The following is a 144,179-nucleotide window of genomic DNA, read 5'->3' on the forward strand; positions in this document are numbered from 1 at the left end:
ATAATTCAAAGTATCAAAATATTAGTTACAATAAATCCAACAGTTTCCCAAGTTCAAATTTAGTATAACTATTACAGGAAAGTAGTTTTAGAACTTTCTATCCTGAAGTTACCTAAAACAGCCTTATAGCAGCTTCTTCTGATTGAATCAAGCTGTTCATTGAGTAGGTTTGAAGAGACCTGGGGCTGAAACAATTCAGCCATTTGGTGGGAACAGATTTGCTTCCTGGAGAAGGCAGAGATGGGAAGGGGGCTTGGGAGATAAGCTGGACTTCAAAGGCAGGAGAATAGATGACACAGGACCCAGGCCAGCCCTCCACTTCCCTGATATCCAGCCACATATGAGCACCCCCTAATTAGATTAGAAGAGGGTCTGGAAGGGGAGTGTAGTGAATTGTTAGTCACACAAAGGAGATAATTTCTCCATTATGATTTTTGAAAACAGTGAATTCTGGGTCAAAATTATGCCACACTTTGCAGGAAGTGGTCATAGCAGAGGGAGGCAACTTTGCCACTATTGGTTGGGGCGTCCCACCTTCGCCAGCCCAGGATGGAGAATAAATATGAGAGATCTGCAGGAGCATCTCAGATTCCTGCCTAAAACATTGGGCAAAGAAATACTGCCCTCCTAAACACTTGGACTACCCCACAGAAGGCTTGCACTCAGAAGGACTTCCCCTGCTGTAGTCTCAAGGTTCCACAAAAGAAGAACTTTGGCTGATTCAAGGAAAAGTAGTGGACTCCCTGAGCAGCAACAGGTAGAAAAGTGCTGGAAGAAGCTACCGGCAACATCCAACGTGCCGATTACTCCAGATGAAATTAAATGATCGCATTTGATATAGTGCGCAGCTACTCAAACTAGAGTGTCCTGGTGCTAGGAGGCGGGCAGGTGGTGGATCGCTGAGGGAGAGCTATTTTTTAAAGAGCAAGGTTTTAAGATGCTTCCTGAAGGTTAGCAAGTCTGTAGTTGCTCTCAGAATTACTGGCAGGCTGTTCCACATCCGTGCGCCTAGAAATCCAAATGATCCTCCCACATACGGCAAAGCATATTTTGGGTCTGAGGGCAAGATCTGCATTTAAAGATTTTAGGAATCTTGTTGGATTATAGCGAATTATGTATTTCTTTAGATAGTTGGCTCATTTGCCATGAAAGGCTTTGAAAATCAAGATCACCATAGCTTTGAATTTGATCCTTTCCTTTATGCACAGCCAGTGCAAGGACCTTAATAGAGGGTTCATATTAGACCTGGGTTTGGGTCTCACAATTGCTCTGGCTGCCGCATTTTTCACCACTTGCTGGAGCTGGACAAGATAGTCGGGCAAGCCTAGGTAGAAACTGTTGACATATTCTAGTTTTGAAGTCACCATGGCTTGAACCACAATCTTCCTACTATCCAGTGATAGCAGTGGCAGGAATTTTTTCTGCATGCTGAGCGTGCGAAACCAGGCACCTGTTAAGGTTGGGATCTGTGAACGCATGGAAAGAGCACTGTTGATGACAATGCCCAGGTTTTTTACCTTCTCCTTGGCTGAGACCGGAGGTGACAAATCCTTTGCCCACCAAGTGCTTCAATTATAAGTTTCAGGTTGACCAAAAAACATGACTTCTGTTTTATCAGGATTACACTTCAATTGATTTATCTGGAGGCAACTGAATACCTTTGTGAGAAAAGATCTGATATTTGCACCGTCAAAGTCAGTTCCTTTGTCACAAGTGAAAATCAGTTGTGTGTCATCCACGTATGAGACAATTTTGGCACCTTCTTCCTCTACCAAATGTGTAAGGGGTGGTAAGTATATATTGAAAAGAGTGGGACTAAGGATAGAGCCCTGGGGGACACCCACATTCATAGAAGTAATGGGAGATGAAAAAGGGGGTAACCAAATGCCTTGTGATCTGTTTTCCAAAAAGGAGGACATCCAAGTTAGAGCGGTCCCGCCCAATCGAATGTTCAGTAGTCTACCGTATTAAAGGCCGCCGACAAATTGAGTAGGATCAAAACAGTTTTTCCTCCTTGGTCTAATTTTTCCTTGATAAATTCGGTCACATCCAGCAGAGCAGACTCCGTATTATACTTTGTCCTAAAGCCTGATTGTGAATCGTGTAATAACTTTCAGTCTTCAATGTGCTTTAGGAGTGCTGTGTTTAGATGTTTCTCTAATGCTTTAGAGAAGGCGGGTAGGAGGGAGATAGGCCTGCAGTTGGCAGGATCGTTATGATCGGCGTTCGATTTTTTAAAAAAGAGGTAGATTATTTGCCTGCTTCCAAATGTGTGGCATTTTGCCGGAAGAGAGAGATAAGTTAAGTATCTTATTGACTGTAGGGTTGATGGTAGGCGCTAATAGATTTAATATTTTTGCCAGGCAGGAGTCAGTTGGAGATCCTGGCAATGTATTTAAAAAGGGTGAATGACTCCTCTAATTGTAGCTCGGAGAATGACAGCAGTGTAGGGGACTCATAAGAGACAAACCTTCCATTTACCGAGTTATAAAAGGTCTGCTCCTCCTCTGAAGTGTTGTCAAATGCTTGTTGGATCATAATGATCTTATTACGGAAGAATTGCGCTACCTGCTTATTCAACTCCGCAGTGAGTGGTCCTTCCTTCTTACCAGCTTTAGGGGACGTGAAAGATTTCACTATATTAAAAATGTATTTTCCCTTGTTATGGGCTAATTCGATCTTATGCTGGAAGCAGTTTTTCTTAGCCTCCCTCACTTCTGTATAGTGAGCTGTTAAGGCGCCTTTGTAGATTTTTCTATCTTTGGGCAAATAATGTTTTTGCCATTTCCTTTCAAGTCTTCTACAGTTCTTTTTACTAGTTCAGAGGGGATCATTGAACCAAGGAGATGGAAGAGCCGACCTCGTTAAAGGTCGAGAGGTCGAGTGTGCATCAACATCAACATTAGATCAGAGCCAGGACTCAAGTAGAAGGGCATCGCCATCAGGATTGCCTGTTAGCTCCGGGAAAACCTGATCAAGAGCATCTACTAATGCTGGTATAGATAGTTTGTGTAAGGCCCTGCAGTTAATGTCCCTCTTAGTTGCTTTTGGTAAGGGATCTTTATCTAAATTGGGAATTTTAAAATGTACAATAAGGTGATTTGACCAGGTAAAGGGCAGTGGTGGATTTACCAGCAATTCTAAGTTATGGAGAATCTGGTCAAGGGTATGGCCTTTGCTGTGGGTGGGAGCAGAAATTGATGGGATAAGATTACAGGCGTGAATCGTATCTAACAGGGATGTTGCTATTGGGTCATGTTTTTTATCCATGTGTATATTGAAATCCCCCAGAATGAGGCATTTGTATTTTAGGGCCAATGAGGTGGAGGCTATGTTTAATGTGGAGATAACATTTCTGGGTGTTACTGGCAGCTATATAATAGAATTCCCGCTATACTTTGATGATGAGATAGAGTGCAACGAAAGCCTAAGCACTCTGCGCCCTCGATGTTATCAATCATGATAGTAGAACAGTCCAACTTTTGTTTAAAAATAATGTCAACACCGCCTCCTTTCTTACTAGGCCGGTCCTTTCTGAGAATTCTGTAGACCATGGGTATGGCCGAGGCAATGGTGGGGTTAGAGGCCTCAGTCAGCCAGGTCTCAGTAAGAAATAGAAGATTTGGCTGTTCATCTAACAGAAGGACATGGATATGTGACTCATGTTTTTTCATTGAGCGACAGTTCAATAGAATAGAGTTAAAATTCTCTACTTTATTTATGCCATTCATCTTGCTGCTTGGACGTAGGACCTTAGAGAATTTCTCTGTGGGCAGAGAAGGGGTCCAATTTCAGCCTTGGCAATGGAGGCTGTTGTATTTATTAAAATCCACAATTACACAATTGCGAAATAAGTGAGTCTTTAGATTAAGCAGTTTGTAACGCTTATATTGTAACATTAGAATCCTACCTGAGGGAACTTGGGCAGCATGGCCGGCGCTGGTCGTCTCCGGGACGCTGATGGACGCAGACGGGCTTGACTTAGGTGCATCCACTGCGCGCCTGTGTTAGCATCAGTTTAAGTAGGCGAGAGGCCGCTGAAAAACTAGTCCACAAGCCAAGCTAAGAGAGGCCGGATGGAAGTGAGGAAGCCAAGACCAGCCTTCCACACAAACGGCAATTCAACCGCAGTAGACCAGGGCAGTTAGAAGGACAAAATGCAGCAAAAACAGACGGGAACAACGTGGTAAAGAAAAAGGTGCAGGAACAGATTTTTTAAAGTCAAACAATTTAAACTTAAGGGCGTAGCATGCAATTTTGCACTAACTTTGAAGGCAGCAGCAGACCCTGCAACTGTCCCAGATGACCAGCTACAACTAGATTTTCCTGGGCTGACTAGGTGCATTGTGGGAGATTGAGTCCCATACAACAAGAGACAATTCAGAGCTTCTGAACCTTTGGCTGGTGCTGCTGAACACTTTTCAACACAAAGGAAACCACTAAGAAGAAGTTCTGAAAGTTGGGAACTTTTTCAAATGTTTGGTAAAATGCTCCGGATAAAGACAGGCTCAACATCAAAAGTCAAGCCACCATCATCAACTCAAAAAGTGGCCTGACTGCACTGGTTTTTACTGCTGATAGCTCTGGAGATCCTTGCTGTCAACACCAAGGACAGAGACGTCTAGGTGCTCACCAAAGCATCACACTGCAGCAGATCACCATCATTGAAGTCAACTCCAGATCCAAGGAACCCGAGGAGTCGTCGTCGAGAGAAAAAGCTTACAAAAACTGACTATGAGTGAGAGTAAAATCTTGACAGGGATCTAGAATTCAAATTTGACTTTGTCCCTGTCAAGCACTACCAGATACCGAAAGTGGCGCTTAAAGTTGTTTGAGGCTAGAATGCACATTTTTCTATTTAATCCTAAAAAATTCACATCTCCTGTTCCCTACATTGGATTTTGTCATTTTGGTGTCATTGTAAATATAATAAATATTCTCTATTTGTATGCATTTTATTTGGACTTTTATTTTGTTGTATCTTTTACATATTTACTGTTTTGGTGTTATTAAATCCTTTACATACCTGTCTCCTAAGTTACGCTTGACTACTTGTCTGCCAAGCTACAGAGGATTGAGCAAGGATTTATTTATTGCAACTTGACTGGACCTTTTCAGTCACTGTGGTATTATTACAAGTTAAAGTTACCTACCTCCACCAACTAATAACTTGCCTTCCTACAAGTTAGCACCATTATTATTAAGGCTTGCTATCTAGATAAAGCGGGCAGATAAGTTAAAAAGAGAAATCATTTGACGGAGTCTACACCTAGATATTATTATTTTCTTTTCTTTATTTTTTTGTAAAAAGTAACCGTCAGGCCGTCCATCCCCGGGGCGCTACCCTCCTTCATAAAGCCCAGGGCAAGGCATATCTCTGCTAGTTCCAAGGGGCGCATTAAGAATGCTCTACGGCTATTCGTCAGCCACGGCAGTTCAATGTACTCTAAGTAGTGCAAAATGTCACTATCTGAGGGGTTAACCTTAGTGTCATAGAGCTCCTGGTAATAACCACGGAAGCAACTATTAATATCTACCTGATCTGTGACAAGAGTCCCCTCTGCATCTAGTAGTTTGTAAGTGTTAGCATACTCCACCCGGCGGCGGGCCAGGGCAGCAAGGACCGAACCTGGCCTGTCGCCCTCTCCTTAGGCCCTAGCTGTGGCGTACTTTTCCATGTGTTGTACTTCACTGTCAGCAGTGCGGTAATATTCTTCCAGGGTATCTTTCAATTGGTCCCGTACTTCAGTAGTGTTATCCTCCGCCAGGTCAGCTGCTAAGCTTGCCAACTTGGATTCTAGTAAAGTCAGTCTGTCTCTTATGGATCGGAGTACCCCAGAGTGTTTTTTCATGGCCACCCCGCGTATGAAGACCTTAAACGCCTCCCACACTGTTGCGAACTTTTCCACAGACCCAACATTAATGCGGAAAAATTTGTCAATTCAGATTTAATAACTGTGTCTAACAAGGAATATGGTGGGAACCTCCACAGAAAAGGAGCAGGGCGACGTGACGGAACACTAAACTCCAATAATATTGGGGAGTGATCAGAGAAAGAGCGGGCCAAAACCGAACAGTTCTGCACCTTAGGCAGCAGTGATGCAGATATAAACCAGTAATTAATACGGTTGTGAATGTTGTGGTAGGCAGAGTAATGGGTGAACCTCCCTGCACAGGTGACATATCTCTCCATATATCCACCATTTGTAACTGTAGCGTAATGTCCATAAGCGCCCTGGCAGCAGCTAACGGAGGTCTAGGGGCCCCCTTTGAACGGTCCAATGCTGGGTCCAGGACGTAATTGAAATCCCCACCCCAGAGTATCGGCAACGTACCGAAACCCTTAACAAGTGTAAACAAGGAGTGGTAAAACTGAGGGTCGTTGTAGTTAGGCCCATATGAGTTGACAATGAGAAAGTCCATTTTCCTACTGTGGCATTTAGTTATGGTATATCTGCCTGCCTGGTCTGTGACACACTTCTCCAGCTGGACACCCAGTTTTGGATTGACCCATGTCAGTACTCCTCTAGAATGTGAAGTGAACCCCGCAGCGTGGGATAGGCCCACCAGTGCCTTGTTAGCTAGTAAGGTGGACCCCTGTTGCAGATGAGTCTCCTGTAGTAATGCAAGGTCAATCTCTTATCTTCTTAGATATGCCCAAATATTATGCAATTTCCTGTGATCAATCAGACCCCTGACATTCCATGTCAGGAGTCGTAAGCGTCTAAGAGGACCCTGCCCTATATGATGTCTCGGCATTTAATGTGCTGGTGCATGAGCAGGAAAGCAGCTATGTATGATGCTATATGCATTCTTCAACTCCTGTAAGCCATGTCCACAATATTCCATACCAAAAGCAAACAAAAAACAGCATCATGATCCCATGCCCACCCGCCACCCTCGCTTTGCAAGCCCCAACTACGCAAAGTCGATCATCAAACCCTTCCAGGCCCAAGAATAACATAAAAGAGCTAACAATAAAATAAACAAACCCACAACCATAACACCTGTTGGTCACCGTGTTAGTGTGCGTGTAACGCTTTGGGGCAGACGTTACCCGGCTGTCGCTCGTATGGCACGTCCCAAACCAGGCCCCCTGATCTGTGATGAGAACACTCCAGATGTAATTATTTAGTGACAATCCCAGCACCAATGGATGCCCTAGGCACCCACACAGCAATAACCACGAATCATAGGTGCTGTATGCATTACATGTAGGCACAATATAATTATCAAACATGCAACAGACCTGCAGAGCCTAAAGAACAAATGGAGAATGGAGACTAGGGCACAAACTCAAGACACCAAGGCTCCGACACCATCACCTCCCCATTAATCATTGTCATCTAGACCTCTGGCCTCATCACCAGTATGTGCATTGTCATAATGCGCTTTACCAGAGGCACCCAGCTTGCCCCAGTCTTTTAAGGCCTTCTGAGGAGAGCGAGGATCAGTAAAAATCTGTTGCTTGCCATCAAAGCGAACTCTCAATCGCGCAGGATACAACATCGCTAACTCAATGTTCTGTTCTCGTGATTTACGCTTCATAGGTATAAACTGTCTCCTGGCCTCCTGGACCTTCAGGGTAAAGTCAGGGAACAGGGACAGGGTGGATCCCTCATATTGTAATGGACCAAGTTCTCTCGCCTTCCGGAGTGCAGCGTCTCTGTCCCTGTAGTTCAAGAGTTTTGCGATTATGGGAAGTGGAGGGGCGCCAGGACGAGGTCTAGGACCTAAGGAGCTGTGCGCTTGCTCCACGACAAACATGGGAAAGAACCCCTCGGACCCCAGCAAAGTAATGAGCAGTTTCTCTACAGATGACTCCATCCCTGTCACGGTGGTTTCAGGAAGGCCTGTAATATGCAGGTTGCTGCATCGCAACTTAGCCTCCAAATCCTCAGCCCTATCCTGGAGGGCAACAAGTGTTTTTTCCATTTGTTTGTGAGCAATATGGGTTTCTGATTGAGCCTCCTACGATTTTGTAATGCGCCTTTCGGCCATGTCCAGGCGCTCAGCATGTTTATCAACACGCTCAGACATCCTGTCCATCCTGTAAACCAGGGTGTCGATTTTGGCATTGAGCGTGGTCAATCCATGCTGCATTGTCGCAATGATGGTTTTAATATCCCCTATAGTGTCCTCAGCAGGGCGGTCAGAGTCTGACAATGCCGATTCCGCCGCATCTTCCACACTTTTGGATTTGTGTTGCTCGAAATTAATTTTGGGTTGGGTCTTGTCAGGTTTGCCCACTGTGACTAGAGTGGTCAGCAAACCCAGCTGCGGCAGAGTGCACAATATGTTGGTATCCCGATCCAGTGGGTTCAGTGTGGGATTCACCCAGACGTGGCACCAGGAGCCACCCAGGGAAAGCTCTCACAGTGGATTGTCCTCAGTCGGTGAGCAGCCCTGGGCTGTACCAGAGCATCCCCACAACCCCTAGAAGAGCCCACGCTGCTAATGTAATGGGCCGCGGGGATTGTGGGGCCAGGACCATGAGGCACCAGAAAGTATAAGCAATGCCGGACAGGACCAGCCCCGCAGCCTGCCCCAGCAGCGGGACTCACGGTACCGCGCAACGGGGAATGAAAAAATTCTGCAGTAGCCCACGAGAATCAGCAGGAATGTGTAAACCATCGCAATCGTTCTGCAAGTAGGCCAGGCTGTTTAAGGAGATCGAGCCAGGAGGGCACGAGTGGCCGAGACTGCCAGCCGCGCACAAATACGGATCCCAGCGAGTTTGCCTTCGAGTGGGCCAAGCAGCCAACCCCTCAATTATCGCTCGCGCTCAGGCCCCCAGCGCTCCTCACCGCCTCAGGTAGATGTAGCCCAGTGGAGCAGGCAACCGATGTCTGACTGCCGCACACATCCGTCTGAACTCCAGCAGTAGTTTACGCAGCCACGCTCGTACGCGAGACGCGGCAGCTATGATGGATGCGTCACTGTGCCGCGGCTCACAGGCCCGATGTCTAGATCTCGGCCCTTACTTCGTCGTTCGACTCCGGGGTTGTAGCGCCAGGATCACCGCAACTTGGGCGACACTCGCCCAGAGTTATGATTGATAACTCTGCATCTGGAGCAGCAGCTTCACGACGGATAGTGCAGGTGGCCGGCAGAGCTCCGCTACAACGCGGCCATCTTGATGCCAGGCAAGCACCTAGATATTGTGAAACAAATACCTTTGTTAACTTTTATAAAGAACTGTTATGCAACTATGGGAATTCCAAAATATTTGGATGAACCAGAATCTATGCAGAGACTGCGCAAAAGGAATATTAGATTCATGATTACTAACTTTAGAACAGAAAGACAGGCGGACAGTGACTAAAAAAATTATAGTCACTGCTACGCCCTTTTGCTAACTTTTGCCGGCATTCGAACATACATTACTATGGTTTTGAATATGTAACATAGATTTCTATTGACTAGATTACATTTAAATATTGCACATTTTTAATAAAGCTTTTATAGTGAAAATGCAACAGGGGCCTTGTTACCGGCTTATCTTTGAAATTATTTTTCTGAGCAAAGCACTTTGCATGTGTTTTTATCCTGTGGTTTCTGTGTGATACTGAGGAAAGAATTTAATATACCCATGCTGAAACATCCAAATTTAATGCAATGACGACCTTCGTTGGTGCATCTATACCAACTACATTCCCCGTTTGTATTGTTTTCCATGGCACATTTTCTATATCAAGTGAGGAAAATTAGGAAATGTACTTTGTTTTTAGAAATGTATACATGTGTTTTATTTGCTGATGTCTTTGATGGTGCTATAAGATACTGAATACAGCTATTTGAGTGACTGATTGATTGATTGGTTGTAATGAAATGAACATAAGTGAAAGGCTCACTAGAAAGATAACATTAGGGTTTCAATTACACGCCCCATGAAAAATTATAGGTGGGTAAAATGATGGTGATAATTTCTCTCCTTGGTTTATTTATCGAGCTGGTCCCTAATTAAATTGTCTTTGTCAGTGTGATTCTCTGTTTTCAACACCTCTTTTGCAACTCTATGCTATCTGAAACACAGATCAATACTTTCGATACCGCAGCATTAAAAGCATGTCGGCATTTCAGAAAAATTATCCATCTCTCAAGCCTCACCTTTGTCCACCAATTTTCAACACATATACAAATACTCAACATACAGTTATCATGCAAGAGAGACTTTGTTCTTGTCACCCAGTGACAATGAATGGACAGATAGCACACTTTCAACTCAAGGATCCTCACTCCCCTCATTTTCCACCTATACACCGCTGATCTGGGGAAATTCTGGGAGTGCAGCTGCATGCTTCCACCACAACTCTGCCCTTGAAAGCTACTCATTTTACAATACATTGACGATTTCGTCATAATGGACCACACCAAAATCAGAATCCAATGAGCCTTGAGCAAGCTCCAAGAATACAATGACGACAGCACTCCTAAAATCAACCAGGACAGGACCAAAGTCCTGATCTTTGGCCACTATAGAAAAAAATAAACTTCTAACCTGGTGCATGGGAGCTGGGATTATTAAAACAACCACAACAACAACCTGCAATTTTATATAAGGGTTCTAAATGCACCAGAAAACACTCTTAAAGCATGCCTAAAAGAAACATTTGAGAGCCCTGAGAATCCCTGGCACCAACAAATTCAAAAGCTACAACCTCTCTACAAATCAAAGCTACTGTGCTAAACTCGGAAGTTATTCCCTACACATCCCGGAAAAGAGTCATCAACAGGCAGCTAAAACTAACTTCAACTCTGCTGGACACTCATTCCTTAAAGTCCTCAACTTTCTTATACCCCCTGAATGATTCTTACTTACCGGGGAAGTCACAACCATACCTCTCAGATGGTCTAAACAGAAGTGTCCATAGAGATATTTTATTTATGCGCTTGCTAGGCCTACAAGTGGCCAATCTCAGCCAATGGGCTCCACTGGGAAAGAGTGCTCCATCAGACTGTGCAACTGAAAGCATGGATCATGGCTCCACCTTCTGTGCTGTTGTCCCACGCTCCACACCCCCAGGGGATCTCTCCTCAAACCAATTTATCTAAAGAAGGATTTTCACTCATGACTGGAGGCCTCGTCACTGTGCTTCTCCCACACTGATACACAAACCCGAGCGAGGTGTGGCAAATATGTGGGGGCACATCATCAAGGAGGCGATATAAAATTATCACCGCTTTTGCATCTGTTTTCGGACGAAAAGCTGCGATAATTTTATCACCTTATCAGCAAGGTCACTCTATCGCGTGAATCCTTGCATTAGCGCCTGTTTACTGAACGTCCAGCTTTGCATCTCTAATGAGATGCAAAGTGGGCGTTCCTGCCCTGACATAACTGGAGAAATGTCGCTATGCGACATTTCTACAATTGTCAATGGGCACGCTAACTTGCAGAGCGACAAGCAAAGTAGCGATAACCTCTGTTATCGCTACTTTCCTTACGCCTGCTTCAAGACTGACTTAGCCATGATATCCTATGTAAGGTAGATATCATGGCTAATTAGAACATTGGAACGTTGGGAGCTCCATTGAAAACAATGGAGTGCTCCGGGCTTATAACGGCTGGTATAAGCCTGGAGTTCCAACATTCCAATGTTTCTTTGTTCACAGCTCTGGCTGTGAACAAAGACTTCAGGGAACCTGAGGGGATTTCAATCCCCTCGCGCTCCCTGAAGGCTTTGTTTTGTGAGAACATTCTGCCCTCTAGTGGCAGAATGTTCTAATAGCCTTATAGCTCTTCGTAGCAGGGCTATACCGGCTTTTAAAGTCCCTCTGCTTTGTTAAAGTCCCTCGCCTTCGGCTCGGGCCTTTAACGCTGCAGCGGTCCAGCCGGTATAGCCCGCTACGGCGGGCTATAAGGCTATAGTATGCCTTGCCCTATCATTAAGCTATCGCCAAACTTTGTGAGATTATCGCTGGATTTCCAGCGACAATCTCACATTTGGCAGTTAGCGCTTGGAATTTTATCACTTTTGAGATAAGCATTGCTAATAGCAAGCAATCGCAGCGATAAAATTCCACGTTACCCGGCGATAATTATCTTAGCGCTAAGTGCGCTTAGCGGTAATTATCGCCGGTCCTTGATGATATACCCTATGTAGAGAAGCTTGAAGACCTACTCCAATCTTGCTCCGCTCTTTCCCACCCTGCTACCTTTGCTCATAAACTGATAACGGACTATTTCAGGTTGTGACTCTGCCCTCCCTCCCCCTGATGACCCCCACCCCTCAGGGTATCAACATCCGCACAATGCGCTTTATCTGTTTTACTCATCATCCAAAGAGGACCGGGCAGTCTCTGGATAATAAGAATCTTAAGCACAGACAATAAACTTGGCCTCCTCATTAACACTGGTGCCCTTTTTATCCTTTTAATAACCATTTTATTGTAAAAGTGTTATGGTTTTAACTAACTAAACAATAATGATTCTCAATCAATCAACTCAAGTGACCTGTAGTGACCCAGGATCTCATATTAGGTTTGATTTAATGGCACTTTCGCCTTTCAGGGAAAAAATTGCTTGTACAGAATAGACTAGAGGGTCGGTTTGAAGAATTGCCTTTCCGTTGGATGAGAGAGAGACGCATTCAAGCCGCCTGGATCAGAAATGGACCATAACTTTTTGAAATACTAAAACAATTGTCGGCAAGAAAAATAAACATAAACCTCAACTTAGCCAGTAAAAGAATTGAAAAGAGCTACTGTGCACAGAACTGATCTTTCCTTACAATCGACAAATGAAAAAATGTTTAATTCTTGTAAAAGCAAGATATAAGACATTGTAAATGCCAATTTAGCAGTTGATTCACAACAGCATTTATAAGTAGGTAAAGTAGTACTACAGGAGTCGTCTATTGTCCCCAAAAAAATCCAACTCCTCTGTAGTAGACATGGAAAGATAACACAGTCCTTCCTATTTGTACTAATTATATATAAATATTTCTGAAACATTCCAATTTTTCTTTTATATTATTTTATTTGGGGTCTATTCATAAAGACATGTGGATGTATATGGAAGTGTACTACAGGAACACTCTTTTATGTATGCTTATTTGCCTTTGTAAATCAGCCCTTAATGTTTAGTATGTTAAAATAATACAAATAAATAATGTACAATGTTGCTTTTATTTTTACATACAGTTGGGAAATGCTGAGGTGTAAGATATTGGGTTATTAGTTGCGGAGGATGTGAGACCTTCACAAGTAATAGGTCCACAATCGTGTTTTACTTGGAACCAAATACCCCATGTAGCACTTGACTCTCTCAGGATAGCCAGTTAGAACATTCCATAGCCTACTCACCAGAAGTGGCTTTGGCTGGCACACTAGCCATCAGGCACGCTAGCAAATCATTGTCTAGTCGGTCAGTAAATACTGACACCTACACCTGATGCAACATTACAATATAAGGGGGTGTCATTAGCAAAAAGGCAGGCCTACTGGCTTTTTCAGGGTGTCACCATAACAGTAAAAGAAGTCACATGCTACAATGCAACAGTACAGTGCAGAAGCATTGAAATCAAGGAGGACAGAATTAAAATGCAAAGCATGTTATGTCCTACCATTAAAGTCAATGGGAGTAGTACCAATAATCAGCAGTGTTCATTATACTCTAAAACATTATGTTGTTCTGTAACCACATTTTTATTAAAACAATGAATTCAAAAATGTCTCAGAGTTTTTCATTACTGTTCTATTACAATCATAAGACCTACCAGCAGCGGTCATTACACTCCCAGGCCCATGTACAAAATTACAGGTTCAGGTAGAGCTTGAAAACTGTATAGCAGCCTCTCCAGGGCATGTATCATATAACCAGGGAGACAAATGGTATCTTTTCTGAGGGCACTCCTGGGGGGCTGCTGGAATCTCTGAAGTCCTTTTTAACACATTTAAAAAGACATTGATGATGCCCCAGGCCATGATGGGACACCACAGACCATAAATATACAGATTTTGAGCCTCCTCGGGGCTTATGGGGTGGTTCAAATTCCAATGCAGAGAATATTATTTAAGCTTCGCACCATCAGGAGGTACGTTTTTCCATTTTTGTTTCCTCTAACATGGATTCTCCACACTTTTAAATTTTTGATAGACTAGGTGCTCCAGCCCCTCATATGGGACACCCAGTCTTTGGTGCAGTGTGGGCAAAGTTGGGACCCCACTCCCGCACTGCCTTGTTCGTTCACACAACAACTGACACACTCTGTGCCGGCATGGGATCCAGCATGTTTCTTCTCCAACCCATGCACCACTCGGGTGGGACCTGCTGACTGATGCACCCCACATCCATCCAGACATGGGCACGGGAGGATAGGGTTCCCATGGTTGAGAGTGAGTCTGGGTAAGGGGTCCCATGCAAGCCCCTTTCATAGGCAAATAAAAGATGAAGATTGTTGTCAGTCCCGGGGGCGTTGCTCTCCCTGGGGGAATTTTAGGAAAGGTCATTAAAACGTCACATGCTTCACTCTCTTCTCCGTCCCAGGGAAGACCATGCTGTATCTTGGGCCCCGTTGAGACACTTTGCATCATTTTGGGCTTGTTTTGATTCTGGTGGCCGGATCTAACCATCAGGGGCTTTACTTCAGGTCTTCTGGCCTCTAAAGGGACGTTTTGCATGGAGAGCTTGATTTCAGTGCTCTCTTGGCCAGACCTGTCCTCTGTCTGAGCTCCTGAAGCTCTCTCCTGCTTGGGTGGCATCCTCCACAGTCCACTCAAAGACAGCAAGCAGAACATGCTCCTGCTGAAATCCTATGACCCCATGGTCTCCTGCATCAGCAGCAGAATTGGAGGACAGTTCTCAGTAGGCCAAAGGGAACACTCCAGGGTTTAAAAAAGACAGACTATGCTGTTCCTCCTGGTCAGGGGTGATTCTGTGAGGTACACACTCTACCCCAGGAAGGAGATAAAGTGAAAAATGATATCTAACAAAGCATGAGAAGTACATGTGGTAGGGGGGGGGGGAGGAAAACCACCAGGGTGGAACTAAAACCCTCACACACCCAGCAAGCTAGGTGTCATGCTTCATCATCTGGGTTTTGCTCCTCGTCGGGTCGGCGCTGCAATCCCCAACGGGCACCCTTAGAAGGGGCTCTTTGTCGGAGATCTTTTGTTCCTTGCCGAAAGATGAGTGCAAGTGAGGGCCAGGTAGGTGTAGATGTTGGTGAGTGTATATAAAAAGGGTTGATTAGTCTGAAAAACGAGTTTATTGGGTCAGTAAACCACCCTATTTAAAAACAGTGTGAGTGGCGGTAGTCTGGACACATTGGGTCAAGGACTCTCATCGCTCAACTCAGATGGTCAACATGTTTCTCGCCTAATGGTCAGGAGGATCCAGCGGCAATTCATCAGGACCAGTGTGGTGCAAACTATCTACAATTGTGAGGGTGTATGACAGGGTCTCACATTTATGTGTATGTACCTAGTCAAATCTGCCCTATGAAAGTGTGGAAGAATCTAACACTTTCGCAAAGGAGTGGCCTAAAAATTAAACTAGTACCGCTCTAGTCGGTGCGTGGCGAGCCTCTTGGGATGGCGTGGTAGCCTCGTTTTTGATGCCCAAGGTGGTCATAGAACCTACCCCGCTCCCGTAGGAGCGGGGTAGGTTCTCCTTGGTACAGTGCCCCAGCAACGATTAATCTTCCTTTAACCATGCCAGCGCCGCCTCAACCGCCATATGTGCCTATATGTTAAAATGGGGGGGGGGGGGGGGGCACTCATGAGTATTCTGACAATTGTTCAGTTAATAAAGCTGGGGGACCAACCGCAGGCTATGATTATGCTCAAATCTCTTGTGTCTGTTGTGATTTGACATCTCAAATGGCAAAAAGGTATCGGGGGTCTGGGGAGTGGCGGGAGATCACCGGGCAGCAAGACACATCTGGCATAGCACAGGGCTTAAATAATTAGACAGTGGGACATAACCCCACTGAACCCCCTGAATGTGGAGAAACCATTCAAACTATCTCTACAGGCCTGCCATTGCAGCCTGTGTAAGCTGGTGCTAGCACCACTTATGAAATGTATAGGTTTCCATATATCTAAGGTCACTGCACCTAAAACCTGTAAGTCACCCCAATAGCAGGTCTTTTCAATCCTGAAGGCAGGGTGCTTGGATCTAAGTGTGAGGGTGCCTTTGCATGAGCAGGACTCCCCTACAAGGAGTCCATTCTCCCGGGTTGTAAGTGAGACAGCCATATAACATATAGAAGGGCACCGCATCATTACGCGATCACCATCTCGAAACTGGCGGTAATAATCCCTGTCGTGTTTGGTATCAAACATGTTGGAATCATACCCCCCCACCTTAAACGGTGTGGGAGGTATAATTTAAAGCACAGTAAAGGCCCTGTTAGGCCCTCAGTGCTCCCGGTGCCAGTCTTCTAGACCCGGACAGCACAACATGGCTGCTGCTGATCACAGACACGATTCTGCCCGCCTGCTGCTGAGCCAAGCTCAAGCAGGGGAAGGCAGAATAATAGGCATCCTGTCACAGGGATGTGTGACCACCTCCCAGACAGGGTTTTGTGTATTGGGGCAGGGTGGGAACACTTGCCAGTGCCGCATAGTCCACAGGCAGGGCACATTTGGTGCCCTCGATGCATAGTCCAGCTCAAACCAGTACATGGAGCCATTGGCTCCTGCCCTGGTGCAAAACTGGACAAAGGACAAGGGAGTATCCTCCCCCTTGTCCAGTCCCTCCTTAGGGAGGGACCTCTGTATCGTCCCAACCCTTTCCTTAGGGTACTTAGGGGATTACCTGGGTGTGGGTCCCTAGATTCATTGTGGAAGATGATACAATTCAAACACCACTTCCACTTCGACCATCTGAGCATTCTGGACTTCGCTGGACTTTTCTCTGGGTATCAAGGCTGCAACCGGGAAGGCTCCTGCTGCTCCTGATCACTTTGCCCTGCTTGTCTGCTGCAATATCCATGCCTGTACTCCATACAGGAACCCTTCCAGGGCCTGTGGACATCCAAGACACCTGAAGGAATCTCCATGGATGCATCTGCAGGCACTGCAACTAAGCTGACTGTTCTGCTGATCCTGGGTTCCTACAGACTCCGAAAGGCTCAGCAACACAGGTCATAGTTCTTTACATCCCTTGAGGCCTGCTCTGTCCTGTCACCAAGTTTGAGGCCAGTATCCCTCGTCGGACCCGCAAGAACCGAAATCCTGTGCACCGTGTTGACTTGCAGTTGCAAAGGCTTGTTGGCTTCCTTTCACCAAGATCTTCAGGCTCCAAGTAGCCCCAACCTCAAGCATATCCAGTGACCAGAATCTTTGACCACACGGCATTGCTTGCACCATGGGCCTGCTTCTTTGGTTGCTGCTCAAGGTTCTCTTGCAACTCCAGTGCCTCCAGCCTGTGGGTCCTGTTGAGGGTCATATTTTGAATTCTTTGGGCTCCCCTGATTGCTCGGGCCTTACCTGACTCCCCTGCTTGTAGTACATCTCCTGGACCTTGCTGGTCCCGACATTGCACCCTCTTCTACTTCTCCATTGGTAGCAGCTGCCAAGGCTTGTTGGTGCTCCCGCCAGACACCGACCCCTCAACTCTCGACATCCGACGTGAGACAGCTCGTGTACATCTCCTGGTCTTCCACAGCATTGCCTGGTCCACACAGCTGCAGTTTCAAGGTCACTGTCAGCTCTCATGGGCATTCATCTTCCGTGCCTGCGGGTCACTCCTGAGTGGCATAAACTCTGTCCCCTCTGCTTGCAGGTTCTTCACATCTTGAATCCACCTTTGGGTTCCACCAGACACTTTCACCATCTCTGTCAACGGCATCTTTCTGAAGTCTCCCACTGAGTTTGAAGACGGCTTTCAGCGCCACTTCACACCTATGCACCTGGCTTCCCTGGGGCAGGTATCCTGGTTCCTAAGGTATCCACGGGTGGGGTGGCTTTCCAACCTCTTGTCTTCCACGGGCTTTCTTCAGGGTCTACTGGAAAGGGTACTCTTTCTTTAAAATTGCAACCGCAACTTACACATTGATTTTTATGGATAACGCTGTTGTGTTCCCACACTGCACACTACCACCGTGGGGCTCCTAGATACTCACCTTGGGTGGTTCCTTGGGTCCCCAGCACTTCTACATCCTCTGACTATTGTCTTAACTCGAGTCGTGGTGCGCATACCACTATTTTAGTATATGGTTTGGTCACCCCCTGGGGACCACTGTGTATTCTGTGCTACTTACCTATTTCTATTGAAAAATATTGTGTGTATTGTGCATATCTCTGGCTAAGAGATATCTGCATATGTTAGTGAGTGTCTTATAATAAATACATAGTTTTATAAATACACCGTGCGGTTATTTTTCACTTAATCTATAACTATAAGATTGTGTTCTGGTAAAACAAGCTGCTTTACACTCCTTCTGGACTAAGCCTGAAGGCTGCTCTCCACAGCTACCCCTTAGAGAGCTTTCTAAGGTTGTCTTTGACCACTAAAATCTCCATAAGGGTTGCCTGGATCAGTGCAAGGTGTCCACTTACATAAGTGAACATCATATACTGAGCCAGCCTTCCACACTCACCTTCTCGCCTTGCCCGTTGCGCGGCGTAACATGTAGCTGCATAGGACCTTGGACGCACAGTAAGTCAACGCATATGTCTCTAGTAGTTACTTTCTCAAATGGGAAGATAAGTTCATGGTAAATCTTGGTACACACACTGAATATACTGCTTCTGTGAAGGTACTCTTCTATTTTAATCTGTGTATTCATAGTCGTGTCAAGAGTATAGTACTACTATGGCATATAACAATAAAGCAAAGAAAGAATAGGGGGCAGTCACAACACATTTGAAGAAGAAGACAATAGACAATAATTAAACTCAAACATAAAGTCAAACAGGTTTAGACAAAAGAATCATGCAAGAAAGGAGAAAAACCATAACGTTTATTTCCTAAAGTAATTTCATAGAACACTATTGGAGCCAATCAGTGAAAGAACCCAGGAACACTGCAATGTGACTGGTATGGGAATGCAACTATTGTTTGCTTTTTAGTAAACAAAACAAGGTCATGGTACCGTGATTGGCAAGTAGAGTTATTCACGCAGTGCGTAATCCCCAGAATGAACCCTGTGTCTATGTGTTCTGGATTGAGGTCAGAATTTAAATTGAAAAAATAAGGTCTCACCTATTACTTTATTAAAGTATTAAAACGTGTAACTGTCCTGAATATCTCATGAAAAAAACATCTTCTTCAAAAGATTTCTTCCCTGTTGCACCTTTACAGAGTTCCAAATCTGGGCCTCACACTTATCCTTAATTGTAGCTTTCATCTGAAGCATTTACTCCTCACCCTGAGCTGAGCTGAGCTTTTTTACATGTTTGTGATTCTGTGAAATTAGCCGCAGAAAAGAGGAATCATTAAACTGCAGCCAGTGATAACCTAATCATAGGGAAAACATGCAGCCTGTCACAGGAAGGTTCTTGCAGCTTCCTTGGCTGACTGTCTTCCGCTTTCATCTTGTAATCTATTTTTGCTCTCGTGAAGCCAATTTTGAGCTGAGCTTCTTTGTGAGAGGAGTTAAGATCATGCGCGGGAAGATTTGCCTCTGTGCTGACACGCATACAGATCAAAGCTTAAACCCGTAAAGTGTGACAACTGTCTCTATTTAGTATAAAATTAGATGTATAATCTACTTTTGTTTGGTTAGGTAATTCCGGCTGTCAAGGTAAAACGTTTCTTCCGGCACACACATCCAGATGCCTTCATGTTATACACATAAGCTCACCTAGGTGCATTATTTCATACCAGGCCCTGCAAAATTACTTTCACATCTTGCTTATTTAAATAGTGTCACCGATTCTTTCTAGCGCTGGGATTCAGTGACTCGTGTTAGAAAGCTTTTAAAGTGAATATATGAGCGCAGAAAGAGCACAAGATCATTTGACTAGTTTCTCGGTTTCGTCCATCTCATAATTACTGCATCCGTGACTGAATGGCAGAAGGGACTTACCCACTGCCAGTCTGCAGACGAATTAGTTAGTACATGTGTTAACGTGGCACGGGAAGTAAAATGTGGTACAATAATTAAGCAGGCAGGGGCACTTAAGTACAGGACTCCATTTCAATATATTTAATTTATCATGATAATAAATCATCCGCTGTGTGTGGTGCACTGTTAGTGTGTGGATGGCAATGTGCACGAATTGATGCACAGTTTGTGAGGTCCAAGCATTAGTTTGTACAAAATGCCGCATATATAGCTCCAAATTTTGGAAGTTTGTCAGCCCAGGACAGTTCACTGTGCAAGCCGCCACATTCACTGTGTTTTGCAAGTCCACCTGTTTGCTGTCTTTAGTAGCAAAGCTCTGTGTTTCTGACACTGGCAAACTCTGGGTACCTGGATCACGATTACTTGTGGAAACTTGGTTGTGTGATAGTTGGTGCAGTAGCGCAGCACCTGTGATTTAACATGTAGATACTGTGTACCTTATTACCACACTCAGTAATGCCACACGAGTGCATGGTATGTGGAAGTGGTAAAAGGCATACAGGCCTTTCTAGTTAGTTTAATGACACAGCCACAAGGAGGCAGCCATCTTGGACATGGACAAAACAATACTGCTAGACCTTATAACTAGGGGTGGGCGGAATTTGCGAAATTAACTTTCGCAAATTATCGCGAAAATGTTTAAAATTATCGCAAACAAGCGGAAATATCGCGAAGATGCAGAAGTTTTTCTCCGGCATGTTCGCGAGATTTTCTGCATGGTTGCGGGTCGCCAACTTACCCATGTGGTTGCTTGCGGGCGCGGCCATCTTGTTTTGAGTTGTCTCGCGGTGCATGATCGCGAGAAGAAAGACGTGATCGCGCGACGCATGACATCACTGCGGGCGCGAACTGTCGCGAGACAGCGCAAATGGCTAAAAACAATACAACATCTCATGGAGAACGCGACCGGATCAAGAAAACTTGTCGGCGAACGCAGGGATTCAGGTAAGGCGATCGCGCGCGTGCGAGAATGTATTATTTTACAGCGCAAGCAAGAAACAAATTATCGCCAAACTGCGGAAACCGGAAATTTTGACATTTTCGCGCTCTCCGCGGAACGCGAAATTGTCAAATGATCGCAATTTCCGCGAACGGAACGAAATTTTCGCCCAGGCCTACTTATAACGCCATGAAATTGACATCTGGTTTTACTAGGTGTGGTGGATTGGTGAAAAGGGGACCAAAGCTAACGGGGAACCTTTGGGCCAAACAAGAGCAAAGGTCCTTGTGGAAGTCTGGTTGGAGATCATTTATCAAGTGACCCTTATGAGGCAGAGGACTGGAAGAAGTACTTTAATGCTTTCAAACACAAGGCAAACAATATATTTATAGTGTCTTCATAGCATGGCCACAGGATGTATCCCTGCACCTGATCTCATAAGAGGAGACAGTGAAGTAAATAAATGATATTACAAGCCTCAAGGGAATTCGGGGAAAAGTCATATCAAGAGAAACTGGTGAGCCAGGTGGGTGTCTCAACGGTTTAAACATTTTTTTAAATATGCACATCATCTATGATAATGATGAGGTGATTGTCATGAAGTGTTATAACATGCAAGGCAAAATGATAGATAGAACTGATGTTACTAATAGTGATAGATTTGCCAGAATTGACACAATAATGATGGGTTCATCCAAAGGAGATATGTAAACAGTACCGTTTAGTCATGCACTGTAACACCAACTTCAAATGCTTAACACACCAAGAACCATATTGTAAAACTACAAGATGTTCCAAGGAAATGTTGTGAACAGAGAACATATGCCCAATATCCTATCACAAACAAATGTTGTTGGGCATGACCATGTCAAGTGTGAATGAGCAGAAACAGAGTCATTGGAAATGTACATGTGAAGTGTAGCTATCAAATGTTGAGGACATTACCCATTTTGGAAGCATTGGTAATATACCTCTATCACTTACATAGCATAACCAGGCTTGTATCAATGAAGCAAGACATGAAGTTGGGTCCTCATATCATAAGTAACAATGTGAGGATTATGTGATATTATGAATGCGGGGCGGGGGTCATTCTGAATGGTGTCAACAGTAAGGAGACCCAGAAATGTTGCAGGAATAATGTTACTTTATGACCCATCTTAATTGTGTGGGTAGAAATGGAGGCAAGGAACTTGTGATTATTTTTAAGCAAGTTTTTTCATGTACTATTGTTTCCATTGCCAGCCTAGCAGATGCTGAAACACTTGTTTTCACTTTCAGAATATATAAAAAATTCATCTGATCCATTCATCTTATCCAGATCCTTGATCTATCGTGCCCCTGGGTATTCCGCCTATTTTCAACAGAAGTAGTGGAGACTTTGTCGCCTTACATTACTAACTGTTCCAATTTCATAATTTTAGGAAACTTTAGTTACAATATTGATGATGCATCTAATCATTTGACACAACAGTGTTCATAAAATTTAAACTCCCCTAACTTTACTCTGACTGTTGTGCATGCTATTCATACTGCAGGTCATATATTTGATGTAGTCCTCACAAAGTTTGGTCATCTTTGCTGAGTCATTCCTGTGCATCTCTTCTGGCGAAAAATACTGTTCACAATTCCACCCGACAAATAGTGTTCACAATTTCACTCCCACAAATGACCAACATAATTAGAAGTCAGATACCCCCAAGAGATTATGGCATCTGGTTAATGAAAATAATGTTAACATAGCCCTGGCCATCAAGCCCCCTGTAATAAAAGGAGTTATTGAAGAAGACATTTACTATCAGGAGTGGATTATATTGACTCTCGAGGACTTAACCCCACTTGTTACCCACAAGAGCTGCTCCTTAAAGAGGAAATGGTGAGCCATGTTGTACAAGGTAGAAAAACATCCTTATTGGTCACCATTAAAGATCATAACAAGGTGATCAAATCAGTCAAAACTGTATTTTTAGTTAAAAGATTGAATGTGGAAAACTCTAGCCAATAGATTTTTCTTCCATCATCAAATCTATGACACATCCTGTTTCAATAAGTCAAGGTATCATACATTCTCCATCGATGTGTGGCAACTTAGCTGATTTAAAAAAATATAGTTCTTAGTATTTAGGACTTGTTTCTACTCCAAGTTGCTTTACCCCTATAACAGTGAGCTTTCCCGATTCATCTTCAAGCTACATTTAAAGGCTTAAGGAATGCATTCCCATTTTCCTTAAAGAGATGCTTGGTTAATGGAAAAGTGCAGGTGGGGTTCTCCCTTAGACGCCTGTTTACCAACTTGTTTTATTACTGGAGACTCCACTATTGCTTACATACATTGTAACAAATTTGAACTTCTCCATTAACTCGACTAAGATTCCAGAGCTTCAGAAACAAGCTCAGGTAAAACTTATTCTTAGATCAGAGAATGCAGATCCTGTCATCTTGGGCCATTATAGGCCTTTCTTACTACTGCCAGCACAACCAAAGATGCTTTAAACCCATGCACATTAGCAGCTAGCTACATACTAGAAAACTATCAACAACTTTGATAATTCCCATGTGGATTTCAAGCAGCCCAGAGTACAGAATACATTCTTCTCAGTATTGAAACATATTAAGAGCCTACTTGAAAATGGGGATACAGCTGTCCTTAGCCTCCTAGATTCATCAGCAGCTGGTGACACTATATCTTACTCCATCCTACTTTGCAGATTTGCAGAGTTCGGTGTCAAAGATTCAGATTTAGCTTGATTGAAAATGCTTCGAACTGATCGGTCCTAAATGATTCACCTTCCCCCTTTTTCTTCTAGCCCAGTAGTACTGACCTCCTAGGCACCACAGGGATTTACTTTGAGCCCTACATTCTTTAACATCTATATATTGCCTAAAGGCTAACCTAGTTTGCAGTTTTGGCTTTGATATGATGCTGTATGCTGATGACACTCAATTGATCATCTCACTAATGGAAGAGAATGATCTTTGTCACAATTAGTTCAGGCAATGTTTAACATCAGTCTCTTCATGGATGAATGACAATATTCTGAAACTTAATTTTGAGAAAATAAATCTGCTCCTAATGGGAAAGGCATGTCAAGTGTGGAATGATCCATGGTGGCCAAAGTAACTGGGCCAACCCACGGTCCCTAAGAAGGTGGTAAGAAATCTAATAGTTAAATTTGATCATCTGTTATCTTTTAGACCTCAAGTAAATGCTGTCACCACCATCTGTTTCAGCATTATGTAAACTATTAGAAAGATTGTCCACTTTTTCCCGTATTAACTAGGTAAAGATTGGTGTATGTCTTTGTCACGTCCAGCTTGACTATTCAAATGCTTTATTTAATGAGCTACTATGCAGTCGTATTGGGAAACTTCAGTTAGTTCACAATACTGCCTCTAGACGTCTACTGAATCTTCCAAGGCATTGTTCTATCCCTCTTAATTTAAGGGCTATTCACTGGCTGCAGGTTGAAAAAAGGATTCAATTTAAAATTTTAATTCATATTCACTTCTATAAGACAGGCCAATTTAGCTTGCAGAGGCTTTTTACTTTTTACTCTGTCTCAAGATGATTGACGTCAGCAAAATTGCCTTGTTAGACTTGACAACCTTAGGGCGGTTTTCCCCAAATCTTTTGACTTTCTTCTCCATGTTTGCTGATTTTGTTTCTGTTGGCCTTAGGTCCAGCACTAAAGTGATTATGCTCTTTCCTTTAAACAAGGTAAAATTGGCTTGTACACAATTGCCACATTTAATTTAGTGCAAGTCCCTAGTTAAGTGATACAACATATACAGGGCCTGTAAATTAAATACTACTAGTGGGCCATCACCCCCTAGCGCGCTACCTACTTAAGTAGTCCTATACACATGTCTCAGGACTGCCATTACAGACTGTGGGGTCGATTCCGATCTCGCTCGGAAGGGCCCCGAATGTGATCCGGACAGAAAAAGTACGAGCCGTATGCGTGTTTTCCGCCCAACTCATACAGCTGTACCAGCGAGCTAGTACGATGCAAGCAACCTGACCGAGTCGTTTCCGGGTCCGAACCGCTCCATACGTCTTGTCCGTAAGTGAACCGTGTCGTGCAATGAATGCAATTTACGACCGAGCCAGTACGATGCACACGTTGGACAGCCGGTGCGAGCCGAAGTTTCCGGCTCGCAAAACGTCCGGGAAGTTGCCTTTGGGGGTCCGCGTCGGACCCCCTGTCACCTGCAGCCTTATGACACAGAGGGAGACCAAAGGGTCTCCCCAACACAGGCATGTACGATGTGCGGTGCGGATGGCACCGACGTGTACTCACTGTAGGGGGTGCCCTTGTGTGAGACGTACCAATGCAGTCAATGTGAGCCCATGTACGCGTCGTACGACCGGTTCCCATTGACTTCTATGGGAGTCCGACCGAACCGAGTCCGGCAGCATGCGGCCGCATCGTACATGCTCAGTCGGACTACAGGACTCCGGCTCGGTCCGAAAACACTCCGGATCCGGCTCGGTCGGAGAGCTTTCCGACCCAGATCAGAATCGGCCCCTTTGTGTGCAGTTTTAAACTACATTTTGACATGGCACGATAAACCTATTGCCAGGCCCATACCTCCCTTTTTAATACATATGTCACCCCTAGGGTAGGCCCTACACAGCTTAGAGGGCAAGGTGCAGTGTATTAAAAAATGTGGACATTTACTTTTTAGTTTTATAAGTCCTGATAGTGAAAAATTCTTACATTTATTTTTCACTATTATGAGGGTCACCTGTCATATAGGATAACCTAGAGTTAGCTTATTACATTTACTAAGGGATAGCATTCAATTGGGAGCAGGTAAGAGGGTCAAGTTTGTGTGTCTAAAGAATGGTATTTGTGATTTTAAGTCACAAGTCAGAAAATGGCACTTTTAGAAAGGTGGCTGTTTTTGTCCCAATCATTTGGTGTTGGCTGACTGTATCCTGTGTCACGTGACATGTTGTAGCTTGTATTTGGTCTTTGTGTATTGCTCCCAGACAATAAAACAAAGGGCAATAGGTGCTGGCGGGATGGGTCATCTCTGACTTGATGAGGGGATGAAGCTGTCACCTACCACACTTGTCCTGCCTGAGCACTCTCAAAAAGGGGTTTGACGCTTGTCTCTTTTTTGTTGTTTCTTTAAAAAAAAAAAGCTGGGGCCAGGGCAGGGAGGCAGGGAATTTCAGTGACTTCTGGGGTGAAAAACTCCAGAACCTTATCCTACTTCAAAGCTGGCACCAGTTATAAATATTGAACCACCATATCCTACTCTTGAGTACACCTCTGGACCTGTGGAAGACTCAGAAGGACTGTTGTGCTGCTCTGCCAGAAGGACTGCTATTCTGTTGACCTGCTGCCCTGCTGCCTGAGTGAAGGACTGGAACTGTTTCTTGCTCCCAGTGCAGAGCAGATTGACTCCAAGGGCCAGTTGGCTGGCCTGCTGATCAGAAGCCTCAGGGACAGAACAGGCTTCACCCATCTTGAACCTAGCACCTAGACTCATCCTGTGAGTCGTGCCCCCCAAAGTGGTGCCACCCCAGCCCTGGACACTGGAAGTGTACCGGAAGGTGTTCTGCGAGCCCAGCTGTGGTCCCAGCAGAGCCAACGCCGCCTGACGTATCACCTCGCAAAACTCTGCATTTTAACTATTGTGGGGCATATCTCAGACACAGGAATACACATTGCAACCGACAGCCTCCTCGGAACCGCCACTGCATGACGCATCCTCAATGCAGGTCTTTGCATCACAGCCCTCTCATCGACTTCATCGTTGATGACTATGCAGGACTCTGCATTGCGAGCACCGGAGTTTTGTTTTTTTAAGCAGGCAGTGCACAACGCATCCTCGATGCAACACGTTGTAGCTCAACCTCCTCATTGACGGCATCCTGACCAACAACTCAGGACCTCGCATCAGCACCTTGCAGTGCCCTGGAGCTGATGCTGTGCGCACCCTTATACCTGGACCAGGCCTCGACTGTGTGATGCATCCTCGACGCTCCTCAACCACGATTTAAGTTTCTCTTCCACAGTTTTCGCTTTGTACTATTAGGCACTATTTTCACTTAAACATTTAAAAGTGTATATCTCCTATTCTACTGATTTTTGTCATTTTGATCTTAAATAATTTAATAAAGTTCACTCTATTGTTCTAAATTAATGTGGAAAGTTTGTGTGTTGCGTTTTCCCTTTATTACTGATTGAAGTGCTGCATAAATACTTTACACTTTGCTTCTCAGTTAACTACTTTGTGACAAGCTATCAAAGGTGAAGGACCAGATGTACGACCAAGTAAATTGAGCCTCGCAAATTGCGACTCTTTTGCGAGACGCAATTTGCGAGGCGCAATTTACTATGTACAACAGTGTTTTCCTCACGGTTAGCAATTCCTAATGGGGTCGCAAATTTAGAGGCTCATGAATATTAATGAGCCTCATGTAATTTGTGGCCCCATTGGGAATGGCCAGCCCTCCCAGGTTTGGTGGCCTGCTGGGCTCAGCAGACCACCATGTCTGGGACTGCTTTTAAATAAAGCAGTTTTTTTTAAAATGCAGCCCATTTTCGTTAAAGGAAAACGGGTTGCATTTAAAAAAAAAAGAAACTGAAACATTTTTGTTTCATTTTTGAAGAGCAGGCAGTGGTCCCCTGCATTTGCAAAGGGGAAGGGGTCCTCTGGGGACCCCTTCCCTTTTGCGACCCCATTACCACCCTCTTGAAGAGGGTGGTAATTTACGTGAGTTTTGCGACCGCAATTGCAGTCACAAAACATTTGTACATAGGGTTTGCTCGCTTTTAGGAAGGGAACCCCCTTCCTAATAGCGAGTCACAAAACCCTATTTTACGAGTCACAAAAAATTGCGATTCGCAAAATAGGGTTGGTACATACCCTATGCCCTTTCTGCATGTGCAAACGGGTTCGCAAACCTGTTTGCGCATGCAAAAATGGTCGTACATCTGGCCCTTTTGGAGTTGGTTGTGTTTCACCATGACAGAGACTGTGGTTGCTGCTTGAGAAAAGTTTCACCCCCCCTCAGGCAGTAACCCAATTTCCAACATGTATTATTTACCTACACCCAGATGTCATCAGAGGGAGAAGCGTTTGCCTTCTTTTTAAGGTTCTAAACTGTGGAAGCAGCCCTCCTTAACACTCAGAGCTGTGTCAAATATTTTAAGATTCCACAATGATCTAAAAAACCTGTCTCTTCGCTGACCCATGGGTTCCTCATTCTGGGTTATTTGTTGGCCCTACTTCAGCAGGTTTCTTTGCTGCTAGAAGCACTTTGAGCATTATTGCACTTCTTCTTAATTACAAATCTGACAATCTTACAAGATGTCAAAATGGGATCTTACCTGTGTGTGAGGTCATATATATGTTGTTCCTCAGTGAAGAGGCAACACACTTGGCCATCCCTTATTTTATAAACAAAACACAGCATCACTTTTGTTATGGCCCCTATATACAGTAGTATTTGAATCAGCACCTACTTAGTCGAAGGCGATACTAAAAAGGAGGATTGTGAAAGACCATCCAACAGAAAAAGCCCACTTTCTACATGAAGTAGCAGGGGCAGAACACCCACTCCCTTTCCATCAACAATCACCACTGACATCGTTATCCTAGGTGCTACTGTGGCTTCTGCCTCTGCCACCACTAAGCTCACCATCAACTTAGCTGATGCTTCCTCCTTAGCCCTTGCCTCTACTATCACTACCACCCTTGACTCCTTTATTATGTTGCTACATCTTTGGGCCCTGCCTTTGGCATTGCCAGGACCAACATGAGCAGTGCTGAAGTATGGTTTCTCATCATGCAGCATCCTTCCACCTCTCTTGCCTCTGCAAATGTTATACTGGCAATTATGTCTACTCTAGGATGCCTGTAGATTTAAAGATATGGATTTCAGCCTCATATAATCTGGGAGGTCTCTACTGGAGCTACACAATCAGCTGATGACTACATGGCCATCACTGCTACATCCTTTGAATTATGGCAAGGGTTCTCACATCCAGTAAATCCTGGGACAGAAACGCAGGACCCCTCATTAAGGGGATACTGCTTTACCCAAATCATAATGAGACCTAAAGGCCTAAATCTGCACGCTCCTTATGACATTGACAACAAAATGATTATCAACCTATTTAAAATAAAGTGTATGCTTTTTGCAGGGCAGAAATGCAGTGTGCGTGAATAAATGAATGAATGAATAAAATGCCATTGGTAAAGCATGACGGTTGTTTCTAAGGAAACATTTTGGTGCTTGCCACCGCAACAACCATTCCAACTCCTAATCATCCCTGATCTTCAACCTGCTTTAAATAAGGGTACTCTCATTTCTTTTGGCAGGGCATTACACAGCTTTGCCGCCACTAGAGAAAATGACTGTTCAGCCGTCTTTGCCTTCTGAACTCTGTGTGTGCATAGAAATCCCTGAATGGAGGAGGAAAGCTCTTTGACAGGAGCATATTGACGAAATCTACTCTGAATAATAGAGAAGCCCCTTTTTGGGAATGAATCTTAAGGTAATCAAGGCATGCCCAATTTATTTATGTGTATGAACTGGTAGAAATGTTAAGGCCTTTTTTATCAACTTAGGTACTACAAAACAGGTTGCTGTAAACTGAAAAAGTTGTAGTTTAAAGGAAAGATCATTACCAACTTTTTTGTAAGTATTCTCACCCCGTATTGGGGGTTGTGGGTTCTCCAAGATCTTTTGGCCACAGCCTCAATAGCTCAAAAGGGGAAGAGTTGAAAAGGCCAGTACCTCTGATTTATCTAAGTTCAACTTTAGGCAACTATGCCGTATCCAACTCATCACCGCAGAGATCCTTGCAATCTCTCCAGCACAAAGTCATCAGCCTGCTGGAAAGAAAGAATAAGTTGGGTATCATCTACATGTGATACTATATTGAAGCCTAAGAATTCCACTACCTTTTTCAGAGATGCCATATAGATGTTGAACAAGGTTGAGCTAAGGGCCGAGCATTGAGGGACACCGAGTCTCAGTTCTTTGTAGCTTGACATGAAACTGGGGCGTTGGACGGCCTCCTCCCTCCCTAATATAAAGGATTTTACCTGTAGCTTTAATTTGCCACTTACTTTAAGTCTCCAGTTTCTCCAGCAGGATCTTATGGGCCGCAATGTCAAAAACCACAGAGAGGTCTAAACGAATGACCACAGCTATTTTCCCCTTTTCTAGGTTGATTTTGAAAAACCCAGCAACCTCTAGTGTGTAATCTCAGTACTGAACATGGAGCCGCAGCCTGATTGCATAGGATGCAAGAATCGCCTTGTTTCCGTAAACTGGGACTGCTGCTTATATACCAGTTCTTCCTGCATTGTTCCTATACTTGGAAGCAAGGAGACGGGCCTGTAGTTGCTCAGGCACCACTAGTAGTTTTTTCCAGGAGTGTGGGACCGATCCTACTTACAATGCATTAATGTGTTTGTTGATGGTTGAAACTGCATATTGTAGGATATGAGGGGGGCAGGGTTTAGGGAGACCCTTAAACCATTTTGAGGATAGCCAATTCTGAATTGCCTAGTGAAATACTTTCAAAGACATTCAGTTCTGCCCGCCTCTTTTAGCCCGACACTGTGAGTCTTAGATTGGGGTTAAAATTAGGCTTGAGAGAAATTGTAATTATGCCCGAGTCAGCAGAATAATAAATACGCATTACTCTTGTGATGTGAAATTAACAAAATTACATGATTAAGCCAGGGTGGGAAATTAAGGTGAAACATCCTACAGCAGAGCACAGGAACAACAAACTAAGAGAAAAAGATTGGCTGCTGGCTACTGCTGTTTGTGGTCTGTATTATCAAGTACTATTTCTTAGCTCAAAATGCATCCTCAGGCCCATTTTATCACAAAATGCTTCTGCCTTTACCTTTTTCAGTTTATTACCTGCAACGGGAAGCATTAAAGTAGCTAACAGTTACCCCATTCTTCCTTCCAATGTAGACCTAAGGCCCCTGCTATATTCAACTCCATAATTTTGTGCCAGGGTCACATTGAGATAACTGATTTGTTATCCATCAGAGGCCTTCCTGCTACAAGAAAAGTACATGGGGCTAAGTACTGGTTTGCCATATCAGTGAGTATGTATTTTTGATAGTAATTGGTGAGGCAATTAGTAAAGATAACTTCTAAATTGTGGCCCTGTTTGTGTTTGGCACCAATGACATTTTGGTGGATATTAAGATCTACAAAAGCAACATTCAGCAAGCTGGCCTCTTTGCATCTGTGGTCTTCCATGTGGACATTCAGATTGTCAAGTACAGTTAAATTGGCATACTGCATATATAAAGGAGCAACTGCATTAGCGAGCAGCTCCCCAAAGTTTGCTAGGTATTCAGGTGGGCGGTAAACCAAGACTCCCTTGAACGAAAAGCTGTCAAATAGCTTAAACGAGAATATTAGGCCTTCAGCCCTACCCAAACTTTCCATGTTCCTGATTGTGAAGTGAAATTCTGAACGATATATCACTGCAAACGCCTTCCAACTTTGTTTTCCCAATTCAAATATAAAATGGAGTTAACCATCAGCTATAAGTAGAGCAATATTAGGTCTAGATGCCCCACCAAGTCAGGTTTCAGTAACAAACAGGACATCCTAAACATTATCCTTCAAAAGGCTCCACATATCAAGTTTATGTTTTGGTAGCAATCTCACATTCATTAAACAGGCCTTGGCATGAGAGGCATATACTACTGAGGCGCCTCTCCCCAGGCCGTTACATTTTTCCTCCCTTCTTCCTTTTGTAATTGCTCTACTAAACCATATGTTGGCTTGATATTAAACTAACATGTTTGACATGAAAATGCGCTGGCATTATTCGAAAGGTTGAGAAATTAATAGCAGCATTTGTTTCCCATTTAGGCTATTAGTGACTCTCTGCTGAGGATGTTTCTCAACTTATTCTGGACTGGTTAATGGATAACATGGGTGGGGCTGGACATGATCTGGATGTGGACAGGCTCAGAAAGGCTTGCCTTTCGCACACCAGCAGTGTAAATGCTATATTCGGCAGCACCACAGAGTGCATTTAATGGGTGTGGGAGGATAGGCTCACCTGATATCCAACAACAGAGAGCTCAATTTCAAAATGGCACCTCTAGTTGGAACCAAGGTAATGAGTGAAAATGGCAGTGGTCGAACAATCTGCTAAAACCACAGCATTTTTAAAACTGTCATCCACAATGTCATCACTTAGTTTTCAGCAATTCATCAATTTAGCAATAAATCCCTGGCTCTTCCCAAGGTGAATAGCAGTAAAACAAACCATCCTAAAAAACTTTCTTAAAGTGTGATTGTGCCTAAGGTCACCTGTTAGCTGTGCATCTGCACCGCAGAGTGCATTAAATCAGTATAGGAAAATTAGGATTACTTGCATTGTATCCAACACAATTTCAAAACGGTGCCTCTAGGTGCAACCAAAGTGAGGAGTGAAAATAGCATGGGTTGAGCAACCTACTAAAACCACCGCATTTTTAAAAATCACATCCACAATTTCATTACTCAGTTTTCCAGCAATTTAGCAATGGATTTTTCTGCCAGCAGAAAAACAAAGCAGCCTAAAAAACCTTCTTATAATGGGATAAGGTCTAACGCAACTTGCTCTCCTGCATATAAGCACTATAGAGTGTAGTAAATAGGCGTGAGAGGCTTGGATTGCTCACCTGGTATCCAACGATAGAGTGCTCAATTTCAAAATGGAGTCTCTCGGTGGAACAAAAGTGAGGAGTAAAAATGACGGTGGTCGAGCAACCTAGTAAAACCATAGCATGGGTCCATATTTGAATGGTGCAAGTATAAATGTGATAGATGGACCTTACATTTGACAAGAGTTTGCAGTGAACCATCATCTTACTGATATATGAAAAAGGATGAAGAGTTTTCAAGCGGATTAATAATTTTTAATAGAAAATTGGTGGGCTTAATATTCACCCTATTAAACTGCCATATGCTGCAAATTGTTTCCTGAATGACATATGAGAGGACATGGAAAAATTAAGGGCCTCATTTCGATGTCGGTCCCACCGACATCTATATCCGAGGTCAGACTGCCGCATGACGATGCAGTCAGTCGGACATGTTGCTCCAGGGACCAACCTGCAGCTTACAACAGGCTCCAGGATCCCGTCAGGAGGTCGTCAGATCTAATTCCTTACAATGGATGCTGTGCCTTCTCATGCACTACCATGGAGATTATGATCCACCTTTCTGCCAGCCATTTCATGTTGGTTCTTCCGATGTGAAAAGGCTGACGGAAAGGCTTTTTTGGGGCCCCCGGCAGGGCCGCTGTCCCCCGTGGCCCTCCACTATGAGCCCTGGGGGGTACCTGTGATGCCCTCCTAAACATCCCTGCATCGTGAGGCAGGCACAGCATGGTGCCTGCCACAGGGTGCAGGGATGTTTAAAAACATGCCTTTTGGCATTGGAGCTTGTGCTGCAGCCCTTTTCTGGGCCACAGCACAAGCCTCAATGCAAAGAGGCATGTTTCCGATCACCTCCACGGTGGTTGAGTCTTAATTTGGCCGTTGGGACCACCGACTACTTGTTGGCCGGTCCCTCTACCGCAACAATGCTAGGCGTAAGCTCATCCGACTGGCATCATAATCGGGCCCTTAGTCTTAATAAACTTGATGGAGCTATGTGGAAGAAAGTATTAAGCTTACGGTGATTCTATTTCCAAAAAGGCCATCTGACTGCAGGGTATAATTAGAGCTGCAAACACAATAGGGGTGCAATTCATTCTGATAAGTTGATATGAGCTAAAGATTACTCCTTGTGCACAGTAGCGTAGCATGGATGCCATGGGCCCTAGTGCAAGCAGGGAAAATGGCTTCTTTGACTGATGTTGGGGTAGTAAAATGCAGCATTATCATGGTTTAATGGGTCCCTCATATCTCTGTACCTGGGTGCCACATCACCTGTTGCACCAATGGTAGCTATACATATCCCTTTGCAAATAGCAATCCCTAGCACACGTACTAGTAATAAATGTTTTAGAAATATTACGTGTTTTCACAAAAAACAATTTCAAACACATTAATAAAAGAATGAGTTAGTCTTTTTTCACTCTTCTTGATCGTTGTTTATTGGTTTCTATTCTTCACAGTAGTTCCAGTCAGCCAACACGTGTTTCGTCGCAACAGGGGAATGTAGTCCCGCGACTTTTTCAAGGCTGTGTTTACAGAAAGAATAAAAAGAACTAACGTATGTCCTGAATATAAGCGCATCAGAGCATTTAACAATAAAACACCAACAGGTGGAACTAACCAAGGAAAAGTGAAGAGCTAGCCAATATTCAAATACACAATATACTTAAGATATTTGTTGAATACGGCCTAACAGTATAGCTAAAAAGCTAGAAGAATCAACTATGACCCTAATTGAGATGGAGAGAGTTAGAAAGTGCTTTCTGTGCATAAGATCGGACCCTCAATGACTCATTTGTGTAATAACACAAAAGAGGACCCATAATAAAACATTTTAGAAGAAGCAAAAAATATATATAGAGTGAGGTAACTGTGGCTGGTATTTCAAAACTCCTAGCCCGGTGAACAAACGGAATCGTGAAGACGGTGCAAACCACGTGTTTTATAAAGAGTGTATTTAACGTGAAAGCGGGCGTAACAAACATAAACCATATCTACCTCTTTTCTGCTTGAATAATAATTCTAGAAACAGTAATTGACCACAAATTAGAAATAAGCAGAGGACATGGAACGTTAACGTTAACTGAGCTTAAAATTATTAACTTCATAATAAAGTAATATGTGACCTACTTATAAGGCGGTGATAATTCCAAACCGCCAAATGGTGTCTGTTGTGGTGGCGTCACTTGGCAGCAAAGTAAAACTGCTATCAATTCATAAATGGTTTCCCATTCAGTACTGTAAATAAATTAAAATTCCGAAATCAGGCAACTATTCCTATATGCCGTGGGTCATGCAAAAACCAACATAACAGTTCTAGGGCACGTAACAAGATATATGGTGACACGGAATACAAATTATAACAACTAGCATGTAACCAAACCAACTATGTATCTGGAACACAACGCGGGTGTTCTAAGTCATTGGTACTGACGTAAGATATTGCTAGGACCTATACCGAAATCAGTTGTGCCCATATTAAATAAAAAACCTTATATGCTCGAGTCTTAGCAACCCTTCAAGTATTTTAACCTTGTAACCCGAAATTGGCTGTGTTTAGGGAAACGAGTATTCTAACGTTAAACAGGCGAACCGGTATGCATAATCTATTGACAAACGTAAGTTTAGACAGGTAATCTCCTTTGTTAACATTACGGGTCATGGAAAACTTCATCAAGACTGGCTGTAAGAGTTCCCATCATTCGTTCAAACTGAATCTCAAACAAGCGGAGTAGTGAGTGACCGAGTAAGCCGTGCTCCGAACCCTTCGTATATTTCTAGCCTGCGTACCCCAAGTGTGCTTACCTAATTATACTGAAAAACAAAGACGAACGTGACGCCAACTTCTCCAAATTTTCTTCAGCTCCCGAGTACGTGCATGCATGTCAGATGTGGAGCTATGTGGAAGAAAGTATTAAGCTTACGGTGATTCTATTTCCAAAAAGGCCATCTGACTGCAGGGTATAATTAGAGCTGCAAACACAATAGGGGTGCAATTCATTCTGATAAGTTGATATGAGCTAAAGATTACTCCTTGTGCACAGTAGCGTAGCATGGATGCCATGGGCCCTAGTGCAAGCAAGGAAAATGGCTTCTTTGACTGATGTTGGGGTAGTAAAATGCAGCATTATCATGGTTTAATGGGTCCCTCATATCTCTGTACCTGGGTGCCACATCACCTGTTGCACCAATGGTAGCTATACATATCCCTTTGCGGACAGTAAAGCTATATTCCACATGACTTCCAGAAAAAAACTAGCAACTAGATACTTGATTGCAGTGGCCAGTTTTTCAGCATTATTAGAACATTGGAATGCTAGGAGCCCCACTGAAGAAAATGAAGTGGGTCAGGTCTAAAAATGGCTGGTATAAGTCTTCTGCTCCAACATTTCAATGCTTGTCTTACATTTTCTCACTTTTTAATTCAGTACACTGTAACGTCAGTGGGCGAAATGTTCTAATGGCCTTATAGCCCTTGTGTCTCAAGCAATACCAGTTCCTAAAAACCCTCTCCCTTGCTATAGGCCTTTGCCTGCCACTTCGTCCTTTAACTTAGTTCCAGTCCTTCAACAACTAGTATACCCCTCAGCAGCAGGCTATTAGACTGTATTGTGTCCCTGGTAATCTAGTAGGATCCCAAAGCTGCATGTTACCAGCAAAGTGAAGCATGCTCTTGGCATACTACATGTAGTGGACACCTGTCATGCTTTAAATTATTATCTGCTTACCCTATGCATTTTTTGAGCAAGAGTGACATATCAAAGATACGTCACCAATTAAGTAGCCAGTTAAGGGGTTGAGACTACACCTACTGAAGAGTTTTGGTCATGTTCCTTTGTGAGGACTTGCACATAAATTGAAGGAGTCATTACACGATGTAAACTGAGGTCTTGTGAAGAGCCCCATGAAACATGTAATATTTTCCTGCCCTAAAATGTTTGATGAAACAAAGATACTATTCAATTTTTTCAGCAAACTTAATAATCATGGTTGTTTCAATAAAAAATTGAACAATTCAATGGATATAAAAGTTGCCAAAGAATGAACAGAGCTAACTATATAGGTCAGTGTTAGTACAATTAAGAACTGAGACATTTACTAGGAAAGGCGATACTTGGGTGCCAATTACGATCCTGTAAAAAATGTCCCCGTCCGACTCGTATACGGTCTTTTTACCGTACGAATCATACAAGTGCCGTACAAACTGCCAAGTACGATTCGCATGGGAAAAAGTCCGTACGAATCGCATTGAGAATAATTCCCCACACGTCCTCGGGTCAGAAAAAGTGTCCGACACATCCCCGGACGATTTACCGTACAAATGTGAAAAGTGAAGTCCGAGCGCGCAAGTACGATCCGTCCCGTGCGTCCGATGTTACAACCGCATGGAAAATGCACCGTAAGGACCGAACTCCCATAGCAACCATGGAGACATGAGCCCGCATACGTGCCCAACACCCCCCAGCCCCCGTGAGTACGCGCCGACCCCCCCCAGCCCCGTGTACGTAAGCGCCGACCCCCCAGCCCCCGTATGTACGCGCCGACCCCCCCGTGTATGTATGGAGCGTACCCCCCGTGTATGTATGGAGCTTACCCCCCGTGTATGTATGGAGTGTACCCCCCGTGTTTGTATGGAGCATACCCCCCTGTGTATGTATGGAGCGTACCCCCCGTGTATGTATGGAGTGTACACCCCGTGTACGTACGAGACGTACCCCCGTGTATGTACGGTGCATACCCCTAGCACTACGCGCTGGGGGTACGCACCGTACATACACGGGGGTACGACTCATACGTACACGGGGGTACGCTCCATACATACACGGGGGGTACGCTTCATACATACACAGGGGGGTATGCTCCATACATACACGGGGGGTACGCTCCATACATACACGGGGGTACGACTCGTAAGTACACGGGGGGTACGCTCCATACATACACGGGGGGTACGACTCGTAAGTACACGGGGGGTACGCTCCATACATACACGGGGGTACGACTCGTACGTACACGGGGGGGTCGGCGCATACTCACGGGGGCTGGGGGGGGTCGGCACATACTCACGGGGGCTGGGGGGGTACGGCGCGTACCGGGCCCCCAATTCCACTCGCATCGCGGCGTACTTCGCTTTTCCGGCACTTTTTGGGTGCCGTAAAAATATTGCCGTCCGGACCGCTGTCGGTTCGAATCGTACTTCCTGGTTCGTGAAACGCTGCCTGAGAGCGTCCCGACGTCAAGTCGGCGCTTTCCCCGGATCACATTTGTATGTATCTTTTCGTCGGTCGGTGTTTTGTACGTCTCGTACGGAAATGGTCTTTCCGTGCGAATCGTACTTGCATGTTTGTAAAGTTTTACAACCGGGTACGAGTCGGACGGAAAAAAGCCTCTGTCCGACGGTTCGTACCCGGTTTTTACAGAATTGTAATTGGCACCTAAGTTTTTATGATATTTTAACAATGCTGCAGTTTTATAATTACATTTGCACAGTAGCTAATATGTTGAACTATATAACTATTCAACTGCAAAGAAATATTGCAGAGAGTAAAATATTTGAATTATTTTGTATGGTTATATGCTATCCAAAACGTTTATAAATACAGAAATAATATCCAAAACATTTATAAATACAGAAATAAGACAGAGTTGCCAGTGAACAGGGATATTAAGAGTTAGAGTGGACAAGCACTGGTCATATCCTCACATATTACATGACTCATGACATATTCTATGACATATTCTATGACATCATTCATAACATCACGAAGACTTCTGAAATTACATAATTGATGGCAATACTGGTGTGAGAGCGAGTTATAGTTACTCGAAATAATTATAACTGGTGAATTTCAGTGGTTTGTAATTTAACACAAATGTAACCTTTGTTTTTTCCAGTGTGTTTAGTGCTCTTTTTAACAGAGTATGTCAAGCCTTGCCATTAGAGAAGATAACCAATAAACTCACACATACCAAGAAAAAATGTGCAATGCTATGGCAACCTCGGATCATTTATATGACCTGATTAGAACTTCTCTGATTTACCCCTCCACAGTTATGGGCTTTGCCCCTGTCTGACTAACTGAGTTCAGAACATGCTACCCAAAATTAGGCCATCGTAAGTTGCTCCTCTATTTTAGACCACAGGCATCATGAAATATCCTGCTACTGTCTGAAAATCACCTTCCCCCAATCACAGCATCTTGGGGACCTCCCGGCTAGGCTTTATTGACACATGGAGATGGCTCCCCTAGTCATTCTTTGTCAATCCACACATACTCGATACAAACACCCAATCTCCCCACCCCTTGTTAGTGCTTTTTTTCTCTTTTCTTTTTCTTTTCTGGATTGCTCTTTGATCCCTGTCTGCCTCCAATGTTAACATTTGTTTAAATATGCTATAAAGTATCCTTTGCTGTGAATATTAGCCTGGTGAGCTTGTTATCCTGCTCTCCTCTGTATGCCTTAGCTAAAGCACTGTGTCATTAAGAAAATGTTAAAGTATAATTCAATTTTTTCTTTCTCAAAATCAATAAAAAGAGTAGGTAAAAATAAATAAATGAATAAATAATATAAACTATGAAAACAATCAGGAATCAGTAAATTAAAAAATAATACAAATTGCAAACAATGTAAATAGATACATTACAAATTATAGTCACATGGACCAACATATGTAAACTAAATATAAAATATTGAAACACTTAATTCATATTGAAATTTTTACATAATTATATTATTATTATTATTATTATTATAAATCAAATAACAAATATCAAATAAAAATAAATCAACATTTTTTTTTTAATTTACCCACTTACAACACAACAACAATAACATTAAAATAATTTGTAAAAATGCAAGAACCATCACATGGTCAATATAATTAAAATTATAAAATATAAACAGTAATAATAACTGTTTCTTAAATTATTATATTAAAATATACTTACTTAAAAGGAATAAATCAAGTAAACAAATTCTTAACCAATTAAAGCATTGACTATATTCATACATCTAAAACACTTTTCGTCCTATTCTCTTAAAAATCCAACTACCCACCAAATAATCCAAATATTAACAGAAAGATAAATAATTCATAATACATTTTGCAATAATTACAACAGAAATAAAGTCTCTTAACTTAAAATAATCTTAAGAAAAGTTTAAAAGTGTTCCTAACTTAAGAATGAAACTGCAATTTATAAAAATAGTTGTCATTGAGAGTTAGCTTAAAGTATTCTTAAAATTTGTTCTTACCCTCATGCCATTCACAAAAGAAAATGTATAGTTTTCATTTGAATTGCTTTTTATGCTTTTTAAAGACTGAATTGAATGTGTAGGAATTGATTTGATGATGTTTTTTTAATTTGTTACTGCACCGCTGACTGAGTGTGTTAAACTCAGTGTAGATGGTATTCTGGCTGGGCTCGTTTCCGTGGTGGCCAATTTTCCCTCAAGCCCTTCAGTCAGCACTCTAGTTTTGCACGCCGTCCTGCCTCATTTTGCTATTTAATGGACAGTGAATGGACGCGCAGCGCCTGACAGGTTATCTCTGATACTATTCTGCTGCTAATTTTCATATGCATCTTTGAATTGCTTGTTATGCCTTTTAAAAACTGAATTGAATGTGTCGGAATTGATTTTATGCTGTTTTTTAATGTTTTACTGCACCGCTGACTGAGTGTGTTAAACTCAGTGTAGACGGTATTCTGCTAGGGCTGGGCTCGATTCCGTGGCGGCCATTTTTCCCTCACGCCCTTCAGTCAGCGCTCTAGTTTTGCACGCTGTCCTGCCTAATTTTACTATTTAATGGGCAGTGAACGGACGTGCAGCGGATGCGCACAGGGGACGCCCCTAAGGCAAGCCTGTCTGCGCCCGTCTGCGTCCAGCAGGGGCCAGGGGCCACGAACCCTGGTCCAAACAGTATCAATACTATTCATTACACTTTTAAGCAGCTGCTAGAGCACCGTATCGTGCCTCTCAATGACTGTACCCCACTTCAGCCTGAAATCAGTAATGGTAATTGCTCTCGCTGTAATTTTAAATTTAGGAAAGAAATTGATAGCGTTTGCCCCTTGTCAATTACCCCCACCTTTACTAGAGTGAAGGATAACTCATTTCCTCTCAGCATGCCACCCATCAAGGACCTCACCTTTTTTTGTATTAACTGCAGCTCGCTTCCTAAACATAGTGCAGACATTTTTGATTTCTTATCTAACGACAGCCCTGAAGCTATTTTCCTTACTGAAACTTGGCTTTACAAAAGCTCGGGACCAGATATTGCTTTAGCCTTGCCATTTAATTATGCTATTGTTAGAAGGGATAGGGAGCTTAAAGTTGGAGGCAGTATCGCCATTATTTATAATAAGTCATACCAATGCAATTTTGAAGAGTTATCTCTCACCTGCTGTGAGGCGGCTTTATTTAAACTTGCATTGACCCCTCAATTTACCTTTTCAGGCATTCTAGTTTATCGCCCCCCCCCCCCCCCCCCCGGGCCACCTGGCCCTTGGATTACATCTTTTATTGATGTTATCACCCCTTACTTTCTCAAAGCAGCCAGCTTTACCATTCTGGGAGATTTAAATCTTCATCTTGAAGATGCAACATGTACGCATAGCACCACCTTCATCTCTGACATGCCTACATTGAATATCATGCTCTGCAACTCTGGTTCCACCCATGTTGCTGGACATTTACTGGATCCCATCTTTTCCAGTCTATCTAATATTCAATGTCTTCCTGCTCTCCCTTTGTGCTGGTCCGATCATTTTGCTATTGGTTTCAGGTTAAAAATTCCCAATTGCCAGTCTGCTAGTGCACCTGATATAAAGAAAAAATTGAGGAACTGGGGAAAATTGAATATTAAGACCTTCAATGAGTGCTTATTAAACGACGCGCCTATTATTGAACCTGTTTCTATTTCCTCCCTGTATGAGATCCACAATTGGATTCTTAAAGCTAGTGACATTTGCTTACCACCCTCCATTAAAAAGATTAACAACCATCGCCCTCCAGGCCCTTGGTTTACGGAGACACTAAAAATTGTGAAAACCAAATGTAAAGCACTGGAAAGACGCTGGAGGAGGAATGACTCACCTGAGACTAAACTTGCATATAAAATGGCTATAAGAAATTATCACTCTTCATGTAGGACAGTTCGCGCTGAGTATGTCTCTTCTACTATCTCCAGCGCGCTGAACTGCTCTCGTACTCTGTTTAGGACTTTTGAAGAACTGTCTGGCTCTAATACTCAGGCCAGTCCTCCTATCTTAAATAGAGACCAATGCGAGGACCTTGCGAATTTTTTCCTCACTAAAGTTGAGGAAATTTACTCTAAATGACGACACGGCTATGGTCGCCACTCAGCAAACATCCACCTCTATGCAGATTGTTAAGATGGCCAGCCTCGTTGACAGCATGAATACGGATTTTATTAATAAACTCGAATTCTGGTCACTTTTAGATATCAATTCCTTTGGACGTCTACTTGATAGCATTAAATCAGGTTCTCCTTGTGACCTTCTTCCTATCACGGTGCTAAGACAGCTTGAACTGCCCGTGCTTAGGATAATTATGGACCTCTTGAACGCCTCTCTTCTAGAAGCCACGGTCCCACCAGAGTGGAAACAGGCTATGGTCCTTCCACTTCTTAAGAAGGCTAATGCAGAACCTCGCACAGCCCTCTAATTTTAGACCTATTTCATTGTTGCCTGTTTTTTCCAAAATTCTGGAAAAACACATCAATATACAGTTACCACACTTTGTCGAAACTCAATTTTTTTTACATCCCTCCCAATCAGGTTTCAGAGCCGGTTCTTCGACCAAGACTACTCTTCTGGGAGTTACTGAAATGCTGCGCCACCGCTTGGATAAGGGTGATACGGTGGCCCTTATGTTACTCAAGCTGAGCGCCGTGTTCGATATGGTGTCACACACCGGCCTACTAAAAGTTTTATCTTCTTTAGGGGTTGTTGGTCTGTCAGGACCCACAAGAGGTTTCCTCCCTGTAACGCTTTTCTGGCTACTATCTCCCTTTCGCAAGATTATCAAAAGTCATCTAATCCATTAAGCTGGGGTGCATGTTGGCATCGGTGGAACTCCAAGATGGCTGCCAACATGCACATACTGCTACAGCACTCTGCTGTCAGCAGTCTAGTCTTTTAGGATTCAGGACAGCTGGTGAAGTGTGCTCCAACATTCTACTGCGCACTTCACTGAAGAAGCTGAGAGAAGAGCATCAGAATTCCTTGTGTCGTGTTAGTCAGCTAGGGTAGCCTGCGTAAAGTGCGGGGGTTAGTTTCGCCGGTGCTTAGTATTTCCCTTCAGATTCAGGTTAGTGTGTTCAAAGGCTTTCAAGTATAAATACCATAGAGGATAAAAATTGTCAGTCAAAGTTGTCAAAATAAAAGTCCTTTCTCTCAGTAAATAGGAAAAGTCAGAAGTAATTGTGACAAAAAAATCTATTAATTTGCAGTGAGCTGAAGAGGAGTGGTATTTAATCATTCACTGTAGAAAAGGAAAGGTTCATACACGGGTGCCTTCGTTCGAGCGCTGCGTCTGAAATAGCTACCGGAATATCTCCCCGAGTTAACCTGTATTCTGGGTAGCTTCAGACGCGGGCGCATTCATTCCAGCGCTGCGTCCTTAATAAGCTACCGGAATAGCTCCCGAGTTTAATTGTATTCTGGGTAGCTTAAAACGCGGGCGCATTCTTTCAAGCTCCGCGTTGTTTAAGAAGTTGTATTGGGCATATCCTCGAGTCTCTGTGGCCGACGCGGACGCATTCACTCAAGCGTCGCGTCGACCATTAGAGACTTTGAACCTTCTTCCGGGGCATGGATTGTTGGAGGGGAGATTTCGCAAGCTCCTTCCGTGCCGCGTATAAAAGTCTGGCGGTGTGGTATTAATGGAAGGACTCAGAGGCTCCTCACAGGGGTGCTGGAAGTTCCTTCGCATCTCGTCAGCAAGAAAGCTTTCTCCTTGATTTAGATGTGAAGGGTTATACGCGAGCGAGCTTTCCTTACCTCGCCGCGTTAAGCTATTTATTACATGCTGAATCCAAGATTGAAAGACTCTGTTAATCAAATAAAAGTAAAACCCAAAAGGCTTTAAAAGGTTCCAGATAGAGCATAAAATAAAACCTTCTGAGGAGGGCATTGGGACCTATCACCGTCCTGCTCCTGTGCAATTAAATAGTTACAAGTTTTTAGAACCCTGACAACGGGTGACTGGCCTGACCATTTGTGGACTGCAGAGTATGCTCACAATAATGCTATAAATGTATCCACTGGTCATTCCCCTTTCTTCATAAACTCAGGCAGACATCCTAATTCTCATGCTAATTTTGATGAAGTTGAGGTTCCTGCTGCTCAGGATATCGCACGTCAATTAACTAAGATCCATCACTCAGTAACTCAGAATCTGTCGATGGCGAAGGATCGTTACAAACACTTCGCTGATTGTAAACGCAAAAGAGAACCTGAGCTTCATGTAGGAGATTTGGTCTGGTTGAGTACCAAAAATCTTAGACTTAAAGGTCCCCGTAAATTTCAGCCTCGTTTTATGGGCCCTTATCCAATCGCGAAAGTTATAAATCCAGTCACCTACCAACTATCTCTTCCTAACACTACCAAAATTCATCCAGTCTTTCATGTTTCTCTCCTCAAACCAATTCACCCAGGGTTGCGCAGGGCATCCCCTCCTGATCCTTTGAGTGTTAATGGTGAGGCAGAGTATCTAGTTAAATGAATTTTAGATTAAAAAATCATACGTGATGAACTTTCCTACCTCATTGATTGGCAGGGTTATGGACCTGATGAACGTTCTTGGGACAAGAGTACTGATGTCCATGCTCCCCGTTTAATCAAAGCTTTTCATACAAAATTCCCTACCAAACCGCGTCTGGAGGAAACCCCGTTGGGAGGGGGTACTGTCAGGACCCACAAGAGGTTTCCTTCCTGTAACGCTTTTCTGGCTACTATCTCCTTTTCGCAAGATTATCAAAAGTCATCTAATCCATTAAGCTGGGGTGCATGTTGGCATCGGTGGAACTCCAAGATGGCTGCCAACATGCACATACTGCTACAGCACTCTGCTGTCAGCAGTCTAGTCTTTTAGGATTCAGGACAGCTGGTGAAGTGTGCTCCAACATTCTACTGCGCACTTCACTGAAGAAGCTGAGAGAAGAGCATCAGAATTCCCTGCGTCATGTTAGTCAGCTAGGGTAGCTTGCGTAAAGTGCGGGGTTAGTTTCGCCGGTGCTTAGTATTTCCCTTCAGATTCAGGTTAGTGTGTCCAAAGACTTTCAAGTATAAATTCCATAGAGGATAAAAATTGTCAGTCAAAGTTGTCAAAATAAAAGTCCTTTCTCTCAGTAAATATATAAGACAAGAGCTGTCACATTCATTACTCTTCACTTTCCTTTAAAGGGGTTTCATGCAAGATTTCTGCATCCTTCTCTACTCGTTCTTTTTGTGCAGATGTTTAAAACGGAGGTGCGATTGATGGGTATCCAACCCAAAGTAATTCTGTCACTTCAACCCTCTACTAAGTTCTATACTAAAGGTCGACGTTCGCTCAGGCCAACCCACCTGCTGTTCTTCTACTATTGAGCATACTAGGAGATCCCAATAAAATTGAATTTCCCCCAAAATTGTCATAGCACCTCTGTTCTGTTTTGCTCTTTCCTTTAGGGCCACACTCCTCCCTCTCACTCCTTCAAATGGTACTGCTGAGGTGAGGTGGAAACAGCAATGTTGCCTTTGTTCCCTTTGTCCAGGCTGTGCAAATCTGATGTATTCATCATGTGGATGCCTTAACAGCACGTGGCACTCGCCACGCCCTGCACCTTTGTCCAGCAGACAAAACCTAATCTACCAGGGATTGCGAACCTATTGTATAGAGAGCCTTTAAAGTGCCTGCAAACAGACGGAATTACCACCTGTCAAACAGGCCATCATAGTCATAATGTAATTCCCATTTATATAAAACACACTGGGGATGGAACACTTTATCAAAAGGAATATTGATCCCTTTTGAACTCAAAGGAATTATGAGGACCCAGGGCCACTATGTATCTGGCCCACACAATTAAGAAAGGCTCGCGTCTGCCTAGTTTTGTGCAGATGAAAGACCGAGTCATTGGAAGGTTGCTCCCTCTTAGCCTTCACATTTCCAAGTATATCACATGTGTAAACTGCAGACAACATACCCCAGCTGTCCAGAAACAACTGGCCTCACCCTACGCTCTGTACAAAAATATACCAACAAAAATCCTACTTCTTAAATTAAATCAACATAATCTAAAACACCATGTCCACCAGAATCACACATTATCAAAATATGCATGGCTTTATGTCTCACCCGTAGCAGTCTCTCAATCCCTCATGTAGCATCAATACCCCCACAAATGCTACTGCCTGTGACATCACCTTCCCTTTCTCAGATATTAAAACCCTATATCCACATACCTTTCTAACCTTTCTCATAAACATATCTAGCATAACCTCCCCAACTTCCCTGCTTCATAAACCAGGGGCATAACACAGGCCCCCGCAGCCCCCGCAGTGCGGGGGGCCCCCGAGCTGCAGGGGGCCCCTCAGCACAGTACTCAGGTTGTGTGTGATGATCATTTATGATAGTTGCGATAATATTATTATTTGGGAGCGAGTGCATAGATAATAAAGGTCACGTTCCCACTGTTAAATGTCCTTTGTGTCAATATCGATATTATTAACACAAATCATAAAAGGCAGACGTTTTGAAAGCTCTCCTCTCAAGCCTCTTATTTAAGTGAATGGACAGTCTAGTCGAATTTGCAGAGTCCTTAAAATGTTTGCAAAGCTCTTAGGCAATATTTAGATTCGTGTTAATTGACAGACCATGGTAGCTCTTCATTTTTCTTTGCTAACACAGTAGCATATTTCCAGAGGGACGGATTGATGGCATCTAGTTAGTCATTTTGTTAAGATGCTCTTACCTTCAGGGCCGGCTTGTAGGGGGGGGGGGGGGTGTGACCGGTGCATCCACACCTGGCACTGACTTTGGTGGTGGGGGGGCGCTATGTTTAAAAATAACTATTGGTATAAAAGCATGTGAATTTCCTAGTGCATCCAGAAGTTTTTAGGCAACAAAAAAATGTCTAGAGAACACTGGTGATTGATGTTTCTACTGAAACTGAGCACTACAACAAAATGTAATGTATGTCAGAGAGGGCTATGGGGAGATGAGATGCACTGTTGGAGAGTGGAGCTGAGGGAATTCAAGGAGAAGGAGGCAATGGGGTGGGGGGCAAAATAGACTGATACACTGTCTGAACACAGATAGTTTTTTCTTGATTTGGGCAGTGCCTGCTTTGAGCTTCCTCTTTCATCACAGCCTTTGTAGTGTATACATCCAGTTGGTATGAATCTGCAATAACTCAATTTCAACCAAAGTTGCAGAGCTGCGTGGAAAGATTCACACATTTCTGGTTAAAAAAATCACATATCATTGTGAATCCCAAATTACCCAAAACCTTTTGGTGGTGAAATTGTTATATACGGCAACTTAGTGCAAGGTCATAATAACAGGAAATGACCAGATAACCCCTGTTTGCAAACTTAATATTTTAGCATACTGGCGGCGCGTGACAACTGCTATAATTAACATGACCCAGTAAAATTCAAGACTACCTTAGCAGTCTGTGATCTGAAAAAAACCACAAATATATATCTGAAAGACTGCCCTCATTAAAACATCCCGACGAACAACCAAACTATCTGGGGAGATATAGGTAGGAATGTAAAAGAGCAGGAGGTATGTCGCAAGAGCTTTTATGTGCTGCCAGAGGGCGCATCTACCAAGAATACATACAATATAGGCACCTTTGGAGAAATTAGCAAAGTGCAGACTGAATAACTCCCTTTCAGTTCAGATATATGACAGTACAAAACAGTCTAAACATTGACAAGAAACTGTAGTAGTAATTTATTCAATCAATATATGATCATTTTCAAAATTACATCAGACGTAAATACAAACACTCAGGAACTGTTTATTGAAGAGATTGCTACGGGAAGGCACATAGGCCCTCAGTGTAAGTGGACCAATAAAAAGGTGTGATGATAATCCATTCGGGATTAGCGATATGAGTCGTATTACTTCACCTTTAAATGACTTTTAAAGTTTCCTATCTGGAATGAGTAATAACGTGGAAATCGTTGTTACAACGTCGATGTGTGAATGCAGTTCTGAAGTCTATCCCATTTTATGTGAACATGTTACATCATGATTGATCTCATGGATTTATCCCTAAATCACATTCAGTATTACATTGTGTGGTAATATTAAATGCGGTATTATCTCCTGACTCAAAGTTCCGGGTCTATATTGGCATTAGGATGCTAGTCAGAATGATGCCCCTAAGATATTTCTTTGATCTTTTTACTATTAGTATTTCAAAATATTTTCAAAATTTTAAGGTTGGTAGGGAGATGATTCTATAAAGAACCAGGACAGTTTTGTTCCCTTAATGATATCTCACACTTGTTGGAACTTTTAGAGATGTATTCTTGAGGATCTCTTGTGTTATGTCCTTCTAAAGAGCAATTACTTTCATTGTGAACATAGCTCGCGTGTTACCGGCAAAATGATGCTGATGGTCTTCTAATCGCAGCCATTTCATAGTATTTGATCTCTTACAGGAAAAAATATGGCTTTTTCTCATTCCATTGCATAGTTTAAATACACAATTTTCCACTGGAGAGTAATTAATTAGTAATACGTTTTACATTTGCCTGTTCTATTAATAAGTCATGGTATGTATGGATTTACCAATCAAGATGAGAATAACCTTCAATGTATTCCATGAATTATATTACGATTTCAATATGACTTTAAGATGTGCCACCCCTGCAGGTTACAATAGCAGAGCTACAGTAAGATTTGAATGCATTTTAGCAACTGATGTCATGAAAAATATTAATTATTTTAATCCCACAGTAACATCATGTAACCACCAAATCGATGCATGGATTGACTATAATAAGTGGCCCATCTTTAGAGCCCTGCTCACTATTTCGCACCAGTTATAGTTCTGTTATAATTTTGCCCAGGGGTTGTGCAGCGATTTCCCCTGTGGAATGGGCTTTTTTTTACCTATTGCTTGTTCAATGTTTGTCCTAGTATAGTGGCATCAGGCCATGTCATGCTAAGCTGTTACTAACATTTATACAGCACCCATGAGCCATTGGAGTGGCCTCCTCTACCACAGTACGTATTCCAAGAAGGTTCAGCACAGTGATTTTATTGAGGCTAAATGTAGTAATGACCTCAGAATAGTTATGTTGCCAGAGGAGTGTCTTGTTGATTGCAGACCTCTCTCTCCCAATGGCACTATTGTCTCTGCAGAGCTGAGGGTTACAGGGGTCTGCTCCACTCCCCTTTCTGCTTTTCTGCATGCGCAGCACTAAGTTTTTGTGCCAGGGAGGAGTTTTCTCTTTCCACAAGCTTCAGTCATCTCCGCTGTAGAAAGATCCCTACATCACCTAACTGGATTGGACAATGGGCCTGTGCCTTGAAGTATGGAGCCAATTACTAGCTGTAGTGTTGCCTTCTCCTCAGGATGGTCAACATTCTAGCGTTTTATGATCCGAAAAATATTAGGGTATGCTCATCAAAGAATGTAGTGTAAACTGCAAAGTTACATGTCACTCATCTATTCAGGTACATTACTTGTTTCGACTGGCCCAGTTCTGGTCAGAATGAAAACCCAGATACTTTCAGAACTCCAGCCAAAGGATTTGACACTCCAGCGTTTTTCAGCGTTTTAAACTTCTAGGGCCTCATGTAGGTAGCATACCAGTTACCACTTCTAAAATACCGAACGATACCGAATCGGTATTTTAGAAGTGGTAACTCGTATGTAGGTAATGAGTCGGTATTTTTTACCGATTCGTTACAAGTCGGTAATTACCGAATCGGTATTTACCGATTCGGTAATGAGGCATACCTTCCCATTGATGGGAAGGTATGCCTCATTACCGAATCGGTAAATACCGATTCGGTAATGGGGGGAACACATGAAAGGGTGGCAGGGTGTCACATTGACACCCTGTTGCACCCCTGATTCGGCCATGTGTGCACATGTGGCACACATACATGCCCTAAGGGCATGTATGTATGCCACATTGCACACTGCTACGCGCGTAAAAATGCTTAAACACATACATTAATTATTTACCACCAACTATAAGTTGGTGGTAAATACCGACTCTAAAACACACCCACACACTCCCCCTACATCTCGATTTTGGCTTCGGAATTTACCGAATCGGTAAAATTACCGATTCGGAATAGTTACCGATTCGGTAACATTACCGATTCGGTATTATTACCGAATCGGTAATTTTACCTATTCGGTAAATTCCGAAGCCAAAACTTGTCCCCCTACATACCAATAGCCAAAATACCGGTCGGTAACGGTATAATTACCGAAAATCGGCCGTTACCGACCGGTATTTGGCTACCTACATGAGGCCCCTAGTATCTATTGAACTTAGATTACTTTGGATTTCATCCTCATTCAACGTCAATTACTTTGCAATTCATCTAAACACCTGGATGTATTAGTATATATTTGGTGAAAGGAGTATGTTACCAGATGCTTTCATTAGGAATTAGTTGTAAATAAAAAAGGTTTTTGGTGATTTGGATATTTGTTTAGTGAAGTGAGGACTCTATTCTGGTTCTCAAAGGTCCGGTAACCAAACCAGCTTTACATTTGAATAGAGCTGCCTCCTCCTCTTATATTTCAGCACTTATTACTTGACCCAGCGGGGGTCATCCAAGAATTTATAGCCGATTGATGCTCTCCTTTCGACAGGTCAAGAATTTCAGGGGCACAAGGACTATCGCGTTTTAGTTAAAGGGGGTGCTCCTTGCAAATAAGCCATGGCTTAGAGATGCCGGGGTGATAATTCAGCGTGGGACTCTTGAATTCAGTGAAGCTTGGACTGGCACGTAGAGGGCATTCTGCTAAGACATTGATAATGTTCTTTTGCCTCTTAAACAAAAGAGGAGAGCTGCCCCACTCACCACTATACATTGGCTCACATCTATTTCCTATGACTTTTTTTGTTTGACAGCGAGCCTTTGTTCCAGGTGCTCAGAAACAAATATGAATGAATAAATGAATGAACGACTAAATGAATGGAAAAAATATATTAAGTGCTACTCTTACCAACAACAGTTGGGGGGAGGGGCGAGCTCCAGGGGGCCCCGGCAGAACTGTACCCTGGTCTGAAAGCTCCGGAGTGAGTCCGAAGTGGGGCCCCATCCATGTACTTTGCAGGGGGACCCCCTCAACTTTCGTTATGCCACTGTCATAAACTAGCCTTCCTCAAGAAACCCTAACTTGACTCTAATAAATGAAATGTCTCTTGCACCATTAAATCCTTCTTTTTAAAGTACATTTCTTGGCGTTTGCCATCCAGTTCTTTGACCACACTGATTTCATGCAGAACTGAAACAAAAACTATCCAAACAATGCATGATGCCATAAGAATTATTCATAGCAGTGGCACCTGCCTCCTAGTTTGTCTTGGTCCTTGGCACCATTGGTTGTCAATCTACTTTAGAAACAATAAGCTTCAGAATAGGCATCGCTGATTATGGCCGCATTTATCTCAGACAAATGTCTACTTTTGCTAATGGACTGCTCCAAATACCAGTAACTTCCCACATATCTAGGAATGACATACATTTTTACATGGTTTTAAACCTATAGAAGGAGGCTAACACATTTCTACATCCCAAAAGCTGGCTCACTGCACAAATTATCCTGATTTGTGGGAACTTGTGAGGTTTATTTTCCAGAACTCACGTCCATCCAATGGTGGCATTAGGACGGGCAGAGTTAGGGACTACAAGGCATGGGTGGTATGAGGGGCAGAGGACCGTTAAATGAGTGGCGTGTTATGTGTATGGGTCAAGTTGTTGAATAATGATGGGTGAAATCCACCACAGAGTTTTTACCCCTAATCAAATCCTGCCATTTTGGTTATTTTAATGAAGTTAACGGCCTTTGTTAGCCTTTTCCAGGTAGGCAGTCTTTTGTAAGTTGTTCTGCTGTGTTTACAGGGATTTCTCAAAAAGTGCTTCTACTGACAACGCAGGAGCATGTTCATTAAAAAGAAATAATGGTGGGCAGTCCACCATGAACGAATGAGTGATAGTCTTCTAGAGCGCGAACTTTGTCCAAAGGCTGTGATAGCATGATGGTTTGGCTAGCATTGTTTTTTTTTCTTCAAAAGATAATTTTGCCAATCCCGGGTTTGATTTTGCACAACAAAAAATGAACGGCTCAGAGTTTTCTCCCAGCATGTGGATGGTTGTCTGGTCCATTATTGCCATGCTCTGCAGGGAGTTCAGAGACGGGTGTAAGAATGGAATTTGGGGTCCTGCACCACGTACATTGAGCTGGTGGTCCAGCCCCAGTGATGGTGTTTACGATGCAGACTGAGGGGCAGATTTACAAGCCCCTTGCGACACATTTGTGCCTCCGTTGTGTCACTTTTGTGACGCAGCGGCGGCGTGAATCATGCGCCAGGTTGCGACTTATTTACAACGTGACGCATCTAGGCAGATGCGTCACGTTGTAAAGCACTGCGCCACATGAAACCTGCGTCAGGTTTCATGTGGGTGTTCCGTCGCAGGAAAGCCCTGTAAAACTGACGCAGTGAAATATACGCTGCGTCAAACCCTTACGCCTGCTTCAAGTGACGCACCACGTTAAGTATGGGCGGCCCGTGTGCATTTCTGGAGTTGCGTCGTGCTTGCGACTCCAACAATGCGCCACCCTTACGAGCCAAGATGCATCACGCATCTCCCCTCCTTGCGCCATGGTGCGCTGCATTGTAAATGCGACGCATCCGTGGTGGCGCAAGGGGGGGATTGCGTGTTGCATCTGTTCTGGCGCATCCCTGCTGATTTGCAGAGATGCGCCAGACATTGTAAATATGCCCCTGAGTTGTGACTTCAACATTGGGAACACAGCTTTCACCCCCAACACCCGTTAAATTAGACAGATAGCAGAGCAGTTGGTGGTTTAAGCTTCTGGTGGATGTCCCACTACCACTAACCTCTAAATGCTATTCATTTTATAGGCTTTCTTCTTTAATTTGAGACCCAATCGCTACCTGAATGGCTGCTTGAATTCTGCCACACTATCACCTGGGAAGCAGATCCAATTCAATTCCTTCGCTCATTCACTGGTTAATCTACCCCTGGAATAATGCACAAGCAACCATCTCAAAGTTAGGCGGATGTACTGGTAAACTTTAAATGAAGTCTATTGACAATGTCTGTCTTTTCCCTATTTATTTTGGAATAACATTGGTTTCTGCTTAGTTTTAGACTATTTCAAATGAACCCCGGCAGCGTTTCTTTGAAACAGTTAAATGTTTACATTTTCTTCAGTTAGTGGTAGTTAGCCAATTAATGTTTCCAGTTTATGAACGTGGTATATTCCTTCACGTTTATATTTCCTAAACTCTGATGCTTGTTGAATCCTTTAATCTACCTCCTCCACAAAAAGTCACTGATGTTATTATACCTTCAATATTGTGTGCAAACTTATTCTAACGATTAACATTTATGCTTTATTCGATTATTAAACGTGTACTTATTTTTATTTATGAAAAGAGTATTCTTGTGTTTGGGCAATGTAATAAAAACGCATCTTACAAGTAATGCATTATTACAAGTAACAATGGGCAATAAGCTGTCCTTGCATTGAATGCGTGGAGACTGTGGGTAAGAGGCACTTAATTACCGGTGTTCTCATCCTTGTGATCTTTGGGCCATGGCCGGCTTTAGCGCTGGTGGCGCCCAGTGCGACAATGCTTGTTGGCGCCCCCAGTGACCACCTCCACTACGGATTCTTTCATAACTATCCTCTCACAGTGCCCCTCAAGCCTCCATATCCACTCTCTCTCTCAGATGCATTTAATTCATTTTATAGTGCCACTTTTATCAGTGTAAGGTGTCAGAACACTTTACATCACACACATTACACAGAGACAATCAATCATGAGTGTGTAAATCAGTGTATAAGAAATGTTACATAAGACAGAGGACAAGAAGGTATAGAAGTCATAGGTCATCCATACTTGTAGGCAGGATAGTTGAATGCTTGGTCAGGAGAATCAGAAACTTGGAATTTAAAACCTAACACCATGGTTAGGGGGGCTCTCTTATTTAATAAGAATTGATTTCTACCCATATGAACACATTTTGCAACATGACGAGAATAAAAAACTGGGTGAAATCCTAACGATCCAGCCTGCACCTTGCCGTTTTCAAGCAGCTCTTTGATTACAGTTACTTGCTCACTGTTCTACATTAGGATTTTAACTCATAAAACGCTAGCAACAATATGGTCTCTCTGACAAAATAGCAACCCACTGACCTATTTACATTCCACTATGGGCACTTTGTGATATGCACATTCTTTGCAGCAGGCATATTACCCCTCTGCACTACCTTAGGATGAGTAAAAACTTCCATTACACAAACCTCCGATCTCGCTCTCTCTCCAGGAAGCACATTCATCACTGGAGTCATTTTGACATTTTTATTGTTGGCTGCGAATTGCTGGAGGTCAGGAAAGCAGCAGCAGGTGCTTTTTAAACCATAAATATTGGCGCCCCCACACAACGTCAGCACCGGTGCGGTGGCACCGGTCGCACTGCCCTAGAACCGGCCCTGCTTTGGGCTGCTGGATCTGAGCTTCCTTTCTGCTGTGGCCCCTGGACGTTTGGTTAGCGCTCCTTATCTGAGCAGTCCTGACATGCAGCGTTTGTTGTCCTCAGTCGTGGCCCTCCACCTTCCTCAGGAGCCTGTGGGTGTGGTGATGGGGTGTAGGTTGTTGTTTTTGCCCTCCACGCGTAGTTGAGAGAGCTCCCAGGGACCCACTGTGGTTGATTTGTTAGATAACACACAAAACGATAAATGGGGCGCACCAGGAAATGTCTATGGTCTTCTAAGTTTTAGTACGTGATTGCATAATAAGTGTTCAGAATTGAAAATGCTTCTGTGCCTTGTAAATAGTTGAAAATGGGTGCCAATGATGAAAACACAGATTGGTTACTGAAACACATTGTGCATGTTTACAGATTTTACAAGAAAATTAAAAGAAATCCATCTTTCAGTGAGAGAAAGGGTTTTATGCAGCCTGTGTTCTGTACAATGCACATGGTCACTAATACCTCACAGGATTCATGAAGTCACTGGGAGAAAAGAGGATTAACTGAAGATTAGTTTCGACGTCTTGAATCTCAGGAGTAATACAAACTAATACTCTAAGATGTAAAGGTCATCCTCGTTTTAGCCAGATTGCATTAATTTGCAACACTGCTGTCGATCTCTGCAGTTAGAAAGTAGAATGAAGATTGATTAAGTGCCGGATCCAAAAAGGACATAGTTATTTTTTGGTAAACTTAACCGTTTTGCCATTCATTGCAAAAATAATGATTTTCATTCAATCTTTCCAGAAGCAACACATTATGGGCCTGTCTTAGGGGCATATTATCAAGCACGGCGTTAAAATTATCGCCGCTTTAGCGGCAGAAAACTGCCGCTAAAGCGGCGATAATGGGCTTGATAATATGCCGCAGAGAATTCCAATAGAAGCCCATGTTGACACCAGAACATGGGCTTCTATGGGAATTCTCAAGGGCATATTATCAAGCCCATTATCGCTGTTTTAGCAGCAGTTTTCTGCCGCTAAAGCGGCGATAATCTTAACGCTGTTTCTTGATAATATGCCCCTTAGAGTTTGGCGGATAAACAAAAAGGCAGTCAGAGTGGCCAGGGCCTTTACATCTGTCCCCAACCAATTCTAGAGTTCACCATCGGCCATGCAGTGAACTCTGTGGGTTTGTGTGAACCGCTGTCACGCTGGTCCATAGACATCTATTTAACAGTTTGCTATGTGTGAGAAATTGGGTTCGTTGGTTGAGGGGGGATGTGAGTCCTTCTCAAGCAACAGCCACAATCCCTGTCAGGGTGAACCGCAAACAGTCACTAATTTAACCTGTGCTTAGCTCTCTGGTAGCTCTGCACAAAATCAGTCAGATTTAACTTAGAGGCAATGTGTAGAGTATGTATGTACCACCTAAACAGTAATAAAATGAAAATACAATACAAGAAAATTCCCACACCAACTTAGAAAAATAGAGTTAAATTTAATAAATGATTCGACACCAAAATTCAATCTGTAGTACTGGAGATATGCAATTCAAAAAATTTAAGGTCAATATAGTGCCTAAAAGCACAAAAAGCATACCCATGATTAACTGGTCGTGTGAAAGTTCCAAGTTCAGGTTGACCGCGATGGAGTTGGGCCAGATACAGGGGCCAGGTTACTCCTGCTGAAAAAGTTAGCTTCTAAAGTCCAGCGCCAAGTGTCCGGGTCATGAGGAGGAGGCCGCAAGGAAGAGGCAGAGCGTCGCAGATGGTCATCGCTGTACCATGAAGATCCTGTCAGTAATCATGGACAGTTTTCACTGTATCGCCAAGATCCTATCACTCATCACGGATGGTTGTTGCTGGAGCTTCACTTTGGTGGTCACAGTGGGCTGTCGACGCTGGGGCCCAAAGTGCAGATTTTGCACTGCTAGTCATGCCAGGCAGTTGCTGTAGTGCAAAGAGTCGGGTTTATCAGAGCTTCACGATGGCGGGCAGCAAAGGGCTGAAAGCTTCAGGATTTTTCTTTTCTTCCAGGAGGAGGTCAATTGATGCCACACCAAGGGTCCAGGACCCGGGGGCACCTCTTGGGGATTAGGAACTTACTCCAGCGAGGCCAGCAGGGCTCACTCAGGTCCAGTTGCAGGTCCGGGCAGGTCCAGTGCAGCTGGGCAGTTGCAGAGAGGCTTATGGAGAGTGTTGTGTCCATGTAGTTCAGAACTGGAGGTTAGTCAGCTGACCCTTGGAGTCACTTGAGCCTGTGATGAAGGGTGCAGGTCCAGTCTTCCTTCTCAGACAGCATGGCAGGCCACAAGCAGCAGGGCAGTCCTCCTTCTGTAGTATTGCTGTATCCACAGGTCTAGGCGTATACTGAAGTGTGGGTCTGAGGGTCCTCTTTTTATACCTGGTGCCTATAATGAAGTGGAAGAAACGTCTGGCGTATTTCCTTTACAGAAATGTCTATAATTTCTTGCCTCCCTCTCCTGGTCATGGTTTCTCTGGAGGCATAATAGGCAATTGTGAAGTCCTTTTTGAGTGTGCGCAGGCAGAGGCTTTGTGATGTGCAAGTGTGGTAAGGGACAGCTCCACCACCCTATCAAGTCAAATGTCATCCAGCCATTTCACACATTTTGCCTTGATTTAGACCTTTTAAGAGGAATTACTTAATTCAAAAATATTCATTTTCATTAAATGGGAAGTTGATATTTCATGGATTAAATCATTGACATGCATTTTGATTCAATGGCTACAATAATTGCAATGTATTCACTACTATAGACTATGATGGGCACACTAATGCTAGGTCATAATCTGCCTACCACTGCTTTTACATAACTATGTGTATTGCAAGCCATGAATGTAATATGCTAGATAATAATTATTTTTAAAAAATGGTCATGGAAGTGTAGATTTCCATAAGCAGGTGATATATGATAAAAATAAGGTGTCCTACACTTTATTCAATGCAAATGCTGTGCTGATCTCATCTTCTTTAAGTCAAGATAATCACTTCTAAATAAGGGTCACCATCAGCTCATCAATTATTTTGTGCTTTTTGACAGAACAGCATTCTCTTAGAGTTGCTGACTCAAATGAATGAATACAAATGCACACATTTTTCTAATCCCTTCAGTGCCCCAGGAAAGTATTTGTCCAGAGGGAGATTGTAGACGAAAATGACCGGAGCCAAGAAAGATGAAATGTACTACATTTGAATATTAACAATGTTGTAAAGGCTGTGGGGTATCTTAAGGTACCTAGACAAGAAGAGCTCTTAGAATACATAGTAGCCTCTTGCCTGTCGTGTTTCAATTCATTTGTTTTACTGACTCTGAATGAAAAGATTAATTATATTGTTTTGCATTGCATTTCTGATCTGAAAAGTGCGTATGCACAAAGTGATTTTGGGAATCAGCCTGAGACATGTCACTTTATTTCCCTAAGACCATCTACCATGCATGTCCCAAGTACTATGCACAGCCTTTTCATCTGTTAAGTTATGTTATTTTGTTCCTATATAGCGTGGCGACTCAGTGCTGCCGTAGCCTAACATTAAAGCAGGTGACACCATGACATGATTCATTGAATAGATCAGGATTTCTCAAACTGTGGGTCATTGCCTGTTGGTGGGTAGCGAGTGAGCCAATTTTTTGTGGGTTGGAAAAGTCAGCATATGTATATTCAATGAAAAAAATTAAGTTAAAACATAATTATAGATAGGCCAACTGTTTTTTTTCCCTTAACAAACCAAACCTAAACTACACAAACATTAGAAATTCTCAAGTCATAGTTATAACTTTCAGTTACAATTTATCCTCCTCCCTAAAATTGTTATAAGTAGCAGACCTCATTGCACAGTCTTTTTAGCTTGCTAACAAGACAATGCTAACTATAACTTGCCACTCTACCATGCACTGTGTTGTGGCAAATGATGTAATTTGAGGTGTTATAATTGTTGTTATTAATGCTATCGTTTCACATGCTATAAGTGATGTAGTATGCATGGGTGCAATCAGTGCATGGAAAAGGAGTGAATTATAATTAACATAGTGTGGTGAGTGAGGTGATAAGACTGTGTTCAAATTTGAAGGTAGTGCTTAAATTATAAATTGAAGCTCTAATTATAACTTTGCAATTTTTAATATTTACGTATTTTAAGATGGTTTTGTATAGAAAGAGAAAAAACTATTTCTAATTATACATTATCCTTAACCTTTTTTTTTGTAGTATGTCAGTGGTTTTTATTTTTATACAAAAAAATGTGTTTCGAATCGTTATGTGGAGTTTCGTTCATGGGAATGTCGTTAAGTGGAATATCGTACAGTACAGTTAAGGTGAGAGTCATAGTGTCTAGTGTCATGTAGTGTAGTATTGTAGAGTGGAAGAGAGTGGAGTCGAGTACAGTGGCGTGATGTAGTATACAGTGGAGGAAAGGATGGAGTGGCATGGTATGTCGTATATTGGAGTGGAGTATCATAGAGTGAAGCAACATGTTGTACAGTGTAGTGGTGTGTCGAGCAGTAGAGTTGAGTGTTGTACAGTGGAGAGTCGTTGAATGGAGTATAAGGAAATGGAGTGTCATTGAGTAGTTTGTCCGAAGTGGCATAGAGTGTAGTAGAGTGTTGTAAAGTGTAGTGGCATTAAGTGTAGTTCAGTGGAGTAGAGTGTCATACAGTTCAGTGCTTTTGAGTACAGTGTCATACCGGAGAGTGGCAGAGAGTCTTGTACAGGGAAGGGTCGTAGAGTAGAGTGTCATTATTTGTGAGAACACAGTGGAGGAGAGTGTTGCAAAGTCTATTGTCTTAGAATGGAGTATTGTAGAATATAACACTGTGGAGTAGAGGAGAGTGGAGTGGTGTAGCGTACAGAGTAGTAAAGTGTTATATAGTGTAGTGGCATGGTGTCTCATACAGTGGAGTCAAGTATCGTAGAGTGGAGCAGCGAGTTGTACAGTGGACTTGCATGTTGCACAGTACAATTAGGTGTCATTGACTGTCATAGAAAGGAGAAGAAGGTTTTTGAGTGGAGTATGGTGAAATAGAGTGTTGTCAAGTGGAGTGTCATAGAAGTACATTAGAAGTGAGTGTCAAAAAATGGAGTGCCGTGTCATTTAGTGGAGTGGCGTATCATAGAGGAGTGGAGTGGTGTGTCATCGAGTATCATGCAGTGTTGTAAAGTGGCATAGAGCAGATGGGGATAGAATGGAGTAGAATGCCGTAGAGTGATTTAGAGTGTAGTACAGTGTTGTAGAGAGGAGTTGCATACAGTGGAGTAGAGTGGCAGACAGTAGTATTGTACAGCAGAGTAGAGTGGGATGAAGTGTAGTAGAGTGGAGTATAGTGCAGTAGAGTAAACTGGAGTGGGGTAGCGCAGAGTGATGTACTGGAGAGGGGTAGTGTAGAGTGAAGTGTCGTGGAGTGGCTTATCATTGACTATAGTGGCGTGAAGTTAGATAGAGTGGAGTGGTGTGGTGTAGCATCCAGTCAAATAAAGTGTCATAAATTGGGATACTGTGTTGTATAGAAGAATGAAGTGGCATGTCATACAGTATTGGAAAGAATTGTAGATGACAATAGAATAGCGTGTCATACGGTCTTGTAGAGGTTTGTGGAGTGGAGTGGTGTGCAGTCCAATAGAGTACAGTGTTGTAGAGTGTGGTAGAGTGGATTGGTAGTGTTATAGAGTACAAAGGCATAGAGTGGCGAAGAATGAAGTGGCATACAGTGGAGTGGGGTGTAGAGTGGAGTATGAAATACGTTTTGTACAGTGTCTTATAGTGGAATAGAGTATGGTAGAGCTGCATTGAGTGGAGTAGAGTGCTGTACAGTGGCATACAGTATAGTACAGTCTTGTACAGTGGAGTGTAGGGGTTTAGACTGGTGTAAAGTGCCGGAGAGTGGCATACAGTGTAGTAGAGTATTGTAGAGTGGAGATACATAGAGCACAGTAGTGTGTCAAAAAGTGGAGCTGCAGAGAATGGATTGTCATACGGTACCGTTGAGTGAGGTATACTTGCATGCACTGGAGCAGAGTCAAGTGGAGTGGCATAATGTAGTGTGAAGTAAAGTATAATAGAGTGTATTAGCATGTGGTACAGTAGAGTGCCATGGAGTAGAGTGGAGTGGCATAGCCTAGGTAGTAAACGGTTATTAATTGGAGTGGTGTCTCATACAGTAGGGTGGACTGTTGTGTAACAGAGTATAGAAACGTGTTGTATAGTGGAATAGAGTGTTGTACAATGGAGTTCACAGGCAGAGATTTTAGTATAGAGCTGGACAGTGGAGTGTATGGGATAGATGGGGTAGAGTGTGGCATAGTGTCATAAAGTGTAGTAGAAATTTATAGAGTGCAGCTATATAGAGTGGAGGAGAGTGGTGTACAGTGGAGCACTGTAGAGTGGAGTGGTGTACACTGTAGAGGTGTACAGTGAGTTACCGTACAGTGGAATACCATAGAGTGGAAAACCATACTGTGGAGTTTATGACAGTGGATCAGCATGAAGTGAAATAGCAAAGAGTGGAGTGGTGTAAAGTGGAGTGGCATAAAGTGGAGTTGCATACAGTGTAGTAGTGTAGAGTGAACTGGCTTAAACCGGAGTTCTGTATAGTGTAATAGCGTAGAGTGGACTGCCATACACTGGAGTGGTGTAAAGTGATGTACCATATAGTGGAGTGGCATATAGTGAAATATCATAGAGTGTAGTGTTGTAGAGCAGAGTGGAATATGAATGGCATACAGTGGAATAGAGTAGAGTGGAGTAAATCCAGTGGAGTGGAGTACAGTGGAGTGGCATGGACTGGCATGAACTGGAGTGGCATAGAGTGGAGGTGCATACAATGTAAGAGCGTAGAGTGCAGTGGCATATAGTGGAGTTGTGTACAGTGTAATAAAACATATGGAGTGGTATAAAGTGGAGTCTCCTACAGTGGAGAGTGGGTGGCGTAGAGTGGAATAGTGTATAGTGGAGGGGCACACAGTGCAGTGGCATTGAGTGGAGTGGCGTAGAGTGTAGACTGGAGTGGTAATTACTAGACTACTATTGAGTGGAGTGGTGTATAGTTTAGTGGCTTATAGAGGAGTGGTTTACATATGAATATGAAATTTAGCAGCAATGTAAATTATGGTGTGCAGATTAATGCAAAACAACAATTGCATTTCTCCAGATTTATCAATGAATGCAGGGCCATACATGATGGCCTTACATTGCTTTGTAGATCTGACTTAAGTCTGGTGTTGCCCGTGCGACACCATTCATGACGCAAGGGTACTGCAGTACAATAATAGAGCTAGACCGTAGTTATATCTTGGCCCACAGTATACCACAGTAACTTTGTGGTATACTGTGGTACACAGCCATGACAAGCCAGTATATAATTGTGCAATGGATGTTTTTAGAAAATGAAAAGGAAGCCATATTGTTTTTACTATGTTTTGGCTGTGTTCTTTGGTAAGGGATTAGATTTAGGTAAGTAGTAGATTGTTTTGTAGTTCCCTAACTATTACCCCTTTACTAAAGTGGTAATAACTAGGAAAAAGTACATTTACATTTTTTTGCATATTTCTAAAAACATTTATTGAGTACTGTGCTAAAACCTAGTAATTACCCTATTTTTTACAGAAATGTTTATTTTTTTATTTTTTTAAGTTGTGTGGTTTTTGCGCGGTATTTTTTAGGCAAAATCCGTAGAACTCAGTGCGCTTGTTTTTACAAAATTTAATGTGTTAAAAATTGTACACTGTCCTACACAGTATTCATGAAATATAGTGTACTACGGATATGTACTTTTACAAAAGCAAAAAGTACTGCAGTACTTCGCAGGTACTACCGTGGTGTTCTGTAACATTTAAAAAAAATCGAGAAACTTATAATTATTTTTACCTACCTATTACCACTTTAATAGTAAGAGAAAAAATATAAAACCGAATACTTACCTATACTTACTTACCTTAGGTCCTAGGCCAGAACACTGGCAACGTGGCATTAAAACAACATATAATGTCCTGTCATCTCCAGATACTGCAGTAGTTTCACAAAATTTCATGAAATTCCACAAAGGTACGGAGGTCAGAGATATCACTAAGTTTAAATGCCTAATAACTTAAAAATACTTATCCTACTTACCTGCATTACACAAAAAGGATCATCTGCTCACCATAATGTATAATCTTGCCAAATGCCATGTAAATCGATTCAGCCCTTTTCAAGCTTCGTCAAATACAGTAGCTTATGGAAAGCACATTGGTGACATAAAGCTTTTTTGGGACCACTCTTTTAAAGTTGCACCCACTTAACTATTCACCGCAAAAAAAATTACATTATCACAAAATGTAGAAAATGCTATAGGTTGTGAAGTTTTTTGGGTGATTCATCAAATTGGTGGAAAGTTATTTAGGGGTAAAAATCCAAGGATTTTCTATCTCTGGGAAGCTTAACTCAAACTGCGGAGTGGCAATCAGATTTAATGTGACTTATTTCTTTTTATCTATTGCATTTGTTATTTATTTCTTTATTTGCCTGCGGAACCATGTGACCATAAATGTGTATTTTAGCTATCCATTTAGTTTTTATGAAACTTTAAATATGCAGTCCAATTTATGTTTTGGGCTTCCTTGCTACTTTTAGTAGTATTGTGCTACATATGAAGCCCAACATGAATGAAAGCCAATCATTGTTATAATGAAAATTGTAATATTTTTTTTTTACTAGTGGTAAATTATCATGTCCTCCTTATGCTAGTTTGTGTAGCTCACAGCTGGGTCACTTTACCATTTTGTTGCGCAGGAGTGCATAAGGAAGATGTTTTTTGTTTGACTTGTTGTGCAGAGTATACTTTTGTGAGCCAAAGAGCATGCTAGGAAAACATATGTAGATTTTGATGTATTCTATTTGGTATGTATTTGTTTATTGGTTTTCATTAGCATGTGGCCATAAATTGGTCTTTCAGTTATTCATGTACTAAATCTGAAACTTTACATTTGCAGTGTAGTTTATTTGCTGAGCTTCCTTTATACTTTTAGTAGTATTTTGCTACATATGAAACATCAAATATCACTATGGTATCAGATGTATTAATGTGTTAAACTCTTCCCATAGTAAGTGCCTGTGTGCTTCTAATGGTACGGGACACAGGCATATTACATGAACTACTGTTTCCATGGCCTTCCAGCATATCCTGCACAGAACATTAGATGGTCGACTTTACCACTTTGGATAGTGCTCTAAGGTCCCCAAACAAAAGGCAATTAGATGACTCTTAGTCTGCTGTGAACTATTCAATTCCAGCTACACTTGCCTTCCTGGAGAATCGTAAGATGCTAGCACCATGCAGGCGTGAGACTGCAGAGCCATTGTTTCCTTGTCAAGAAGTCTACTGACAAGCCAGGTGTTGGTATTAACCACTTTTTAAAATTAATTTTGGGTAATTTCGAAAGACCATGCCTTTTGGATACATAGATCATCCAAACAGATCTCCATGTGTCGAGCTTGGGCAACCTTGCCCCCCCCCCCTTTCCATGCGCCATCCGGTAAGTTGGAGCTTGCAGCACTGAACTTGTGGCACAACTTAAAATATACAGATTCCTGGTCAGAGATTGCTTAAGGAGGCTCAGCTCTAAATGCACCTGAGCTAGCAAAGCTGATTTCAGTAACCATAAAATACATTTGTGAATTCATATATTCAGGGAATCTACCAGCTTTGGGTCAGTTCTCAGCTTGATTTTACTTCCGTAAGATAGATTTGGGATTCATTTTGCCGACATAACCTGCGGAATTTGGTCCATACTAGTGCCCCACATCTTTGTAGCTAGGCTCAAAAAAGTCACCAGGAGGGCATTGATTTTGTTTTGAATGATTCTTTTTGATTTTGGAAAGACCCTCCAGAATCTAATCAGACCTCTAAGTATTTATATTCCATGCTTTTCTCAATATGAGTGCCTCCCAAGTGCCCTGAACCCTGCTTGATCGCTCTTTTTTCCAAAGATGATGTAGGACGCTGGTTCTCTATATAGTGCACTAGTATGAAGTACACTGTGCATAGAGTACAGTGGATCACCAATAGGTGTGCAGAGGTAAAAGCAGATAATTCTTATACTCTTTTTATGGTAGTGTGAGAGCAGTTAGGCTTATCAGAGGGTAGTGCTAAGCATATGTTGTTACACAAAGAGGCAATAAAGGAGACACACACTCAAGAATAAATCTAAGACAAATTAGGAAAAATAAAATTGAATGTTTGTATATATTTTTAGAAACCAAAAACTTCATTCAACAGTTAATAAATGCTTTGTATGTCAATTCCGAACCAAATGCAGTTCAAGATACAAATACTTACAGGTTTTGAGCAACAGCAGTCAATACCATCAGGCAGAGCCTGTCGCGATAAAGGGAAAGAAAAGCATAGGGTTAGATAGTGGAGTACTACCAACACATATACCGTCATGGTCGATGGAAGCAACACTCCACCACGGAGATTTGGGAGCCAATGGTCGCCCAGAATTCAGGGAAAGTACTACCACAGGGGAGTCAGAGTCCTCGGGCACAGCAGGCCATTCTAGATTACCTGGATCAGAGGAGCCGGAGGTCTTGGGATGCAGAATTTGTTTTTCACTGGCAGCATTCAGCTACAGATGCAGTGAGGGAAGTTTGTTCAGTCAGGGTGGTTGTGCCCAAGTTGCTGCTTTCACACAGTCCACGCCACCAGAAAGCGGGTGCAGGCTCACAGGAGTGGGGCTGTTTGGAGCATCGATCGCAGGCACTGTGAGGATCCCTCAGGCTTATGGATGCATTGAGAGGTTCGGTTACCCAACTGCTGACTAACAGGCTTTTGCTGCTGCAACGTTTGGATGGCGAGGTGAATCACGTCAACATATTCTATGCCAGTCTTCACCTCATGGCGGTCTTTTCCCAGTGGTGTGCCAGGGACTAGTACCACTAGTCCAAAGGGAGGTTTCAGGCAATTGGCAAAGGCTGGCAGGGCTTCGGGGTTCTTGGAGGCTGCACAGGTTTCAGGTAGGGACGACAGACCACAGTTGTTGAGTCCTTTCACAGTTGGCAAGGTTTGGCGTCAATTTAATCTGCAGCAGGGTTCATTTCTTGGATCAGCAGCACGTCTTCTTCCTTTGTTTTCTTTAGGTCCAAGGAATCTGAAGTCAAGGTCTTGGGGAGCCACCTAAATACTGAACTATGGGGCAGTATAGGGAGAAAAAGGTAGTAGTCAATGGGCTACTTGCCTTTATGGTGCCTTTACCATCTAGTGACTCCTTACTGTGGGAAGAGGCACTACTCTAGCCCTTATTGAAGTTTTTCTCACCATCTCAAAATGGTGGAATTTCAGGAGAGGAATTCACATCACCTACCCTGCCCTAGGGGTGGTGCGGGCTGAGGGGGGACCCTCCTCCTCATCTAACTGATGCAGGCTGGTAAAATCTGACCATGGCCCTCACTAGTGTTTGGTTAGGTTTCAGGAGACCCTCTAAGAAGGTCTCCTGTGTGAATTTATTATTAATCCAACACTGGCATCAGTGAGTATTTATTAAGACAAGATGTTTGGTACCAAACACCTTAGAAATTGGTGAAGCCATCATTAAGCTAGGAAACTCATGTCGACGAGTATCCAGCCCATGTACTCTTTTTTGGTTCCCTGTTTACTTACAACATCACAAAGTCGGCTGAACATTCTAGGGGCCTATCTGCTCGTGTAGATAGGCCCACACATAGGATATAGGGCACCCTGCTTTAGGGCAGAAGTCCTGCAATAGGCTGACTTACCTATATCTTATGCAGTGTATGAGTAGCATGGCACAAAGGGCTGTGGGCCATGTTGACTTTTCAGGTTTTCCTGCACCAAGACACGTAGGCTGCAATGACAAAGTGCATAGCCTTGGTGATGGGGCCCCAGGGTGGCAGCCCCAGAGGATCCTCTTCAGTACTCATGCATGTAGGTACCATTGGTACCATTTACTAGGGACTTAAAGGGGTAGCTGAAGGTATGACAATCATGGTACACTGTTTTGGGAAAAATATCTGGTACTGGGGACCTGGTTAGCAGGGACCCAGTATACTTACAGTTCAAAATCACATCGGCATCGTGCAAAAAGTGGGGGATAACCATGCACAAAGAGGCGCTTTCCTACAGATGATTATTTTGTTTTTCTCTAGAGTCACCCTCAACCTATTCAGCTCCATGTATTCAGAGAGTGTGGTTGACAATCTCTGCAGACCCACTTTTGTTCGGTTCAACATCACCAGGTCAATCGCATAAAGAAAGTTGGATATAGGTTTTCTCCCCAGTGTCGGTGAATGGGAATTTAGTCTATCAAATGTAGGGGTGCAACATACAGCCTTGCTTTAAATGTTGAACAGTTCTAATTTTTCTCGAAAGGACGCTGCCATCACCCACTTTTATGCGTAGCCAGGTACCTGAATAATAGAGTTCTATTGCTCTCAGGAGCACTGAGGTAATGTCCCAGGATCATATTTTTTTCCAGAGGAAATTTATTGAAAACCAATCAAATGCATCAAATGCTGCCTTAAAATCTACAAAGCACTCATACAATATTGAGTGCATTTGTGTGGGACCATTTAATAAAATGGAAATAGCCATCAGATTTGAAAGGCAGTCTGATTTGTGGGAATAATTGATCTTGTAGTGGCCCATGCCTCCAGATCTTTTAACAGGAATCCTGCAAAGTATTTGGCCTCAATGTCAATTAGGGCAATCGGCTGGTAATTTTGGGTTTTGTGGAGTCCTCTCCTTTGTGTATTAGATGGATTATTGAACCCAACCAGGTCTCCAGAAGAACTTCCGTCTGGAAGATGGAACAATACTGTATTAGGAGCCTATCTGCCCACATATTGGGGGCCCTTTAAACAGAGCCTGTGGTAGCCCATTCGGACCTGGTGCACAGTTAGACCATGAGCTAATAATTGTTCTCTGAATATTGGCAGGTGTGTAGTCAGCCACTCAGGATGTTGGTTGAAAGTTATCAAACAGGTCTTTCCTTGTGACGTTTCTGAATACTGGTTGCATTCTGAATTACAGATACTCTGGGTGGCAGGGTTCAAGACTGGAGGACTTCCATCCAGGCTGGACCTGGATACAGCTGTATGATGGGTGCTATTTAGGTAGCAAACTACAATGTGAACAGAAACTCCTGAGATTCAAAAATGGGCTGTTAGATAACTCACCCACAACTGCTCCCTGATGTTTACATTGTTTTAATCATCTGCCAGAAATTCATTGCATCCTTACTTTTGCTGGTGTGAACAAGTCTAGCACAAAAGTCATCATAAACTGCTTTTCAACACTCCCAGGGCTCCTTTTTCAGTTTACTCCTCTGACGGATCACTTCAACTTTATAAACCTTGTATGAAGAATTTGCTCTGACCTGCCACATGAGCCTGTTTACATTATTCTTGAAGTGCCTCACTTAATACTGGAGACACTGTGTTGTGTGAGCTTTGAAGGGTTGGCCTTGGGTGAAATGCTTTTTAGAGTATTTAATTATGACATACCTTGTTAAATCAGGCTAACTGCTTATGGTAGTAGGTTTGCTATAGTAAAGTCGAAGTATGAGATACAGATGTTCATTATTCTTGTCAATGCTGGTTAATTATCACCAGGAAACTGCCCATTAAGAGCCCTGAAACCTGCTGAAGTACAAAAATCAACCATTATTTTACGTATGTGATCAGGGTGCTTCATTGGTGGGAAGGCCTGCTTTCAGGTGACCAGCCGAGGGCCTGTGTCATATAAATATGCCTCTTCTTCTTGAATGCAAAACAAATTAAGGTCGGAGTCCCCTGTTAACAACATGTCTGCTTTAGTATATGTGCTTTCAGATCCATAATGACTTTACATACCTTTTCAACTTCCGATCTTTTTTCATTTGGGCATGGATTTAATTAAAATATATGAGGATCAGGGCAAGATTCTTTCCCCTTTCCAACATTCCAAAAGTACTGCAAGGAAACTATGCTCTATAAGGGTGAGAGAGGTGGCCTGTACCTTCAGACTAGAGCTGATATAGACTCAAAGGCCCACTCTGGAGTGACTAAACTGCATTGCCTTTGGAGCCAGACAAGTATACTCAATATATCCTATAAGTGGCAATGAGGTTTATAACCAAATTTCCTGAAAAATAATGGCATGAATTTGTAGCAAATATGTCATAAATTCTTCGTCAAAAATTGTATTGCTCAGGCCCCTCAAATTCCATGAACTGACCTTCAAATCCTTTATTTCTTGTGGCTGGGGGTAAGATGACCGGATTCAGTCACCACAGAAATTTGTAGATAATGTGCTGCAAGCCAGTTCCAGTCGGAATCTTGTTGAGTTAATTTTACAGCCCTGTTCCCAGAAACTACTTTTTGCAGACAGGGCATGCTCTCATCTTGAGGGGGGGGGGAGTATTGATGCAGACCACTCCACAGCACTTTTCGGATGGAGGACGGTTTTGAACTTCCCTGCCTAGAGAACTTGTGTTGAGGATATGCATTCCCAGCATATCAGCTGATCTTTATATCGCAATTACTAAGGGAAGTTTTCTTCTGGTAGACCAGCTTGGCATGATTTTGCGTAAAAAAAGTTACAACAGTGGGTTCAGTTTGTTGCAGACCGCGGGGTGAAATAAACTCTATGGGTGCTAGGTTTCCAGATTGATATCTGCTAGCTCAAGAATATCGGCCACAAAGCTGAGGATGTTGGTGTGATTTAGCATATCCAGATTATCTCTTATTTTGTATTCAGTTAAAAAAAACCTTTATTTCGATCACTTTAGATCAAAAAAGTAGTACACGAAACAGTACACTTACAAAAACAAAATAGTACAACGGAAAACTTTAAATACTCTTTTGTCGGTCCATTTCAAAAGCAGCAGAAAAGAGAAGTACCTCTTAATGTGTATTCAGAATAGCATAGTATTTTAGCTTGTTGAAACGTATGTGCCTGATCAAGGTGTGTCTCATGGGGGCCGATTGGACTGACAGTGAGCCCACAAAGCCACCGCCATTACTCTCCTGGGGTGGGACTCGGTGCCCCAGAAGCCATCCTGGTTGTGTGAGGGGGAGGAGCCCCGCTTGCCTACAACAATGTCGCTGGCATCTAGCAGCGGGGATCTGCTTCTCGGGCTGACAGTGAGCCTGCAAAGCCACTCCCATTACTCGCCTGGGGTGGGATTCGGTCTGCCAGAAGCCATCCTGGTCCTGCGAGTGGGAGGAGCCCCACTCACCTACAACAATGCCACTGGCATCCCGCAGCATGAGATGTGCGTGAGTGTGCCCGGGCCAATGGCAGGCCCGTCTGCACCCATCAGAGCCCAGGGGAGGCTGGGCTGGGCAACCCCTCTGACATCTGAACATCTCCACGCTTTACCTAGGTAAACACTGTCTTGTACTGTTCATTTATCACTGTCTAGAGAAGTTTTGAAGTTGAGCTGAAGTGCTTTGGGTCAATTTGTCACTGGTGTAATCTTTGAGAGCCACCTGACAGTCCCTTCTTGCTACTCCTGGGGCCAAAATGGGAAAGAGAAAAGCCTGTGAGGGAGGTATGGGCAATGGCCACAGGAAGAAGGCGAAGAAGGGTAAAAGGACAGCCCCATGTACGACCCACGAAGCAGGAGATGGCGTATTGGACAGAATAGACAACTTATTAACTGAATGCAAGGGTCTCCTTGATACCACACTCACTGATACTGTGCCTAGGAGCAGCATCTTGCAGGCTTCGATTATTAACACAGGTAAAGGGCGCAAACCAGAAATGTTTAACAAGTCAGCTAGCAGGAACACATCCCCTGAATCCTTAAGTGCACTCCCTGTGAGTCTTGCTGTTGAAGGAGCTCCCTTACCTGTCTCCCAAGATGCCCTGCTGTCTTTTCATGCAGCAATAAATTCTCTACCCTGACAGAGCACCTAGAGCCAGTGGGCACCCCCCTAAGCACTGGGTCCCCGGCACACAGGGAGGGTTCAGAGAGTACCATGAATTGCACCACCCAGGGCCAAGTTGTAACAAGAGAAGTTAATTACAATGGTAAAGACAAAAGCGCCAGTGGCGGGCAAACTAGTAGGATCACTGTAGACCCTTCAGAAAGATCAGTGTCCATGCAGCTAATTAATTTGATGAACAAAATTAGTGCTCTCAAAGCCTCCGTTTGTAACCTTACCGACTGCCTAAGTAAGGTTTACTCAGCTGTTCTGCAGGTAAAATCGTCACTGAGAGCCCACCCTACGAGTAGCTCCTGCATACAACGGGATACAGGTTTTGTCAGAGAGCCCTCTCTTTTTAGTAATACCCGTGCTCCTTATAGTACAAGCAGCTCAGCCAGGGATCCGCAAATGAGTAGCCCTAGCACGAGTCATATTCAATCTGATAGGGAGCTTAAAAATGTGTCCACACACCCCGCTTTGGCATCTGTTCCTTCCGTAGCTCATGACTGTACTTGACTTGGTGGGCTATGGGTGTTAGGAAGAGCTCCTAGTACAATAGGAATGAGTACAGTTGTGTACATGGCAAATGTTTTGAAGTGTCCCGTGGATTTGCTCAGAGAAGATGAGGGTTCTCTCTTAAATAAATGCACCCAATGGATCCGCCATGTAAGGGGCTGTCGGTCCCTAATAAGGGATGACATTCTCAGGGCCAAGAGATACTCCTCCTTAAAAGCCCCCTTAGATTATATTGCTAGCGGAAAACCTTGTAAAATTTGACATCCGAACCAAACACCTTACTCGTTCCAACATTAGATTTGAATACAACCCCCCGAATTGGTTACACATCCTGGCTTGTCACTGCTCAGGGAAATAGATTGAAGGTTACTCCCACCTGCTGCCATCCTTGGTGAACATGCAACACAACCATCTGCCAGTGAGTTCCACCTGCTGAATTGGCCCTGTCACCACTAGCGTCGATAAATATAACTATAGCTCTCCCCCCACAGGAGGGAAGGTTGGAAACAGAAGGAAATTCAGTCTTAAGGTGCAACAAGCAGACAGAACCCCGTCACATTTCATCCAGGCTAGCTCGAATGTCATGGAACATAGCTGGGCTAAGGACTAGGGGCACATCTCTCGACAGGCACACCTTTATTGAGCACTACAATATCTGTCTATTTCAGGAAACATGGCAAGTAGACCCCCTCCATCATCTAGGGTACTTACACTTCCATATCTCAGCCATCAGTGGGGGCAAAGGCCGCCTATCAGGGGCATTTACAATCCGGGTTCGGCAGGCCACCAGCTACAAGATTCAGAAGCTCCCGACCCAGAGCAATGACATCCTTGCTATTCGGTTGCTGATGGGTTTCCATGGCAACATTGATATGTACAACGTTTATGTAAGGGGGCCCAGTGGGGGGGAAGAGATCGAAAGTTTTAATCGCCCTTGACGATCTCTTAGATCATCTATCTAGGGACTCCCTAGTGATAGTTGCAGGGGATTTTAACTAGTCCTTCGAGCCCCTTGGCAGTGAGAAGCATGATCTTGCGAGAGGGAAGATGCTCAGTGGGGAATCCCAAGCCTTGAATTAGCACCCATTAAAAGATGGACAGATGTGGAAATCCAAATTAAAGCCATTTGCTTAGAAAAAGGGCTATGGGTGGCAAATGGAAGAACTGCTTCTGACCGCCATGGGGTGAATACATTCAATAATGTCCATAAAGCAAGCCATATCAACTACTTGTCAATTAGCTTTATATTATGGCATGCCCTTCTGGATATGGTTGTGCGGGATCACCTGGAGAGTGATCATAACCCGCTATTTTCGATCCTTGAATTAAAAGACCAGTTTGAACCTGTGCAACCTGACAATCCACTTATTACTAGTGACCTGGTAATTACTAATGATCTGCGGTGACTGAAATGGGCAATGGTCCTAGAGAAACCTGACATCTTTGCAACAATTGCCATGATTACTGAGCATACATTAGCCAAACTAGAGGCTCTCCTTAATATTTCTGACTCCCCTGGGGCTGTAACCGCACTTTATAAAAAGTGTTTTGCTAAACTGCGCTCCTATTTCATCAAACAACACAGGGCTAAGAGAACTCCACAAAAGAATCTGTGACAATGGTTTAACGAGGGATGCAAATCGGCACGTAGACATCTAGGAGAAGCGATTAGACCAGGAGAACCAAGCAGTATACGGACCGCTAGGACAAAGTATAGAAGGGCCCAGGAGAAGGCAAAAAAAGAATGGGATGAAAACAGATGGCAGGACCTCAGACTGGCATGTTCTAAAAACTGCTCCAAACACTATTGGAATTTGGTCAAATGGGGCAGGGGTGAATACCCATTGCAGCCACAAAATCATGTAGCCCAGGATGAATGAGTCAACCACTCTGAACCACAATATGAAATGGTGTTAAGGAGGCTAATGCTCACGTATTCCCTCACTTAAACTACTCTGACAAGGTCTTTGCCTTAGCTGATGTTGACGCTGCTGCTAGTGTAATTACGGGGGCAAGAGCGCCGGGTATAGATGGCATCCCAGCTGATATCTTCCTAAATAACAAGACTAAGTGGAATAGGTATATTTTGCTATTGGCAAACGCAATTGCACTTGGTCCCCCTGTCCCTGACTGCTGGAAAGGGGCTGAGATTATTCCAGTGTATAAAAAATGTGACAAAGCCCTCCCAGGTAATTATAGGCCCATTGGCCTAATCGACTCCATTCAAAAGGTGGTAGCTCGATTGGTAAGCCACATGGTCCAAGACTGGATAGATGCACAGAACATCCTTACCCCATTACAGACAGGCGTCATGGATCATTTCAGCACTATTGACCAGGTGTTTCCATTCAGGTTAATCCACTGGCAGACCGTGGTCTTAGGCAACGGCAGCATGTACGCTGCCTTTGTCGACCTCAAGTCATCATTTGACCGGGTCTCACGTAGCAAACTTTGTAATTTGTTGCAGGAGATGGGGATGCCCTCTGAACTACTTTCCCTCATAGCCCGCCTCCACGAGGATAACTTTGCTCAAATACACTGGGGCTCGCAGGGGAATGTTACTGCGTCAAGGTTGTGGTATGGCACCCACATTGTTCTCCCTCTTCATTAATGGGATTGACAAGTTTTTAACATCTGTTCCTACTAATGCTCCACTCCTTGCAGGTACAAAAAATTCCTATTTCAATATTCGCTGACGACACACTAATCATCTCAAAAAACCCTAGCGGTCTACAGCTAGCTTTGCTCCTCTTTGAAAAGGTTTTGTTCCTTATGAGGCTTGGAATTTAATGTAGCTGAAACCAAGTTTATAACCTTCAATCAGCACAGAACATTTAGAGGAGGCATACTCCTAGACAGGCGGCGATTGGAACAAATCAGTGCATTTACTTACCTGGGGGTCATCCTACTCAAAGATATGAGGTGTCTTCACCACACTGAAACATCTGCAAGTATCTAGGTAGGAAAGCATTGGATGATTTAGCCAGGTTACACCCCATCCTGTACTGGCACAGAATCTGGTGTACATGGGAACTGTCAACTTATGCTGTAGATCTTAGGGATATAATCAAGGCAGATCATTTCCACAAAATCAGCTGATTATGCGAGGTAAGAACTTCCCTACTCAGTATCAGCATGTCGAACTTGTGGGAAAACCCATTGAGTACCCAATTTCCTTCTAAAGAGATCATAAAGGAAAGATACTGGGAATTGGTGTACCAAAACGCCCTTAGGAAAAGTGACAGCTCAACTCTGACGGGGTCTTTTTAGCAGTTAAACCATGGCCAAGCTTGGAACAGTATTGGGACATAATATCCAAACCCTTTGACTGGAAGTTTGCCGAAAACTGGGTACTTGTAGGAGTAGTGTCGCACTGAGATTACTGCACATCAACACATCACTCTCTATTGCAATCGGAGAGGAAGTTTTTGAGCTGGTTGTGGGTCATTAGATCGCGTACACTCCCTGCAACCTGAAGAACCCCCAAGATGTCCCGTGTCTGAGACATTGATTTCCCAAATGATGAGTCCGACTTTTTTTAATCATTATATATATTTTAAATCTATGGGATGCCATTTTAAGTATTAATCTTCAGTAGCTATTCTTTTGAGTTATGGTTTTACTATTTTTTATGATGTGTATTTCCTTTTCTAATCACATTAATGTGTTTTAACTTTTGCTTACCTTTGCTTGTAGATAATTCTAAATGCTTTTATTCTTCATGTAACTGCTGTGTTTTATGGCTGGAAAGTATTCCACTTTATTGTAGATCTGCTTTTATGACATATGCTGATGAATAAAGCTTTTTTGGATTAGAGTGGATTGGATTTGCATACTTATGAGGCAGGGAACCTTCAAGGAGTTGAGGTATGGTATTAAACAACCACCTTGTTAACTTAGCAGACCCGCCTGCAGTTGCTTTATCAGGCCCTCACTTAAAATCAAGCTTTTGGACACCAACCGACAAATACGATTGGTTGTAGCTCTCTCTGGGAGGTGAACTCTTAGGTATAATAGATGAGTCTGTGCCAGAGCTGGTGTCAAAATTCTGTTTCTGCCCTTAGCAGTCTCTTTCTCACCCATTACTTAATGGGGTATGTATTTAGTAATGGGCTAGCTGGGATCACGCAGGTGGGCCCCTTGGCAAAGTTCTTAGTGGGTTGTTCTTTCACAGCAGAGGGGTAAAACCTCTTAGTTTCCTCCTTATGTGGAGCTTGATGCCACCTAAGATGCACTGGGATTGTTGGAGGATTACTGGCAATTTGAGCTTATTCTTGATTCCCTGTTCTATGAACCTCAGCAGGGATACATATTTCATTGCTGTTTTTCACGCTAGTACTAACTTCTTTCTGGGGCTATATGCGATCTTTCAGCAAATCATAGGTCTTACTTGAAGCCAATTTGGGATTACTCAGTTTTAGTTCCTCGATGAGGTGGCATGTTATAACAGGGTATGTGGTTAACATATCTACTATAGGGGAACAGGAGCAGGGGGTTTCTTGTAATACATTACTCATGGCCTAAGCTCTTACTATAAGGAAGTTCAGTTGTTTCAGTTTGTCGTCTTCTATTCCCACAACAAAGACAGCAAGGTATCAAGCAGGTTAACTTGGATGTCCATTTTATCTGGGTGATGGTTAATTGCTACTACTATTTCCTGTATTCAGGAGAGCTTGCCACATAGAGCTATAGGAGGACTGGACTGTTTTTGGGTGTCCTTCCCATACTGATTGGGCATCTCTGTACAGGGGGCCCTGATTCCAAAAATTGTTCCAGTCTACTCACTCTTCTTTTCTGGGCTTTCCTCAAAGGAAGTTCACAGAGAAGCCATCTTCCTGTTAATTGAGTCACTTATTCTTGGATGCAAGGGACTCTCTTAAAGATGGTCTTAATCCATGTTCGCTAAATAGATACTGTTGGACAGGCCACACAGAGGGCTTGCTCCCTCCCCGCACGACAGGGCCCGAGCTCCGGCCCACCAGGCATACCCCCGCGACAAGCACCTGTACCCCGTCTCCCGACGGATCTTCTGCCCTCGGACCACTACTCATCACGGGGTCCAGCCCCACCGGCTTCCACGGCCGGGTCAAGCCTCCATCTTGGGCCCTGCACCACGCGGCCGCGTGGCCTCACCCCGACCCCAACCCCGGGCCTGGCCGGCCCCGACATCCCGGCACCACCATCCACCCAGGAGGTGAGCGGATCACTTGGCAGGTCAATGGGAGAACGAGGTGTCAAAGGCTCTCCCTCGCCAGGTGCCGATCACCCCCAGCTCCCCCAGGCACTGGCTCCACCCCCTGCTGGGTGTCTGGACACCTTCATCCCGGACCCTCCGACCTCCAAGTGCGAGGGTCCGGACATCAAAGGGCACCAGCCCTATAACTGGGGCAGCTCCGGAGCAGGAAGGCAGTTGTATCCTGGAGTCGAGAGACACCGAGTGAACTCAGCCTGGACGGTCTACTGGCGCTGCCGTAGCCCGCTCTTGTGACCCATCGTTCTGCCTGCTGGCGCTGCCGTGGCCTTCTGCAATCACCATCTTCCTGGGACCTGCTGGCGCTGCCGCGGCCCGTTGTAACAACCATCTTCACCGGGACCTGCTGGCGCTGCCGCGGACCGTACATCGACCATCTTCCTGGGACCTGCTGGCGCTGCCGCGGCCCGTTGTAACGACCATCATCACCGGGACCTGCTGGCGCTGCCGCGGCCCGTACCACCTAACCACCAAGCTCGAGGATTGTGAGCTCATCATCTCATCCGAACTACCTGACTGGTAAACAGACTGTCCCGCTACCCCCTTTCCTACCTTGCGAGACTCGAACCGAGGGGACCCCTGAGTCCAGACCTCCTTGTACCATTCAACCGTACCTTAAGAAGTGCTTATAAAGAACACTGAACCTTATCCGTGTGTGGTATCTGTCTGTGGGGGGGGGAAGTTACTTGTCTGTACGATCGCTGGAGACGCGTCTCCCCGGAGACCTCTCCTACTGACCCCGGCCGACCCTCCCGGTCCGTCTACCTTTTCTAACATTGGTGGCCAGCGGCGCGATCCGAATCAACGCGTAATCGTACAGAGAGTAGCTCACCCCACGACAGAAACACGATGTCGACCAAAGATAGCAGCCCCACCGAGAAATTCCAAATGGAGAAATTAGAAGAATACAACCACCGCGAACTGAGACAATTTCCCCTACCCGCCAACACCAGGAAATACGGTCAGTGGGTGACCATTAATGGACAGAGGGCCGAGGCCCTGCGTGACACCGGCGCCAGTGTGACGGCCGTCCGCTGTCACCTGGTGAAGCCCGAGCAGATCCTGCCGAACATTCTCTGCCCCGTCCGCTCGGCAGATAACTCTGAGAGTATGTGTAAAATGGCCTGCGTCCCATTCGAATGGGGAGGGGTCTCCGGCCTGCTGAAAGTGACGGTCCGGGACGATGCCCCCGTGGACTGCCTCCTGGGGAATGATCTCGAGAGTTCCCCGTGGGCCACCGTCGAGAGAAGAGAGCACCTGGGGATGCTGGGCCTCCCGGACTGGGCCTGCATAACCACCCGGTCCATGGCCGCCCGTGCCGCCCCCCGATCAGAAGAACCCGAATGGCCAGCACCTCCGCCCCCGGTCGCCCCAGTAGAGGGCAGCGGCGAGGCCGGCCTCCCGGACCCGACGACCGAAGAGGACGCGCAACCCCAGGACCTTCCGGATCTGGCTCAGTGGCGTCAGGAAGGGGGGCCCACCCAAGAACAGTTCCGCCAGGAACAAAAGACCTGTCCCTCCCTCGAGGGACTCCGCCAACAAGCCAGCGCCCAAAACGCAGGGGACGCCACCGGAACTCACTGGGTCTACTGGGATAACGACCTGCTCTACAGCGAACAAAGAATCGCCGAGCTGGGGGCCGGTCGAGTTCTGGTGGTACCTCTCCGCTTCAGAGACTTTCTGCTCAACTTAGCCCACGATGTCCCCCTGGCTGGACACCTGGGCCAGGACAAAACGTACAGTCGCCTAGTGACTCACTTTTTCTGGCCAAAAATGAGGAATGACGTCCTGAACCACTGCCGATCTTGCCCCACATGCCAAGCCAGCGGGAAGAGTGGTCGGAAGCTGAAAGCCCCTCTGCAACCCTTCCCTGTGGTCACCACCCCGTTCGAGAGGGTGGGGATAGACATTGTGGGGCCTCTGGACCCCCGCACGGCACAAGGACACAGGTTCATCTTAGTGCTAGTGGACCATGCCACCCGCTACCCCGAGGCGGTGCCCCTCCGGACCGTGACAGCTCCGGTGGTTGGCCGGGCCCTAATGGGGATCTTCTCCCGGGTAGGCTTCCCCAGAGAAGTCATCAGCGACCGAGGCACAAATTTCATATCCAAATACATGAAGTCCCTCTGGCAACAATGCGGGGTCACCTACAGATTCACGACCCCCTATCACCCCCAAGGGAACGGACTAGTGGAGCGTTTTAACCGCACTCTCAAGGGGATGATTGGGGGATTGGAAGAGCCCCTCCGTCGTCAGTGGGATGTACTACTCCCGTGCCTCCTCTTCGCCTACCGGGAAGTTCCCCAGAAGTCCCTCGGTTTTAGCCCTTTCGAACTCCTGTACGGGCACCCTGTGCGAGGGCCCCTCAGCCTAGTCAAAGAAGGTTGGGAGATGGCCCCCCTAACAACCCCTCCAGACGTCTTCAAATACATCCTGGCCCTACGAAACCAGACCCGGCGCTTCAGGGAGATGGCCAAGGCGAACCTCGAGGCCAGCCAGGAGGACATGAAGAGGTGGTATGATCACAATGCCTCCTCCGTTGAATTCGAGCCTGGTCAGCAGGTATGGGTGATGTCCCCCACCGAACCATGTGCCTTGCAAGATAAGTGGACGGGGCCCTTCAAAGTGGTCGAGCGCAAAAGCCCCGTCACTTACCTCATCGACCTGGGGACCTCCCGGAACCCCCTTCGGGTCCTCCACACCAACCGACTCAAACCGCACTTTGTGCGCTCAGAACTCAGCCTCCTGATGGCTACGGACAGTGGGGCAGAGGAAGACTCCGAACCCCTCCCGGATCTTCTGAAGGCTCAGGAGAACGACGGCTCCGTGGACGGGGTCCAGCTCTCTGACGCCCTCACTTCGGAGCAACGCCAGGACTGCCGGAACCTCCTGCTGCAGTTCGCTGCCCTGTTCTCCCTCACCCCCGGGGTCACCCCTTGGTGTTTGCATGACGTAGACACCGGGGACAGTCCCCCTGTCCGACACCGGGCCTACCGCGTACCAGATCGGGTACGGGCCTGCATACAAGAGGAAGTGGCCAAAATGCTCACGATCGGGGTCATCGAGCCCTCGGACAGCCCCTGGGCCAGTCCGGTTGTATTGGTTCCCAAAGCCGCTGCCCCCGGCACCGCACCTGAACTGAGATTCTGCGTCGACTACCGGGGCTTGAACGCTGTCACCCGGACCGACGCTCATCCCATCCCCCGAGCAGACGAGCTGATCGACCGGCTGGGGGCCGCCCGCTACCTTAGTATCTTCGACCTAACAGCGGGCTACTGGCAGATCGGCCTCACACCCAGGGCTCAGGAGCGGTCAGCCTTCTCTACCCCCGATGGCCACTATCAATTCAAGGTCATGCCCTTTGGCATGAAGAATGCCCCCGCCACGTTTCAACGCCTTGTGAACCAGGTCTTGGCGGGGCTCGAAGAGTTCAGTGCTGCCTACCTGGACGATATCGCTGTATACAGCCGCCACTGGTCCGACCACCTCCGTCACCTCCAAGAGGTCTTACAAGCCCTCCAGCGGGCCGGCCTCACCATTAAGGCCGGCAAGTGCCAAATTGGCCAAGGGTCTGTGACCTACCTTGGGCACCAAGTGGGGAGCGGGCTGGTGGCCCCCCTACAACTTAAGATTGCGGCCATCCAGTCCTGGCAGCCCCCCGTCACCCAGACCGAGGTCCGAGCCTTCTTGGGGCTCACCGGCTACTACCGGCGGTTCGTGAAGGACTACGGCAGCATCGTGGGGCCCCTCACGGGTCTCACGTCCAAGAACCAACCGAAGCGGATTGACTGGACTCCTGATTGTCAAGCGGCCTTCGAGAAGCTGAAGGCCGCCCTGTGCACCGCCCCTGTGCTCCAGGCCCCCGATTACAGTCGGGAATTTATGGTGCAGACCGACGCCTCCGACCACGGCATCGGGGCCGTCCTCTCTCAGTTGAACCCCGAAGGTCATGACCAGCCGTCGGCCTTCATCAGTCGGCGTCTCCTGGCTCGAGAACAGCGTTGGAGCACCATCGAGAGGGAGGCCTTTGCAGTAGTATGGGCCCTCAAAAAGTTCCGACCCTATCTCTTCGGTACCCACTTCCGGGTACAAACCGACCATCGACCCCTGCAATGGCTGATGCAGATGCGGGGGGAGAACCCAAAACTCTTGCGCTGGTCCATTTCCCTGCAGGGAATGGACTTCACCGTGGAGCACCGACCAGGCCAAGACCACGCCAACGCGGATGGCCTGTCCCGCTTTTTCCGCCTCGACGAAGAGAGTCCCCAAGGAGATGGGTGACTCTCCCCGCCTTCAGCTGGGGGGGACGCATGTTGGACAGGCCACACAGAGGGCTTGCTCCCTCCCCGCACGACAGGGCCCGAGCTCCGGCCCACCAGGCATACCCCCGCGACAAGCACCTGTACCCCGTCTCCCGACGGATCTTCTGCCCTCGGACCACTACTCATCACGGGGTCCAGCCCCACCGGCTTCCACGGCCGGGTCAAGCCTCCATCTTGGGCCCTGCACCACGCGGCCGCGTGGCCTCACCCCGACCCCAACCCCGGGCCTGGCCGGCCCCGACATCCCGGCACCACCATCCACCCAGGAGGTGAGCGGATCACTTGGCAGGTCAATGGGAGAACGAGGTGTCAAAGGCTCTCCCTCGCCAGGTGCCGATCACCCCCAGCTCCCCCAGGCACTGGCTCCACCCCCTGCTGGGTGTCTGGACACCTTCATCCCGGACCCTCCGACCTCCAAGTGCGAGGGTCCGGACATCAAAGGGCACCAGCCCTATAACTGGGGCAGCTCCGGAGCAGGAAGGCAGTTGTATCCTGGAGTCGAGAGACACCGAGTGAACTCAGCCTGGACGGTCTACTGGCGCTGCCGTAGCCCGCTCTTGTGACCCATCGTTCTGCCTGCTGGCGCTGCCGCGGCCTTCTGCAATCACCATCTTCCTGGGACCTGCTGGCGCTGCCGCGGCCCGTTGTAACAACCATCTTCACCGGGACCTGCTGGCGCTGCCGCGGACCGTACATCGACCATCTTCCTGGGACCTGCTGGCGCTGCCGCGGCCCGTTGTAACAACCATCTTCACCGGGACCTGCTGGCGCTGCCGCGGACCGTACATCGACCATCTTCCTGGGACCTGCTGGCGCTGCCGCGGCCCGTTGTAACGACCATCATCACCGGGACCTGCTGGCGCTGCCGCGGCCCGTACCACCTAACCACCAAGCTCGAGGATTGTGAGCTCATCATCTCATCCGAACTACCTGACTGGTAAACAGACTGTCCCGCTACCCCCTTTCCTACCTTGCGAGACTCGAACCGAGGGGACCCCTGAGTCCAGACCTCCTTGTACCATTCAACCGTACCTTAAGAAGTGCTTATAAAGAACACTGAACCTTATCCGTGTGTGGTATCTGTCTGTGGGGGGGGGGAAGTTACTTGTCTGTACGATCGCTGGAGACGCGTCTCCCCGGAGACCTCTCCTACTGACCCCGGCCGACCCTCCCGGTCCGTCTACCTTTTCTAACATATACTAAGGGGGTCAGATGCTCTTTGAGGGGAAGGGGTAGGCAATTTCCTCAGTGAGTCTCGCGTGATGGATAGCAAGATGTCAGTTTGAAAGATGGGAGAGAGAGAGAACCTTCACTCATACTAGCAGTGGATGCCACCAACCTAGCCTTGCATGACTCCAAACCAGCATCAGAATTCTCCAGTGCTTGACCACATGGGCCGCTCAATCCTGGATTACTCACAGGATTTGCAGGTCATATGGAGAGCGGGAATTGAAAGTTTTGCATGACCCTTGTGTTACAAATTGCCAGCTGAGTGCTTTCACTTATTGCACTGCTCACAATGGAGGCCAAATATCCTAGGGCACAATATCTGGAATCATGGGCTTTCAGCTTTTGTTTGTTTTGCTTACCCTATGGATGTCTGGGATGGCAGTGATTAAAAAAGGTGAGTATCTTAGGTGAGCTTGGGATTGATGTGCTTTCCATTGGATAATTTTCCTTTTTGTATACACTTTGTGGATTATGTATTCTTTTTGTGCATTTCAGAATGAGACATCTCCTTTCACTTAATTCCTATGGACGGAGTGGCTCAAACTCAGCCACATTGCATGACCACTCCTTATTCTCTTAGTCGGCATGCTTGTAGTCCTATGTGCCAGGCCAAGGCTCACAGATCTTTTGCGGGATAACAGGTGCACCAGCTAATAATTATACTGTCACTTTACCTCCTTACTAATTAGATTGCTTGCAGATTTAATTAGCTTGCTACTTTTTCCTGTGCAGCAGCTCCTTGGTTTCCTCGCCTATAGACCAATTGCTTGTCTACTTATTCCTTGACTTTCACAAGCTCTAAGGATTTGCTGATTTACCAGTATCCAGTTTTCTGGGTTTCATACTTCAAAGAGTGCTTGGGTGAGGGGAGATGTGGTTACCGACCACAGCAAACTCTGGAACAGCCGCCTCCATGCACCACTGTCACAGCGCCAACACCCCATGCCGCACCAGGCACCTAAAACCGGTGTGCTCGGGGTTCAGGCTGTAATTTCCAAAGCCCTGAATTTTGCCTTCCAAGCTAACCCCATTCTGTGCTCCACGATCTGCCCGACTCTGATAGCAGCCTTGGTAGCCTTGGTGGGAGAAAAGTGAGGGTGGGGGAGGGGCAAACTCCATCAGCCACTTGCTCACAGATGATGGAGCATGCATGGTACATTCGCGTGTAGCCTAACCTAAGAACTAGCCAGAGAGACGTGGGGAACCAAACAGAGGGGGCAAGCTGCACCAGAAACCTAGCATGGCTGCTTCTGATCTCCTCTGTCTCATTGTTGGTCGCAGAACTAAAGCACATGCCACACCCCTGGCACATGCCACACACTGTGCAGACTTCTCCCCCTGACCTCCCCTGTGGGGGACTCGGGTAGAGTGGAGTATGGCAGTGTCTCTGATGTCTCCGCTGGAGGCCGAGGAGCCCGATAGTCCAGAGGTCTGGGGGTTCAAGTGCAATAGTGCAAGAGGCGGTAAGCTTGGCTTTCGGCATCAAGTAGCATCTCCTGCTCCCTCCTTCCGAAATCCTTCTTTCAGTGGTTCTGCAACCGTAGCCATATGCAGATCAGTCTTGGCCCTGCTCCTCATGGGAACAGTCCAGCCCGAACTGCCAAATTAGGCTCCCCCTGGACCAGAAACAAGCATCATGGAACCCGTTTCGGTGTATCACCCCTAATCAGCCTGGCTAGCTAAAATCTGGTGGCGAAGTGAGCACAGGACCCATGTCTGGGCATACCCTTCCCATTTAGCTCAACAAATGCAAAAAGAACAGTTGACAGACAGAATGATGAACAAATGAAGCATTCACCCCCAGTTACAGATCAGGGGTAAATATATAAATATATATATATATATATATATATATATATATATATATATATATATATATATATATATATATATATATGACGGGGATTTCGCCTGGAGCACTCCTGAACACTCACGATCTCGAGGGAAAGCAGGAACAGACGAGAACCGACCCAAGTTGCAAGTGAGTGAATTATTTTATTTCGTTCCCAGCAATGCCTGCATGATGCGTTTCAGCCTACCAGAGGCCTTGATCACTTGACGCCATGGGAGTTGCGATCCCGCTTTTTAAAGTGTTAATTAGAAAAATGACACAATTGGCTAGTTCAAACTTTGCACATTAGACATAGAAATAATACTTAATCATAGTCACCAGCAGTAAAGGGCAACATTGTAAAAGGACACACATTAGTTAATTAAAATCCTAATAAAACAAATTTCATATATTAAAATGTGTATTGATTATAACCAGATGTAAAACAACTCGGAAAGATTTTTTTAAAAAATACCTTCAAATTTTTCTAAAAAATTATTATTGCTTTCCTACGTGTGCAAAACGGGCATAAATTGTGCAAAATTAGCAATTTAAAGATAGAACCCCAGTGGGTATAATCTAACAATTTTGAGTTAGACCTACACTGCCACCGTTACGCATTATTGTGGGCTAAAACATACTTTACGGCCTCAACTATTTACAGTGTAAATACATTGTGGAAGCCTATCCCAAAAGGAAAAAGGGGTTGCAAAATGGTGCCTATGGATGTTGCCCTGCTGTAACTAGACTGTCAGTCCAAATTTAGACAACTATCTGAGTATGTCTTAGTGCAAAGAACTCATACAGTGTTATATGCTTAATACAAAACGTGTCAAAAATGTGTCATAAAAATTGTTAAAACCAATAAATGGTGAAGGAGGTGTGACCACACACAATACAGATAAACATACGGGAAGTCATGTACTGAACCCAATTAAAGGCAAGTGTAAAAATCTTCGCTAGAATTAAGGCCCTGTGGCGTCTTGGTATCTAATTCCAAGATGTATCTCGTTTCGAGTGCACGCAACAATGCTTCTCTATTGCCTCCACGTCTCAAAGGGAGTACTGCATCAATGACAAAGAACTTTAAAAGTTCGCTTTTGTTGTCATGTAGTTCTTTGAAATGGCGTGCAACCGGATAAGAAGCATCACTTCCATTGATTGCTCGTATGTGCTGGAGTATCCGTTTGTGAACCTGCAACTTGGTGCTGCCAACATATTGCAGGCCACATGGACACTCCAGCACATACACAGCAAAATCGGTCTTACAGGTAAGTAATTTAGTAATGGGGCGAGGGATGTATGTATGTATGTATAATATATTTATAGAGCGCACTGCAACCCTACGGGCATCCTGGCGCTAGCGACACAGTGAAGGTAAGGAGGACGGGGAATTATGCTCTAGGAAAGAGCCAGGTCTTGAGCTGCCTACGGAACGATGTCAATTCCTCGACCTGTCTAAGCTCCATAGGGAGACTATTCCAGAGACGAGCTGCCGCAGCACTAAAGGCTCGTCCCCCCAAGGTAGATCTCTTTGTCTTAGGAGTTTTGGCCAGCCTGCCTGCCGAAGAGCGCAGGCTGCGCATGGGAATGTACCAACTAAAGAGATTCTGCAGCGGCCCGGGGCCAAGGCCATGAAGAGCTGTGAAAGCTATACACAGAGATTTAAACAGAATTCTCTGTTGCACCGGGAGCCAATGGAGATCAGATAGTGCCCTAGTGCTAGAGGATGTGCGCGGTCTCAGAAGGGCAAGTTTTGCAGCAGCTGACTGAATACGTTGGAGTCGCTGGATCAAATATCCTGGGGACTCGAGCATCAAGGCGTTACAATAATCCAAACGGCTGAGAATTGTGCAGCGAACCACTGTTCCTCTAACATGGGGGGGCAGCAGTGGTAAGAGTCTACGTAGGCCTCTCATAATCATGTGGCAATTCGAGGCCACTTTGTTGACGTGCGACTCTAGACTCAGCTTCTCATTGAAGCATACCCCCCTGTTACGCACCATTTTCACAGGAACCAGGGGTGTGTCCAAGGGAAGTGGCCAAAAATTGGAAGGTAAGACTTGTGGCACCTTGCCTACCGAACAGTGTAGAATCTCAGTCTTGGCACTGTTAAACTGCAGGGCATTAGTCTTCGACCACAACGTCATTTCCAGCATGCAGTTGTGGAAGGAAGTTAGAGGGTCCACCTGGTCACCTTCCAGGGAAACAATCAGCTGCGTGTCATCAGCATAGTTGACAGCCATGATGTTACTAGAATTGACAAGTTTGACTAGTGGTTGCATATATACGTTAAACAAAATCGGGCTGATTGAAGAGCCCTGAGGGACACCGTGTGTATTAGGCAGGAAATCTGATTGGTACGGAGGCAGAGTTACTGCCTGCCGTCTGTCCGAAAGATAGGAACAGAGCCACTTCAGAGCCAAATCCGTAACCCCCACCTCTGCAAGCCTATGCAGGAGGATGTTATGGTTAACCGTATCGAATGCGGCGGATAAGTCAAGCAGAATCAGAGTTGCGGAATGCCCCTTATCCGCACGCATCCGAAGGTCATCCAAGGCGGTAATCAGTGCAGTTTCGGTTCCGTGCCCTGGGCGGAAACCGAATTGATTCTCCTCCAGCTTACAATTGCTCTCCAGGAAGCCCGAAAGCTCCTGGCTGACCAGGCGCTCGGCTATCTTAACCAGGAAGGGCAGCAGGGAGATAGGACGATAATCCCCGTAACAAGCGGGGTCCAGCGAAGGTTTTTTCAGAAGAGGGGAGACCAAGGCATCCTTCCAACAAGCCGGGACCACACCACAAGTTAGTGACTGATTAATAATCTGATAGAGGTGTGGGAAGGTTTCCGACCCTATTTCCTTCCAGAGCTTCTGCGGCATGGGGTCCAACGGAGAGCCCGAGCAAACTTTCTTGGCTATGTTGGAAAACTCCTCCATGGAAGGGCAGGTCCAATGATCCAGACAAGGTCCTCCCAGGGACCCTGACTCTATCATAGGGTCTGCGCCACCGGGCGGATCGGTTCTCAATAAGTCCGCTCCAACCTTAGTACTAATCACAGGGTCGAATTGCAGACCCTCAATGATTCCCTTTATTTTGTTATGAAAGAAGACTGCCAGTCCATTAAAAAGATCCTGAGAAGGGGTGATCTTATTACCCAGACATTCTGGGTTATTAAGGCCTCTCAGGATGTTAAAGACACATTTAGCACTGTTCGGGGCTTTCAAAATGAGGTCCGCAAAATACGACGCCTTAGTAGTTACAATGGCTTGTTTGTACTTGACTAACAGATCTCGCCAGGCAATCTTGTCACTGATTAAATACTGCCCGCGCCACTGCCTCTCAGCGTGTTTGCACTGAATCTTGAAGGCCCGGAGTTCCTCCGAGAACCATGGTGCAGAGGGAGATCCTCGTTTCCTGAGCCGTTTCAGAGGGGCAGACAGTTTGATGGTATTAGCCATGTAGCTACAAAGCTCCCCATAATTAACGTCAACCAACTTCCCTGAGTCCGGGAGGGGAGCCGCGTCAAAAAGAGGTGCAGATTGCGCTATCCTCATAAGGGCTTTCCAGTCCCTAGTCTGGACAAAATTATCCTTGATAGAGGGGGACCTATTTCTAGGGATTGAAAGCAGTCGAAAGATGACCAGATGGTGGTCAGACCAATCCATCGGTAGGATGTTGTCTATAGTCACTACTTTTTCTCCCGCAAATATCAGATCTAGTGCATGTCCTGCCGTATGGGTGGGCTGCAACACATGTTGTGGTAAATTGAGATTAGCATAAGACTGTAGAATATTGTTAAAGGCTGTTTTCAACATTGCACTAGGCCAGAGATTGAAGTCTCCCAGAATCATCAATCTATGGTGAGTAAGTGCCAGATTGCTAATCACATCCAAGAATTGCTGTTGTGATTGTTCACTTATAGTTCCCGGGGGTCTGTAACAAAGTATCCCAGTCACGACATGACCGGACCTGTCTTTTAGAGAGAAGCCCAGCGTTTCGAACTGCAAAATCTCATCAGTGTCCAATTGCAAGAGATCCCATATATCTTTGTAGATGATCCCAATTCCGCCCCCCCTACCACTAGATCTAGGCTTATGAAAAGCTTTAAAGCCAGCGGGACAGGCAGCGCCCAGTTCTAAATCAAGCCCAGGCACCAACCAAGTTTCAGTCATAAACAGAATGTCTAAATTGTGGTCATCGATTAACAGTTGAATTCCTGTGGAGTGCCTAGGAAGAGACCTAACATTAAGGAGTCCGCAGTGCAATCCTACCCCATGTGATGAGGATACATTCCTCAGTGGGAGCTCTATTTCCGGCAGTTTTAGCTGCGAGCTGCCCCTGTCAAGCTCAAACAGCTCAGTCCATGAGTAACAGAGCCGCGCGGTGGTCAACACCTCACCTGGCAGAGAAGTAGAGGCGACATTATGGGTAGCGACCGGCGCGACCGAGGCGCGGACGGGCACAGACGGGCTTGTCTTTGGCGCGCCTTTGGCGCGCCGCCGGCGCGCCCGCTGCGCGGTCGCTCCAGAGCGACATTAAGTAGGCGCCAACTGCAAAAGACTAGAGTGCTGACCTCCTAACGAGGCAGCGCTAGTTCCGGTCGGAATCGAGAATGCGACTTCCGGTAATGAGCGATACAATTTTGTGTATAAGAGAGCAAGAAAGCAAGTAGCAACAAGATGATTTTTTTAAAAAATGTGCAAGGTCACAATTATGTGTGCAAAATCGCAAAATAACAAGCAGCAGCAGAAAGTTTTGTTAAAAAATATACAAGGTCACAGTTAAAAATACAATTCCTTAATTCTCCGATCTACACCCCCAGGCGTCACTCCCTTCAAATGTCTAGTTGTGCGCGGTCGCTCCAGAGCGACGTTAAGTAGGCGCCAACTGCAAAAGACTAGAGTGCTGACCTCCTAACGAGGCAGCGCTAGTTCCGGTCGTAATCGGGAATGCGACTTCCGGTAATGAGCGATACAATTTTGTGTATAAAAGAGCAAGAAAGCAAGTAGCAACAAGATGATTTTTTAAAAAAAATGTGCAAGGTCACAATTATGTGTGCAAAATCGCAAAATAACAAGCAGCAGCAGGAAGTTTTGTTAAAAAATATACAAGGTCACAGTTAAAAATACAATTCCTTAATTCTCCGATCTACACCCCCAGGCGTCACTCCCTTCAAATGTCTAGTTGTGCGCGGTCGCTCCAGAGCGACGTTAAGGAGGCGCCAACTGCAAAAGACTAGAGTGCTGACCTCCTAACGAGGCAGCGCTAGTTCCGGTCGGAATCAAGAATGCGACTTCCGGTAATGAGCGATACAATTTTGTGTATAAGAGAGCAAGAAAGCAAGTAGCAACAAGATGATTTTTTAAAAAAAATGTGCACGGTCACAATTATGTGTGCAAAATCGCAAAATAACAAGCAGCAGCAGGAAGTTTTGTTAAAAAATATACAAGGTCACAGTTAAAAATACAATTCCCTAATTCTCCGATCTACACCCCCAGGCGTCACTCCTTTCAAATGTCTAGTTGTGCGCGGTCGCTCCAGAGCGACGTTAAGTAGGCGCCAACTGAAAAAGACTAGAGTGCTGACCTCCTAACGAGGCAGCGCTAGTTCCGGTTGGAATCGAGAATGCGACTTCCGGTAATGAGCGATACAATTTTGTGTATAAGAGAGCAAGAAAGCAAGTAGCACAAGATGATTTTTTTTAAAAATGTGCAAGGTCACAATTATGTGTGCAAAATCGCAAAATAACAAGCAGCAGCAGGAAGTTTTGTTAAAAAATATACAAGGTCACAGTTAAAAATACAATTCACAGAACGGAATAGAGAACTGCGTTCTACTGACACCATGTCTACACGCTTTACAGCTAGAACATCTCTTAAAGTCCTTACTTGACTGTAACCAAGTTGTACTAGAGCCTATCTCAGGGCTGGACTTGACCAGAGCATCGCTCATCGAGCGAGCTTTCCTGAACGTGATTTCCGGACTCACTGCCACTAGATCCCCAATGACAGGGTCATTGCAAACACAAGCTCCAATTTTTCTTTAAGATTTTTCTGAGTGCTTGGTGTTGACGATTACACGTCAAAATCAACCTGACTGGCTCTTTGGTGTGGACCGATGTAGCTGGTGATGCTTTGTTGATCAGGACCTCATCTCTAGACAAACAATTAGCCTTGCGAATTGCACTATCAATTGTAGAGGTAGAGTAACCCCTGGCTAAAAATCTCAATTTGTTCATTTCCTGTGCTTTAAGGCAATCCAACTCCGTGCTACAAATGCGCCTGATGCGCAGCATCTCCCCGTAGGGAATGCTGCGAATAAGGTGCACTGGATGATGACTTGTGGCGTGGAGCACGGTGTTGCCTGCAGTGGGTTTCCTGAAAAGGCGTGTCATGAGTTTGCCATAGTCGACAAAGATTTCTACATCCAGAAAGAACACTTTGTATTGACTTATATCAGAGGTGAAACTAAGATTTAGTGTATTGAAATTAATCACCTCAATAAAGTCAAGGGCCTGTTGTTTTGTGCCTTGCCATATCATAAAAATATTGTCTATATAACGATACCAATGAATTACATGTTTAGCAAATATGTCATGGTGTTGACCATAGAGGACCTGCTCCTCCCAGCAGCCCATGTGAAGACAGGCATAGCTAGGAGAAAAGCAGGCCCCCATGGCAACAACTCTGACCTGCTGGAAATACTGATTGCCAAACATGAAAAAATTATTGTGCAGACAAAAGGAAATCATAGCTAGCAACATTTTGTTATGGTTGGACATATGCATGGGTCTGGTGCCCAGATAGTGTTTGACTGCTTTCACACCATCAGGATGGTGAATGCTGGTATAAAGAGATGTTACATCCAGCGTTATCAGCCAAAATGAAGGGTCCCAAGTCAACCCAGCTATTTTCCTTAAGAAATCACCTGTGTCTTGCACATAAGATGGCAAAGCCTTAACATGCTCCTCTAAAAAGGCATCAATATACACAGAGGTATTTTCACATAACCCATTGCGTGCCGATATGATTGGCCTACCTATATATATATATATTCTGCTCCAAAGTTGTCCACCTGTAAGTAGCACTCGACCAGCAGCTTGATTTATGTGTAGGTAGAGATGGGATCCGCTTGTAGGAGCCGCTCCGTAGTGGATTTGCCAGACGCGTTTCGAAGCTCCATATGCTTCTCTTCAGAGGCTTTAACGGAAACAGTGTGCACAACCGCTAACCCACTTCGCCATTTAACATATGACACACCCACCAATGGGAGGCTCAAATGAGACTGTGCATTATGGGAAGTGTGGTGCGGAAAGCACATTATCAAGTCCTGTATGGACCCTGCAAGTGGGCCCGTCCTCGATCCTATGTACGGCTGCTGTTCCACTTTTGTGGCCCCCAAGACTTCCGGGGTGGTGCATACTCCGCGGCTGGACGGCCGCGTGTTATATTCTGCTCCAAAGTTGTCCACCTGTAAGTAGCACTCGACCAGCAGCTTGATTTATGTGTAGGTAGGGACGGGGATCCGCTTGTAGGAGCCGCTCCGTAGTGGATTTGCCTGACGCGTTTCGAAGCTCCATATGCTTCTCTTCAGAGGCTTTAACGGAAACGGTGTGCACAACCGCTAACCCACTTCGCCATTTAACATATGACACACCCACCAATGGGAGGCTCAAATGAGACTGTGCATTATGGGAAGTGTAGTGCGGAAAGCACATAATCAAGTCCTGTATGGACCCTGCAAGTGGGCCCGTCCTCGATTCTATGTACGGCTGCTGTTCCACTTTCGTGGCCCCAAGACTTCCGGGGTGGTGCATACTCCGCGGCTGGACGGCCGCGTGTTATATTATATTCTGGCGCCGGTTGATGAATCCTCGCGAAATTTTCAAAACTAATGGGGCGCTCCGCTCAGCTCCTACCCTGAAAGTCTCGGGGTGATTCGTCAAGCGGGGGCCGAGAAAAAAGGGGGTCCCAAAACGCATTTTCCCCATGTTATTTTCCATAGGACCTTTAGTCGAAGGTACAGCCCGAACGGCTGAACAGAATTACTTGAAATTTGGCAGAGAGGTAGTCCTCAGGTTAGGCATGTGCCTTTTGCATATATGGAGTCAATCTGTACAGTAGTTCCTGACAAAACTGCAGTTAAAAGTACATAAATATCTATATGCGCGCACCGTGCGCGCACCGTGCGCGCACCGTGCCTTGCGCGAGCGTAATTCTGATTGGTGGTTACATGTCAGTCAACATTCGAATCGGTCGAAATCAGGAAGTGTTGTCCGCCATTTTGTTTGTTTTGGGTGCCACACTGAAAAAGAGAGGTGGCGAATGTGAAAAGGGGGCAGGGTAGAGAGTTCCTGACCCCCTAGCCTTTGTTAGGGGGTCCCTGAAGGACCCCGAAGGGTAAAAAAACATTTTTTGTTTTTTTTTTAATCGTGGGGTGCGCGCACGGTGCGCGAACGGTGAAAAACCTTAAAAAAATATATAATAATACATACATAACAAAGCATTTAAAAAAACGTACAAATTCACTTAAAAAACCATAGGTTTCACACATGTTATAGTTAGGAATTAGAATTTAAAAAACCTTGCAAATTCACTTAAAAAACCATAGGTTTCACACATGTTATAGTTAGGTGGACATTTCACTCGTAAAAAAACAATGAAATTCCCCCATTATAGTTAGTTCAGATAACTATAACTCGCGCGACCGCCACTCTATCACAAGGATGATGTCATCAGTGATGTCATGAGTGATGCCGCTGACCATGTCATGAGTGATGTAATATGTGACGTCATGAGCAGTGGATTGCGGGCACCCTTACTCTACAAACGAGCCTCCTGGTGCACTGCTGCTCAGGGAGGTGCATTGGCAGACTGGTGTAAAAAGGGGGGGGGGTGGCCTTGGACCACCTCTCAGCAATCCCACTGTGTGGGACTTACTGGAGGTACCTGGTGGGCTAGTTGGCCCCCAAGGACCCTCAGCAATGAAGGGGACTTAATTCCCCAACTTAGTACGCGCCAGGGTGCTCATTTGCAGAGTGTTGCAGGGAGGGGGCAAGGCCTCCAGCAAGATGCCGGCTTTACTTTAAAAAATATATTTTTAGAAGGGGGCTGTGTGGCCCCCCTTCTTTTAGTAATTTTTTAGTCCAGGGGACCGCATTCCCCAGGGCCTGAGCCTTTTTTATTTAAAAAAACAGGAAGGGGTGCGCATGTCCTCCTTTCCCTGGGCCACTATTTGCCCTGTGGACCCCATTCCCGGGGCCTGGACTCGTTTTTATAAAAACAATATATTTTTTTCCCGGGAGGAAGGCCATTTGGCCCCCCTCCTCTGGGCCACTTCTGGCCCCGGGTACCCAATGCCCTGGGGCATGGCCAAAGCTTTTAAAATACTTTTTTTTAGGGACGGGGCTGCGTGGCCCCCCTTCCCTGGGCCACTATTGGCCCCGGGGACCCCATTCCCCGTCCAGCACTCAAGTTGGGGACCATGGGGATCCCCAATGTCCCCATGGTTCCAGCCGGCTCCCTGCATCCTGCGGCAGCTAGCATTGCTTATAGGCAAGGGGAGCTGCTAACATGCAGCTCCCCTTGCCCAAAAGCAATTCTGCTTTGCTTCTTGAAAGGGAAAGCAGGTTTTCTGCTCTCGCTTCAAAGAAGCAAAGCTGTGTTTGCTATGGCAGGGCGGGAGACGTGCTCCTGCCCTGCCATAGCAAATGGCAATAACCCAGGGTTGGGCACCCTGGGATATTGCAGGAGCCGGCCCTGGGGGAGAGGTCCCCAGGGCCATCTAGGGCTCCAAGAGAGGGCCATGAGGCCCCCCTCCCAACATTTGCATAGCCCTGGGGAGGTGAAGGTCCCCAGGGCCGGGGGTCTACAACAGATCCCTGTGTTCCAATTTGTGATTGTCCTGGGGAGGTGGTGGTCCCCGGGGCAGTGTGGGAGGGGATGGAGCCCCCCACACTTACTTTTAATTTATGTTGCCCCGGGGAGGTGGTGTTTTCCGCAGCTGCGGGGCTACACAACCTCCCCTCATTTAACATCGAAGCCCCAAGGAGGTGGCGGACCCCAGGGCTTGAGGGGGCACGCAAGGCCCCCAACCAAAATGTAAAAATGCCCCTGGGAGGTGGTGGTCCCCGGGTCAGAGTGGGGGGCAGGAACCCCCATGCTATTTTATTATTTTAGCCCCGAGGAGGTGGTGGTCCCCGGGGCTGCGGGGGCTCCCTTGGGCCCCGCTCAATAATTATACATTGTCCCCGGGACCTGGCCCACTTGGGGGCTTATAGAAAACAAAGTGTGGGAGCCCCCGCTTCATTTTTGTTCCCATTTTCTCTGCTGGATTCACAAACCCAGCGTGAATTTTGCAGATTATTTTAAAACAAATGATTTCTTTTCCTGGGTGTCCTTAAGGGACCCCTCGAGCAGGCCTAGGGGGTCAGGGTGTTTCTACCCGGCCCCCTTTTCTTGTTTTTAATCTTTTTTTTACTGTTTTCTTGTGACTCGGTTACCGAGTCGCAAGATGGCTGTCAACACATTCTGGTCTATAGTGTTGGCAGCCAATCAGAATGAAGCTCGTGCTCGGGAGGGTTCGCGGCTTCTCCTCGGTGCTCAAATATCGATATTTTTTTTTATTATTTCTCAGCAACTACTGAACGGATTTACACCATTTAAAAAAAAAAAGGGCGCTTTCTGAACCAAGAGCTACCTTTCTGCCAAATGTGGTGTAATTCCGTTCAGCACTTCGGGCTGTAGCCTGTTCCAAAATTCCTATGGAAATTAACATAGAAAAAATGTGTTTTGGGACCCCCTTTTTTCTTATCCCCCCCTTGACCAATCACCCCAAAACTTTTAAAACAGGAGCTGACATGAGTGAATTATCATTTTGTAAAATTTCTTGAACATTCGTCAAACAGTGCCAAAGATATTGACAAAAGAAAAAACGCTTTTTGAATAGACACAAGGTCTCAACTATAACTATATTGGACCAATGGGAAGAGGACAGGGATGTTTTAAATGTGGAGCGAACAGAACATTATATATGAAGGCATTGAAAAAGGCGGAATCACCAAAACACGTTTGCCAATAAAAATTAATTGAAGTGTATGACCCGTAAGTGCTCCACTATCTCCCTGGTGGGGGATTTATTGTAAAATAAGTTAAGTGATGGACACAACTGCCCATGAACTGTTCGTTGTCAGTTGCAGTGGCAATAGGTGGGGGAACATATATATTTGAGATGTCATGAGTGATGTCCCTGACCATGTCATGAGCAATGTAATATGTGAGGTCATAATAAGCAGTGCATTGCGGGGCGTAAGTCTGTGAGTGTGTGTGAGAGTTTCTGAGTTGGTTTGTCAGTGGGTGTGTGACTCTGAGCAGGTCTGTGAGTGGGTGCATGGGTCTCTTAGTGGGTCTGTGAGTGGATGTATGAGTGTGAGTGAGTCTGTGGGTGAGTCTAGGAGTGCATCAGTGGGTCTGTGAGTGGGTGTATGAGTTGGTGTATAAGTGCCTGTGTAGGTGTGTGAGTGCCTGTGTGGGTCTGTGATTGGTTGTGTGAGTGCCTTTGTGGGTCTGTGAATGGATCTGTGAGTGGCACTATGGGTCTGTGACTGGGTGTGTGAGTAGCGGTGCGGATCTGAAAGTGGGTGTGCCAGTGCCTGTGTGTCTGTGAGTAGGTGTGTGAGTGGTGTTATGTATTTTGGGTATTTGTTACAGCTTTTAAAAAGGAGAACCATGTACTCTTGTTCTGAACCCGAAGGTACCACAATACAGGCCTAGGTATTTGCACGACATTTTACCTACATTTGTCCTCCATTGCTCTACATAACGGTTCTGGTGCTGACCTTTTACCTGGATAGGTACCGCATAAATGTTGTGTGGTTTTCTTCGAGAGCTATCCTCATTTATTATGCATGAGGATTCTCAGTATCACAGCAGGATTACCATCTTCTACATAATAACTCTGTATCAGGGTCACCACTACCGGCATCCTTGGCCTACATGCCCAGAGTACCATGACACAGCTAGGTAGAACCCCTGAGGGTACCTTTAAGGTATAAAAGCACCACATCTTCACCATTCAAACCAGAGAAAAAAAAGCTTCCATGCTGACACAAGACACTGAAGTTCCTGCCAGCAGATACTCCCGCACACAGTGGTCTGACATCCCATGCTGTGTGTCTAAGTCGAGACCAAGATGGGGTTCTTCGTTCTCTCAGAGCCAGTAACAGGGTTGGCTCTTTCTTTGGGGGATTATTGGCTATGCACCTACATACATGCTAGGTACACTTGGGTTAGGGTTTGCTACGTAGGAGTACGAATTATTACAGTCATGTATTTATATGCCTGCATATATTCATTGTTTTAGCACCATAGTAGAATTCAACCTTTTTTTTTACTCTAGTGGTGCTTGTAATCATTGAAATCTGTTTCTGTCTTATGGTTGTAGCAGCACATGCATTTTATATTAGAATGACGCTGGTTCAATAAATACTTATTGAAAATGTCCCCATCATTTATTCTGTGTATCTCTCTGAGACAAAGTGAGCACGAGTGACTGAGCAAAAATACTGTTCTGTTGCCATGATCGCTGAGGGGTCAGGGTTGTCATGTTCAATAGTTGCCAGAAACTTTTCGCTCCTTGGTAAGATTGTGGGGCTTATAGTTGCACTGTGAGCTAGCTGGTCTACAGACTAACATATCCTTTGGGGGTGTCTGGAATCAGTCTGAACACCAATCTCTTAGTTTATGTTGTCAAAAACGTGCAGATCCTATATAGATTTGTAGGAACTACATTACATGGAGTCACCAACATTGGTTTGGTTCTTATTTAACGGTCAAATTTCAGTAGTACAGTCGTGCTTTCTCAGAGACCCCTACTCACATTCATCCAGAGACAACTGGAGTGAGATGGGAAAAATCCACCGCAGCCAAGTAGGTAGATCCTATATATTGGCTGTAGGTATATTCAAGCTTGAAGGATTATAGTTCCCTACATTGTGCATACACCTTTATCTCTATATTCTTTTAAAAACCTTTTGAAATGTTTGTCCAAGGTGAAGCTGTGGTAGCATTACATGCAAATGCAGCAGATGACGGAGAACAGGAAGGTGCAATAAACATTTCAGAAAATGTCAGAAATGCACTTCCTTTAAATCTAGTAGATTTTGGAGTCTCAGCATTAGGTGGGACTGTTACCTTCATGATTGAAGTACATGAGGCATACAGGACAAAGGTGTTCTATTCTTGGGTCAAATTCCCACCTAAAAATGCAAATGCACATTCTTATATAGGGGATGAAAAACCAGAAGTCTATAATCCATACGAGGACATAGAGGTCCTGTTAACGTAACAGGAACATATAAACCGGTTTAGAGGCGCTCTCGCACACACCACATAAAAGGTGAGACTCAGTCCGCTCAGCAGAGACAGAGTGACTTGGCCAGTCCTAGTTGCTTACACACCGCATCCAGACATTGACACTTTACCAATAGCAGACTTACGTCTACTTCACAAAGAAATAATAAAACTTTACTGAAACCTGACACAGTTTGTTATGAGAACACTCACACTTCAACCTACAAGGGTTACTCCAGTAGGTCAACTACAAGGGACCGCAACCAAACTCTCCCCACAAACACTGAACGTGGTTATGAGAAGAATGCCTACTAAACATGAGCAAATACCATTCTGGATAGCACAGAAATAAGCACAGCTAGAGGCAGAGTTTCCATACACAGGCCCACAAGAAAAACCCAAAATACTAATGATCTGCTTGCCAATGGGAATCGCTCCCCAGATAGAGGATTGTACCACTTGGGTACAGTTTTCGCTGCCATCTATACCAGTACTCCTGGCAACCCTTCAATAGCAGTGATACTAGAAGCATTAAGACAAATACAGAATGGGTACAGGGCAGAACCTGCCCTGAACTTAGGAATGACATTCATAGGCAATTTTGCCCAGGTATCTACAATTATGTTAGCAAATATAAAATGGGAGGCAGCAGCTGTGGCTATATGCCAGCCCCTGAGGGAATGCACTCCTGCACAACAGGAGTGAGAATTACCTAAAATTATAAATTATCGAAGAAACCTATGCTTCATTGGGTAGAGATCATTTGGGAGCTAGACCAATGTAACCACACTTAATGGATAATCCTGAAAAGGATAACCCCAAGCAAGCACCTGGTACTTCTTAACTTAAAAGAAATGGTATAATAAACAAAAAAAATAGGCAGAATGCATCACAATCACGGGGTGGGTCTCCTCAACAGGAACCCTCTGACAGGAGGTACAACCTTAGGAACCGTGATAACATTAAAAAACCTTACAGGTATCAGGATACTGATACACTTTCCTTTCAGGGTTCATCAAAAAAGTCCCAGAGGGAAGGACGGTAAGAACACAGATCAGATGAATGAGTCAAGCCAAGAGACACACATCGCACTTCAGACTACATTATCAAAAATGAAGATAAACCAAAGAGTAAACCTCAATTTAAAAAGAAGAAAGGGCCATATGTAGGTAAATTTTACCGATTCGGTATTTAAGAATCGGTAAATAGAATGTAGGTAAAAAATCGGTAAAGTTTACCGATTCGGTAATATTCGTTATTACCGATTCGGTATTTACCGAATCGGTAATAAGGAATACCTTCCTAGTCATTCCTATGGGCCTGGAGGCCCATAGGAATGAATGGGAAGCCATTCACTATTACCGATTCGGTAAATACCAAATCGGTAATAGAGGGAGCATATTCAAGGGTGGCAGGGTGTTACATTGACACCCTGTCGCACCCCTGAATCGTGCATGTGTGCACATGGGGCACACATACATGCCCTAAGGGCATGTATGTCTGCCACATGGCATTTCTAGAAAAGCACACAATTGCTTTTTAAAAGGTATTCGGTATTTACCATCAACCTGTAGTTGGTGGTAAATAACGAATCCTTAAAACAAAAATGCACTCGCTTGAGTGCTCCCTACATAGGATTTAAGGATTCGGTAATTTACCGATTCGGTATTTTACCGATTCCTTAAAGTAACGAATCGGTAAATTACCGAATCCTTAAATCCAGCCTCCTACATCTCAATTGCCTAAATACCGGTCTGTAACGGGAAATTTACCAATTTTCGGCCGTTACCAACCGGTATTTAGGTACCTACATATGGCCCAAAGTAGCTTGCCTTAAAATAAGAAAAGCCTAGGCTACTGAGGACTCAACATCTGAATGGGGGATGGAATCTGACAATGCTAGACAGCGCAGCAGAAGTAACAATAGCTCGACCAGAACCTGATAGAATTTCTGGTGACAGAACCGTTAAATGAGCATATCACGGTGGAGACACCTGATACTAGGGTGAGTCTCCCACACCAGTTGCATGAAATAACACTCCATATGGAGGGGGACATACCAAGAAAAGTGAAAGGTCTCTTTTGGGAGAACCTGACTTTTGGATAAGATATCCTTCTGGCTGAAAAAGTTTGGCTACTTGAGTTCATTATGGACTGCCCAAAAGGAGAGACTGTAATCTTGCTGACTTTCTCCGACCTCATTCCAGAGTCATTAAAACATTCATACGCGCATGAGTGGGAGGTAGCACTAGCTCCTGCATTATACTACAATCATGTAGGTTGAGATGCTGAGTCACCTCACTATTTAAACCCAGTCAAAACTACTCAAACCCCACAGAGACATTACCGAATAAAACACGATGCGAAAAAACAAGTCAGGGAGATCTTAGATCAACTTGAATACCAGGGTGTAATTGAGAACTGCACCTCTTCCATGAATAATCCCTTGTTTCCTGTAATGAAACCCGACAATTCATACTGTCCAGGTTTAGACTACAGGCATTTGAACACATGCACAAAAATATTTGCAGTAAAAAATGCACACAGTGCCGCATTAATGAATAACGTTGTGCGGAAAAAATACTAAACAACACTAAATATCCCAAATGGATTGTTTTGCAAGAATTTAGCACCTGAGAGCAGATGTTTAACAGCATTTTTGGCACAAGGTTCTCAGAGTCATTTCTGTAGACTGCCCAAAGGGTATAAGAATAGCCCCAGGTTATTTTCAGCAAGGGTATCAAAGTTACTTCCAAATTTTGATGAGGAGGCATTATCCTACGTAGATGATATTTATCTGACAGACGATTAATTATTGGTTCATTTGACCAGGGTGAACAACATCATTTTGGGGTTTGCCCCTGAGGGCTACAAATTTAATTTAAAAACATCAAAAATTGCCCACCTCAATGTCGTATTTTTGGGATGTGAGCACTTCTCAAGTGAAGGGAAAAGCCTAGCAGCTAATAAAAGTTTTTAAATGTGCAGTGCGCCAGCCACCAAAGACTCTGAAAAACGTACAACCCATTCTAGGATTCCTCAATTTTGGCAGTACATATATTTTAGATTACACAGAAAAAGTAAAACCTTTTTACGACTTAATTAGACCTGATTTCTCAGTTCGCATTGGACCCAGGAGCACACAGGAATACTACGTTCCCTACAAGCTGACATGATAGCTTCCAAACACTTACACGCACGTGTAAACACCACACATTTGGTGATCCTTGACATCGCAATTCAATCCTGGTACACTTACCTCAACTTCAATGAAAGCGAAAATGTACCCATTGCATACAAATCTCATTTGTACACAAACTCTGAAAGGCGCTTTGCATCATCTGAAAACAATACTAACAGCAGTACAGACTGCTGTAGTGATAGAAAAGGCACTAGCTCAGGGGAAACGAATAATTGTCGTTACTCCAGTACCAACTTTAGAGGCTGTTACTACAGCAAGTGTTCCCAATGATAAAGCACTGCATCTGCGATGGATACAATGGGCTAATTCTCCCACTGCAACAGATGTAGACTGCAAATTTGATTCTACATGAAAAATACAAGCATTGTTGTAGTATAAACAAGAATATCCTCTTCTGAATGAAATAATGGCTCTAGATCAGTATGAATATATTATTTACACTGACGGTTCTGCTCAACTTGCTGTAGGAAGTAAACAGCAATACAGAGGGGAATGCACAATTGTAAAGCGATGTATGCAAGATGGTAAGTTCCATCCCAGCAATACGGAGATGCAGTCTATAGGAGATTGCATGGCACAGTTGGCAGAACTAAAAGCCCTGATACTGGTGCTAAAAAATACGGATTGAGAATTCCCCACACTTATTGTGTGCGATTCATTTTATTGTGTCCAGTCTTACAATTAATATCTTCATTACTGGGGCCAGAATGGGTTTAGAGATTCAAAAGGTTGCACAATAAAGCACAAATTACTTTGGGAACAAGTGGCAGACCTGAAAAAGGGCGTGCCACAGGCTCACATGATTCATACGCTGAGTGATCAGTGTGTTGGCGTGTACATTGAATGGAATTCATTGGGTGATGAAGTCACTAAGGCAACAGTGTGAGCTGCTGCCATTGCTGCAATCACTATTTCTAGAACGAGGATAGATGGACAGATAATGGTAGCTGTCATAGCTTCACGTAAAAAAAACTCAGCCATGTCAAAAGGTTTTACACTCAAGTACTCCTACAAGTTAGATGCCCAAAATACTTTGTATGCTCAAATTCCAGGAGTAGGGGATAGAGTAATAACAAACATGGATCTCAGATTTGGTTTAATTCTAGCTGCACACGAGGGTCTGGGTTCAGCACATGCAGGTATTACTGCAACGGTTTCACTACTGAAACAACATTATTGGTGGCCAGGTCTTATCAAACAGACCAAGGGTTTTGTCCTTAAGTGCAACATCTGCCAGCAGATGAAGGGTTCCACCGTAGCACGTCCACCGCAGACACCTTAACTGATATCAGACAGACCTCTTGCATGTGGCTATTTAGACCACTGTGGCCCCCTTCAATCTGACGGGGCTTACAAGTACATCTTGGTGGCAGTGGATTCATGCTCTAGATTCCTATGGGTTAGGCCCCAGCGCTCGGCTGACGCTTGAACTGTTATAAAGGATTTGAGAGTCTTCATAGGCACATTACATTATTGCCATGGCCCTGCAGTTAGCTCTCGGGCTTACAAAGAAGCTATGGGAAGTTTGGGTGTGGTCTTGCGGTGCTCCTCTCTGTATCATCCCAAGGGAAATTCGATTGTGGAGAGGAAAAACCAGGACTTAAAGAAATCCTTGGCAGCAAGGGTATTAGCCTTGGGTGGTAGTTGGGTCAATCACCTATATGGGGTCCAGAGGGCACTTAATAACATGCCAAGAAGTTCCCTAGGACGCCGTACTGTATATGAGTTCTTGTTTGGGGCAAGATTGTAGGTACCCGACCTTGATTGTGACAGCACAGTGGCGGATGAAAAAGCATTCAACATCATTTGGCTGTTTTATAGGAACTCAATGAATTTCGGGTGCTACAAAGCAATGTCCATGTAAAATGCACCACCGCTGGGGAAGTGAAAGATGTTTCGGCAAGACCTGCCTTGATACTGAAGATCAGGGACCTGGTCAGAGAAAAGATTGTGGACAAATAAAATTTGGGCCATCCTACATAACGCCTGTACCTGTCCTGGCTGTCAAAGGAGGAAGAACAGTGCTTTTTCCGCCCATTGCTGGCAAAAAGAAAAGAGATTTATTTCCAGTGATCTGATCAAACCACACTATGTGGCTGATCCTGAATAGCAGGCCGTGCAAGGTCCTGGGTAGCCGCCGATCTCCCCTCACTACTATACAGGAAGTTCAGACAGAAAGACTTATAATGTTTGAAGATTCTACTCTACGAAGAAACAGAGTTGCCAACACTGGAATGGAACTCGTACCAGTCAAAATTGAACGACAAAATACAAATGAAACACAGATCTCAATTTGGCCTAATGCCGATATCTATGTGAATATGTCTGGCAATGAGTCATCTGCCAGTTCAACAAAACCTGATGAGCTACTAAATATAGATCGAACAGTATCTGGCTACTTCATTGATTTGTACACATTTTCTCAGGATCCTAGTGAACCAACAGCTTCTGATCTCCTCAAAAAACATATTTAAACTCTACCTTTGGCTGAAAAAGACTTTGTTTCTCTCTGGCTACAGCTCTGGATAGCAATTGGTGTCCTTTTCCTAGTCCTTTGGATAGTGGAGTGACTGTCGTTGTCCTGCTCCTGAATGGACATTATCTACCAGAACGTTTCGCAGTACAACATGTGAGCTTGGTCCTGAAACCACTAACATCATCTCATCGTGAACAAAGAGACCTGTATTTTGTGAACATTACAGAAGTTCCAATTCCTAAAGGAATAGTTTGGGATAGGGTTTCATATGAAGTATTTGGCCCCACTGAACTTTTGAAAATACCACATGTATTTAAAATTTCTTTGAATTATATCATCACCTCCAGTACCTTCTCTGATGATTGTTATTTTTAAACTGTAAATTCGATGCTCTGTGATTTAGAACTGTCTGCTGCCTTTTCATGTAACGAATTGTATAATGATACATCTGATTTTGACACCATGTATTGTTACCAATACTATGGTCATCATTTTATGCACAAAGCAAGTATTCCACGTAATGTTTTCACTTATCATCAATGGGAACATTACCCAACAAAACTGAAAGGTAGTTCACAAACGTTTGCACAAAAGCTTGCTTATTTTTCTGGGTTTGACACTTTAGACCGACCTCATATTATTATAAGGTTGCACCTACACCTGCAAAGAAAAATATGCTTACTAATACGAAATAGATATACTCTGCTTCCTATATTTCCCAGCTGTCTTTACAAGGTTTTGACTTTTGGAGGAACACCAGAGACACAAAATCTGTCTGACGGACTAAAGAATGACAAGTTCAGGGAACTGAGGGATTATTTAGAGCATGTCTCATACCACAGCAGATTATCTCCCTGAACAACACAGTGCAACACACTTCCTGTCAGTCAGTCAGTCAGTCAGTCAAAGATACTTTATTCGGTTCATAGCAAAAACCATAAAAGCATTGTACATCAAAGTCAGGACCACTATTTAAAATGCGACAAACCATACAATACAATTACAAATATATATAAAAAACATACATTATAAATAGCAATTAAAAAGGCGATACTAACACGTTCAAAATTGAGACGAAACACACAATCATAATTCATAGGTTACCCGTAGCACTATGCACTATAGCCAAATGATCTTCTTCCTCAATCTCATTGCTATCGTCAAAAAATTGGCTACATTAAAAATCTCCCAAGTAGAACCCAGCAGCTGAAGATACAGGAGAGCTGGCTTAACTTGTCTAAAACCTTTATCTTTGATAAGAGGGATAATACATTTTTTACGAATGGGGCGCAAATGTTTACAAAAGAAGATAAAGTGCACCGTGTCTTTAATAGAGAATCTATCGCAAGAACAAATCTCCAAATCCGTCTCCTTCGTCCACCCTGGGCGTTCTGTAAGGAGAAGGTGGAATTTGTTCAATCTGAACTTAGTCAATAGGTAACGATGATTCATATTATTGACTGTTCCCAAGTAGGGTTCTAAGCCACTAGAGGTAATTAACAACTGGTGAGCCCTAACTGTTGGTTTATGTAATTCCTTTTCTTCTCTTGCTAAATTTACCCGCTGTTTGTATGTATCTTTCATCCATTTCACATCCCCCTTTCGTAAGTTATTTGGGTGAACAAACAGTTCAGGGCGACCCTATTCTATGGTTAGTTTTTTAACATAATTCAACCAGGGGATAGTGTTACCATGCTCAAGGGATAAACAATCCCTGAGAATCTCGTGATTCAACTCTAATTCCGGGTTTAACCATATAGAGATCCATTTCAATAAAGGAGCTATAGCTATGCGGTCTCCTAGATATTCAGTCCCGCACTCTTGATGAACGATATATCCAGAGGTTGACTGGGGAACGGGTAATATAGATTTCAAAAACTTATCCTCTACCACCTGCAACACCCTTGCATTTTTAAACCCCCACAGATCAGCTCCATACATAGCTATTGAAGTACATTTGGCTTCATAAATTTTTAACACAGCCTGTAAAGGCTTCACCCCTAGTTTACGGGCAAAGTCCAAAACAGCCAAAGTGGACCTCGCAAAGGCATTACGCTTAGCAACTAATTGGGGCGACCAGGAAGACTGATCGTCAAAAAATAACCCCCAAATATGAGAATCTTGTTACCCTGGAGAGAACATTCTCTTCACAGTGCATAGTCTTAACTCTTTTGGGCTTACTGCCCACAACCATTACATGCGATTTCGCAAAATTCACACTTAGGTCCAATACTTTCATAAAATTAGAAAATGAATTCAAAAGACGTTGCAACCCCACTGCTGTACGCGCTATTAAGGCGGCATCCTCTGCATATAATAATGCCGGGATGGAATACTTGCCTGCCCTAGGAATATCCTTACACGCCTCTGTTAGAACAGCACCCAAGTCATTAATATAAAGGGTAAAAAGTAGGGGGGCTAAAATGCACCCCTGCCTAACCCCATTGGTGATCCCAATCTTGCCCGTGCAATTACCTAAACGGTCATATCTGACTGTGGTGGTAAGGTCCCTATGTAAATCAGCAAGAAAATACACAATGTTTTTATCAATGCCAAGTTTAAGGAGCAATCCCCAAAGTTTGGACCTATTCACACGGTCGAAAGCCGAGGAAAGGTCCATAAAAGCTAAATATAGCGTGCCCTTTTTGGCAATAGTGTATTTTCCAATTAATAGGTGGAGGTTGAGGCTTTGGTCTATGGTGCCTCGTCCCTTCCTAAACCCATATTGCAGGCATGAAAGGGTATCATTGTCCTCCAACCAAACTGTTATTTTACCTAGAACCACTCGCCCCAACACCTTCACCGCAGAATCAATGAGGGAGATAGGGCGGTAACAACTGGGATCCCCCGATGGCGTCTTCTACCTCAGTCTTGGTAACCGTTAAAGTATAGGGATCTAAAATAGGGGTAGGCATATTCACCTCCCCCCTATTTTCCCCTTCATAGACTGACTTAAAATGAGAGTACCACAACTGTTCCTGAATACCACAATCTAGTTGGTCATTACAGGGGTCACAGAAAAAGGGTTTATTTACAACAGCCCAAAATTTGGCGCTGTTCCTAAGCACATCCACGGAGGATAGTTCTTCCCAAGCATCCTCCCAATGTTCCGTCTTCTAGTTTCCAAAGCTTTATTGTAATTTTTCCTTAACAGGGCCACAATGGCCCTATTCACTGGTTTACAATTCAGGGCGGCCTTCAGCTTTTTATTGGCTGACGAACAATTTTTATCAAACCACCCCAACTCGGCAGAATTCTTAGCTTTCCCTAAACATTTAAGGTCTGCTGAGACCTTGGAACAAATTGTCAAATAAGCATCTAAAACCTCCTTGTTCCCTGCTTCCAAATTCAAACATGTGTCCAGCTCAGATCCTACCTCCCTTATTAGGTTAGTTTGGAAGTCTCCCGGTATAACTCTACTCCATCTAATCCTACGGGCCTGATCCGTTGGACAAATATCAGATTTGCCCGTTCAATTTGGAGCTATCACCGGCTTTGTAATCAAATCCAAAATACTGAGGGCCACTGGGTTATGGTCACTAAAGTGTGACCAAACCGGCGAATATCCATAGATCCTATCCCCTAGTGTAAGACTAATAAAAATTTAGTCAATAACTGAGTGACTACCATTCCCTTTAAAGGTAGGTATCTCCTCATTCAACGTGGATGGAAGCATCAGACCATTGTCCGCCAAAATTACTTCGAGGAGATCTCCCTGTGCAGAATGTTCAAAATGGGTCTCCCCTTGCTCTGCCGGACCTAATAGGTCTAATGAGAAACAATTGTCTGGGCAGCCGTGAATATTAAAATCTCCCAAAACTATGATAAAACATAGATTTTTATTGGCCTCCCTGTAATTTGCCAAAAAAAGGTTTAACATGGCCAGGTGATCAGTCGTGGTGACTCTATCATAAGAATTATAAAAATTAATAATTAAAATGTCACCCACCCCACTCACAGAGATTTGAACTGCTAGGCAGTTACGTGATCCCGTATCTAGTTGAGTATGTGTACCGGGAATAGTAACTGAGATTAAGGGGACCAGGCCACCCTTGGCCCTCCCCATCTTAGATGGGACCGCCGAAATAAAATAACTCGAATATCCATCCATGGTCAGGGTATTCCCTATGTCCCAGGTTTCTTGTAGTCCTATAATATCTCCTCTGCCAATAAATTCTCGCTATACTGGGTCGTCTATTTTAATTTTCAGGCCAGCTATATTCCAGGTTACCAACTTTATGGGTGTACCCCTGGGCCCTTTCATTACGCCCATCAGCAAAGGGGACATTTCTTACCAGTGTGGCTACAGGGAGAACTCTAATCGGGGTGGCAGGGATAATGATATCTTCTTGATTCCCTAGTCACTCATTTTCTCCCAGATTAGAAAGGGTATCAAAGCTGTTGAAGACTGGGATAGTAAATTCATGGGGACCTCTCCCTTTAGATGGATCGCTAAACACCGGCCTAATATAAGGCGGTGGGTAAAAGAACCCCAAAGGGAGTATGTTTACATACTCATTTTGGATTCTAACTGACCCAGCCTGCCTCAATATGACTTTAACCAGCCTGGGGGATCTAAAACTTATGACGACACAGTCGCCTTCTAGGATTTTCTTTGTCTTACCCACCCACGGCACCCTTCTGATCATCAAAAAGTTGTTATCCAAATGTTGACCCAAAACAGTTTTATTGGACAGATAATGGAGGGCCTTATTTTTTAGTGAAGTCCAAAGTTCGTTTTTACCGCCCTCAAGTTTGGGAACATTAGCAAGGATTATTGTATGGGGACATGCCTCTGCTGGTAGATGTATCGACAATTCTCTCTTAGCAGGCTGTGTCAGAGGACTTAACCTCCCCACTGAACTCCACGGACCCCGTACCTCTCCCTGAGTTACATCGATAACTTTTGGGACTGGGGGAGGAATACTTGGTTCTATGCCCTGGGAGGTCACTAGGGGTACTGATTGTTGAAATGGGGTAATTATAGAGTCCAACAAATTATTTACTGAGGCTGTAACTACATTTAGTGAATGAGCTGCCGATGTACTTGGCCCAGTCTTTACAGCTTTAATATTAAGATGTTTTTCGATTACATTAGGTCGGTCCTCTATTCGTTCCAGATCAGCCATTAAGGGCAATGTAAGTGACCTAAGACGTTCGTCCAAAATCATAATAAAATCTGTCATGAATCCCCTACTACTATTCTCAATATCTAAGTTAATACAATCGTTTCTTCCCACCCCCATGTCCTCATTATCTAGGTGGAGAACATTAACTTCACTTTGATCCAACCCAGGTGCAAGATTACTATTTCTCGGTAGTTTTGCCTGTTGCCGACTACCATGTGGGGTAATCTTGGCCTTCCTTTTCCCTGAAATAGTCTTGCTACGATTAGTTTTCGTGTCCGGTCTGGCCCTCAACTGCCTGGTACATGTGGCCACAGGGGAAGGGGCTACACTAATTACAGATAGAGGGACGGGAGAGATCGTCAGACTATCTACTACCACTGACCCGTTTGGAATCACATGGGGATGCGAACAGTCCAATGGAGCATCGATAAGGGTAGATTCCACTACAGATAAGGATGGAAAAACTGTTGGCCTAATTGGGTCCAAAGACAATCTTCGCTCAACTGATTCAATTTCCTTAGCAACAGCTGACTCTACCTGTTTCGGATAACCATCAAGGGTCCCAATACCCGCCACCCTAATGCCTAATTTGGTATGCACCTTAGCCATATTGATGGGTTAGGTGTAACTAATAAAACAACCCCCTCAGAAGCACAAACAAGGAATGAATTACAAAAAACAAATACGTAATCCTGTAATACCCTTGCACAACGAATGGCCTCAATATGTACATAGGCTGAAAAGGGATTGTCCCGGCCCAGCCTCCTCAGGCCTCTGAGGGCCTTAGAGGGCCCGCCCTTTGCCCGGGCTTAGCTCGGCACCACCCGCGCGCGTCCCGCGAGGCGGGAGTGGGAAGGTGGTTTTAAACGTCTGGTGTGGGAGGGAGGGTTCGCTGGTGCTGACGCTGCCCCTCTACCTCCTGGTGTTTGTAGTCCTGCTGGGCACTTCCCCACACGTTGAACACTCCCGTAGATGGCCTCAAGTACGCTGCGCGTCCCACGAAGCGGGAGGCGCGAGGTCGTTTTAAACGTCCGGTGCGGGAGGGAGGGGCCGCTGGTGCTGATGCTGCCCCTCTACCTCCTGGTGTTTGTAGTCCTGCTGGGCACTTCCCCACACGTTGAACACTCCCGTAGATGGCCTCAAGTACGCTGCGTGTCCTGCGAAGCGGGAGGCGCAAGGTCGTTTAAAACGTCCGGTGCGGGAGGGAGGGGTCGCTGGTGCAGACGCTGCCCCTCTACCTCCTGGTGTTTGTAGTCCTGCTGGGCACTTCCCCACACGTTGAACAATCCCGTAGATGGCCTGAAGGACTAGCCAAGATCAAGGACTTGAACACATGGATTCCCTCGCTTTCACATCAAAGGATATGCTAGACGACATTATACACAAGGGTTCATACAATTCTTCAGACCCCAATTGGAAGGGATGGTTGGTTTGCCCTATTGACACAAATGAGTGTCAGTCAAGATTCAGGGGTACCCCCAAGGGTTTCGTATCCATAGGCCTGGCCAACTCTATGTACAACGAAAGCATCCAGGGGTGTTGACAATCTACTGTGCTGGAAAGTTATGCCTAGAGTGGCTGAAAACCTCAACACAGTCCCTGGTGAAACAACTCTTGTCCTTACTTTCATATGACATGGATCTAAGGAATTTTTTGCTAGGTCCCCAGAAACCACATCGTAAATGCTTCTTATACGCTATGTACAATGAAGTATGGAAAATCTCTCAACAGGAAGCTATGGAGAGATTGCGTGAAATTGACAGAGTTAACATAGAAAAGGCTTTGGCAGTAGTTGACAATGGCATGGCCGCACTAACATCCGGGTTTTATTCACTGGGCATCATTGTGTCTTCTGCAATAGATATAATGGACCAAGATCTGTCCATTCTTCAACATGGGCAATCGCAGTTACAATCCATTCTATTATTAAGCTGGACGCTACAATCATTGCGCCCTGGTCACATTCCCTGGCGATATAGCAACAGTACGTCTCTGTTTTCTGCTTATAATCTGACAGAAAGGCAGACAACACTGAAACAATGAGTTGCAAAGTGTACAATGCTGCACATTGAAAAATTGGACCACTTACCTTTCACCTCGGCTGAGTCACATTCCCCAGAATGGTCAATCCATGGCCAGATTACATTGCCAGTCACGACATTCCAATCTCAATATTGTCTACAGTACCATCAAGTGGACAGGTATGAAGCGTTGGGTAAGGAATACATACATGAATCGTGGAAATTACCTTGCAGATTTAGATACAGAAATAGGGACACTGAAGTCTTTCTCAGGGGTTCAGATTTGGGAATTTGTTAAGTGGGTCTCTAATTTGTCAGGATATTATGCTTCACAGAGCTTGTAATGCTTCAGTTGCAATCCTATTGTGCCACTTAAAGCTGTCATGATTAAACCGGCCTTCAAATTACTCTCGAATGGGAGTTATTTGATGTTGAATGATCTTGTTTGTTGTGGGATGCTAGCAGGCATCACCTATTTGATTACAGTAAGTACCAGGGTTACATGTTGTATGTGAGTATTGTTTATACCGACCCACATAGTCAGGGAGGCGCCACTATGGTTTTTGTTGAATGTTTTCCTCATACGGTTTGATATTCTGAGCAGACTGAAAGCCATACTTTTACAGAAGGAGGTGGCCTTAACCTCAGCTCCAGCGACTTTTGATATCCAGGTTGCAAGGTCTTCAGCTGAGATACAGGCACTAGTCTGAACTAACTTCCCACTCTATTTCAGGGAAATGGTACATTGTCTCTTTAACATGTCTGATACGAGTGGGATAGAACACCTATTTAAGAACATAGGTTCTCGGCTATTAAGCACCTTTCAGACGATCTTCGGAGTTATTCCATCATTAATACACTCCATATTGAAAAGCATTTTTGGAGGGCTCCCGCTGGTCCTACTACTTGTAGTGGGTATCCTGGTTGTAATTTTCCTGCTACGCAATGGACGTCCCAAATTCAAAAGAGATAGGGAAAAGTGTTCTTGGAGCGACGTTGCCGTAAACGCATGGTACTCCATCTGAGTACACCTCGGCTTCGGGAGCTAAGCGAGCATTGATTTCTGTCATTCAGATCAGTCTGGGTCAACTGCATCTTGCCTGTACCCTGCTGCTAATTCTGCAGATACGAATGTGTGTTGGACATCTGTCTAACGCTTCCATCAGTTGTGCCTCTGGATTTGAATGTTCTGCTGGACCCATTAAAGGTCCATGTAGTTCAGTGTCCTTAGCGATTTCAAATTCTGATATCAGCATTCTTAGAGTCCCCACGGGATGCTTCAGCTCCTGTCAGAATATTACCGGCTCTACCACAGGCTCACAGGCTTCGAGTACTTCCTCAGCCTTGGCTGTGGGAACTGGAGAAGATCATCTTTGCTCTATTGACCTGATCCAAGATATGCTACCGGGACCATTGTCTGCGAAAGCAAGCAGCAGTGATCCTGCGTCTCCCAAACAGGACACATAAACATTTGGCTCTCCATGTGATGGGAACAATTCTGTCTTTTTCCGAAATAATCCAAGTTGGAATTTAACAACATCATTTTTGTTTTGTTTTTCCGTGCTTGCTCTCACTGAGCACTATGGCTTTTGGCGTGCTCAGTTAGTTTTGCAGTTTATTGACTATTTAAAGGACTTATAGAGCTCTTTTAGCATGTGCATTATTTTTAACACATATCATGTTCTTTGATTTTTTTATATTCATATTTTAGCAATGTCTTTTTATGCTTTTTAATGCAGGCTTTTTTAGCATCTGTTAAGAGTGGGTGTTATGAACCCCAATATAGGCCTAGATAAGTGCACAACCTTTTACCTACATTTGTCCTACCTTGATCTACATAACAGTTCCGGTGCTGACCTTTTACCTAGTTAGGTGCCGCATAAATGTTGTGTGGTTTTCTCCAAAAACTAGCCTCATTTATTATGCATGAGGATTCTCAGTATCACAGCAGGATTACCATCTTCTGCATAATAACTCTGGATAAGGGTCACCATTATCGTCATCCTTGGCTGACATGCCCATGCCGAGATGCCATTACTTAGCATGCATTTACTTAGCATGCATTTACTACTCATGTTCCAATACTTAGCATGCACATACTACGCATAAGGAAGTGTTAGACCTGGCACCTTGGCGTGAGTTTCCCTTCCACTTTTTTTATGGTGTGCCTCGACTGTTTTGCTGGTGTTGTCCGCTCAGGGCACTGCGCCACGGCTAATCCGTGCCGCGGTGCAAGTGCTCCCTAAGTAAAGTGTACCTGTAATTGATGTCCATGATTGGGTTATTGGATTCACTGTCAGTCCCCAGTAAAGTGCACCAGGGGTGCCAGGGCTTGTGAATGCCAAATGCTGCTGGTGGGCTTGCAGCGCTGGTTGCGCCACCCACGGAAGCGGCCTTGTAAAGTGTGTCTAGGGCCTGCCACCGCAGACCCTGTGCGCGGTCCGGGACCGTCGCGCTGACTGCGCAAGTGCCCCCACTTGCCAGTCCCTAAACCTTCCCTTACCTACATATTAGCCACCCCTCTGGTAGGCCCAAGGGCAGGGTGCATTGTAGGCATAAGGTAGGACATGCCCTGATGTGTGTGGCATGTCTTAGTAGTGAATTACAGCCATTTTCGTTCTTCACTATTGAAGGCTACCTGCTCTCCATAGGCCAGAATGGGCTGCCGGGATCCCGCCAACGCTGTGACCCCAGTGGACTCAGAGAGCATGGTAGAAGTGTCAAGTTTAGTATGCCTGAACTCAGGATGATAAAATACTTCTTGTAGTCAAGTTTATTTTAATATCCTGGGTTTGTAAATACTACTTTTAGAAAGTTAGTATTTACTGACCTGACCATCTCAGTCCGCCTCTGCTGTGTGTATGTGTTCTGCCTGGCAACAGTTAGGAGCAGGGTTGGGGAATCCCCAGAGACAGGTTGGCTGCCAGGTGGTGGGTAGAGAGATTACACCTGGATGGGTGGGAGGAGTACACCTTGACTCTTGAATAGACCTGTGCTCTGCCACCACAAAGCCGGCGCCACCCCCTGTGGGGCGGCTGATGTCTCTGCCCTGCTGCTGAAAGGAAAGAGCAGAGTCACCATAACAAAGTGCTCCAGAACTGGACTGAGCCAGGCCTAGGCCCCCTGGCGCTAAAGAACAAAAGAATTGGTGTATAAAAGTAGGAGCCTGGCTCCTAAGAAATCAGAATCCTGTTTACCACAAAGAACCTCTGCCCGACTAGAAGGAGAAGAAGACGCCGGAGGAGCTGGCCTGCTGCTTGCCTTGCTGAGAGAGGAGAGGAAGAGACTTACTGAAAAGACTTTGCTACTTTGTGCTTGAACATTCTCCAAGGGCTTGATCTGAGCTTGCCCCCTGAACTGAACCCCAGGAACAGTGGGTTCTCTGTGCTTCTTGCTCGTCCTCCAATTCGAGCCGTGTGTGCATCCCGCTGGAAAAGAGACTGCGCCCCTCATCGCCCCTCCTAGGGCCGTGACACTCAGAAGCTCGCCTGCCTCAAACCCGTGAGAGCCCCGCTCCGTCCCGAGCCGCTCTCTGTCCCCGGGCCAGGCCGCCTGCATCCCTGTCACCGCCTGCTACGGGAGCGCGCTGACCGCGCTATCACCCCTCCCGCCGGAAGCCGTCCGACGACTGTGATCTACGCCGGGTCATCCAGCTGCACTGACCGTGCCCTGCGACCCCGCTTCGCTATCCCCGGACATCTCAGGCCGCGCCGCCTCCGCTGTGGAGACCCTCCTGCACCGCCGTGCTAAAGGGTCGCTGGCCGCGCCTGCCTACGTGCCCACACCTGCTGATTGAGGACCCGAGAACACTTCCCAAGCCGAGAGTCGCACCGACCTGTGCCGACTCTCCACATCACTAAGGAAGTTCCAGTATCGGGCTCGGGGCCCGCAACGCCTTATTTCCCCGTTCACAGGAACCGATCTCTGTGAGTACTGGAACTACAAGTAAAGAGACTACGAACCATCCATTTGAAGCTACAAACAAGATCATTTGCCTGCTGTATAACCTGGTGGCCTAGCGAAAACGTTATTGGTCTTGTGATAAGTCTGTTGAGATATATATACCTTATTTTGACATAAAGAATCGTATTTTTATATATATCCAAGTCTGGTGTCCGTTTCTGGGGGGATTGATGTATTTACTGTGTGTACGATTGTAAGTGCTTAACCAACAACGCCTGAGGAATCGCCTTGGCTGCTCACGCCACGCACCTAGAGGGTGAGCAAGGGTCATTCGCGAGGGGTTATCCTGCGCCCTGACGTGGAGGAGAGGGTTCCTGCTTGACACAAGGGCAACCTTGCGCCAACCAGAGATCCCCGACTCTAACATTGTTGGCAGCGGTTGGGATTTCGGATTTGCACTTGTAATTTGCATACAGTGAATTGTTAATCACCAGATAGTGAGAGCAGACCAAATAACGCAGCCACAGGTTTTCATTTTTGGAACTTTGTTGAGACATCTGCCATTACTGCAACCATGCCTGGCTCACACTCCGCTGGAAGAGCGCTCTCTGTGATTTCTGGAATCGATGAGGTGGATTGGGAGAGACTGGAAGGCTACTCGATGGAGCAATTGAAAGGCTACAGTGTAAAATTCCGAGTCCCCCATGCTGGATTCAAGAGGAAGACCCAGTACACCAAGGCGTTGAGAGCCTGGAAGGAGTCACGAGACCCACGGAATGCGGGGGACATCGTTCCACCCGACAACCTTGAGGAGCCCAGCAGAGTCCGGTCGCCAGAGGAGCTGGCAGACAGGGCAGCAGACAGGGCACATGCAATGGAGATGGCAAAGTTGGCCGGACAAATGGAAATGGAAAAGCAGAAGTTGGCCCTGGAGGCACAACAACGCCAAATGGATCATGATATCAGATTGAAGGAGTTGGAGCTGAAGGCGAAAAGTTTGGACACCGCTCCTTCTGGTGGCAGCACTCCACCAGCGCAGGTAGAGTCCAAGGTGTACATCCCCAAAGATGTAGTAAAGGAGTATTTCAGAAAGGATGACATAGGGCAGTGGTTTAGGGCCTACGAGGTGGCCATGTCCTCACACCGGGTCCCTGAGAAAGACTGGGGAGCGGGGTTGTGGGGAAGGTTCCTTGCTGAAGGGCGTGACACACTGTTAGATTTACCCTTAGATCTCCAAACCTCATACCCCCATATGAAGGAAGCGTTAATGACCAGGTATGGGTTAACTCCGGAGCTATATCGACAGAGGTTCAGGGAGACCAAGAAGATCCCTGAGAGTACGTATGTGGAATATATGACCTTTTTCTGCAGAGCGCTGGATGGTTGGGTGAAGGGTAGCAAAGTGAACGATTATCAAGGGCTGCTTGATTTAATTGCATGGGAGCACTTGTCCAGTCAATGTTTTCCTGAGCTACGCCAGCACCTGATTGATAGCAAGCTGTCCAACCCGAGGAAGCTTGCTGAGGAGGCGGACCGCTGGCTCAGCACCAGGGTCCACAAGGGTCAAGTGGGAGATTCCGCCAAAGGTGGGCAGGGTCCCCAGCAGAAGAGTGGGGGGGACAAGGGTAAACAGAAGGGGTTCCAAAAAGGCCCCCAAAGTAATTCCCAAGGGAACCAGCAGAAGGGTTCTCAGCCTCCCCCAACCCCGCAGCAGAACGGGGCCCCGACAGGTAGACCTGTTCCAAAGGGGCCCTTCAATTGTTATAAGTGTGGTGATCCGGGTCACATTGCCTCTGATCCTAAGTGTCGCCTGTTTGGTAAGACCGCACCCACTGGTGCTCCCCCCCGGCAAGTAGCTAGTATTAACTTTGGGGAGGAAGTAGCAGTCCAGGAGGGTGGGGGTCCCGGGCAGATGACCCTAGTCTCGCTAGGAGACAGTGAGATGGTCCCTGTAACCTACCTACCCTCTAACACTAAGAAATATGGGCAGGTGGTGACCATCAATGGAAAGAAGGTTGAGGCTCTTAGAGATACAGGAGCCAGCGTGACCTCGGTGAGGCAACACCTGGTGTCTCAAGAGCAAATTGTACCCAATGCCTACTGTAGGGTTGTCAATGCTGACAACGTAGAGAGTCGTTGTCCAATGGCTCAAGTTCCCTTTGAGTGGGGGGAGGTCTCTGGTACTCTACAAGTCGCTGTGAGAACCGACATGCCTGTAGACTGTCTGCTAGGGAACGACCTGGAGAGCTCCCCTTGGGAAAAGGTGGAGAAGACCACGCATCTGAGGATGGTGGGTCTACCCGACTGGGCGTGCGTGACCACCCGGTCCATGGCAGCCAGTAGGGGTGTTGAGAGGGTCCTGGAGCCTGAGGGAGAGGTCCAGGAACCGGCCTTAGGGAGAAGGCGCAGGAGGCGCGGGAAACCGGCCCCCGAAGTTCCCACGGCCCAGGAGGAAGTAGACCCTGAGGGGGATGCTCTGGAGCCTACCGGGGAACAGATTGCCGAACTGGGAGATCTGCCTGAGCTGACCCATTGGCAGCAAGAAGGAGGTCCCTCCAGGGAGGAATTCTGCAGGGAGCGGAAAGAATGCCCTTCTCTCATTGGTATGCGGCAACAGGCTGCAGACCAGGCCAACGGTGTTCAGGCCAAAACACACTACGTGTACTGGGAGAGTGACCTCCTGTATTCCGAGCCTAAGGCTGCTGAACCTGGGTCAGCCCGTGTGCTGGTGGTACCCCAGAAGTTCAGAACCTTCCTACTGGGGCTGGCTCACGATGTGCCGTTAGCAGGACATTTGGGGATGGACAAGACCTATGACAGGCTTGTCACCCACTTTTACTGGCCCCAAATGCATAAGAATTCAGATTCCTACTGCAGAACCTGTCAGACTTGCCAGGCAAGTGGTAAGAGCGGAGGGAAGCACAAGGCTCCTCTGCAACCTTTCCCTGTGGTCGGTACGCCATTCCAACGAGTGGGTATTGATATTGTGGGGCCTCTGGACCCCAAGACAGCCCTGGGCAACAGGTTCATCCTGGTCTTGGTGGACCATGCCACCCGGTACCCTGAAGCCATCCCTCTGAGGACAGTGACGGCCCCCGTGGTGGGACGGGCACTGATGGGAATTTTCTCCCGAGTGGGATTCCCTCTAGAGGTGGTGAGCGACAGGGGGACCAATTTCATATCCACGTATATGAAATCCCTGTGGAAGGAGTGTGGGGTAACTTACAAGTTCACCACTCCTTACCACCCCCAAGGAAATGGGTTGGTTGAGAGATTCAACCGAACCCTCCAAGGCATGATCATGGGCCTGGACGGTCCAATGAGGCGTAAGTGGGACGTCCTCTTGCCATGCCTGCTCTTCGCTTACCGAGAGGTGCCACAGAAGTCTCTAGGATTCAGCCCCTTCGAGCTTCTGTATGGTCACCCGGTAAGAGGACCTCTGAGTTTGGTAAAGGAAGGCTGGGAGCAATCTCCCAGGAAACCTCCCCAGAATGTATATAGTTACATGCTGGCCTTCCGAAACCAGACTCGGCGTTTCAGGCAACTTGCTGAGGCAAATCTGGAAGCCAGCCAGGAGGAGATGAAGCGGTGGTACGACCGGAATGCCACTCTGGTAGAGCTTCAACCTGGACAAAAGGTGTGGGTCTTGGCCCCAGTGGAGCCTTGTGCACTTCAGGATAAGTGGACAGGTCCATTTGAGGTTGTGGAGCGCAAAAGTCCTATCACCTACTTGGTGGACATGCAGACTCCCAGGAACCCTTTGAGGGTCCTACATGTTAACCGCCTTAAGCCCCACTTAGAGAGGACCGAAGTGGGCATGCTGCTGGCCACTGATGATGGAATGGAAGAGGAGACCGAGCCCCTTCCTGACCTCTTAGTGGCCTCTGAGAAAGATGGGTCAGTGGATGGAGTTAACCTCTCACCCACCCTGACGCCCGAACAACAGGAAGATTGCCGCCACTTGCTGGGACAATTTTCCGACCGATTCTCCCTGGTTCCTGGTGTCACAGATTGGTGCGTCCATGATGTGGACACAGGAGACAGCTTACCTGTGAAGCACAAGGCTTACAGGGTAACTGACAGGGTCAGAGCTTGCATCAAGGAGGAGGTCTCCAAAATGCTTGCGCTAGGGGTGGTTGAGTCCTCCAGCAGTCCTTGGTCCAGCCCCGTGGTCTTGGTCCCAAAGGCTGCTGCGCCGGGAGCCACACCTGAACTCCGGTTCTGTGTGGACTACAGAGGACTCAATTCAGTCACGAAGACTGACGCGCACCCCATCCCCAGAGCTGATGAGCTCATTGATCGGCTGGGGGCTGCCCGGTTCCTCAGCACGTTTGATTTAACGTCTGGGTACTGGCAGATCGCCTTGACCGATGGGGCCAAAGAGAGGTCAGCATTCTCTACACCAGATGGGCACTTCCAGTTCCGAGTCATGCCATTTGGGATGAAGAATGCCCCTGCCACCTTCCAGAGGTTGGTCAACCAGGTACTGGTTGGGCTGGATGCGTTCAGTGCCGCCTACCTGGATGACCTCGCAGTGTTCAGTGCCACCTGGCCTGAACACCTGCGCCACCTCTGGGAAGTGTTGATGGCGCTGCGCCGAGCAGGCCTCACGATCAAGGCAAGCAAGTGCCAGATCGGGCAGGGTTCCGTGGTGTACTTGGGACACCAAGTGGGGAGTGGCAAGGTGGCACCCTTGCAACCCAAAATTGAAACCATCCTGGCTTGGGAACCCCCCAAGACGCAGACCGCAGTGAGGGCCTTCCTGGGGCTCACTGGGTACTACAGGAGGTTTGTCAAGGGCTATGGAACGATCGTTGCCCCCTTGACAGAGCTGACTTCGAAGAAGCAGCCCAGGAACGTGATTTGGACTGACACCTGTCAGAAAGCTTTCGACACCCTGAAGACGGCCATGTGCACGGCGCCCGTGCTCTTGGCCCCTGACTTCTCCAAGGAATTCCTAGTACAGACAGACGCTTCAGAGCATGGTGTGGGGGCTGTTCTCTCACAGATGACTGAGGAGGGCTGGGACCAACCCGTAGCCTTCATCAGTAGGAGGTTACTTCCACGGGAAAGTAGGTGGAGTGCAATTGAGCGAGAAGCATTTGCTGTGGTCTGGGCGCTGAAGAAGCTAAGACCCTACTTGTTTGGGTCTCACTTCCGGGTTCGGACGGACCACAGGCCCCTCAGATGGTTGATGCAAATGAGGGGTGAAAACCCGAAGCTGTTGAGGTGGTCCATCTCCCTACAGGGTATGGACTTTACGGTGGAACACCGTCCTGGTACAGAACACGCCAACGCTGACGGTCTGTCCAGGTATTTCCGCCTTAGTGACGAGGAACCCCCTGGGCAAGGGTAGTTCTCCCCACATTTCAGCTGGAGGGGACACGTGTTAGACCTGGCACCTTGGCGTGAGTTTCCCTTCCACTTTTTTTATGGTGTGCCTCGACTGTTTTGCTGGTGTTGTCCGCTCAGGGCACTGCGCCACGGCTAATCCGTGCCGCGGTGCAAGTGCTCCCTAAGTAAAGTGTACCTGTAATTGATGTCCATGATTGGGTTATTGGATTCACTGTCAGTCCCCAGTAAAGTGCACCAGGGGTGCCAGGGCTTGTGAATGCCAAATGCTGCTGGTGGGCTTGCAGCGCTGGTTGCGCCACCCACGGAAGCGGCCTTGTAAAGTGTGTCTAGGGCCTGCCACCGCAGACCCTGTGCGCGGTCCGGGACCGTCGCGCTGACTGCGCAAGTGCCCCCACTTGCCAGTCCCTAAACCTTCCCTTACCTACATATTAGCCACCCCTCTGGTAGGCCCAAGGGCAGGGTGCATTGTAGGCATAAGGTAGGACATGCCCTGATGTGTGTGGCATGTCTTAGTAGTGAATTACAGCCATTTTCGTTCTTCACTATTGAAGGCTACCTGCTCTCCATAGGCCAGAATGGGCTGCCGGGATCCCGCCAACGCTGTGACCCCAGTGGACTCAGAGAGCATGGTAGAAGTGTCAAGTTTAGTATGCCTGAACTCAGGATGATAAAATACTTCTTGTAGTCAAGTTTATTTTAATATCCTGGGTTTGTAAATACTACTTTTAGAAAGTTAGTATTTACTGACCTGACCATCTCAGTCCGCCTCTGCTGTGTGTATGTGTTCTGCCTGGCAACAGTTAGGAGCAGGGTTGGGGAATCCCCAGAGACAGGTTGGCTGCCAGGTGGTGGGTAGAGAGATTACACCTGGATGGGTGGGAGGAGTACACCTTGACTCTTGAATAGACCTGTGCTCTGCCACCACAAAGCCGGCGCCACCCCCTGTGGGGCGGCTGATGTCTCTGCCCTGCTGCTGAAAGGAAAGAGCAGAGTCACCATAACAAAGTGCTCCAGAACTGGACTGAGCCAGGCCTAGGCCCCCTGGCGCTAAAGAACAAAAGAATTGGTGTATAAAAGTAGGAGCCTGGCTCCTAAGAAATCAGAATCCTGTTTACCACAAAGAACCTCTGCCCGACTAGAAGGAGAAGAAGACGCCGGAGGAGCTGGCCTGCTGCTTGCCTTGCTGAGAGAGGAGAGGAAGAGACTTACTGAAAAGACTTTGCTACTTTGTGCTTGAACATTCTCCAAGGGCTTGATCTGAGCTTGCCCCCTGAACTGAACCCCAGGAACAGTGGGTTCTCTGTGCTTCTTGCTCGTCCTCCAATTCGAGCCGTGTGTGCATCCCGCTGGAAAAGAGACTGCGCCCCTCATCGCCCCTCCTAGGGCCGTGACACTCAGAAGCTCGCCTGCCTCAAACCCGTGAGAGCCCCGCTCCGTCCCGAGCCGCTCTCTGTCCCCGGGCCAGGCCGCCTGCATCCCTGTCACCGCCTGCTACGGGAGCGCGCTGACCGCGCTATCACCCCTCCCGCCGGAAGCCGTCCGACGACTGTGATCTACGCCGGGTCATCCAGCTGCACTGACCGTGCCCTGCGACCCCGCTTCGCTATCCCCGGACATCTCAGGCCGCGCCGCCTCCGCTGTGGAGACCCTCCTGCACCGCCGTGCTAAAGGGTCGCTGGCCGCGCCTGCCTACGTGCCCACACCTGCTGATTGAGGACCCGAGAACACTTCCCAAGCCGAGAGTCGCACCGACCTGTGCCGACTCTCCACATCACTAAGGAAGTTCCAGTATCGGGCTCGGGGCCCGCAACGCCTTATTTCCCCGTTCACAGGAACCGATCTCTGTGAGTACTGGAACTACAAGTAAAGAGACTACGAACCATCCATTTGAAGCTACAAACAAGATCATTTGCCTGCTGTATAACCTGGTGGCCTAGCGAAAACGTTATTGGTCTTGTGATAAGTCTGTTGAGATATATATACCTTATTTTGACATAAAGAATCGTATTTTTATATATATCCAAGTCTGGTGTCCGTTTCTGGGGGGATTGATGTATTTACTGTGTGTACGATTGTAAGTGCTTAACCAACAACGCCTGAGGAATCGCCTTGGCTGCTCACGCCACGCACCTAGAGGGTGAGCAAGGGTCATTCGCGAGGGGTTATCCTGCGCCCTGACGTGGAGGAGAGGGTTCCTGCTTGACACAAGGGCAACCTTGCGCCAACCAGAGATCCCCGACTCTAACAGGAAGTTACTGTGCAAATTAAAGGTTTGGGGTACAGGGGTATTTTTAGGGGCCAGGGTGGGTTAGGGTTTTGGGGTGTAGGGGGTATTTTTGGGGTTCAGGGTGCATTTAAGGTTTTGGGCTGCTGGGCTATTTCTGGGGTTTAGGGTGCGTTTAGGTTTTGGGGTGCTGGGGTAATTATAGGGGTCAGGGTTGATTAGGGTGTTGGGGTGTAGGGGGTAATTTCAGGGTGAATGGTGTATTTAGGTTTTGGGGTACTGGGGTATTTTTAGGGGTCAGGGTGGGTTAGGGTTTTCGGGTGCATGGTGTATTTTGAGGGTTCAGGGTGCTTTTAAGGATTTGGGGTGCTGGGGTATTTTTGGGGTTCAGGGTGCGTTTAGGATTTGGGGTACAGGGGTATTTTTAGGGGTCAGGGCGGGTTAGGGTTTTGCGGTGTAGGTGGTATTTTTAGGGTTCAGGGTGCATTTAAGGTTTTGGGGTGCTGGGGTATTTTGGGGTTCATGCTGCGTTTAGGTTTTGGGGTGCTGGGATATTTTTAGGGGTCAGGGTGGGATAGGGTTTTGTGGTTTAGTGGGTATTTTTAGGGTTCAGGGTGCGTTTAATGTTTTAGGGTGCAGGGGGATTTTTGGGGTTCAGGGTGCGTTTAGGTTTTGGGGTGCTGGGGTAATTTTAGGGGTCAGGGTGGGTTAGGGTTTTGGGGTATAGGGGTAATTTTGGGGTTCATGGTGCTTTTAGGTTTTGGGGTACTGGGATATTTTTAGGGGTCAGGGTGAGATAGGGTGTAGGGGGTATTTTTAGGGTTTAGGGTGCGTGCCAGGATAGAGGTTACTACTACGATTAATTTTTTGTTTTAAAGTACCAATAACGCGTTGTAACAGTATGCGTAGTAATTAACTGCGAAGTAAAAGCCTTTTTAATATATTTGTGAAGTAAAACCATGCGCACTAAAATCATACGTAGTAATGGTATTTGCGAAGTAAAAGCTTCAAAGTAAATACCTCCAGAGTAACGGTATGCTAAGTAACATCATATATTCCTTCTAGGTAGAACCCCTGAGGGTATCTTTTGGGTATATAAGTACCACATCCTCGCTGGGCAAACCAGAGGAGAAAAAGCTTCCATGCTGACATGCTAACACAAGATGCTAAAGTCCCTGCCCGCAGACACTCCAGCACACAGCGGTCTGACATTCCTTGCGGGGTGTCTAACTCAAAACCAAGATGGGGTCCTTCGTACTCATACATCAGGTAATGGGGCTGGTTCTTTCCAAGGGGAATTATTGGCTATACACCTACATACATGCTAGGTACACGTAGGTACATCTAGTTAGGGTTTGCATCATAGGAGTACGCATTATTATGCTCATGTATGTATATGCCTGCATATATTCATTGTTTTAGCACCATGGTAGATTTCTACCTTTTATTTACTCTATTTGGGCTTCTAATCATCTATATCTGTCTTATGGTTGTTGCAGCACATGTATTTTATACTATAATGACGCTGGTTCAATAAATACTTATTAAAAACGTCCCCACCATTTATTCTGTGTATCTCTCTGAGACAAAGTGAGCAAGAGTGACTGAGCGAAAAATATTGTACTGTTTCCACGATCAGTGAGGGGTCAGGGTTGTCATGTTCAATAGTTGCCCCAAACTGCTTCTCCTTGGTAAGCTTACAGGGCTTATAGTGGCTAATATATCCTTTGGGGGTGTCTGGAATCAGTCTGAAAACAAATTGCTTAGTTTATGTTGTCTAAAATGTGCACATCCTATATAGATTTGTAGGAACAACACATCACTCTGCTCTCAACAGCATCAGTCAATCAGCATCTGTAAAGTGTAAGTCTGTCACCCCTAGGGATATCTGGGTGCTTTGTCTCCATTGAAGAACGAAGGGGCATATTATCAAGAACGGCGTTAAAATTATTGACGCTTTAGCGGCAGGAAACTGCCGCTAAAGTGGCGATAATGGGCTTGATAATATGCCCTTGTGAATTCCCATAGCAGCCCAGGTTCTGGTGTGAACCTGGGCTGCTATGGGAATTCACAAGGGCATATTATCAAGCCCATTATAGCCGCTTTAGCAGCAGTTTCCTGCCGCTGAAGCAGCGGAAATTTTAACGCCGATCTTGATAATATGCCCCCAAGTCTTGAGTCTCTTTCTGCAGTCTGCCAGCAAGGGGCTTTACAGAGCTGGAGGAGGAGGTTGTTCCAGGTCTTAGCTGCAATGTGGGAGATGGTGCTGCCACTGTTGTGTATGCAGCGGATGCACGGTGTGTGTACGAGGGTGAGTGAAGAGGAGCATAGGTGTCTAGCAGGTTGGTAGAAGTTCAGTCGATGGTTGAGGTAGGCAGGTCCTAGGTCATGGAGGGCTTTGTAGGAGTGTGTGAGGATCTTGAACTCGTATCGTTTCTGGATGGGGAACCAATGGAGGTCTCTCAGGTAGGGGGCAATGTGGATTCATTTGGGGAGGACCAGGATCAATGAATCAATAGTCATTTGTAAAGCACCCAGCTACCTCAACAGAGGCGTGCCGGCGCTAAGAGCAGACTAAAAAAAAGACCAGCCAGTAATGCTACCCTTGACTATAGAGCCAAGTTTTCACGACCTTCCTAAACTCCTGTTCTGTCTCTATCCGGCGCAGATGGATTGGCACTGCATTACATGGACCTGCCCCCTTGTCGAGTCTTGGCATAACGTAGGGCGCAGAGGAGTCGCAAATGGTTGGATCTCACGGTCCTCTCCTGTCAATGTGGGCTGAGCCTCTGCATGAGGTAGCATGGGTCAATGCCACTTGCAGCTCTAAAAGCAAAAGTCAGAGCCTTAGACTCTATCCTCCTGGACACTGGGAGCTAGTGTAACTGTCACAGGTGAGGGGAGATGTGATGCCGGAATGGTACCCGACGAATTAGCCTCGCCGCCGCATTCTGAACCATATATAGTCTGTGAATCATGTAAGCTCGCAGATTCAGGTGTAGGCTGTTGGCATAATTCAACTGGGTGATCACCAGAGCATGGACTGTGATCCTACAGCTCTCCTCCAGCAGAACATGTGTGATTTTCCAGGTTGTTCTCAACTTCCCAAAACAAGATGGAGCAATCTGCTGGACTTGTGCAGTGAAACAGAGATACATATCCCACCTGATTCCAAGATTTCTTGCTGAGTCCACTGGAATCAGCGGCAGACCCAGCCTGGATGAGTCTGGCTGCAGTGTTCTGTATACTCTAGAGTCTTGTGAGGAGCTGGAGAAGGGATGCCAGCGTTGAGGGTGTTGAAGTAGTCGAGGCAGCTGGTGACGAGGGCCTGAGCGGCAGTCTTTCTTGTGTTGGTTGGGATTCATCTGAAGACTGAGGAGCGTGCAAAGTATGTGGAAGCAGGAGGAGGTGACTGTGTTAACTTGTCATTTCATGGTCCGCTGGCTGTTGAAGATGATGCAGAGGTTGCATGTGTGGTTCTTCGGTGTTGATGTGGGTCCACATTCTGTAGGACACCAGCTGTGGTCCCATGCGGAGGGGTTCTTCTCGAAGATCAGTACTTCAGTTTTGTCAGAGTTGAGTTGGAGGCAGTTGTCTCTCATCCATTTGGCTATGTTGGTCACGGTGGTGCAGAAGTTGGTTTTTGCGTTTGAGGGGTCCTCAGTGAGTGAAAGGATCAGTTGAGTATCATCTGCATAGGAGATTATGTTGAGTCCATGGGAGCTGATGATGTCTGTGGGGGGGTCATGTAGATGTTGAACTGGGTGGGGCTGAGGGATGATCCAATGGTGCAAATGTTGTCCTTAGGTGCAGATGTGAAGGGAGGCAGTCGGATGCTCTGTGTGCATCCTATAAGGAAGGAGGTGATCCACTTGAGGACACCTATATTATAGAGTCTGTTGATGAGGGTGTTGTGGGAGACTGTGTTGAATGCCGCAGAGATTTCACGGAGGATCAGGGCCACCATTTCTCCAAAGTCATGGAGTGTTCTGATGTCATCTGCAGTGGCAATCAGTGAGGTCTCAGTGTTGTGGGTGGCATGGAATCCTTATTGGGAGGCGTCCAGAAAGTGGTTTTGTTCCAGAGATTCAGTGAGCTGCTGGTTGGCTGCTTTCTTGAGAACCTTGCCTGGGTAGGGGAGCAGGGAGATTAGATGATCATTTTTGAGATCGTTGGGGTCAGCAGGTTCTGATATCGGCGAGTTTCCATCTGTCCGGGAAGGTTGCTGTTGAGATGGAGGTGTTGATGGTGCTGGTAAGCTGCATGCTGATTGAGTTTATTGTGAGGTTGTAGTGTGGGGGGCAGGGGTTAGTGGGCACACCAGAGTGGATGGAAGACATGATGGCTGAGGTAGTCATGGTGGTGAGCAGTTAACAGGTGGTGACGGTTTGGCTGGTGCTTGCTGATCGGTTGAGTTTGTCTGGATTGATGGTGGTGGATTGGATTTTGAAATTATAGATATTGGTGATTCCTGCTGTGGAAGTAGTCTGAGAGGGTTTCGCAGAGGTCTTGGGAGGGGGTGGTGTTCTCTATGGCTGCTGGGCTGGAGACTTCTTTGACTATTTTGAAAAGTTCCTTTGTGTGTCTGCAAGCGGAGTCAATGCGGGTGGTGATGGCCAATTTCTTGGCTACTTTGATGTGTTGTGATAGTTGCTGAGGTCTGTTTTGTGAGTTGCTCTGTCAGAGAGGGTTCTTGGTGGTGTGCAGTAGCAGCTCCTCCACTATGGCAGAGGAGCTTCGCCCCACTGTTTTCTCGCAGTGCGAGAAGCAGAAACATAAAATGGTAAAACTACCAATTTATGTTTCTGCTTCTCACACTGCGAGAAAGCAGAAGTGTTTGGTTGGGGGTGGGCGGGTAGTCGGGTCTGCTCTAGGGCAGGGGAGGAGTGGCTTGCCCACTGCTGAGGGCGCTGACTGTTTGCTGACCAAAGCAGTCATGCACACTCTGCCCTTTCTCCATGTAGGCTGCAATGCAGCCTACAAGGAGAATTTGGCCGCCCCATAGGCGCCTGGCTGATCGGCGTCCCTACCAATCAAAACGCTGCCATTGCAACATTGTGATTGGCTTAGGGAAAGGGACGAAGGCTGCCTGCCTGCTTCCTGTTCCTGCCAGAGGCAGGACAGCAGGAGAGCAGGTCAGTAGAGGCAACGCGGAACCTGGGAAGGTGAGTTTATTTTATTTTTAAATGAACCCCCGCGAACCCACCCCACCCGTGTGTCTTGCCGGCCATGACTGGCAGTGTGCCGTTGTTTCTCCAGTTGGTGGCAGTAGCACTTGGTGGTCCTGAGTACCAGCTGGCATATTTGGGGCTCTTGTTGGTTTTTGTAGGTTTCAGCGGGGAGGCGCTGTCGGCGCAGTTGGTGAACCAGGTGGCGAAGATCTGTTGAGGCCACGGGTTGGGAGGGAGTGTGGGTCTGTGCCCATTGAGTTTTGGTGAGCTTGCTCCAGCTGTGGTGGGAGGAGATCTGCTGCCTGGTGATGGTGTGCTGGGCGTCAGTGATGGTGAAGTGTTCGATGGTGTGGTCAGTCCAGGTGAGTTCTGTGGTGTGGCTGACTTAGATTCTGTTGCTAGATTGAAGATGGGAATGAGTGTGTGTTTGGCTTTGTGCGTGGGTTAGGAGACCTGTTGGGTGACCGATGTTGTTCAGGTTCTCCAGGAGGGCGATGGAGTTGGCGTCGTTGGGGTTGTTGATGTAGAAGTTGAAGTCGCTGGGATAGTGGTGGTGAGTTGATTGCTAGGGGGGCGGTGAGGTTGGGAATGGTGTTGTCGAATGTTGATTGGGGTGCTATGGGTCTGTAGTTGAGAGTGCCTCTTATCGTGGTCTTTACGTCAGTTTGCAGTAGGAAGTTGGTGATGGTGCAACTGATGGTTTCCCTGAAGATGATGACGATGCCTTTGCCTTCTTTGCTGGTGCGGTCATGGTTGATCTTCTTGTAGCCTTTGGGAATGGCAATGGTGATGTCGGGGTTCGAGGAGGGGTTTTGCCATGTTTCGGTGATGAACGCAAAGTCCATGGAGAGGGTGGTGATGGTGTCCCAGATTTCCGTGGCATGTTTGCAGAGTGAGCTTGTGTTGAGCAGGGTACAATGGAGCGATAGTGGATGTTTTTGGTTTTGTGGGCAGGTGTGGTACGGGATCTTTCATAGGTTCTGTCGCTGAAGAAGTGGCACAGTCGGCAGGTGAAAGATCCTTTGATGGACTGTGTGGAGGAAGAGACACAGCTGTTTTAATGACCGGGTCCAGGAGTTCCTTGGTGGTGTACCATTGGGTAGCAGGAGGACCAGGGTTCCTGGCGCTGGGCACTGTACTACCGTAGCCTCCATTAGTCATCCTGGTGATGGTCCTAGTGCAGGTGACACAGAGGCAGTGGGCAGCCCAGGGACAGCAGGCAGAGCAGGAACAGCAGTCTGTGCAGGGACAGCAGGCAGTGCAGGGACAGCATGCAGAGCAGGGACAGCAGGCAGCGCACAGACAGCAGGCAGCATTGGGACAGCAGGCAGCACAGGGCAGCAACCATCACAAGGACAGCAGGCGGCACAAGGTCAGCAGGCAGTGCAGGGACAGCAGGAAGCACTGGGACAGCAGTTGGTACAGGGACAGCAGGTGGTGCCAGGACAGCAGGTGGTGCAGGAACAGCAGGTAGTGCAGGGACAGGGGGTATAGTACCTTAAGCAAGCAGTCAGGTGAAAGAGGGGTGGCCCAGTCCAGCTCCTCTGGGCTCTGGTGTGCACAGACTTGTCCGCCTTGGCTTAGCCCAGGAGCTGTCTGTTCACTTCCCATGATGCTGGAGCCACAAGTGCACTATGTCCTGCACTGGGAGATGAAAAAAAAGGGATTGCCAGCTGGCCCCACCTCCGGGGTTGCTGTGAAATGTAGTCCGGTAACCTGGTCCAGTCACGGCCAGCCAGCGAAGTCGGGAGGAGGGGGTCTTCAGGTGTTGATCAAGAAGACAGGAGGGCAGAAACTTTCTACAAAGAATGCAGAAGGCGGCTTCCTGCGAAGCGGGAGCTGCAGGCACACTATATCCTGCTCTGGTAGGTGTGAATAAAGGGATTCCCAGCTGGCCCCATTTGCAGGGCTGCTGGGAAATGTAGTCCAGTAACCCGGTCCCGCTGGAGAAGTGGAGAGGTGGGAGGGGGTCTTTAGGCATTGTGGCATGAGTACCTGCTTTGTTTATATCTGTAGGTACTTCCCATTGAGGTTTCATTTCTTTGATGTGAGCATTGTGCAGAATCAATTCTGCCCAGCATATTTATCTAAGGAGTGCTAACTGTTTTGTGCAACACCTCTACCAAAGTGGAGTACTTTCTACTGGCTAATTAGTAAGTGCTACCTGGTTAGGAAAATATATAGTGCGCCTTCTACACTACAGCTACGTAAAGAGGGCTGAGGAAATGTCTCCAGTGACCTTGTGTGTCTGTACCTTTGACAATGTGATTGTTCCTCAGGCATCTTCACCAGATAACTTTACAAAGTGGAACTGCAGAGAAAACACACTTGTATGATTTGTACTTTGAAGAACGAAGTGCTTTTTTGTTTGGTCGAGATGCAATCATATTCCTAGGCATGAGGATGGTGTCTCCTAAATCAGATGTAAATACGCTGTTGGTGCCTTTTAGTAAGCTGTCCATCATCCTTAAGAAAAGGGCAGGAAGATGTTGCCTACCGCTAATGTATATGAGGCAGGGCCAAAATGGGCGGTACTTCTAGGCAATCAACTTACTTAAATTTTAAATGTTTAGAAAATATTCTCTGGTTTCAGCTGCGGATGACATGAAAGAACCCACTCGGGCTAATTTCGGCCCCGGAAGCCCCATCCCCCAGGGCCCGGCCTTTTTTACCTGATGTCAAATAGGGATGGGGCAATGCAGCACCCCTCCCCTGGCTGATTTTGCCCCCAGGGACCCCATCCTCCTTGGTCTGGCCTTTACTTTTGTTTATTGGGGAGGAGGGCCAACTCCCTCAGCTGATTTATGCCCTGGGGATCCCATCCCCTGGGGCACATCCTTTAGAAATGGGGAGGGGGGTTACTCGGCCCCCTTCCCTGGGCCAATTTTGGCCTCAACGACCCCATCCCCCGGAGCCCAGCCATGCTTCTCTGGGTGCCCCCAGGGCAATCAGTCTGCTGTGGGATGGTGGGGGGAGCCTCACGGCCCCAGCAGTCCGTGATAGCTCCCCGCCTTCTGTTGGAGCCAGCATTGCTTTTACACACAGGGAGCTGTTGGAAATGTAGCCCTCTCTGCGTGAAAGCAGTTTGTCTGTTTCCCTGATCACTTGAAAGCGGGCAGGGAAACAGATGAATGCTCGACTCCCAACAAACAAAAGCATTTCTCTGCTCTTGCTTGCTGGATGTGGACTGCTTGCTGTGACATGGTGGGAGCGGTAATGCTCCTGCCAAGCCACAGCAAACAGCTATGTCCCGGAATGGATACCCCTGGACATAGGAAGAGCCGGCCGTGGAGGGGGGCATCCCCAGAACCATACAAGGCTCCAGGAGGGGGGCTTTGCAGCCCCCCTCCTTTGCTCTTGTAGGGCCCGCCCCGGGGAGGTGGCAGACCCCAGGGCCGTGAGTGGCACTGAAGGGGGCCCCCACCGATTTTAAAATGCATTTGGCCCCAGGGAGGTGGTGGTTCCAGGAGCCTGGAGGGGGGTCCTTGAGGCCCCCACTAACAAATAATTCAGCCTTGGAGAGGTGCGGGTCCCCAGGGCATCGGGGGTCTGCGATGGCCCCTGATTAATATCACAAACCCCCTGGCGATGTGGCTGTCCCTGGGGCAGCCTGCAAGACCTCCCCTTTTCATGCATTTTTATGGCTGCTGATGTAGAAGTTGAAGTCGCTGGGATAGTGGTGGTGAGTTGATTGCTAGGGGGGCGGTGAGGTTGGGAATGGTGTTGTCGAATGTTGATTGGGGTGCTAGGGGTCTGTAGTTGAGAGTGCCTCTTATCGTGGTCTTTACGTCAGTTTGCAGTAGGAAGTTGGTGATGGTGCAACTGATGGTTTCCCTGAAGATGATGACGATGCCTTTGCCTTGTTTGCTGGTGCGGTCATGGTTGATCATCTTGTAGCCTTTGGGAATGGCAATGGTGATATCGGGGTTCGAGGAGGGGTTTTGCCATGTTTCGGTGATGAACGCAAAGTCCATGGAGAGGGTGGTGATGGTGTCCCAGATTTCTGTGGCATGTTTGCAGAGTGAGCTTGTGTTGAGCAGGGTACAATGGAGTTATAGTGGATGTTCTTGGTTTTGTGGGCAGGTGTGGTACGGGATCTTTCATAGGTTCTGTCGCTGAAGAAGTGGCACAGTCGGCAGGTGAAAGATCCTTTGATGGACTGTGTGGAGGAAGAGACACAGCTGTTTTAATGACCGGGTCCAGGAGTTCCTTGGTGGTGTACCATTGGGTAGCAGGAGGACAAGGGTTCCTGGCGCTGGGCACTGTACTACCGTAGCCTCCATTAGTCATCCTGGTGATGGTCCTAGTGCAGGTGACACAGAGGCAGTGGGGAGCCCAGGGACAGCAGGCAGAGCAGGAACAGCAGTCTGTGCAGGGACAGCAGGCAGTGCAGGGACAGCATGCAGAGCAGGGACAGCAGGCAGCGCACAGACAGCAGGCAGCATTGGGACAGCAGGCAGCACAGGGCAGAAACCATCACAAGGTCAGCAGGCAGTGCAGGGACAGCAGGAAGCACTGGGACAGCAGTTGGTACAGGGACAGCAGTTGGTGCCAGGACAGCAGGTGGTGCAGGAACAGCAGGTAGAGCAGGGACAGGGGGTATAGTACCTTAAGCAAGCAGTCAGGTGAAAGAGGGGTGGCCCAGTCCAGCTCCTCTGGGCTCTGATGTGCACAGACTTGTCCGCCTTGGCCTTGGCTTAGCCCAGGAGCTGCCTGTTCACTTCCCATGATGCTGGAGCCACAAGCGCACTATGTCCTGCACCGGGAGATTTAAAAAAACGGGATTTCCAGCTGGCCCCACCTCCGGGGTTGCTGGGAAATGTAGTCCGGTAACCCGATCCGGTCACGGCCAGCCATCGAAGTCGGGAGGAGGGGGTCTTCAGGTGTTGATCAAGGAGACAGGAGGGCAGAAACTTCCTACAAAGAATGCAGAAGGCGGCTTCCTGCGAAGCGGGAGCTGCAGGCACACTATATCCTGCTCTGGTAGGTGTGAATAAAGGAATTCCCAGCTGGCCCCACTTGCAGGGCTGCTGGGAAATGTAGTCCAGTAACCCGGTCCCGCTGGAGAAGTGGAGAGGTAGGAGGCGGTCTTTAGGCATTGTGGCATGAGTACCTGCTTTGTTAATATCTGTAGGTACTTCCCATTGAGGTTTCATTTCTTTGATGTGAGCATTGTGCAGAATCAATCCTGCCCAGCATATTTATCTAAGGAGTGCTAACTGTTTTGTGCAACACCTCTACCAAAGTGGAGTACTTTCTACTGGCTAATTAGTAAGTGCTACCTGGTTAGGAAAATATATAGTGCACCTCCTACACTACAGCTACGTAAAGAGGGCTGAGGAAATGTCTCCAGTGACCTTGTGTGTCCGTACCTTTGACAATGTGATTGTTCCTCAGGCATCTTCACCAGATAACTTTACAAAGTGGAACTGCAGAGAAAACACACTTGTATGATTTGTACTTTGAAGAACGAAGTGCTTTTTTGTTTGGTCGAGATGCAATCATATTCCTAGGCATGAGGATGGTGTCTCCTAAATCAGATGTAAATACGCTGTTGGGGCCTTTTAGTAAGCTGTCCATCATCCTTAAGAAAAGGGCAGGAAGATGTTGCCTACCGCTAATGTATATGAGGCAGGGCCAAAATGGGCGGTACTTCTAGGCAATCTACTTACTTAAATTTTAAATGTTTAGAAAATATTCTCTGGTTTCAGCTGCGGATGACATGAAAGAACCCACTCGGGCTGATTTCGGCCCCGGAAGCCCCATCCCCCAGGGCCTGGCCTTTTTTACCTGATGTCAAATAGGGATGGGGCAATGCAGCACCCCTCCCCTGGCTGATTTTGGCCCCAGTGACCCCATCCTCCTTGGTCTGGCCTTTACTTTTTTTTATTGGGGAGGAGGGCCAACTCCCTCAGCTGATTTATGCCCTGGGGATCCCATCCCCTGGGGCACATCCTTTAGAAATGGGGAGGGGGGTTACTCGGCCCCCTTCCCTGGGCCAATTTTGGCCTCAACGACCCCATCCCCCGGAGCCCAGCCATGCTTCTCTGGGTGCCCCCAGGGCAATCAGTCTGCTGTGGTATGGTGGGGGGAGCCTCACGGCCCCAGCAGTCCGTGACAGCTCCCCGCCTTCTGTTGGAGCCAGCATTGCTTTTACACACAGGGAGCTGTTGGAAATGTAGCCCTCTCTGCGTGAAAGCAGTTTGTCTGTTTCCCTGATCACTTGAAAGCGGGCAGGGAAACAGATGAATGCTCGACTCCCAACAAACAAAAGCATTTCTCTGCTCTTGCTTGCTGGATGTGGACTGCTTGCTGTGACATGGTGGGAGCGGTAATGCTCCTGCCAAGCCACAGCAAACAGCTATGTCCCGGAATGGATACCCCTGGACATAGGAAGAGCCGGCCGTGGAGGGGGGCATCCCCAGAACCATACAAGGCTCCAGGAGGGGGGCTTTGCAGCCCCCCTCCTTTGCTCTTGTAGGGCCCGCCCCGGGGAGGTGGCAGACCCCAGGGCCGTGAGTGGCACTGAAGGGGGCCCCCACCGATTTTAAAATGCATTTGGCCCCAGGGAGGTGGTGGTTCCAGGAGCCTGGAGGGGGGTCCTTGAGGCCCCCACTAACAAATAATTCAGCCTTGGAGAGGTGCGGGTCCCCAGGGCATCGGGGGTCTGCGATGGCCCCTGATTAATATCACAAACCCCCTGGCGATGTGGCTGTCCCTGGGGCAGCCTGCAAGACCTCCCCTTTTCATGCATTTTTATGGCTGCTGATGTAGAAGTTGAAGTCGCTGGGATAGTGGTGGTGAGTTGATTGCTAGGGGGGCGGTGAGGTTGGGAATGGTGTTGTCGAATGTTGATTGGGGTGCTAGGGGTCTGTAGTTGAGAGTGCCTCTTATCGTGGTCTTTACGTCAGTTTGCAGTAGGAAGTTGGTGATGGTGCAACTGATGGTTTCCCTGAAGATGATGACGATGCCTTTGCCTTGTTTGCTGGTGCGGTCATGGTTGATCATCTTGTAGCCTTTGGGAATGGCAATGGTGATATCGGGGTTCGAGGAGGGGTTTTGCCATGTTTCGGTGATGAACGCAAAGTCCATGGAGAGGGTGGTGATGGTGTCCCAGATTTCTGTGGCATGTTTGCAGAGTGAGCTTGTGTTGAGCAGGGTACAATGGAGTTATAGTGGATGTTCTTGGTTTTGTGGGCAGGTGTGGTACGGGATCTTTCATAGGTTCTGTCGCTGAAGAAGTGGCACAGTCGGCAGGTGAAAGATCCTTTGATGGACTGTGTGGAGGAAGAGACACAGCTGTTTTAATGACCGGGTCCAGGAGTTCCTTGGTGGTGTACCATTGGGTAGCAGGAGGACAAGGGTTCCTGGCGCTGGGCACTGTACTACCGTAGCCTCCATTAGTCATCCTGGTGATGGTCCTAGTGCAGGTGACACAGAGGCAGTGGGGAGCCCAGGGACAGCAGGCAGAGCAGGAACAGCAGTCTGTGCAGGGACAGCAGGCAGTGCAGGGACAGCATGCAGAGCAGGGACAGCAGGCAGCGCACAGACAGCAGGCAGCATTGGGACAGCAGGCAGCACAGGGCAGAAACCATCACAAGGTCAGCAGGCAGTGCAGGGACAGCAGGAAGCACTGGGACAGCAGTTGGTACAGGGACAGCAGTTGGTGCCAGGACAGCAGGTGGTGCAGGAACAGCAGGTAGAGCAGGGACAGGGGGTATAGTACCTTAAGCAAGCAGTCAGGTGAAAGAGGGGTGGCCCAGTCCAGCTCCTCTGGGCTCTGATGTGCACAGACTTGTCCGCCTTGGCCTTGGCTTAGCCCAGGAGCTGCCTGTTCACTTCCCATGATGCTGGAGCCACAAGCGCACTATGTCCTGCACCGGGAGATTAAAAAAAACGGGATTTCCAGCTGGCCCCACCTCCGGGGTTGCTGGGAAATGTAGTCCGGTAACCCGATCCGGTCACGGCCAGCCATCGAAGTCGGGAGGAGGGGGTCTTCAGGTGTTGATCAAGGAGACAGGAGGGCAGAAACTTCCTACAAAGAATGCAGAAGGCGGCTTCCTGCGAAGCGGGAGCTGCAGGCACACTATATCCTGCTCTGGTAGGTGTGAATAAAGGAATTCCCAGCTGGCCCCACTTGCAGGGCTGCTGGGAAATGTAGTCCAGTAACCCGGTCCCGCTGGAGAAGTGGAGAGGTAGGAGGCGGTCTTTAGGCATTGTGGCATGAGTACCTGCTTTGTTAATATCTGTAGGTACTTCCCATTGAGGTTTCATTTCTTTGATGTGAGCATTGTGCAGAATCAATCCTGCCCAGCATATTTATCTAAGGAGTGCTAACTGTTTTGTGCAACACCTCTACCAAAGTGGAGTACTTTCTACTGGCTAATTAGTAAGTGCTACCTGGTTAGGAAAATATATAGTGCACCTCCTACACTACAGCTACGTAAAGAGGGCTGAGGAAATGTCTCCAGTGACCTTGTGTGTCCGTACCTTTGACAATGTGATTGTTCCTCAGGCATCTTCACCAGATAACTTTACAAAGTGGAACTGCAGAGAAAACACACTTGTATGATTTGTACTTTGAAGAACGAAGTGCTTTTTTGTTTGGTCGAGATGCAATCATATTCCTAGGCATGAGGATGGTGTCTCCTAAATCAGATGTAAATACGCTGTTGGGGCCTTTTAGTAAGCTGTCCATCATCCTTAAGAAAAGGGCAGGAAGATGTTGCCTACCGCTAATGTATATGAGGCAGGGCCAAAATGGGCGGTACTTCTAGGCAATCTACTTACTTAAATTTTAAATGTTTAGAAAATATTCTCTGGTTTCAGCTGCGGATGACATGAAAGAACCCACTCGGGCTGATTTCGGCCCCGGAAGCCCCATCCCCCAGGGCCTGGCCTTTTTTACCTGATGTCAAATAGGGATGGGGCAATGCAGCACCCCTCCCCTGGCTGATTTTGGCCCCAGTGACCCCATCCTCCTTGGTCTGGCCTTTACTTTTTTTTATTGGGGAGGAGGGCCAACTCCCTCAGCTGATTTATGCCCTGGGGATCCCATCCCCTGGGGCACATCCTTTAGAAATGGGGAGGGGGGTTACTCGGCCCCCTTCCCTGGGCCAATTTTGGCCTCAACGACCCCATCCCCCGGAGCGCAGCCATGCTTCCCTGGGTGCCCCCAGGGCAATCAGTCTGCTGTGGTATGGTGGGGGGAGCCTCACGGCCCCAGCAGTCCGTGACAGCTCCCCGCCTTCTGTTGGAGCCAGCATTGCTTTTACACACAGGGAGCTGTTGGAAATGTAGCCCTCTCTGCGTGAAAGCAGTTTGTCTGTTTCCCTGATCACTTGAAAGCGGGCAGGGAAACAGATGAATGCTCGACTCCCAACAAACAAAAGCATTTCTCTGCTCTTGCTTGCTGGATGTGGACTGCTTGCTGTGACATGGTGGGAGCGGTAATGCTCCTGCCAAGCCACAGCAAACAGCTATGTCCCGGAATGGATACCCCTGGACATAGCAAGAGCCGGCCGTGGAGGGGGGCATCCCCAGAACCATACAAGGCTCCAGGAGGGGGGCTTTGCAGCCCCCTCCTTTGCTCTTGTAGGGCCCGCCCCGGGGAGGTGGAAGACCCCAGGGCCGTGAGTGGCACTGAAGGGGGCCCCCACCGATTTTAAAATGCATTTGGCCCCAGGGAGGTGGTGGTTCCAGGAGCCTGGAGGGGGGTCCTTGAGGCCCCCACTAACAAATAATTCAGCCTTGGAGAGGTGCGGGTCCCCAGGGCATCGGGGGTCTGCGATGGCCCCTGATTAATATCACAAACCCCCTGGCGATGTGGCTGTCCCTGGGGCAGCCTGCAAGACCTCCCCTTCTCATGCATTTTTATGGCTGCTGATGTAGAAGTTGAAGTCGCTGGGATAGTGGTGGTGAGTTGATTGCTAGGGGGGTGGTGAGGTTGAGAATGGTGTTGTAGAATGTTGATTTGGGTGCTAGGGGTCTGTAGTTGAGAGTGCCTCTTATCGTGGTCTTTACGTCAGTTTGCAGTAGGAAGTTGGTGATGGTGCAACTGATGGTTTCCCTGAAGATGATGGCAATGCCTTTGCCTTCTTTGCTGGTGCGGTCATGGTTGATCATCTTGTAGCCTTTGGGAATGGCAATGGTGATGTCGGGGTTCGAGGAGGGGTTTTGCCATGTTTCGGTGATGAACGCAAAGTCCATGGAGAGGGTGGTGATGGTGTCCCAGATTTCCGTGGCATGTTTGCAGAGTGAGCTTGTGTTGAGCAGGGTACAATGGAGCGATAGTGGATGTTCTTGGTTTTGTGGGCAGGTGTGGTACGGGATCTTTCATAGGTTCTGTCGCTGAAGAAGTGGCACAGTCGGCAGGTGAAATATCCTTTGATGGACTGTGTGGAGGAAGAGACACAGCTGTTTTAATGACCGGGTCCAGGAGTTCCTTGGTGGTGTACCATTGGGTAGCAGGAGGACCAGGGTTCCTGGTGCTGGGCACTGTACTACCGTAGCCTCCATTAGTCATCCTGGTGATGGTCCTAGTGCAGGTGACACAGAGGCAGTGGGCAGCCCAGGGACAGCAGGCAGAGCAGGAACAGCAGTCTGTGCAGGGACAGCAGGCAGTGCAGGGACAGCATGCAGAGCAGGGACAGCAGGCAGCGCACAGACAGCAGGCAGCATTGGGACAGCAGGCAGCACAGGGCAGCAACCATCACAAGGACAGCAGGCGGCACAAGGTCAGCAGGCAGTGCAGGGACAGCAGGAAGCACTGGGACAGCAGTTGGTACAGGGACAGCAGGTGGTGCCGGGACAGCAGGTGGTGCAGGAACAGCAGGTAGTGCAGGGACAGGGGGTATAGTACCTTAAGCAAGCAGTCAGGTGAAAGAGGGGTGGCCCAGTCCAGCTCCTCTGGGCTCTGATGTGCACAGACTTGTCCGCCTTGGCCTTGGCTTAGCCCAGGAGCTGCCTGTTCACTTCCCATGATGCTGGAGCCACAAGCGCACTATGTCCTGCACCGGGAGATGAAAAAAAAAGGGATTGCCAGCTGGCCCCACCTCCGGGGTTGCTGGGAAATGTAGTCCGGTAACCCGGTCCGGTCATGGCCAGCAAGCGAAGTCGGGAGGAGGGGGTCTTCAGGTGTTGATCAAGGAGACAGGAGGGCAGAAACTTCCTACAAAGAATGCAGAAGGCGGCTTCCTGCGAAGCGGGAGCTGCAGGCACACTACATCCTGCTCTGGTAGGTGTGAATAAAGGGATTCCCAGCTGGCCCCACTTTCAGGGCTGCTGGGAAATGTAGTCCAGTAACCCGGTCCCGCTGGAGAAGTGGAGAGGTAGGAGGCGGTCTTTAGGCATTGTGGCATGAGTACCTGCTTTGTTAATATCTGTAGGTACTTCCCATTGAGGTTTCATTTCTTTGATGTGAGCATTGTGCAGAATCAATCCTGCCCAGCATATTTATCTAAGGAGTGCTAACTGTTTTGTGCAACACCTCTACCAAAGTGGAGTACTTTCTACTGGCTAATTAGTAAGTGCTACCTGGTTAGGAAAATATATAGTGCACCTCCTACACTACAGCTACGTAAAGAGGGCTGAGGAAATGTCTCCAGTGACCTTGTGTGTCTGTACCTTTGACAATGTGATTGTTGCTCAGGCATCTTCACCAGATAACTTTACAAAGTGGAACTGCAGAGAAAACACACTTGTATGATTTGTACTTTGAAGAACGAAGTGCTTTTTTGTTTGGTCGAGATGCAATCATATTCCTAGGCATGAGGATGGTGTCTCCTAAATCAGATGTAAATACGCTGTTGGGGCCTTTTAGTAAGCTGTCCATCATCCTTAAGAAAAGGGCAGGAAGATGTTGCCTACCGCTAATGTATATGAGGCAGGGCCAAAATGGGCGGTACTTCTAGGCAATCTACTTACTTAAATTTTAAATGTTTAGAAAATATTCTCTGGTTTCAGCTGTGGATGACATGAAAGAACCCACTCGGGCTGATTTCGGCCCCGGAAGCCCCATCCCCCAGGGCCTGGCCTTTTTTACCTGATGTCAAATAGGGATGGGGCAATGCAGCACCCCTCCCCTGGCTGATTTTGGCCCCAGGGACCCCATCCTCCTTGGTCTGGCCTTTACTTTTTTTTATTGGGGAGGAGGGCCAACTCCCTCAGCTGATTTATGCCCTGGGGATCCCATCCCCTGGGGCACATCCTTTAGAAATGGGGAGGGGGGTTACTCGGCCCCCTTCCCTGGGCCAATTTTGGCCTCAACGACCCCATCCCCCGGAGCCCAGCCATGCTTCTCTGGGTGCCCCCAGGGCAATCAGTCTGCTGTGGGATGGTGGGGGGAGCCTCAAGGCCCCAGCAGTCCGTGACAGCTCCCCGCCTTCTGTTGGAGCCAGCATTGCTTTTACACACAGGGAGCTGTTGGAAATGTAGCCCTCTCTGCGTGAAAGCAGTTTGTCTGTTTCCCTGATCACTTGAAATCGGGCAGGGAAACAGATGAATGCTCGACTCCCAACAAACAAAAGCATTTCTCTGCTCTTGCTTGCTGGATGTGGACTGCTTGCTGTGACATGGTGGGAGCGGTAATGCTCCTGCCAAGCCACAGCAAACAGCTATGTCCCGGAATGGATACCCCTGGACATAGCAAGAGCCGGCCGTGGAGGGGGGCATCCCTAGAACCATACAAGGCTCCAGGAGGGGGGCTTTGCAGCCCCCCTCCTTTGCTCTTGTAGGGCCCGCCCCGGGGAGGTGGCAGACCCCAGGGCCGTGAGTGGCACTGAAGGGGGCCCCCACCGATTTTAAAATGCATTTGGCCCCAGGGAGGTGGTGGTTCCAGGAGCCTGGGGGGGGGGGGGTCCTTGAGGCCCCCACTAACAAGTAATTCAGCCTTGGAGAGGTGCGGGTCCCCAGGGCATCGGGGGTCTGCGATGGCCCCTGATTAATATCACAAACCCCCTGGCGATGTGGCTGTCCCTGGGGCAGCCTGCAAGACCTCCCCTTATCATGCATTTTTATGGCTGCATGCCCCCAGGACCTGGCATACCTGGGGGCTAAATAATAAAGAAGCGTGGGAGCCCGCACTTCCCTTTTTTTTCTTTTTCAGCGGGAAACACAGCACCAGTCCGCCTCCAACAACATTTTTTTTAAAGTGTTGTTTTTTTGCCCTGGCAAGGTCCCACTGAGACCCCTCTCAAGAGTCCCCGAGGTTCAGGGTATTTCTATTTCCTTTGGTTTTTATTTCTATCCTGTCCCCTTCTTTTTTAAATAACATTTTTCTGGTGGGATCCAGCTCGAGTAGAGTCCGAAAATGGCTGCCAACAATTCCTGGTTTGAAGTGTTGGCAGCCAATCAGATTTGAGCACTGGGACTGTCAGATCCTTGGAGTATCTGCGTCCCTATATAAACAATTGTAAAATTCTTTTAATAACTCTCCAACTACTAAACAGATTTACACCAAATCCCAAAAGTCACTTCCCTGGACCATTATCTAGCTTTCTGCCAAATCTGGTATAAGTCAGTTTAAAACAGTTCGGACTGTAGCCATGTCTAAAGTTCCTATAGGAATTAACATGGGAAACACATGTTTTTTGACCCCCCCTTTTTCTCTGTCCCCAGTTGATAGATCGCCCCAAAACTTTCCATGCACTTCAAGAACCACCAGGGCACTTTATTGCAAACATTTCTTGAAGAGCTGTCAACCAGTGCTAAAGATATTGGCAAGTTAAAAAAACACCTTTCTTATGGAAACATGGCACTAACTATAACTACCTACTGGCGACTCCCACCAACGCTGGTCACATCCACCTGGGCAGGGCCAGTGCACGCTACGGGTGCCGGAAACCGTTTGTAAAATAAAGGAAGCTCCGTATTCAATTATAGCAAACACAAAAGACTTGCACTCCAGGACCGTACTGTTGACATTTAATTCAAACAGCAACGTGTTTCGATCTTGATGGGCTTTTTCAAAAGCCACTTCACAAGTGTAGCCACACCCCTTATAAAGTATATAAAGAACATAGAAAATGGACAAATTTGGTTGCTGCCTGTGTAGGAAAGAAAATAAAAGAAAACAGACTGCACTGTTTCTGTGAACCCATGGTAAGTCACGTGACTAACCCTGGACGGCCAACTAAGCCATGCTCGCGTAGTTTGCGTAGTTTGTGCTACTTCGCGCCACGCGAATTGCACGTAGCACAGTGCAAAAACATGTAGCGTAGCGTAGTTGGCATTTTTTGCTCGCTCGCAGTCCTCAAAGTCAAGTTGGCAACGGCGAGCAAGCAAAAAGACATCCCGGCGAGACTTTTTCCTCGTTCCCGATCAGCAACATCAAGTTGGCGATCACGAGCGTCGAAAATAAACCTCCCGGAGAGATTCTCAACGCAGGGAGGTCAGGTTTCTCATTGCGAGTGGTCGCGTATGCACTACGTGTATCTCGCGTAGTGCGAAGTACACTTCGCGTAGCTATGTGTAGCGCTACTGCGCAAACTACGCCTATGGTTACATGTGACATATCTTCACATTTACATTTCTATGTTTGAAATGCATATTTTGCCACAATTTGTATACATGATTATAAGATCAATTGAAAATCAATCTCACTTACTATCCAATGCATATTATTATTTCATAATATACAACACTGCCCTTAGTGCCACCATATCATGTATATTAGTTTGCAAATGAGCAAATACATCAATCTCATACCAAAATGCAGCGCAAGTGCGCTAGCTCTGCTTCCCAGGAACCCTTCTTGGCTAAAGCAGTGTGCTAGTATGAACAGGTACCAGCCAAGTGGCCTAAGGCTTCATCCTAGGCAAGTCACCACAGTTATCCCACAACAGCCCAAGATATATTACTCTTTAGGGATAAAAAGAATGTAAAGTGAAAAACTGTGAACATCAAGTGTGATACAAAAAAAAGACATTAAAACCTAAAGAGGATCAGGATCCAATCCACGGTGCAAGTGTTCCAACGTATAATCTCAACAAGTCGCAATCTTCACTAGCATGTCCACAAGTTTGATCTCTAATAGACTAGGTTTTGTAAATAAAGTAGGGTCCTTTTAGTTTATTAGTCCAATAACCAGTAGTGTAGATTATGTAGTTTATTCAGTTACAGGTACAATGGTAAAGGCCCCACTGGGAGCAGTATCCTGCTGCTCAGCCCCACTAATTCCAACTGCTCACTCATCCAAACCATGCACTCATGAACATTTTATTACATCACACTCAAACAGGCTGAGCAGCAAGGAACTAGGAGACACAGGATATAACACTAGGCTTCCTGTGAAGCTTTACAAAACTGAAAATACTGAATAACGGCTGGGAGCCCCCCACCGCCAGACAGTTTATGCAGGAAAAGCGATGATCACAATTGAGACAAATAGCTCTATATACTCATAAATCGGGAACAAAAACCATTACTCATCCAATATGGACAAACAGTTCTTCATTTTTGTTGAGGCCAAAAGGTGACTTGCTCCCCAGAAGAACAATATTTCTGGACTCCAGTATCCTCACCTCTTTCACTCGGTCTCCCCCTCTAGGGCTTGCCACAATCCTGTCAATTCCAAAGAAAGAGAAACTGTCACCATCTTTGTTATGATGTTTTAACCAATGTCTAGCTGTAGAGTAACTCAAATCTCTATTCCTGATCGCTCTGGGATGCTCTAAAATCCTCTTTTTTACAGGGAAAATAGTGCTCCCAACATACATCTTATTACAGGGACAGAGTATCACATAAACACAAAAATCACTGTTACATTTTACAAATTTCTTAATTTCCCCTGTCCTTCCAGTTGGTATTGGATATGATTTCACATTCCTACTGTTGCTGCAGGCTTTACATTTACTGCATTAGAAAAAACCCATCTGCTGTTGTGACCAACCCTGCTGTTTCATATTCTCCATGTAGCTATTCACTAACATATCCCTCAAGGAATGCTCTTTCCTAGATGTTATCAATGGGTGTGCTGTGATGTGTGAACCAATCACAGGGTCATTTCTGATCATATACCAATGTTTATTGAGGATATACCTCACTGGTGCTGATTCTGAGTTATATGTGGTGATCAACCTCACTTGATTTACCTCCTTAGTATTGATGGGCTTCTTAACCGACATTGTGGGTCTTTGGAGTTTAGCTGCCTTTGGTGTCCGCAGCCGCTAACACTCTGGGTGGGTAAACCCTCTTTCTGAATCTCTCAATCATCCTGCCCTTCTCCTTTTCATAAGTCTCCTATGTGTTACAGTTACGTTAAGCTCCCCAAATGGAATACTACATTTCAGTTTGGGTGAATGATGACTCCCTGCATGTAGGATGCTGTTACCTGTGGTAGCCTTTCTATGCAAGCTGGTCAGAATTGTATTACTCTCTATTTTGACACAAACATCCCAAAAATCAATTTCCGTCTGATCACACCTTTGGGTGAAACGTAGGTTAATCTTGTTGCCAGCTAGCATCAAGAAAAACTTGTCAAGTTCTTCATTGGTGTCACCCCAGATCATAAAGATGTCATCAATAAATCAGGTTCAGAAAACAATGTGTCTGGTTAGCTTTTCATTTTGCTCAACCCACACCTGTTGTTCGTCCCACCAGCCCATAAACAAACAGTCGTAGCTCGGTGCTAAGCAGGTCCTCATTGCCGTACCAACACCTGTTTGTACCATTTATGCTTAAAAAGGAACAAATTGTTCTCCAAGCAAAAGGCTAACATGTCCAGTAACATTGTAGAGTGTTCATAAAGAAAAATTAATTTGTCCCTAAAAAAGTGTTTGCACGCCCTGATGCTTTCAGTATGCTCAATGCACGCATACAAAGTCTCTCACGTTTGCACGTTTACACTTATGGATTAAAATAAAATAAGATGGATATGCAACGGAAAGCTGTGCCACCTACTCCTTTCCTGATGGTGTAACGTGATCGGCTGCTCGAGAGACTGCGAGTCTGAGAGGAAGTGTTGGATAGAAAAAAAAATATATATATGTAGGAAATTCTGAAAAGTGTAGTTGCAGTTCACCATCTGCCACTTTTATGGGCAGATAGACATCTTGGCCACAGCCTGATCCCGAAGGGCATGGTCAAGGTCGTGACGTTCAGACACAATTGCTGTTCTTACATTCAAATCGTCCCTGCCTCATATCCACTGGAATGCATTGACAAGACTCAGATGAAAAAAGCAAGCAGGCACTATTAGGGTATGCCAGGTCAGTCTTTCGTTACAATGAAATCCCAGCTTTCGAAAGGACGCTACGGACATTTGAGGAAATCCTGTGAAGCAGACCAGACCAAACTAGCCCAGAAACCCCATGCTTTTGTGACTAATCCAGAACTTAATTTTATTATAGATAAACTCGGAAAATCGCATACTCTCACCCATACAATTAAAGGTGTATTGTAAGCTCCCTCATCATTAAACTGAGGTGTTGTTTTATCGTACTGCTGCATTACAATATCATGTTCAGTAGTTCAATTTACAAGGTTAACTGAGGTCAATAGTCGACAAAGTAAGAAACGACACAGGTCGGCGCCTATAAATAGGCATACCTTACTTTCATAAATCTTTTTTTCTTCACATAAATACCTCTTGACTATTGCATTGTTTGAATAAATGACTACAAGGCAAGGGCTTTAGAAAGGTTGATGATTAAAGTGCCCTTTATTGTTAAAGACGTAATTAAATAATACTTGGATTTATCACTCACTTCAGGGAGCCTGTGCGCCAGAAGAAATTAAAATCGCAAATGGCGCAGCTGGAAAGTCATCCTGTTAATAATACTTTTTTTAATTATCACAGCGAGCACAGGCCCGTGATCACGTGCGCGCGAGGTTTCACTCAACAGAAAGAAATTAAACTACAAATCAGGTCGCAAAGTTGCCTGCACTTATGGACTGCCCAGGGCTATAGAAATGAAACATAATTTAAAAT

The sequence above is a fragment of the Triturus cristatus genome, chromosome 12 (genome assembly GCF_964204655.1).
Source record: "Triturus cristatus chromosome 12, aTriCri1.1, whole genome shotgun sequence".
Classification (NCBI taxonomy): Eukaryota; Metazoa; Chordata; class Amphibia; order Caudata; family Salamandridae; genus Triturus; species Triturus cristatus.